This window comes from Chlorocebus sabaeus, chromosome 29 (genome assembly GCF_047675955.1).
Source record: "Chlorocebus sabaeus isolate Y175 chromosome 29, mChlSab1.0.hap1, whole genome shotgun sequence".
In the NCBI taxonomy this organism is placed as follows: domain Eukaryota; kingdom Metazoa; phylum Chordata; class Mammalia; order Primates; family Cercopithecidae; genus Chlorocebus; species Chlorocebus sabaeus.
Window position 1 is genome coordinate 16019235 of NC_132932.1, and position 109777 is coordinate 16129011.

At 46.2% G+C, this 109777-nt stretch overlaps 5 protein-coding genes and 2 pseudogenes across 21 annotated transcripts; all 7 read right to left on the reverse strand.

The window, feature by feature from the left end:
- Positions 1–230: 230 nt before the first annotated feature.
- PRC1 (protein regulator of cytokinesis 1) lies at positions 231–29427 on the reverse strand. 12 transcript variants are annotated; one of them, XM_073013013.1, is made up of 15 exons: positions 29216–29404; positions 19271–19403; positions 18605–18727; positions 16048–16281; positions 15799–15969; positions 15181–15330; positions 14539–14686; positions 13136–13272; positions 10690–10785; positions 8710–8856; positions 8377–8487; positions 4573–4683; positions 3643–3819; positions 3275–3313; positions 231–850 (listed from the first exon to the last, which is right to left on the reverse strand). In XM_073013013.1, the coding sequence occupies exons 1-15, from the start codon at positions 29224–29226 to the stop codon at positions 374–376; spliced, it is 2265 nt and encodes a 754-aa protein (XP_072869114.1). In that variant the 5' UTR covers positions 29227–29404; the 3' UTR covers positions 231–373. The 12 variants fall into 12 exon arrangements, with proteins under 12 accessions (XP_072869114.1, XP_072869116.1, XP_007988616.2 ...); XM_073013015.1 differs by having other exon boundaries at positions 3275–3316; positions 19271–19417; XM_007990425.3 differs by having other exon boundaries at positions 3275–3316; positions 29216–29403.
- Positions 29428–33457: 4030 nt separating this feature from the next.
- On the reverse strand, positions 33458–59502 carry VPS33B (VPS33B late endosome and lysosome associated). Of its 4 annotated transcripts, none has more exons than XM_073013026.1 (23): positions 59035–59488; positions 54712–54792; positions 53915–53976; positions 51044–51093; positions 50455–50522; positions 45095–45140; positions 43223–43317; positions 42818–42922; positions 42322–42418; positions 42024–42116; positions 41745–41818; positions 41055–41141; positions 40776–40866; positions 40464–40538; positions 40139–40203; positions 39961–40015; positions 38180–38226; positions 37155–37287; positions 36503–36576; positions 35278–35379; positions 34687–34762; positions 34464–34580; positions 33458–33838 (listed from the first exon to the last, which is right to left on the reverse strand). In XM_073013026.1, exons 1-23 carry the CDS (start codon positions 59128–59130, stop codon positions 33759–33761), a joined length of 1869 nt encoding a protein of 622 aa, XP_072869127.1. In that variant the 5' UTR covers positions 59131–59488; the 3' UTR covers positions 33458–33758. The 4 variants fall into 4 exon arrangements, with proteins under 4 accessions (XP_072869127.1, XP_007988602.1, XP_007988603.1 ...); XM_007990411.3 differs by having other exon boundaries at positions 42024–42101; positions 59035–59487; XM_007990412.3 differs by lacking the exon at positions 53915–53976 and having other exon boundaries at positions 42024–42101; positions 59035–59502.
- A 2539-nt stretch (positions 59503–62041) lies between these two features.
- On the reverse strand, positions 62042–64323 carry LOC103231174 (probable ribosome biogenesis protein RLP24 pseudogene; annotated as a pseudogene).
- A 1774-nt stretch (positions 64324–66097) lies between these two features.
- Positions 66098–75920, reverse strand: LOC103231173 (golgin subfamily A member 8A-like). Of its 2 annotated transcripts, none has more exons than XM_073013009.1 (5): positions 68775–75920; positions 67624–68348; positions 67440–67542; positions 67194–67350; positions 66098–67107 (listed from the first exon to the last, which is right to left on the reverse strand). In XM_073013009.1, exons 2-5 carry the CDS (start codon positions 67827–67829, stop codon positions 66911–66913), a joined length of 663 nt encoding a protein of 220 aa, XP_072869110.1. In that variant the 5' UTR covers positions 67830–68348; positions 68775–75920; the 3' UTR covers positions 66098–66910. The 2 variants fall into 2 exon arrangements, with proteins under 2 accessions (XP_072869110.1, XP_007988599.3); XM_007990408.3 differs by having other exon boundaries at positions 67624–68001; positions 68256–75920.
- A 96-nt stretch (positions 75921–76016) lies between these two features.
- Positions 76017–82067, reverse strand: LOC103231502 (p53 apoptosis effector related to PMP-22 pseudogene; annotated as a pseudogene).
- A 119-nt stretch (positions 82068–82186) lies between these two features.
- Positions 82187–89188, reverse strand: NGRN (neugrin, neurite outgrowth associated). Its single transcript, XM_007990401.3, has 3 exons — positions 88834–89188; positions 88312–88422; positions 82187–83206 (listed from the first exon to the last, which is right to left on the reverse strand). The coding sequence occupies exons 1-3, from the start codon at positions 88995–88997 to the stop codon at positions 82606–82608; spliced, it is 876 nt and encodes a 291-aa protein (XP_007988592.1). The 5' UTR covers positions 88998–89188; the 3' UTR covers positions 82187–82605.
- Positions 89189–89226: 38 nt separating this feature from the next.
- Positions 89227–106853, reverse strand: TTLL13 (tubulin tyrosine ligase like 13). Of its 2 annotated transcripts, XM_037987682.2 has the most exons (14): positions 104372–106853; positions 103988–104028; positions 102179–102297; positions 99689–99819; positions 99266–99422; positions 98437–98580; positions 97998–98083; positions 97450–97681; positions 96793–96977; positions 92884–93069; positions 92405–92582; positions 91918–92097; positions 91004–91115; positions 89748–89995 (listed from the first exon to the last, which is right to left on the reverse strand). In XM_037987682.2, exons 1-14 carry the CDS (start codon positions 104626–104628, stop codon positions 89748–89750), a joined length of 2256 nt encoding a protein of 751 aa, XP_037843610.2. In that variant the 5' UTR covers positions 104629–106853. The 2 variants fall into 2 exon arrangements, with proteins under 2 accessions (XP_072869108.1, XP_037843610.2); XM_073013007.1 differs by lacking the exons at positions 102179–102297; positions 103988–104028; positions 104372–106853 and adding an exon at positions 89227–89442 and having other exon boundaries at positions 89752–89995; positions 99689–101904.
- Between the last annotated feature and the right edge of the window lie 2924 nt (positions 106854–109777).

The following is a 109777-nucleotide window of genomic DNA, read 5'->3' on the forward strand; positions in this document are numbered from 1 at the left end:
CAGCTACTCGGGAGGTTGAGGCAGGAGAATGGCATGAACCCAGGAGGCGGAGCTTGCTGTGAGCTGAGATCGTGCCACAGCACTCCAGCCTGGGCAGAGCAAGACTCCGTCTCAAAAAAAAAAAAAAATTTCCAGGAGGTTCTTTTAGTTTTTTCTGTTTATGTTTTTCACACACAGACCAACCAACTCAAAAAGTGACTGGGGATAAAAAGGAAACACCACACTGTATCTTTTTGAAATGTAAGTATACAGATTTTAATTTATTTTTAAGAATAATTTTATATTTTAAAAACAGGACACGTACTGTATGAGTAAACAAGTGTGGCCGACACAGACCAAGTCCACACTGGTAAGCTTTTGAGAACCATTTACACTAAGTTGACAGTAGTACTGCTGCAGGCAGACAGAGGAAGAATAAATAATAGTGCTTCAAGAAGAGTAGTGATTGAGAGGGTAGGTAAAGAGGGCATCTCATCGTGGATGCTAGAGCAGGAACAACTCCCCAGTAGTGACATGTGCAAAGTTCCAGATCTCCACGACAAAGACAGCCCAACCCATTGGAACAAACAGACAGACTTCCAATGCAGCTGGCAACTGCAGGGGTAGAAGAACTCAGGCAAAGTAGGCACAGGAATGGGGAGATGGGAGCCAGGGAGAAACGCTGAGGAAAGCATTCCAACAAGCATGTGTGTTCATACATGCATACCCCCAACAAAGGGCATTGCACTGTGTAACAGAACTGAACACAATTTAACAAAGCAGTTCCCAGCCTTCCTGTCACCTCTTTGGCAGTAGGGCAGGCCATCTCAACTTCAGACACACAGACATTCTCATCAGGAGGAAGGCTGTCCTGTGTGGTGGGGACAAAGCTTCAGGTGAGAGCAAAGCTATGATAGCTACAGCTTTAATTGAACATGCCTAAACAAAAAAGATGTTAATTACTAGTTACAGGTATACATGCCAGAATTACCCCAGGGATGGGCATAGTCAGTCATTTTCCTACACAGTGGTGAAATAAAACAAGTTTTGATCATGCTTCAGCAAGTAGAATTATGTGGTAGAGGTCAGGCCCCATATGCTAAAATTTGCACTTCCTGCCATAAACTTTTAATGTATTTAAGTCAAAACCAAGTCTCCTAGGACCACCAAACCTATGATGGACTTTCATCTGTAACACTCATTCACATCTTTAAGTTAGGCCCATGGTCATGGAACCTGTCCAGGGTTTCAAGCACGCCTACGCTGAAGAAAAACTACGGTCACCCCCATATAACTAGGTCCAGTCTAGGCACAGGAAGCCCCAGCTGGTTGACTGATCAGGGCTTCTCAGGACTGGATGTTGGTTGAATTGAGGATTCCAGAAGTAGCATCAGATTTGGAAGCCTTTGAAAGTTCTCGCTGTTGAAAAATAAATAACATCAGTGGCAATACTGCCTCTATTACACATGCCCCACCCTTCTAAGTATGGTTAAGTGTCAGCAAAAGGTCCCTTGAAGGCAGTTTCTCTGAGATCCCCAGCCTGGCATAGGCTGCGTTAGGAGTAAAAGGCGAAGAACTCTGAGCACCATTCTATTAGTCATAGACAGAGTGCATGTACACGCATACCTGTGATCCCTTTCCTCAGCCAGTCCCTTCTGTTACACCTCAGAGAAGAGAAATCCTTCATACAGTCATGCACCACATAATGACGTTTCAGTTAACAACAGGCCACATACACTATGGTGGTCCCATAAGATTATACCATATTTTTACTGTACCTTTTCTATGTTTAGATACACAAATACTTACCATTGCGTTACAACTGCCTACAGTATCCCAGCCTGAATCAAAAAAACCCACAATTGCCTATAGTATTCTTTCTGTAACATGCTGCCCAGGTTTGTAGCCTAGGAGGAAAATGCCATACCATATAGCTTAGGTGTGTAGGCTGTACTGTCTAGGACTGTTAAGTACACACTGATATGTGCACAATGAAATTGCCCCACACATTCTCAGAACATATCCCTGTCATTAAGTGAGGCGTGACTCTACTTCACAAAGCTACTTTAGAGTCGTCAAGTAGGCAACAAGCTTTGGTCTCCTGAAGCCCTCTATAAAACAATGGGCCAGAACATATATCTACCAATCCCTGGGGCTGAGGCCTTGTAACCTGCTGGTGATTTGATCTCATGCTGGAGCACATGGTATAGCAGCAAAAGATAAAGCATGAATGGCCATTGAGAAAGACAGATATTAGCAGAGGTTAGTTTACTGGCTTTGGTGCTGCCTGGTGGAGTCTATCAGCCATAGCAACCCAAACCAGATGAACCTACCTAGGACTAGCCACAGAGATAGGCAGGTACATTTAAGCCTCAACTAGATAAAATGGGCCTTGGTTGAACAAGCAAAAAAGAGAAAGCTGGACCTCTGTCCAGCAGTCAGCCAGAGTGACACACACCCACTTTTATAGGTAGAAGCACCACCAGCCATGTAATTTGAAAAACTTGCTGGAGTAGGAAGCCAGTTTCAGTGATTAAAATTAGCTGCAGCCTTGGCCAACTGTTCCATTCTCCATCCCTGCAGCAATTAAGAGGGGAGGCAGGCTAGGGGTTTAACTCAACATCCCCTCAAGGGTGAGGGACATCCTCACCTCTTGCTAATAAAATATTGAGAGAAGAGAAGATAGATTAAGTAAAAGGCAGTGTAATTAGGTGTTAGCAGATATAGAGTAGGATACTAGGAAGTGAAGAGCATTCTGGAAAAACGTGCTTCCAATGCTGCTTCTATGCTTCAGTAGCTCAATGTATGGAAAGAGGCAAAGGTGAGGAAATCGGCATTAGCTAGCTGAGAATAGACAGAGCTGGCAGTTGAGCCCTGAGGTTAGGAAGGCATATACTCCAGGAAATAATCAGCACACAGGCCAAGAGCCTCATTGTAGGCAGCACACAGCTGGGGCTCCCTTCCCCATGTGATGGGGCCTCTATTCTTTCCAGCTACTGCAGGCCTTTGATGTCACAATTGGGGAGGGTCAAGGTTTTCTGTTAAAACACAATTTAAAACTGCCTGACTTTAGGGGCTGAGAATCCAATTCAAGTCTGAACAAATTTTCTTATTAATCTGTTGTGAATGTAAATCAGATGTGTTTTTTTTGAGTCCATGATAGGAATTCCTGCTTCCTTTGTAACACTGCCGAGATTATTGGTTAGTGTAGCCCTGTGCCCAGATGAATGAAGCTAGCAGATGACAGATCAGTTTGGAAAAGGGACATGGGACATGCAGGGGTTGCCATACAGACCTGAAGCCCAACAGTGGAACTGTCAGAGAGGGACGGATCCTTCTAAGAACAAAGAATTGAGACAATTACCAAGAACTCCACCAAGAGAGCACCAGGGCAGTGATAGAGGGGTTGCCTCCCGCAGCCAGGGAATGGTATATATTAAGCAGAAGGATCCAGGTTCAATGTCTAGTTGCTGCTGCCAACTTCCTTCCTATACAACCCCCTCTTAAATCACACCCACCCTGCCATGGTCAAAGCAGGAAAGGGATTCTCAGCCTCCAAGGTAGCTGCCCTAGCTAATAGCCTGGGTGCCCCTGGGAAGATACCCACTCTGCCCCAACTGTGTGCTCCCCAGAGACTGGTAGATATTAGAAAAGGTGAATTACCGCAAACTCAGAATAGGTGCTGGCAACAGAATTAATGCTGAAGTTGCGCTGGAGGGGGGCCGAGCCAGGGTACCCACCACTCAGGATGCTGCCGTTGAGCTCCAGGTTCTCCTTGTTGGCTCCATGCCTGCCAGTACGGGGTGTTTTCTTCCCTGAACAGGTGGAAGCAGCAACTGGCTGCAGAGAAAGGAAAGAGATCCATGTATCCTCCTTCTAATGAACGTGCACACACAATACCTGCACTGGTCAATGGCTGAGACTATCTTTATATTCATGTCTATAATCCTATACTTTTTGGTTAAAAAATAAAATATATATGGGGCTGGGTGTGGCTCACGCCTATAATCCCAACACTTTGGGAGGCCAAGGCAGGAGGATTGCTTGAGGCCACATGTTCAAGACCAGCCTGGGCAACATAACAGAACCCCATCTCTAGAAAAAAATTTTTTTAGATATGAATTCTTGATTTACAGAACACCTATCTTGTGCATAGTCTAATAAAATATCGGAAAGACTGTGCTTTACCACATACTTTTCAACATCTCTACTGAGTACTTGGCATGTCTAGTGATCTGGTTTCACTGGGCTGGAACCCACATGTAGGGGACCTAGCTCCATACCAGCTGAAGACTGGGCTTGGAATTGAGTCGGCTTGGAATTGAGTCCACAGTGACCCTGCCTGATCTTCAGTTTCCCAGACATCCCAGTGCTTCTCATGATACCAGTGGGGCTCAGAGTGACTGTTCTCTTTTTTTGCACATTAATTTTGGACCATTATTTAATGGTGAGCTAGCTTATATCTGTCAACTCTCAGCATGTAAGTAAGAACCAAATCCAGGGATCTTAGAATCCAGAACAAGTAGGTGGGGCCTCTGGGTGAACAGGCTAGGGATGCATGTGAGGATGTGCTTAGACACAGGGCTTACTAACCTTGCTGCCAGAAGGAGGAAGTCGAGACACAGGGGAGTGGTAGATTGTCCCTCCAAAGATAGGCCGAATGCTACTATTGGCTGTAGCATTGGACATGGTGGTAGTGTTCAGCTAGAGAGAAGAACACACGGGTTACTTATGTGCAGTAACATCCTCAGCATTTCCAGCAACCCGTCTCTACCCTACAGAGAAATGACTATTGGAGGCAGTCCAGGGAAGATGGGTTTACATGGTGAAGGGCCTGCTGTGTCTAATACTGCATAGGTTTGAAGAAACCTGTGGAAAATTTTCAAAGCCTATTGATATCCAGCAAATGGAAATGTAAAATGGTACAACCACTGTGGCACAAGACATCTAGCATACGACCCAGCCATTCTACTCTCAGGTGTCTCTACCCAAAAGAAACGAAAGCAGAGATCCATACAAAGACTTAGATGTAAATGTTCATAGCAGCTACCTGCAACAGCCAAAAGCTGGAAACAACCAAATACCCATCAGCAGGTAAGTGGACAAACTGTGGCAAATTCATACAGTGGAATGAATATTGATCTGCAATAAAAAGGAGTGACTTTTTGATACATTGAACAACAGAGATGAATCTATACTAAATGAAAGAAGCCAGACAAAAAAGAATATATACTGCGGGATTCTATGTAAAATGTTTCAAAATGCAAATATCTGTAGTTAAAGAGTAAATCCTTACTTGCCACAGCTAGAGGCTGAGGGCAAATCAGGAGCCAGGGAAGGAGGGAGGTAATACAAAGAGGCACTAGGAAACTTTGGGGACCATGGAAATGTTCATTATCTAACTTACGGTGACAGTTTCATTATGTAAACGTACATATGTCAAAACTTATATGCTAATAAGAGCTCTAAACGTTTTTCAGATGGGGGTCTCACTCTGTCACCCAAGCTGGAGTACAGTGGTACAATCTTGGTTCACTGCAGCCTCAACCTTCTGGGCTCAAGCAATCCTCCAACCCCAGCCTCCTCAGTAGCTGGGACCACAGGTGTGTGCTACCACAACCAGCTAATTTTTGTGTTTTTAGTAGAGATGGGGCTTCAACATGTTACCCAGGCTAGTTTCCGAACTCCTGAGTTCAAGCAATCCCCCTACCTTGGCTTCCTAAAGTATTAGGATTACAGGCTTGAGCCACTGCGCCCAGCCAAAACTTTTTTTTTTTTTTTTTTTTTTTTTTTTTAATTAAAAAAACTCTAGGGAGCTGGGCACAGTGGCTCATGCCTGCAATCCAGCACTTTGGGAGGCCGAGGTGGGTGGATCATCTGAGGTCGGGAGTATGAGACCAGCTTGACCAACATGGAGAAACCCCATTTCTACTAAAAATAAAAAATTAGCCGGGTGTGGTAGCGCATACCTGTAATCCCAGCTACTCGGGAGGCTGAGGCAGGAGAATCGCTTGAACCCAGGAGGTGGAGGTTCACGCCTGTAATCCCAGCACTTTGGGAGGCTGAGGCGGGAGGATCTTCTGTGGTCAAGAGATTGAGACCATCCTGGCCAACAAAGTGAAACCCCATCTCTACTAAAAATACAAAAATTAGGTGGGCATGGTGGCACAGGCCTGTAGTCCCAGCTACTCAGGAGGCTGAGGCACAAGAATCACCTGAACCCAGGAGGCGGAGGCTACAGTGAGCCGAGATCACGACACTGCACTCCAGCTTGGCAACAGAGCAAGACTTCATCTCAAAAACAAAAACAACACACACACATTTTAGGCCAGGCACAGTGGCTCATCCCCTGTAATCCCAGCACTTTGGGAGGCTGAGGCAGGAGGATTGCTTGAGCTCAGGAGTTTGAGACCAGCCTGGACAACTTAGTGAGACCTCGTTTCTACTAAAACTCAAAAAACCGCGCCCCCCCCCCACAAAAAAAAAATTAGCTGGGTATGGTGGCATGTGCCTGTAAGTCTCAGCTACGTAGGAGGCTGAGGTTAGCGAATCACTTGAGCCCAGGAGGTTGAGCTGCAGTGAGCCATTATGACACCACTGCATTCCAGTGTGGGCGACAGAGCAAGACGCTCTCTAAAAATAATTTATGAGTAGGGAGAAGAAATAATGCTTTTATTTATCAAAAAGAAAAAAGTAGGCCAGGCGCAGAGGCTCACGCTTGTAATCCCAGCACTTTGAAAGTAGAGGTGGGTGGATCACCTGAGGTCAGGAATTCAAGACCAGCCTAGCCAACATGGAGAAACCCTGTCTCTACTAAAAATACAAAATTAGCTGGGCGTGGTGGCACATGCCTGTAATCCCAGTTACTTGGGAGGCTGAGGCAGGAGAATCGCTTGAACCTAGGAGGCAGAGGCTGTAGTAAGCAGAGAACACGCCATTGCACTCCAGCCTAGGCAACAAGAGAGAAACTGTCTCAAAAAAATAAAAATAAAAAAATAAATAAATAAATAATAAAGTCCTCTCTGACTTTGTGCTGTAGAGATGAAGAATCATTACATGTTTCATTTAGTAAGTAAGCATGAACGTTGTTTTTCACATGGTACAACAAGGCCACCTCTTGGCCTTACAGGGAAAACAGCATTACAGGTTTTCGGGAAAACCAATGAAGCTTTCTTTTCATCATTACCAGAATGTTAGCAATCATTCCCCCCCTACCCCTCGAATTTAATGCAAGGACTCAAGCGCAGACACCAAAGCTGGCCACTCTGTGACTGTCACTATAAGCCGCTATTTAGCCTTCCATTCACTCTCAAGTGGACTTGACATGAAGGGACAGAAGAACCCTTTCCCCTCTCTGCAGGACAGAGGGCAAGAGATGTAGGGAAAAGAAAGATCAGACTGTTACTGTGTCTAAAAAGGAAGACATAAGAAACTCCATTTTGATCTGCACTAAGAAAAATTGTTTTGCCTTGAGATGCTGTTAATCTGCAACTTTAGCCCCAACCCTGTACTCACAGAAACGTGCTGTATGGAATCAAGGTTTAAGGGATTTAGGGCTGTGCAGGATGTGCCTTGTTAACAGTATGTTTACAGGCAGTATGCTTGGTAAAAGTCATCGCCATTCTCCATTCTCGATTAACCAGGGGCACAATGCACAGCGGAACGCTGCAGGGACCCCTGCCCAAGAAAGCCTGGGTATTGTCCAGGTATTTTCCCCCACTGAGACAGCCAGAGATAGGGCCTCGTGGGAATGGAAAGACCTGACCGTCCCCTAACCCGACACCGGTAAAGGGTCTGTGCTGAGGAGGATTAGTAAAAGAGGAAGGCCTCTGTCTCCTGCATGCCCCTGGGAACGGAATGTCTCGGTGTAAAACCCGATCATATATTTGTTCTATTCTGAGACAGGAGAAAACCGCCCTGTGGCTGGAGGCGAGATATGCTGGCGGCAATACTGTCTCGTTACCCTTTACTACGCTGAGATGTTTGGGTGGAGGGAAGCATAAATCTGGCCTACATGCACATCCAGGCACAGTACTTTCCCTTGAACTTATTTGTGACACAGATTCCTTTGCTCACATGTTTTCCTGCTGACCTTCTCCCCACTCTCACCCTGTCCTCCTGCTGCATTCCCCTTGCTGAGACAGTGAAAATAATAAAAAATACTGAGGGAACTCAGAGACCGGTGCAGGTATGGGTCCTCTGTATGCTGAGCGCTCATCTCCTGGGCCCACTGTTCTTTCTCTGTACTTTGTGTGTGTCTTATTTCTTTTCTGTCTCTCGTCCCACCTGACTAGAAATACCTACGGGTGTGGAGGGGCTGGCTCCGTTCAAAGAGGTGGCTGGGACTACCCTCACCCACTCCCTTGAAATCAGTGCTTCCGTAAGCCTTGTGTTTACCTTACGTGCTTTGCCTGGTGTGTTGGGAGCCAGTCCTCGCCGCTTGCTCGGTGTTCGAGGAGCACTGCCATAGAGCATCTCTGTCTCTGTCTGTTTTTTGTTCTTGAGTTGCTGCGTGAAAGTCAGAAGCAACAGTGATAAATCTTAGGAAGAGAGTAGGTCTGGGATGGCAACAGAAGCAGGACCATGTCTCTGCCCATGTCTCCGCAGCCAGAGCTAAAAAGAGCTGCCACAGGCTCCCTATTCAACAAACCCTGGTCCCTGGCAGAGACTCTGGGCTGCTCAGATTACCACCTTCCTCTTATCCCAATTTGTGTTCACGTTCACACTTACTCTTTCCTGCTTGGCTCTCTCTTTCTCCAATCGATGCATCTCCCATTGTTCTGCCACATACTCCATGAATTTCTGCCCATTCACCACAAATGCCTTTGAATGTTCCTGTTCCCACAGTTCAATTCGTGCCTTCAACTCTTCTTCCAGCTGAGACCACAAATAAGGACATGTTAATTACTTCAACTCTTTAGTGTAAAGCCCAAATGAAATGATTTCTCTAGAGAGTGACTCCTCCTCCCCAGAGCATCACTAGCCTCATCTCAGGTAGCTGGGCCCACATAGGTACAGGTCAGAGTGACCAGAAATCAAAGCCCGGGGACATTTCATTCACACAACATACAAGAGTGGAAAATGGCAAGAACCCAAAGTTTGACCACTAAGGTTTTGGTGCCTGAAGTTGGAGGCAGCACAGTAAAGATCAGCAATATGAAACAGGCAGTGAACATTAGGAGCAGGACTCTGAAATCAGACATAATGGGGTTCAATCTGGAATCACAGTCTTTACTGGCTGTGAAGCAGTGAGCAAATTTATATAACTTTTTTTTTTTTTTTTTTGGGACAGTCTGCTGCCCAGGCTGGAGTGCAGTGGCACGATCTTGGCTCACTGCGACCTCCACCTCTCGGGTTCAAGCGATTCTTGTGCCTCAGCCTCCTGAGTAGCTGGGATTAATAGGCATACACCACGCCTGGTTAATTTTTGTATTTTTAGTAGAGATGGGGTTTCGTCATGTTGGCCAGGCTGGTCTCAAACTGCTGGCCTCCCAAAGCCCTGAGATTACAGGAGTGAGCCACCATGCCTGGCCAGATTTACCTAACTTCTTAGTACCTCAGTTTCCTCATCTGTAAAAATGGAAATAATACCAACCTCATAGGGATGTTGTGAGGAATAGATGAATTACTAAATGAGAGTGTTTTGAAATGATATCCCTGACTTAACTCAAAAAAATGGTGGTATTATCAAAGTGGAAAATGGTAATGAAGCCCACAGGACACTCTCTCTCAAAGGCTTTCCTTATGTAACTGGCTGAATTGTGTTTCTCCCCAAATTCAAATGTTGAAGCCTTAACCCCCAGTACCTCAGATTGTGACTGTATTTGGAGACAGCGTCATTAAAAAGAGAATTAAGGCCAAGTGTGCTGGCTCATTCCTATAATCCTAGCATTCCTGAGGCCGAGACAGGAGGATTGCTTGAGGCCAGGAGTCCAAGACCAGCCTGGGCAACATAGCAAGACCCCATCTCTTGAAGAAAAAACAAAAAGAATTCAGTTAAAATGAGGTCATTAGGTGGGCCCTAATCTCATATGACTGGGAGTAATTGGGCCACACATATCGCGGGAAAACCATGTGAAGACACGGAGAAGACGATGACCATTTACAAAGCCAAGGAGAGAGGCCTCAGAAGAAACCAACTCTGCCAATGACATCTTGTCATCAGATTTGCAGTTTCTAGAGTTGTGAGAAAATAAGTTGCTGTTGTCAAAGCTGCCCAGTACGTAGTGTTTTCTGTTTTTTTTTTTTTTTTTTTTTGTGATGGAGTCTCTCACTCTGTTGCCCAGGCTGGAGTGCAGTGGCGCGGTCTTGGCTCACTGCAATCTCTGCCTCCCAGGTTCAAGCGATTCTCTGCTTCAGCCTCCTGAGTAGCTGGGATTACAGGTGCCCGCCACCATGCCTGGCTAATTTTTGTATTTTGAGTAGAGACCAGGCTGGTCTTGAACTCCTGACCTCGTGATCCGCCAGCCTCCCAAAGTGCTGGGATTACAGGCGTGAGCCACCACACCCGGCCTGTAGTGCTTTGTTATGCCAGTCCTAGCAAACGAATACGCCTTGATACACAGTTGCGTATACTGAATATATAACTTATTATCTCTGCCTAAGCTTTGAAGAAAATCATTTTGGGGCTAAACAATAGAAAGAAAAAGACATACAAATAGTGAGGTATCTTTGTAACCAAGCACCAAAAACCCTTAGCAATAATATTACCTTAGGCAGCATTTTCTGGAGCTTGGCTCGTTGTTTTTCTTCTTTTAGAAGATTTCCTCCTCGGTTTGTAAATCGATTTGGATCTGAAGCTTTCCTCTGTGAAAAGTACATTTTAATTAGTAGAAAGCCTGGCACCATGAGACCAATAACTTCTGTTAAGAGTCTTTGTTCTTGCTGGGCGCAGTGGCTCACGCCTATAATCCCAGCACTTTGGGAGGCCAAGGCGGGCGGATCACCTGAGGTCGACAGTTCGAGACCAGCCTGGCCAACATGGTGAAACCCCATCTCTACTAAGAGTAAAAAAATTAGTGGGCCTGGTAGCAGTCACCTGTAGCCCCAGCTACTTGGGAGACTGAGGCAGGAGAATCACTTGAACCCAGGTGGCGTGCAGTGAGCCGAGATCACGCCACTACACTCCAGCCTGAGCAACGAGTGAGACTCAAAAAATAAATAAATAAATAAAAATAAATAGTTAAAGCTTCTCATCCTTTTTAACTTTTTATTAACTTTTCTGTTTTTTACTGTCTTCTTTCTAGTCAAGTAATGCAGTGGGACAGGAACAAATCTGTAACTGGCTGTGATCACTGAGTTATAAATGCCACTACTCTTGGACCAGCATGTGTTTTCTTTTAGAACATATATAGTATATCAGAACAGTAATGCAAGTATATAGCTTGTAATTATAAATTAGGTATGTATACTCAAAAATAGGGGCACATAAGCAGAAAAATTTAGAAGACATTCTTGAAAATTAAATTGTTTCGCTTCCATACTGCTTGATTGGTGATAGCCAATCGTTACTAGACAGGATGGTAATTCATTTCTTGTTTTCTTCTTAAATACTAGCATGTCAACAAAGGTTGCTGCCTTAGCTCCTTATTTATGGTTGGTTTTTTTTTTTTTTTTTTGAGACGGAGTCCTGCTTTGTCACCTAGGCTGGAGTGCAGTGCCTTCATCTGGGCTCACTGTAAGCTCTGGCTCCTGGGTTCATGACATTCTTCTCCCACAGCCTCCCAAGTAGCTGGGACTACAAGCGCCCACCACCATGCCTGGCTAATTTTTTTGTATTTTTTTATTACAGACAGGGTTTCACCATGTTAGCCAGGATGGACTCGATATCCTGACCTGTGATCCGCCCGCCTCGGCCTCCCAAAGTGCTGGGATTACAGGCATGAGCCACCGTGCCCGGCCCTCCTTATTTATGTTTACTCTTCTTTTTGTTGTAACCTGAAGTAAAGAATAACTGAGGACAAAGACATCTGTTCTTAAACAGCTGTAAGATATCCCATAGTTCTCTCCACTTCTGAGTCCTAGTTTGCTGCCTGTAAACTTGAAGGAGTTGAATTCAGATTCTCTGAAGGCCCTTTGAGCTCTAACAGGGCCAGCATGAACCCAAGAACAAGGTGTCCCTCAATCTGTGCCCTACACGCCTCACTTGCCTCACCATAGTCCCTGAGCTCTAAAATGCTCTGAAGGAACCCATCCGTGCTGCCTATCAGAAGAAAAGGAATCAATACCCATGCAATTTTCTAAGTAAATAGCAAAAGCTGGAATGGTAGAATATGTTAGTTGCCTGCCCCAACATCCATTCTTCTCTCCTTCCTTAGTAACAGAACCAGAATTTGCCTGGGGCAGCAATTCACCCAGCCTCACCAGCAGCTGACAGCATGTGAGCCACGGTGCTGTGAAGAGAGCCAGGAAGAGCTCCTGAAGGAGTGAGGGGCAATGCCTTCTTTGTTCCTTCCTCCACCACACTGTCTGAAATGTGCCATCAGGGGCCAGGCACAGTGGCTCACGCCTATAATCCCAGCACTCTGAGAGGCCGAGATGGACGGGTCACCTGAAGTCAGGAATTCGAGACCAGCCTGGCCAACATGGTGAAACCCTGTCTCTACTAAAAATACAAAATTAGCCGGGCATGGTGGCACATGCCTGTAATCCCAGCTACTGGGGAGGCTGAGGTAGAAGAATTGCTTCAACCCATGAGGTGGAGGTTGTGGTGAGCCAAGATCGCGCCATTGCACTCCAGCCTGGGTGACGAGCAAATCTCCACCTCCAAAAAAAAAAAAAAAAAAGTGTCATCAGGGTGGGAGCTCTAGTAGTAGCCATCCTGGCCCTGAGAATAAGGTCCACCCTTAGTGGTGGGGGAGCGCCCTGGGCTGGAGAAGCCTGGGGCCCTGCTCACTGTGCAGATCTGCTATGCCTGCCTCATACTGCCCACCTCTGAACCTCATTCATGCAGGAAATGCCAACCTTATTTAAGCCATTAATTTTGGGCTTTTCTCTTATAAGACCCTGCAGATAAGCTTACCAAATAGAGGGGTCAGCAGAAATTCAGAGAGACTTAAAGATGGGGTATCAAAAGCCTGGCAAAGAACAAAGCTAACTGGACTGATTCCGTACATGGCATGGTTTCTTAACAAAAACACAAAAACTAGGGCAATACCTCAAACTCTAAGAAAAGCCTCCAGGTTTCTTCCCACTTCTGGACACCTTCGAAGAGTTCCTTGTGAACTTCATAGTAGTTTTTTAACTGCACAATCTCAGCATCGTGGAGCTGGAGCAGATTTTCTGTGTAGTCCTCTGCAAAATATAGGCCCAGTAGTTTAAAACAATTCCTCTAGTGTTTAGTATCCAATTTTACAAATCATCCATTCCCTAAAATGGAAATAGATTCTTTCCTTATAGTAAACTGATACAGGAAGAGGCGTGTGTGTGTGTAATAGATACATAGTGGTTAATAAAAACCAGCTTTGTCACAATCGGCCTGAGGGACTAGGGCCTAAGAGACTAGGATAGAGACTAAAATAATGTCGTCAAAAATCTGCATCATCGCCGGGCGCGGTGGCTCACGCCTGTAATCCCAGCACTTTGGGAGGCTGAGGCGGGCGGATCACAAGGTCAGGAGATCAAGACCATGGTGAAACCCCGTCTCTACTAAAAAATAGAAAAAAATTAGCCGGGTGCAGTGGCGGGCGCCTGTAGTCCCAGCTACTCGGGAGGCTGAGGTAGGAGAATGGCGTGAACCCGGGAGGCGGAGCTTGCAGTGAGCCGAGATTGCGCCACTGCACTCCAGCCTGGGCGACAGAGCGAGACTCCGTCTCAAAAAAAATAAATTAAAAAAAAAAAAAAAAAAAAAAAATCTGCATCATCTCTTGCCTTGTCTTCGGTTTCTTTCATATTCTTCTTTTCTGTCTTGCCCAGCCAGTAGAGGCGTGGATCACAGAAAATGTGCAAAAACATCTGTTGAATTTAGTTGGGATAGCTTCATCTTTATATTCAGTTCAGTTTAGACTAGAAATCCACTGGGCTCCAGGAGTCAAGCTCCTTTTGGCCCAAACATAGGCTCTGGCATTTACCACTGTATGTCTCTGGGTTAAGTTACTCAGTATTTATGTGCTTTAGTATCCTTAGCTCTTGACATGAGGATTCTGTGAAATAATATTAAGGGTTTGACACTGCACCTGCAAAAAGTAAGCACCTGATAAAAACTTAAGCTTCACAGCTAGAAGCTACAGTGACATATTGCTTCAGAAAGCAAGAGACGAGTATTTCCCAATAATATTTGCAAATGCTTTTTCATACAGGAATGGCAAATAGGCTAAATGTCTTGAAAAGGTGGCTTTATCTGTTCAGAAGAGGAAATACTTCCTGTTGAATGTCTGGATGTCTTAAAAACTAGTGAGCAGGCCACAGGAAGACCACACTTTTGACTGGGTGTGGTGGCCCAACACTTTGGGAGGCCGAGGTGGGAGGACTGTTTGAGCCTAGGAATTTGAGACCAGGTTGGGCAACAGAGTAAGACCTGTCTCCAAACAAACAAACCAAAGACCTCACTCCTGTACTAACCAGCATAGAAAGGGGCAAAAGCTTGTCTCTGCTCCTGGCTATAAAAGCACTGGTCCCAGTACTGAACCAGCTCCACTCGAATTGCCTCAATCACTTTCTTCATGTTTTGCATTTTCAGTTCTTCCAACCGATCCACTTCTAATTGCAGCTGAAAGAAAGAAACTTGTTAAAGGTGGCTGTCATACTTTTATATTCACTAAAGTTTGCAAAGGGTCCCTCCCTTTTAAGTAAAATTATAATGCAAAGCCACAAAGGTGTTATAAATCAATACTTTTTTTTTTTTTGAGACACAGCCTTACTCTCTCGCCCAGACTGGAGTGCAGTGGCATGACCTTGGCTCACTACACCCCTCCACCTCCCAGGCTCAAGCGATTCTCCTGTCTCAGCCTCCCAAGTAGCTGGGATTACAGGCATGTGCCACTACCGCCTGGCTAATTTTTGTATTTTTAGTAGATACAGGGTTTCGCCATGTTGTCCAGGCTGGTCTCGAACTCCTGATCTCAAATGATTCACCCACCTCAGCCTCCCAAAGTGCTGGGATTAGAGGCATGAACCACTGCGCCAGGCCAAATCAACAGTCTTTATGACTAACACAGAAGTGCTAAGAGAAGACTCTGACCCAGTACCCATTGGGTTTCTTACCGCTTTCCGGACCTTGGCCTTTGACCCAGACATAACGGTGGCCACAGCTTCTCTTTCTTCTTCAGGTATTTGCAACCTGTCCCAGAGCTCTCGGATTTGAGCACGCAGCCCCTCACACACTGCTTCATTTTGTGATTTCCGCATTTCCAGCTACAGCACAGAAAGCCAGTGTCACTCACAGCAAAGCAGCAGCACAGAGGCTAGCCCTCTGGCCTCCCGCAAAGAAACGTCTGGACCCATGGGTAGAGGAGGCACTTTCATGAGAACTCAAAGTAGCATGTTTTAATGCCTCCTAAACACAAGCTGTAAGGCTGTCAGGATCTCGGACTCCAAGAATTAGCATTCAAATTTAGAACTGAAAACAATTTTAATTAAACACTAATCTAATTCAAATGACTAATGTTATTTCATCTATAATTTCATTTTCTTGGAGCTACATATAAAGCTTTTTTAACTAGTAAACAAAAATCAAGGTTGTATATCATATATTACTATCCTTATCTTCCCTCATTCTCTCATCTTACATTGTCTCCTTATTTAAGACTGAAGAAACAGCTGTCAGTTTTTTTCAAACTATATACTACGGAGATCCTAGGGCATAATTTGAGAAGACAGTACCTGCCGTAGCAACTTTTGTAGTGTTGCAATATTCTCCAAAGACAAACAAAAGGCATCTTCGTCTTCACACACCACATCTCTTTCAAAGCTTGTGTCTGGGGTGTGGTCTAATTCTTCCATACACAGTATGATCTGTCTCTTTATACTGACAAACTCCTCACGCCTAGAAGCCTTTAAAACAAAGCAATTACAAGATACCTAGAGGAAAACCAAAGTGGTTTTTAGGAAGTACAAATGTAGGCAGTGTACCTTTGTTTCCCTCAAAGTTGTCACATGTTGCCTGAACTGGTTCAGCTCCTCTAAGCTGGGCACTGAGGCACTGTCAATATCGTAGTGGGGCATACAAAGAATTTCACACAGTTCTTGATCTTGCTCTTGAAGTAGCTTCAGTTCCTGTTTTCTCTCCTTTTTCTGTTTTCGCATCAATTCCACCTGGGTGCGCAAATCTTTTTCTAGTTGCAAGATGGTTGTCTCTCCTTCTTCCTGAATAAGACAATGTACCACTGTTACAAGATTCCAAGTGAATTCCTTCAAAGGAAGAGAAGGATAACATAAGAAGGCTTGGATGACAGACTTTCAGTTAAACTTACAAGTAAGTCAACTCATGGTCAACAGAATATGGCATAAAGAGGGTTTCCAAAGGAAGGTCCCAGTGAGGAAAGGTGAATAGGGTACTTTTTCCTCCAATTTTAAAACTTGTGGTAGAATACATATAACATAGGCTGGGCGCGGTGGCTCAAGCCTGTAATCCCAGCACTTTGGGAGGCCGAGACGGGCGGATCACGAGGTCAGGAGATCGAGACCATCCTGGCTAACACGGTGAAACCCCATCTCTAATTAAAAAAATACAAAAAACTAGCCAGGCGAGGTGGCAGGCACCTGTAGTCCCAGCTACTTGGGAGGCTGAGGCAGGAGAATGGCGTGAACCAAGGAGGCAGAGCTTGCAGTGAGCCCAGATCGCGCCACTGCACTCCAGCCTGGGCGACAAAGCGAGACTCTGTCTTGAAAAAAAAAAGAATACATATAACATAAAATTTATCCTCTTAACCATTAAGTGTACAGTTCAGTGGTATTAAGTGCAGTCATATTGCTGTGCAATCATGACCATCACCTCCAAAACTCATTTCCTCTTGCAAAAGTGAAACTTCATACTCAAACAATAAGTCCCCATTTTTTTCCTTTCTCCAAGCCTGGCAACCACCATTCTACCTTTTCTCTCTATGATTAGACTACTCCAGGCACTAGGCACTTTTATAAAAAGTGTTAAGTTGGCAGCCAGGCACGGTGGCTGACACCTATAATCCCAGCACTTTGGGATTACGAGGTCAGCAGTTGGAGACCAGCCTGGCCAACATGGTGAAACCCCCTCTTTACTAAAAATAGAAAAATTAGCCAGGCATGGTGACAGGCACCTGTAATCCCAGCTACTTAGGAGGCTAAGGCAGGAGAATCGCTTGAACCCGGGAGGCGGAGGCTGCAGTGAGCCGAGACTGCACCATTGCACTCCAGCCTGGGCAACACAGCGAGACTCTGTCTCTAAATAAATAAATAAATAAATGCGTAAATTGGCTGGAAAGCTTCCTTTGGGTTAGCTGTAGGGTGGCATGCCTAGCTCATATCTAAATACTCACCCTACTATTCCTATGAACATCGTCTCACCTTAGCAACAAAAACCCTTCTGGTAGTCCCTGCTCTACTCCTAATTGGTTAACAAGAAAAAAAAAGTGGCATTTTTTTATAGGACATAAAAATTTTTCCTATATGTCCTATAAATTTACACAATTTCATTTAACATTGTGAACTAGGAATATCAGGCAACTTAAGGGAGATATATCATCGTACACCTCACTTCTCGCCCAATTTCACATTGAATGTGAAAAAAGAAAGAGAAACTATGTCCAAAATCAATTATATTTATGAAATTTATGTTGACTCCAGGAAGCTCCACTTCATGTTCTCTTCTGCCTGATTGCTCTTGGCTACCAGGTATGAATTACCCTTTGCCCTTTAAAGGGGGTCTCCCTCCTAAGCTAACTCCAAATAGATACCCAGGCAGGTCTTCCTGTAACAGGAAGAGGGACCTGAGAACCTTATGGATGTACTCATTATCTTTCCAAGCTCCACATCTGTCCGAATTTTTGTGATCCTGGCACTGTTTTTACTGGTTCTAAGCAGAGATTTTTCAGGACCCCATCTGTTATTCATTTCATCCTTTCTGGTGTCCTCACTCAAGTCCCTGACTTGCAATGGACCACAATATAGCCACTTCTCAGCTCCATACCCAGATGGATGTCATGGCATGCTCTGAACTGGACTATGCACTCCCAATATTCCAGCTTTTGAGACATTTCTTCTGAAGTAGCTATTTTGGCTGGTTCAGTGGTATGCAGCTTCTGGGTATGATAAAACCCACAAAGGTTTGTTTTTTTCGTAGTATTCCTTTTATCATTACTTTTGTTCCTGTTTTCATTTTCTTTCAGAGAAAGAACAGTGCAGCACCATCTATGCCTACCTTTTTCTCAGAGTTTATTAAAAAAAATTAATATTCCCTACAAAGCAAAACTATGGTAAACAGCAGCTTCTTTTTGATCATCTATTAGTTGTTTTACCTCTTACCAGGGCAACTCTCTACAGAGGTGAGAATCACTCTCTGCTGGGCCTAATTACGCCCAGCATGTTTTCCCCACTTCTCATGTCTAGCTCCATCCCTATGAGGAAGCCTTCCATCTGCAGGCCCAAGTCAACGCTACTTCCTAAATCTCAGGCCTCAGACAGATCCCCAGAGACCCTGTGGGCTGCCACGGACCTGAAATGGCTCAACACGTAACTCGCTGCACAGCGTGCTCAGCTCTTTTTGACAGACGGATATGCTTTTGATGAGTCTTTCCTTCAGGCTTTCCTCTTCAGCAATCATCATATCCAGGAGTTCCTACAAGAGGGAAAACAGTCCATAAGTTTGGGGCAATGGAGAAAAAAACCTCCCAACACCAATACCAAACTCCTCAAATTTCTTTTTTCTTTTTTTTGAGATGGAGTCTCACTCTGTTGCCCAGGCTGAAGTGCAATGGCACGTTCTCGGCTCACTGCAACCTCCACCTCCTAGGTTCAATAGATTCTCCCGTCTTAGCCTGCCAAGTAGCTGGGATTACAGGTGCTCACCACCATGCCTAGCTAATTTTTGTATTTTTAGTAGACATGGAGTTTCACCATGTTGATCAGGCTGGTCTTGAACTCCTGACCTCAAGCAATCCACATGCCTCGGCCTCCCAAAGTGCTGGGATTACAGGCGTGAGCCACCGCGCCCAGCCTCCTCAAATTTCAAGAAGGGACTTCAAAACCAAACCAAACCAAACAGGAAGAGCCTGTGCTATCCCAGTGCCGATGATCACATGTCCCTTCTGCATGCTATCTCGGGTGAGACACCAATATCCTTACCCAGGTCCAATGCAGAGACCAGCACTATTCAACCCACCTTGATATGCTTCTTTACCACCTCAGTTCTTTGTAACCGCTGGTCCTCTGGAATCCCAATTAGCTCCCATATTTCCCGAAGGTGATTTAGGGCTTTCTGCAGACATACTATGGACTCCTCCGCCAGCACCTCACTGAAAACCAAAACCTAAGACCTGTTAGTTACATCAGTCACAGCCTCCGGACTAAAAGCACTATTTTCAAGAACTAAAAAGACTGGCTTCTCAGTGGCCTCGAGAAAAAAACAAATTGAAAACAGGCATTCAGCTTAATTCACCTTTAACCACTCCCCATCCCTTTTCCTACCAAATACCACTAGCAATGCAAGATGTCATATCATATTACATCATGGAAGCTCAACCTTCTGGACTTTCAACAATGATCTACCTATGGAATTATAATACAGAATTATAAATACTTTTACTAAAGAAAAACCAGACAAAAATGTTGGTAAAATAAACTAACACAAGAACTTGTTGGTAAGAAACTCCTACAAAAATATCTGGCAATTTATTACTATTTTTTGGGTTTTTTGTTTGTTTGTTTGTTTGTTTTTTGACACAGTGTCTTGCTCTGTCGCCTAGGCTGGAGTGCAGTGGTGCGATTTTGGCTCACTGCAGCCTCCACCTTTTGCGTTCAAATGATTCTCCTGACTCAGCCCCTGAATAGGTGGGACTACAGGCACGTGCTACCACGCCCAACTAATTTTTGTATTTTTAGTAGAGATGGGGTTTTGCCATGTTGGCCAGGCGGGTCTCGAATTCCCAGCCTCAAGTGATCCTCCCTCCTCAGCCTCCCAAAGTGCTAGGATTACATATGTGAGCCACCGTGCCTGGCCTTTTAATTTTATTTATTTTTTCGTTCTTCTTCTTCTTCTTCTTTTTTTTTTTTTGAGACAGAATGTCGCTCTGTTGCCCTGGCTGGAGTGCAGTGGCATGATCTCAGCTCACTCCAACCTCTACCTGGCAGGTTCAAGTGATTCTCCTGCTTCAGCCTACCAAGTAGCTCAGATCACAGGCATGCGCTACCACGCCCAGCTAATTTTTGTATTTTTACAAAAACACAAAAACCCACTTGCCTTGGCCTCCCAAAGTGCCGGGATTACAGGCAAGAGCCACTGCGCCCAGCCTAGTATTCTTAAATTACAACTAGCAGCTCAAAGAATGGCTAAAGTTAAAAAGCCGTTGAGATGGGGTTTTACCATGTTGGCCATGCTGGTCTCGAACTCCTGACCCCAAGTGATCCACCTGCCTTGGCCTCCCAAAGTACTTTACAGGCATGAGCCACCTCGCCCAGCCTATTCTTCTTAAATTACAACTAGCAGCTCAAAGAATGGCTAAAGTTAAAAAGACAACATTAAGTGTTGGTGAGTATATAGAAAAGTGAGAACTTTCATATGCTGATGGCATAGTGTAAATTGGTACAACTATTTTAAAAACTGTTGGCAGTCTATCTACTAAAGCTGAACCCAGCAGTTCTACCTCTACATACATACCTAGCAGAAATGAACACATACCTTCACCAAAGACACATATGAGAATGGTTAGAGAAGCACTACTCATAATATTATGGAAACAGAAACAGCCTAGATGTCTATCAACAGAACGAATAGTACATTCCTACCGTACAATAATACAGCAATGAAAATGAACAAACCGGCTGGGTGCAGTGGCTCACACCTATAATTCCAGCACTCTGGGAGGCCAAGGGGAACGGATCACTTGAGGTTAGGAGTTTGAGACCAGCCTGGCCAACATGGGGAAACCCTGTCTCTACTAAAAACACAAAAAATTAGCTGGGTGTGGTGGTGCGCCTGTAATCCCAGCTACTGGGGAGGCTGAAGCAGGAGAATCACTTGAACCCGGGAAGTGGGGTTTGCAGTGAGCCGAGGTTGCTGTGAGCAAAGACCGTACCGCTGAACTCCAGCTTGGGCAACAGAGCGAAACTGTCTCAAAAAAGGAAATGAACACACTACACATGACATGGAAAGCTAAAATTATTATTTTTCTATTTTATTTATTTATTTTTAAATTTTACCTTTTTGGGGTGATGAAATAGTTCTAGATCTTGATGGTGATTATATAACAGTATACAATTGAAACTACCTGTAAAGTGAGTCCATTTTACTATGTATGAATTATACCTCAAATCTTTTCTTTTTTTTTTTTTCTTTTTTTTTTTTTTTTTTGAGACGGAGTCTTGCTCTGTGGCCCAGGCTGGAGTGTAGTGGCCGGATCTCAGCTCACTGCAAGCTCCGCCTCCCAGGTTTACGCCATTCTCCTGCCTCAGCCTCCCGAGTAGCTGGGACTACAGGCACCCGCCACCTTGCCCGGCTAGTTTTTTGTATTTTTTTTAGTAGAGACGGGGTTTCACCGGGTTAGCCAGGATGGTCTCGATCTCCTGACCTCGTGATCCGCCCGTCTCGGCCTCCCAAAGTGCTGGGATTACAGGCTTGAGCCACCGTGCCCGGCCGTCTTTTCATTTTTTTAATGAAGTCAAATAACTTAAAAAAAAGTTGTAAGGGGAAGAGGAAGAAAAAAAAAAACACTTTAGGTTGAGCAAAAGCCACCAGATACGCAAGTGTGTATCACTATGTGATTCCATTGACATAAAGTTCAAAAACAGGCAAAACTGGTCAGGCGTGGTAGTTCACGCCTGTATTCCTAGCACCTTGCAAGGCCGAGGCAGGAGGATTGGTTGAGCCCAGGAGTTTGAGATCATCCTGGGCAACAGTGAGACTCTGTGTCTATCAAAAAAAAAATTAGCTGGGCGCAGTGGCGTATGCCTATAGTCCCAGCTACTCAGGAGGCTGAGGTGGGAGGATTGCTTGAGCATGGGAGGATGAGGCTGCAGTGAGCTGTGATCACTGTACTCCAGCCCGAGCAACAAAGCAACACCCTATCTCAAAAATGAAAACAAAAAATCAGGCCAAACTAATCTATGCTTTCAGAAGTCAGGATAGTGGCTCTTTTGGCTCAGAGGAGGCAGTGACTGGTAGAGGGCTTCTGGGTTGCTGCTTACACAGGTGCATCAACTGTGAAAATTTCACTGAGTTTACACTTGATTTCTGTATGTTTCTGAATGTATGTTATTCTTCAGTTACCAAAAGCTTATTTTAACAAAAAATTATTTATCTAAAATACAAATTTAACTGGCTTCTGTATCTTTTAAGAAAAGTTTACTTTAAAAATTAGAACCATTAGTCTGATTTACAGAACATTTAAAGAATAGAAATTTTTCTCCCTTTTCTTAGATATAACAGGACAACTAAGACTGCCCTGGCACCAGAGAAACTGCAATCTAGATGTTCTCTGCTTCCAGTCAGCTGAGAAGCCTGCAGCAAATCACTTAAACACTTAGCTGTTTGTGTGCCGTCCACACCCAACTGGAGCTAGAGACTTTCATTAGCCCCTTTCTGTCTCAGAGCTTTCGGTGGTTCTACAAGTCACCAGCCTAATCTCTAACAATGTGTCTCTCCAAAGCTGTTAATACATTCACATCCAAAATATCTCCAGCCATGAAATCCCAGTTTAGAGGTTGCCTGTTCTTGTTGAAGAAACATTTCTACACAAGTACCTGTTGCCTATACCAGATGGCCATACCAACACCCAAATACTGACAAACGTTTAAAAGAATTTACTGGCCGGGCGCGGTGGCTCAAGCCTGTAATCCCAACACTTTGGGAGGCCGAGATGGGTGGATCACAAGGTCAGGAGATCGAGACCATCCTGGCTAACACAGTGAAACCCCGTCTCTACTTAAAAAATACGAAAAACTAGCCGGGCGAGGTAGCAGGCGCCTGTAGTCCCAGCCACTCGGGAGGCTGAGGCAGGAGAATGGCGTAAACCCGGGAGGCGGAGCTTGCAGTGAGCTGAGATCCAGCCACTGCCCGGCGACAGAGCGAGACTCCGTCTCAAAAAAAAAAAAAAAGAATTTACTGTACTCCCTTCACTTTAGAAATGTTAACGGTTCAAGTCTAACAGAAAAAGAAAAAAAGAAATGTTAACAGTAAGGCATTTATTTAACATAATCTCAACTAAAGTCCAACTAAAGAGCTTCCCCAGGCAAACACTCCTTTTGCACCTCATTTTGAAGACACAAGAATGCACAAGTTAAAATCCTAATATTAGCATTTTGTTAAAAATAACTTTTAAGATCCGATCTGTGGCCAATATTCGATCTGGATGCAAAACCCTGGCTTCCAGACAGGCCAGCCGGGGGCACTGCTCTGAAGGTCATTACTTAAGTATACCAGTCTCCTCAATCTGACAGACCTACTACCCCTGCCCAGCCAATCTCCACAGAACAGCTAGTTGTTCATAACAACAAATCCCATCAGCTCCCTGCTTAACTACTCCCCTTCAAAGGTCCCATTGCCCTCAGGAAATAGTTCAACCACCTTCCGTGGAAAGGCCTTCTAAAACTCTCAGAGTTTGCTAATCTCTGCCACTTGTCACTCCCCAAGTCTCCAGCCAACTGAACTTCCTGGGCATTCCCTGAACAGTGCCCGTCAATAAACCACATGCAGCCCTCATTTTCTGATGTCACCGTGCTTTGTACGTTCAGTTCCTTCTATCTGCCACCACCTCCTCTGGAGACCTGTGGACTTGTCACTCACTTGCCATTTTCCCCCAGGCCCCTAGTAGACCATAAACTCAAGGGCAAGGACCACCACATCTTATTCATCTTCATTTTACCACACCCTAACGCATAGTAGTTGTTCAACAGATGTAAAATGAATGGCCCTGAATTCCTGCCAAAGGGTCCTATGCTCCTAACCTACCTAACCTAATAGAGGTATTATGTATTCTAGGATCCTGATGAAGGTTTACAAGCAGGGCTGCCTATCTCTGTAACATATCTACAAGGTAAAGTGATCATTTTCCTGAATAAAAAAAATCTAGCACAATAGGCAGAGAATCTGAATAGACATTTCTCCATCCAAAGAAGATATGCAAATGGCCAATAAGCACATGAAAAGATGCTCAATGTTAGTCATTAGGGAAATGCAAATCAAAACCACTTCACAGCCAACAGGATGGCTATAATAAAAAAATATATATATAGCAACAAGTATTGGTGAGAATCTAAAGAAACTAGAACCCTCAAACACTGCTCGTGGGAATGCAAAACAGTGCAGCCTCTTTGGAAAACAGTCTGGTAGTTCCTCAGTTGTTTTTTTGTTTTTTGAGACAGGGCCTCACTGTCACCTGGGCTGGAGTGCAGTGCTGTGATCATAGCTCACTGCAGCTTCAAGGTCCCTGGCTCAAGCAATTCTCCCGCCTTAGTCTCCCAAGTAGCTGGGACCACAGACGTGCTATCATGGTTGGCTAATTTTCGTTTTTGTTTTTTTGGTTTTTTTTTAAAGATTTGCCATGTTGCTCAGGCTGGTCTTGAACTTCTGGGCCCAAGCAATCCTCCCACGTTAGCCTCCCAAAGTGTTGGGATTACAGACGTGAGCCATGACACCCAGCCCCTCAGTTTAATGGAGTTCATACAACCCGGCAATTTTATTACTGGGTATTTATCAAAAATAAATGAAAACACATTTATACGAAAACTACACAAATGTTTATAGCAGCATTACTTACAATAGCCAAAAAGTGAAAACAAAACAAAACAAAACAAAACAAATAGCCATCAATTTATGAATGGGTAAATAAAATGTAGCATATAGCCATACAATGGAATATTATTTGGCAATAAACCTTGAAAATATTATGCTAAGTCAAAGAAGCAAGTCACAAAAGACCACAACAGCTATGGTTCCGTTTATATGATATATCCAGAATAGGTAAAAAGTAGATTTGGGGTTTGTATGTTTTTTTTGAGACATCTTTCACCTAGGCTGGAGTGCAGTAACATGATCATGGCTCACTGCAGCCTCAACCTTCTAGGCTCAGGTGATTCTCCCACCTCAGCTTCCAGAGTAGCTGAGACTGCAGATATGAGCCACCACACCCAGCTAACTTAAACAAAAAAAAATTTTTTTTAGGCCAGGCACGGTGGCTTACGCCTGTAATCCCAGCACTTTGGGAGGCCAAGACCGGTGGATCATGAAGTCAGGAGTTTGACACCAGCCTGGCCAATATGGTGAAACCCCATCTCTACTAAAAATACAAAAATTAGCTGGGTGTGGTGGTGGGCACCTGTAATCCCAGCTACTCGGGAGGCTGAGGCAGGAGAATCGCTTGAATCCAGGGGGCAGAGGTTGCAGTGAGCCGAGATCGCGTCACTGTACTCCAGCCTGGGTGACAGAGTGAGACTCCATCTCAAAAAAAAAAAAAAAAAAAAATGAATTTTTTTTTGTAGAGGCAGAGTCTCCCAAGCTGTTCTTGAACTCCTGGGCTCAAGTAGTCCTCCCACCTTGGGCTCCCAAAGTGCTGCAATTATAGGTGTGCACCACCTTGCCTAGCCAAAAAGTAGATTTGTAGTTGGGGGTGGGGAGAATTTGGACCATGGAGTGAAAGGGGACTGACCGCTAATGGGATTTTAAAGGGGTGATAAAAATGTTCTAAAATTGATTGCAGTGATGATTGCACAACTCTGAATATTCTGAAAATCACTGAATTATACACTTTAAGTACATTGTATGGTATGTGGATTATATCTCAAAGCTGTTATTAAAAACATCTCGGCACATAATCTGAAATTTTTTTGATTTGTGACTTAATTGAAAAACTTACAGATTTTTACTATGGCTGGGCGTGGTGGCTCACGTTGTGTAATCCCAGCACTTTGGGAGGCCAAGGCAGGCTGATCACCTGAGATCAGGAGCTAGAGATCAGCCTGGCCAACATGTGAAACCCCATCTCTACTAAAAACATAAAAATTAGCCGGGTGTTGTGGTGGGTGCCTGTAATCTCAGATACTCAGGAGGCTGAGGCAGGAGAATCACTTGAACCCGGTGAACCCAGAAGGCAGAGGTTGCAGTAAGCTGAGATCGTGCCATTGCACTCCAGCCTGGGCGACAGAGCAAGACTGTCTTAAAAAAAGAAAGAAAGAAAGAAAGAAAACTTTACTAATACATAACGCATTTTATTTGGCCTGTTGGAAATGGGTTTTTGGAATTACCACAACACCCATTATTATTATTCTAGTTAGAGACAGTTCCTGTAAGAGGATCATTTTCAAAGAATTAAAAACTAACATTTCTCACTCTTCCTAACATTCAAATTGTACTGAACTTATTTTTTTTTTAAACTTACATCTTGTATCATCCTTGACACTTCTTTCTTATATTCCCGCCATTAGCATTATCTACACAAGACAGGCAGAATCTCATTCCTCCTGACCTCTGCTGCTACCACTACCACCCCCACCCTCGTCCAGGGCACCACCACTAACTTTTTGCTGTATGGCAATGGCTTCTTAACTGGTCTCGCTGCTTCAATGCTGGCCTCCTTAAGTCTGTTGTCAACACAGGAGCCCCAAGTCCTAATCTTCTACTCAGAATCCTCCAATGACTTGCCATCTCACTCCAAGGAAAAGCCTCTGCCTTTGCAAAGCCCTATGAAGGCCCATTCCATCTGAAAGCCATTTCTTTTGACCTCAGTGCTCATTCTATTCCTGTCACAGAGACCTCCTTGCTCTTTCTGGAACATACCAGGCACTATCCCCGCTTAGGGCACTTGGATATGCTGATTACCTAGATCTCTTTTCCCCCATGCTGCATGGCTTCACCCTTTTCCTCCTTAGGTCTTTGCTCAGAGATCACCTTCTCAGGGAGGCCCTTCCTGACCCATCTCTTTAAAACCACAACCCCACTTCCTACACCTTCAGTACTTCTTATCCCCTTTCTCTGCTTGATTTCTCTACATAGCACTTATCACCATTTAAGATTAACTTATTTATTACACTCCTCTTTTGCTATTAGAATACAAACTCTGTGAGGACAGGGATGTCACTTTTGCTCACTGCTATATCCCCACCACTTGGAATGGTTCCTTGTATATAACATTCAAGAAGTATTTTTCTTTTCTTTTTTAGTATAGATTATTATTATTTTTTAGAGACAGGGTCTTGCTATGTTGCCCCAGGCTGGCCTTGAACTCCTGGGCCCAAGTCATCCTCCCACCTTGGCCTCCCAAAGTGCTGGGATTACAGGTGTGAGCCACTGTGCCAGGCCCAAGAAGTCTTTTTGAATGAATAATGTGACATTTCAAAAAAGTTGTATGTTCTTAAGATGCTTCAGAGCAATCATTATGAACAATTATCATGATACACTGAAATACTACCTGGCTAAATTGTTTCAGGTAATCCCCTAAAAGGAGCAAGTCTGAGATTTTTTTTAGACTTACTGAAAAACACAGAGTGCATACAAAGACTACCACTCAAGGACACAAAGGTTGTAGAATGAGTCAGTTTTTCCAGTCTTGAACATAAATCACTGGACTGGAAGAAATCTCAAAGTGGTCCTCTAAATTATTTCCTACCTTCAGGCAGCCTTCACTGATCCACTGCCCTATTTTTTCTTAGCACTCCAGAGAAGGAGCTTTGTTGATCTCCTGTGCAACCTGTTTCGGGGACCGATAACCATAATTAATTCTGGCCAGAGTTTTGTTTGAGCCTCAGAGGTCAAAGCTGCAGTGAGCAATCTCGCCACTGCACTCCAGCCTGGGTGACAGAGTGAGACCCTGTCTCAAAAAAAAAAAAAAAAAGTCTAATGATATCCATTAGCCTGGAACCAACACTAAAGGGTAATTTTTTCTCCTGCTTCATTCAATCCCTTGATAGAGGAGATGCCTAAATAATTCATAAACTGTTAATGGACTTTTTTTTTGAGACAGAGTCTCACTCTGCCACCCAGGCTGGAGTGCAGTGTCGAGATGTCGGCTCATGCAACCTCTGCCTCCCAGGCTCAAGCGATTCTCCTGCCTCAGCCTCCTGAGAAGCTGGGGCTACAGGCGCATCACCACGCCCGGCTAATTTTTGTATTTTCAGTTAAGACGGGGTTTCACCATGTTGGCACTCAATTCTCACTATTCTGAGGGCAAGCATTTGAAAAAGATCAGAATTAGTGATCATGAAATGAAGAATCTTACAAAGCCTTAGAACAATCAGTTCCACCCAAAACTACAAATTAACGCTGTATCATCACAATAATTCATCTACAACTTTCAAAAATTAAAGTTAATATTTGGAAGTCACAAGGCCGGTAAGTGTCAGTGTCACTGGTCCGGATTTCAGGTCGGTCAGTCCCTCCCCAACACTGCCTAGGAAGTTATTAAAACGACCGGAAAAGAATTCCATAATCCGTTTCTTAACTTGCAAAGAAACAAAGCTATCTTTCCAATTCAAACAAAACGTTAACACTGCTGGCCAGATATAAAGAAAAACAACGGGCTGGGCGCGGTGGCTCACGCCTGTAATCCCAACACTTTGGGAGGCCGAGGTGGCAGGATCACCTGAAGCCAGGAGTTCGAGACCAGCCTGGCCAACATAGGGAGACCGCGTTTCCACAAAAACAAAGAATAAAACAAAACAACGATAAATAAACTTAACAGCTTTAAAGAGAAGCCAGGACCACAGAAGGTTTACAACGAGTCATCTGCGCCAAAGAAGGGGCACCTGAGACGCCGAGGGTGGGGAGGGTGGGGTCCGAGTGCCAGCGCTGACCGCCTGGGTGGAGGCCGACCCGGGCCCCCGGCCTCGCCCGCCCTGCCGCGTCCGGGCACCGGCGCTCGACTCCCACCCGGGCGTCTGAGCCTACGGACACCCGCGGCCGCCGGGGGACAGCGCGTCAGGTCTCACCTCCGCCGCGGCCCTCGCACTGGCTCGCCGCCTCCAGACCCTGCCCCTTCGCGCCCCCGGCCTCACTCAGCGCCGACTGCTGTGATGCCCTAGTCCCGGGACCCCGCACGGGCCCCGCACCCCTGAACGGGCCCAGAACTCGAGACGGGCGTCGCTCTCTCCCGCGTCCCCTCGATTTCCCCGCAACCCGCACCTTCTCCTCATGGCAGACGCTCCAAGCAGCCGTCAGTCCAGGTCTAGACCTACTCAACACGGCCACGAGAGCAACAACCACCCGCAAACACCAGCGATCTCACTCCGGGTAGCCGCTCCGTGAGCCGTTGAGCCCCGCAAAATTTCAAACCGCGCCACGGGGCGAAGCCTCGCTGCGATTGGCGTCGCGTCCCGTCGCTCCACGAAAATCCCCGCCCTTCGGGTTGCAGCTCGCGGGTGCGCAGTCGGGGCGGGGACTCGTGAGCCGGGCCTGGGAAGCGCTGGAGCGGGGGGGGGGATGACGTCACGTCTGTGAGTGGGCGGGCGTGGCCTGCACCTCCCACTTCCCTCGATTGGCGGTAGCCTCAAGGGACTCCCCTCCCGAGTCGGCTACGTCATCGGAGCACCGCCCCGCCCCGCCCCGCCCGGCGCAGTTTGTATTCGAAGTGCGCGGGCGGGGAAGGAGTTGAGAGCACCGCGGCTTCCCGTCTTCCCTGAGTCCCGGCTGCTGGGACCGGGAGCGGGGAGGAATAGGAAAGTTAGCGCCTAGTTTCCCTTGCTCATCCAAGAAGCGAACCTTGGAACCGATCTTTGGTGGGACTTCTCCCCAGATGTAGGAAGCCGTACACTAAGAGGAAGGGAAGGAACATTGAGCCCTGCTCATGGGCCTGGAACCTTTCAACGCTAGTTACCCATTTAACCTCCACAATCCTGTATGGTGAGTATTGTCACCATTGCAGAGGAAACTCAAAAAGATTTGAATGATTTGCCCAACTCACCTGATTGGTGAATAAATGCAGATAACCTAGGTGTGGTTTTCTTTCAAATTAGATGAGTTTCTAAATTGTTACATGAAAAATTTAAAACTCAAACATCAAAGTACTTTTGTAGCCTCCTTTCCTCGATGAACATGTTACATCCCTAAATGCTTATATATCACATTTTTTTTCCCAGTGATTCATGGTGGCATAATATCCTGGTATGTAGCTATCTCGCCCATTCTGCTATTGATATTTAGATAATAATTTAAAATATAAGGCTGGACTGAATATCTTCATACATAAATCTTTGCATCCTGCATTTTCGTACGGCTGATTCCTAGAGGTGTAATTACTGAATGCTCCCTTTATTAATTTGCCTTCTGCACAAAGCCTCACCGGAAAAGTACCCTCCTTTTGTTACCCTCAGCAGGGCTGAATTCTATCATACTTTTAAACATCTTTGCTCATTTTGTAGGTAAAATAATAATACTGGCATTTTCTTGTTTGGCACTTGATTATAATTGAAATTGCACATTTTTCGTGTTTACTGGCCAACTGTAACTTACGTTCATATGCCTTTTCCGTAAAGGTAAAGGATGCTTGTTTGCTTCACCTTCAGAACCATATTTTTCTTATTTTCAGAAAAACTTCATTGCTGCTTTCAATGTTCTTCTTTTTATTTTTTTTAATTGCGATGGAGTCTTGCTCTGTCACCCAGGCTGAAGTGCAGTGGCCCAATCTCGGCTCACTGCACGTCCACCACCCGGTTCTTGTGCCTCAGCTTCCCAAGTAGCTGGGACTACAGGCACGCACCACCATGCCTGGATAATTTTTTTGTATTTTCAGTAGAGATGGGGTTTTGCCATGTTGGCCAGGATGGTCTTGAACTCCTGACCTCAGGTGATCCGCCGGCCTCAGCCTCCCAGTGTTGGGATTACAGGTGTGAGCCACCGCGCCTGGCTTCAATGTTCTTTTTAACCTATCAGCAGCATGCCAGATATTCACAGCACAAACTCATTGGACGACAGGCACCACTTTTTCAATTCCCTTGCACTCTGTTGATTAACACTGACACCACTAATACAGTGGATGGCAGCACCACTTTTAAAATTTACTTGCATTCTTTGTTGGTTAAATTAACAGGAGAGCTTTTCAGAAAGCTTCACAAATTTGTGATCTTCATACATGTTCTTAGGGCCAGCATTATTAAGTATCCAGAGATAAGACAATTTTTCTCTCGTCCTTTACACTGAGGTGCTGAGGCTAACAAAGTCACAGAACTGATGCAAAGATATCCATTCAGAGCATAAACGCTGCATGTAAAACACTGTGTAATACGTGTTTATAATATATGACCTTAGCCTGGGCAGTGTGGCAAAACCCTGTCTCTATAAAAAATACAAAAATTAGCCAGGTGTGGTAGTATGAGCCTCTAGTCCCAGCTACTTGGGAGGCTGAGGTGGGAGGATCACTTGAGCCCAGGAGGTCAAGGCTGCAGTGAGGCATGATCATGCCACTGCACTCCAGCCTGGATGACAAAGCAAGACCCTTTCTCAAAAAACAAACAAACAAACAAAAACCCTATTACAGGGTCATATATTTCTACTTGATGGAAGGGCAGTGTTTTGCCACTGTTTAATCTTTTTTTGATGCCACCTATTCTTTCTGCGAACAACAGCCCTGTTGGCAGTGTCTTTGGTCTTGCACACTAGCTTGAAATAACACTCAAAATTCTAGCTAGATGCTTGAGGAATGCCTTTTCCTCCTTGGAATGTATTCTTATACAGAATTATCATTTATTTTTATTTACTTATTTATTTATTGAGACAGAGTCTTGCTCTTTTGCCCAGGCTGGAGTCCAGTGGCACGATCTCGGCTCACTGCAACCTCTGCCTCCTGGGTTCAAGTGATTCTCCCGCCTCAGCCTCCCGAGTAGCTGGGACTACAGGTGCGCACCTCCACAGCCGGCTAATTTTTATATTTTAGTAGAGACAGAGTTTCACCATCTTGGCCAGGCTGGTCTTGAACTCCTGACCTCAAGTGATCTGCCTGCCTTGGCCTCCCAAAGTGCTAGGATTACAGGTGTAAGCCACTGCGCCGGGCCCAGAATGATCCTTATTCTATAGGAAGAATACTTTTGATGATCCAGTAACTCAGGTTTTGATTTTCTTTCTTCCTCTTAGTAAGTGGCAGCACTGTGGAATGGGGAACAGATGGGAGGATGAGCAGCTGGGAGGGACACTCTTACAAAAACCCAGGCAAGAGACAATAAAGACCTCTATCATAGGGATGGTGAGGAGAAGATGAACTAGAGGCATTTAGAAATAAGAACCAATAGGACAAGGGAACCAGCTGAAGGTGGGGCATAGAAATAAAAAATCTGAGGCCAAGAATACAACTTTTTGCTCATTTGAATAAAGTTTGGGAATACAGGAAGAAGAGCAGATTAAAGGATTCAAGTAGGGACAAGAGCTTCCATTCATGAGTTTATTTTGTACATGCTGAGTTTGAAGTGCCTGTGGAATGACCAGGTAGGACATACTTGTGTGGAGTGAGATGAAAGCTTGAGATCTGGAAGTGGATGACAACAAAGGACAGAGAGGGGGAGATGTCAGCAAATGGGATCAAAGAATAACCTAAGATTGTGGGAGGACAAAGAAAGGGTATTATGGAAGCTGAATACGACAGTTTCAAGGAAAGTGTAGTCATCAGTGGGATCAAGTTGGAAGAGGCCTGAAAAGTGGCCACTAACACAGGTGGTTGTAATTCCTTCTTTTTTCTTTTCTTTTTTGAGAGAGGGTCACAGTTTACTGCAGCCTCAACCTCCTGGGCTCAAGGGATCCTCCCACCTCAGCCTCCCCAGTAGCTAGGAATACAGGCGAGTACCACCACCCTCAGCTAATTTTTTTATTTTTTGTAGAGATGGGGTCTTGCCATGTTATCCAGGCTGGTCTCAAACTCCGGGGTTCAAGCTTTCCTCTTGCCTTGGCCTCCAAAAGTACAGTGATTACAGGCATGAGCCACAGCACCTGGCCTATATTTCATCATTTTTGAAAGGTAAAGAGAGAAGGAGAAAGGCTACTAGCATCAGCAATGAGGAGGGTGCTGGTACATTTATAGGAGCACTGTTTGCTGATGCCTGAAATGGCTCTAATGGCACACAATCTTTCATTTTGCAGTAAGAAACAAAACGCTTAAAATTGAAGTGCCTCCTTAAGTTAAAACAACAAAGTCATTTTCTCAAAAATGTAATGAATCACAACATTTTAGAATTGGAAACGTGCTTGCTGGTCACCTCATCCATCCGCCTCATTTTATGGTTGAGGAAACTCAGGTACAGAATGGTTGAGTGACTTTTACAGGGAAGAACCAGATCAGGCCACTATAAAGTCCAGGCCAAGAAGCATAGGAAGCCCCTGTAGAAAGCTCCAATGGGCTTTCACTAATAAAGATGGAAGTGCGTGTACAGAACAACAAACATATTACATCTGAGAGCAGAGGCTTTATTTACAATGATATTCAAACAGGATTTAGCAAAGGATACCTCTTCCTGCTTGTATCTTAGCAGCATGGGTTGTACTTCATAAACAGAAAAGAGAAATATCCTGGGAGCAGGAAGTGAACTCTCTTCTCAGATATGTTCTCTAAATCCCAACACGTTCCATGCTCCCGGCTCGTAGCAGGTAGTTGGTAGACACTTGGTTATAACAGCTGGGTGCCAGATGCCTGCCTCCCACTGAGGAATGTGTTCAGGGAAGATGTCAACACTGGCCGGGAAAAACATCAGGCTTTCACCTCACTCATAGCCTCCATAAGACGAGCACTGTTTGTGACTGCTGTTGTCAGGAAAATGAACCTGTAGCCTAAGGAGTCAAATGCAGCAGCAGAAGAGACAGCGCAGATCTTAGGCCCCAACGATAAAAATAGAGCCCCTCCATTTCCACAGTCCCCATGGGATCAGAGCACCAGTTTATAGACAGAGACATTGAGTGCCATACCCTTGGGCACCACTGCTTTCTACGCTTGGTATAACTGGGCTCCCTGCTATAGCAGCCCACAGTAAGGCTATGGCAAGTTGTACTCCGAGGCCAGGAGAAAACTATTCCTATGCAGGACACTTTGCGTGGTTTTTTTTTTTTTTTTTCTTGAGACGGAGTTTTGCTTTTGTTGTCCAGGCTGGAGTGCAATGGCGCCATCTCGGCTCATTGTAACCTCCACCTCCCAGGTTCAAGCAATTCTCCTACCTCAGCCTCCTGAGTAGCTAGGATTACAGGCACCCACCACCATGCCTCGCTAATTTTTGTATTTTTAATAGAGATGGGGTTTCACCATGTTAGTCAGGCTAGTCTCGAACTCCTAACCTCAGGTGATCTGCCTGCCTCGGCCTCCCAGAGTGTTGAGATTACAGGCATGAGCCACTGCGCCCAGCCAACACTTTGTTGCCCATATAGAATGCAGGCCAATTCTCACCTTTCTGCTCTCTCTTACCTTTCTCTCTGCCCAGGAACCGGAGGGCTGAGATCTCAGAGAATGTGCAACCACCCAAGAACACCACTAAGATGAGGCGCAGGGACTCACTGGAAGCCTTGTCTTCCTTAGTCATGTCTGTGAGGATCAGGCCAGATTCAGCTCTTCCCTGACATGCTAGTCCTGAGTGGTGCATCCAGCCCACCTCTCACTGCCAGCCTACCCCACTGTTGATGCCACATACCTGTAAATGCAAAGTCACTGCAGTTGAGCAGCCGTACCACCTCATCAAGGCCCTGCCAGCTTCGCCGCTCTAGCACCTGGGAAGGTATAAGCACTGTTTTTAAGGCTACAGACAATATCAGGCTTAGGAAAGGAAGGGCACAGCAGCCAGACTGTCACATTTCTTGCTCATTACTCAAGTAGCAAAAAGTTGAGACAGGGCCAGGTGTGGTGGCTCACGCCTGTAATCCCAACACTTTAGGAGTTGGAGGCGGGGCAATCACCTGAGGTCAGGAGTCCGAGACCAGCCTGGCCAACATATAGTTGGCCTCGTCTATATGAAACCCCATTTCTACTAAAAATGCAAAAATTAGCTGGGTGCAGTGGCACATGCCTGTAGTCCCAGCTACTTGGGAAGCTGAGGCAGGAGAATCACTTACATCCAGGAGGCGGAGGCTGCAGTGAGCTGAGATCGCGCCACTGCACTCCAGCCTGGGTGACAGAGCGAGACTCCATCTCTCAAAGAAAAAAAAAAAAAGTCAAGACAAGTTAGGGACCAAGAGAAAGCAGAGAGAATGAAATATGAATGGGAGCAAGAGTAATATGCTCTCACCTGCTCAATGATTCGGCAGCTCAAGGGCACATAAGCACCACTGAAGACGTAAGCCATGTCTCGCGGCACTTTCAGATCATACTCACCGTCCACACGTGGGATCTATAAGACAAAGGGACTTGGCCAGGAGCGGTGGCTCACGCCTGTAATCCCAGCACTTTGGGAGGCCGAGGCGGGTAGATCACAAGGTCAGGAGATCGAGACCATCCTGGCTAACACGGTGAAACCCTGTCTCTACTAAAAATGCAAAAAATTAGCCGGGCGTGGCTGCGGGCGCCTGTAGTCCCAGCTACTTGTGAGGCTGAGGCAGGAGAATGGCGTGAACCCGGGAGGCGGAGCTTCCAGTGAGCTGAGATGGCGCCACCGCACTCCAGCCTGGGCAACTGAGGGAGACTCCGTCTCAAAAAAAAAAAAAAAAAAAAAAAAGACAAAGGGACTTTATTAGGCAAGTGACAGCTCAGCTCCCTAACCCTTTAAAGGGTCAGATAAAGTGGCACAGCCCAAAGAACAATTCTTATTTCAACAAAAGGGAGAACCAGCAATAGCCCTGAAAAGAGAATCCGTAACAGAAGATAGCAGTTTCTGTTCAGGAACTGCCAGTTCTCTGGAATGAGTTCCCATGCACCATTATTGGATAATGTGAAGGGGCTGGAGAGACAGGTTCTCCTTTCCCTGTCCTTAAGAGACATGGGATATGGTTGTCACTGAAGCAGCACTTAGAATATTATCTGGCATTGGCAGGTGCTTGTTACATGTTGATTAAATGAATGAATCTACCATGCTATAAGACTACCAAACAAAAGAATCTTTATACACATGAAATGACAAAAAGGTTTTTGTGGATTCAAAGTACTCCACAATGGGCCAGGCGCAGTGGCTCAAGCCTGTAATCCTAGCACTTTGGGAGGCCGAGGTGGGTGGATCACCTAAGGTCAGAAGTTCGAGACCAGAACTTCTGAGGTCAGAAGCTGGCCAACATGGTGAAACCCTGTCTCTACTAAAAATACAAAAATTAGCCGGGTGTGGTGGCACATGCCTGTAATCCCTCGGGAGGCTGAGGCAGGAGAATCACTTGAACCTGGGAGGCAGAGGTTGCAGTGAGCTGAGATTGTGCCACTGCACTCCAGCCTGGGCAACAGAGCAAGACTCCATCTCAAAAAAGAAAAAAAGTACCCCACAATGGAATGAACCCACTGTCTCCCCTAACCATCCCTGTTCCACATACCAAATTCAGCTTTTTGCTGATGGCACGAAAATTGCTCCTCTTGGCCAGAGAACTGAAAGCATCAGTAATCTTTCCTGGGGAAGAAATCTGTGTCAGGTTTCACCTAAGGTCTATGGATTCATGACACTGCCACGGACAACACCATTCAGGACACGACAGCACCAATCACATCCAAAAACTCTCGGAAGCTGTTCAACTACAATTCCCTGGAACTCCCACCCTTCTCCCCACCCACAGTCTTCTCCCTCCTACAGGGTACCAGGTCTCTACTAAATGCAATCCACAGGGTAACCCAAGTTTATTGGTATATGCTTTGGAGTTAAACTGACCTAACTTACTAACTAAGGGACCTGGGACAAATCACTTAATTCTCTAAGCCTCAGTTTCATCATCCATAAAATGAGGATGAGAAAATTTACCTCACAGAGTCTTTGTGAGGATTCAATGAGAAACTAAAGGGCTCAGCACATGGTAAGTGTTCACTATGTGGAAACCACTCTTACTGGCAGACGTAGTAGTAATAATAGTAATGACATTAATAGGAAGGAATCAGTCCACCTTCTCCAATTCATTCTGTCCCTCCCAGCGTGCTGCCTGTTGAGAGAAGTCAGGACAACAGCTGGAGTAGGGGTCACCTGTGCTCCCTGCTTACCTGCAGCCTTGTCGGTCACCAGCTTGCTCACTTTACTCTCCACGGCTGTGAGGGTGTCCCCGGGGGCCTGCTCTGTTAGGAGCCCAGCTCGTCTCAGATTGGAGAAGGTTAGCAGGTGTTCAGGGCCATAGCTCTGAAGAAGATGCAATTAGACTATTTACTGAGTGTCCGAAGAGCATCTAGCACTGTCAGGCACTACAGAGGTGAGACAGAGAAGGACTATGTAGCCTCTGCTGCAGTGTGAAGGAGCTCACACTTTGTTGAGATACATTTTCACATCAGAAATAACCAAACAGGGCTGGGAGCGGTGGCTCATGCCTGTAATCCCAGCACTTTGGGAGGCCAGGGCAGGCAGATCACTTGAGGTCAGGAGTTTGAGACCAGCCTGGCCAACATGGTGAAACCCTGTCTCTACTAAAAACACAAAAATTAGCCGGGCATGGTGGCTCGTGCCTGTAGTCTCAGCTCCTCAGGAGGCTGAGGCAGAGAACTGCTTGAATCTGGCAGGCAAAGGTTGCAGTGAGCCGAGATTGCGCCACTGCACTCCAGCTTGGGCGACAGAGCGAGACATCGTCTCAAAAAAATAAAAGAAATAATTAAACACCAAACGAAGAAGAATAAAAAGCAGCATGAGACTTTAGAGACCTATGGATGTATGGGAAAGGCTTCCTGGATGAAGTAAGACTTGAGAAGTACCAGGAAGGAAAGCTGAATCAATGCTTCACATGGTGCTAAAATGAGAGAGACTCCCAGGAGTAAGAACTCACCTCTGGGGCCAGCGCTGAAATGTTTAAATTAAATTCTCAGCACTAGCCATGCGCCGTCAGTGTATGGGGTGAAACAAGGGTAGAGGGCAGAGAGGCGTGGTGAAAGGTGACTCTCCCTAGTAGCTCTAAGAGGGAGGCCTGAATGGAAACAGGAGGGTAATGGAGGCAGGAAAGGAGCCACTTCTTTTGCCTCTTTCAAAAATGCCCAGTAACTGCCCTCCACCAAGTTCCCTCAAGAATACATTCTCCAGGCCTTACCTGCAGATACTGTGTTTTCAGAGATCGGTAATCCTTGGGGATCAAACCTAAGAGTGAAGAAAATAAGACAGGTGCATGAGAAAGAGGCCGGCAGAGGCACCCTAAAATATACAGATCAACCAGCAACGAATGCCTTCTTCAGGAGGAAGGATTCAGTAAATGTTAACCCTGCAGAGTATACAGTTGGTTCAAATTTTAAGCTTGCTTACTGAAAGATAAAGCCTAGGTCTGGGAGCTCCCAAGAAGGCCTGTGAAACATAAGGGTGCTGAGGAGGGGACACTGGAACTAATGGTGATCATAGTGGGATGTGGGGAGGATGCAGCAGGAGGGAGGAGAAGTGATGACTCATTTATTTATTTATTTATTTGAGACGGAGTCTTGCTTTGTCACCCAGGCTGGAGCGCGATCTTGGCTCACTGCAACCTCCACCTCCTGGGTTCAAGCCATTCTCCTGCCTCAGCCTCCTGAGTAGCTGGGATTACAGGCATGCACCACCACGCCTGGCTAATTTTTGTATTTTTAGTAGAGACAGGGTTTCACCATGTTGGTCAGGCTGGTCTCCAACTCCTGATCTTGAGATCCACCTGCCTTGGCCTCCCAAAGTGCTGGGATTACAGGCATAAGCCACTGCACCTGGCAGACTCATGCATTTCTTCCTGGCTAAGGGGCAGTTCTACTAGGAACTGTTTCACAACTATTGAGAAATAGGAAAAGTGTTCAAATGAGTTCCAAAAGCATGGTCTTATATGTTTTTCTCCATCGAGGTAAGAATAACTGGGATTCTAACTATAGTAAATGAGATTTAGAATAAGCAAAATACTTCTCTGGGTAAAAAGCAACCTTCGGCCGGGCACAGTAGCTCACTCCTGTAATCCCAGAACTTAGGGAAGCTGAGGCAGGTGGATCACCTGAGGTCAGGAGTTCCAGACCAGCCTGGCCAACATAACAAAACCCCGTCTCTATTAAAAATATAAAAATTAGCCTGGTGTGATGGCGTGCACCTGTAGTCCCAGCTACTCGAGAGGCTGAGGTGAGAAATCGCTTGAACCCGGGAGGTGGAGGTTGCAGTGAGCCGAGATCGTGCCACTGCACTCTAGCCTGGGCAACAGAGCAAGACTCTGTCTTAAAAAAAAAAAAAAAGGAAGAAAAAGAAAAAGAAGGCAACCTTCAAGAATATTCACCAACTGGAAGACTTCAACAGTGAAAAAAAGTTGCCACGAAGGTTACAGAATCTGGGATTTTAGAAATGTTCATGAAAACTAGCTGGGCATGGTGGTGCACACCTGTAGTCCCAGCTACTCAGGAGGCTGAGGCAGGAGAATCACTTGAACCCACGAGGTGGGGGTTGTGGTGAGCCAAGATCGCACCACTGCACCCCAGCCTGGGTGACAGAGCGAGACTCTGTCTCAAAAAAATAAATAAATAAAATAAATGTTCATGAAATTAACTTGCTGTCCCTTTTTCCTGGAATGTATCTTTATCTTATTGAAAATAAGGACAGATGGAGTGATGAGAGAAACGCCACTCAGCTCTACACCCCTGCAGTCCTAAGATATGACAGGGCTCTAGGGTGGCCTGGATGTGGTCCCACTTAGGGCTAAAACAATAAATTACCCTGTGTCCTGGTGATAATTCACCCCAAACAAAAAAGAACCCATGAAATTACAGGGAAACATTCTGTTTGCTAAGACATTTGCCTTAGCCTTTCAAAATCACTTCTTCTGTCCCTAAGACATAGTTTCTCAATCTGACATTCTCATCTTTAGTCTTTTGGGCTCACCATTCTCAGTGATGGACAAAAGGCACATGAGGCGCAGGCTTTCTATAGGCGACACCTGCATAGGAAGAAAGACTCAAGGAGGACTGAAGCTTCACAACATGTGTTCTTTTCCTTCTGCTTAAGGCTGATCCCACCTCTAAACGCCATTCTTGGCCCCCACAGCCCTCCACCTGCGCACCTGCCGGTCTATGTGTTCCTCGATGTAGCTGGTGCTCTCTCGGATGTTGAACCCCTCTAGCAGTGCTGTGAGAAATCAGAGGAGAGCCTGTTACTAGGGGACCAGCTCAGCTGTTGCCATCTATGCTAACAGGTGTCTGTCTCCCCATCTCTTTCTCCATCCTTGGGGTGGGTTAAGGGACCCCCAGGACTTCTAGCAGGAACCAGCATTCCACATAGCCAATGTCAGCTGGAAAGAGCCAGAGAACATCTTTTAAGGGTGGGAGGGGCTGGGAGCTGGGGAAGTAGAAGTGTGGGCAGTAGCACAGCAAGGCTGTGGCAGTTACCATGCTCAGTCTTGATTAGCTCCTGGAAATCCTGCTTGGTTTTCTTCTTCATGATGGATTCACAGGCCCCAATATCTGCAGGTTGGATAAAGGGAGCTGACATATTCCTGTTTCTAGAAAGATGTCCCTTTATTGTCCAGAAGAATAAAAACCTCTTAAGGCAAAATCCAAAAGCACTTCTTCCCACTTTACACCAAATAAGACCATATGCGTCAGATGAACAGGGATCTCCTCCTCGGGGTAATGGTACTCTGGAGCCTTCCCTGGAGGGATACAGTCACTTCCCCTCACGCCCCTCAAGCTGAAACCTACGGAGACTCAGCAGGCGGTGCTCCTGTTTCAGGCCCTTGAGCTCCTGGGACACGAAATTCTTCATCTGCTTAATGTCCATGCCTCTCCGGCGCTGTGGGAAAATTCCCAAAGGTTACCCCCCCAACCTCAGACATGAGAAACCACCACCCTCCCTCAGTTGTCATCTATCCATGAGAAAGGACAGGGAACCTGTCATAATATTAGAAGGAGAGTCCAAGGGCAGCAGCCTTGAGAAGCCACTGAGGGAACAAAACAGAGGACCTGGGCTTGGAGCCTCACATCATACTGGGCCTGCAAGTTCCGGGCCTTCTGGCTCAAGAAGCCAAAGACATTGGAGAAGTGCTCATTCCGAATCTCATTAAACACCTGTGAGGGGAGTAAGACAGGAACAACTTACTCTATCAGAACCATCACTTAGCAGTAGAATGACAGTACGGGAAGGGTGCTCAGGTGTTCTGGCAGAAATACAAACAAAGCTGAGCTGGGATCCATAAGTCCATATCAAATGCCTACTCCGTGCTCTGAGGTATGCTCTTTTTTTTTTTTTTTTTTTTTTGAGACGGAGTCTGGCTCTGTCACCCAGGCTGGAGTGCAGTGGCCGGATCTCTGCTCACCGCAAGCTCCTCCTCCCGGGTTTACGCCATTCTCCTGCCTCAGCCTCCGGAGTAGCTGGGACTACAGGCGCCCGCCACCTCGCCCGGCTAGTTTTTTGTACTTTTTAGTAGAGACGGGGTTTCACCGTGTTAGCCAGGATGGTCTCGATCTCCTGACCTCATGATCCGCCCGTCTCGGCCTCCCAAAGTGCTGGGATTACAGGCTTGAGCCACCGCGCCCGGCCCGAGGTATGCTCTTAACTGGTGGGGAAACCCTCTCTCCCACAGACTCAGCCTCCCCTCGCAGAGCTGGGGCCCACAGCCTGGTATAAGCAGTGGCCCTAGGGGGGCCCATTGCTAGCACCCACACCCTCACCTTGTCCTCGGCATTGAGTAGCACCTTCAGGCTCTTGTCAGAGGATGTGACTTCTGGGCCAAAGTCGACACTCCCTTTGAGAGCAGAGGGACAGTTATTAGGATCTCCAATGAGGACTTCTCCTACCCTTCCCTGAACTGCCATAAAGGTCCTCAAACTGTTTGGAAGCCAGCAGTTCATTCAGGGTCTGGGTCTCTCCCACAAGCCCTGCCATGTGGGAGGTGCCAAGGCTGATGACCACATCCATCTTGCCAAGATGCAGAGGACCATGGCACTTACCACACTTGATGCGGAAGGTGTCATCTACTAGGCCCTCGTAAACCACTTGGGAGCAAAGTGCTGTCACAAAGTCCACATCTGAAACAGAGATCCCTGACCGTGAAGGTTCTCCCTGACCCAGCCTTCTACACAGCATGCTCAAGGGCAGCTTTGACACTTTCCATAGGGCCAAGGACCCACACTCCTCAAAGCTGGGATTCACAGCCCTAACCTTAGGATTTTAACTTTGCCACCACGCTTTCCATATTCCCATGTCTTCTAGGGCCGAAAGATGACAGGAGCACTGGGCATAATTTACCTCTGTCCAAGAGAAAGATATGTCCAATCTCTGGCCTTCGGCCCTTGGTTTCGCCATCCTCCTCCTCCTCCAGGTTCCTCCACAATTCATATGCCATCTGCCAGGGCCCAAAATATTCTCAGTCTTGTGTCCAGGTCCCTACTGCAGCCAACCCCTTCCATGTGATACTTCCTCTTGTCCCCGAGACAGGAGCTAATTATTCACAATATGGCCCTATCTACTCCCATCTGTGCTTATCCTTCCCTGACACTCTTCATACTGGTGAGAAGATGTGTTACTCTGTCCCCAAAATGAAAAGAGATTTAGGAATGCCACCCAGGAGACCCTGGCTTTTGCCTCTCTGTTAGCCACACAAGTTCTCCTCTCTGAGGATCTATTCCAGAACAACGAAAGCAAAGAATACACCTTATATCACAGATACCCTTGGATAACCTCACGTGGGTACACAACAGGGGAAACAGGGTCGCCTGGACAACAGTACTGCTAGTGCTCTTACCTTGGCGCATCTGCCAATTCCATAGCAGTTTGGAAAGGGTCCATAGAGAGTGCTGAGAAGGTGTAAGGCCTGAGCCACAGTGTTGATCCAACGCTGATCTCCTTCCTGCAGGGACCACACAAGTCACAAAGATATGAATCAACCCAATAGGACCACTTGGAAAGTGGTTAGCCCTAGAAGCCCTGAAGCAGGGTGGCAGGGTCTGAGGGATGCTTGAAAGGTTCATTTTCATTGGCTCTACAGGAAGTCCCACAAAGACCAATCTGTAGCACTCAATCACTATATCACTATCGCTCGTGATAAATTATTTGAGTTGGACAAAGGTTACATTGGTATTTCTAGCCCTCTGCATCCCACATGTGTCTCCATCCCCTGATGCCAAGACCCAAGGGCCTCTGCATTTACCAGAAAGTAATCCCTGAAAAATTCTGGTAGTTCCATGCTCAGCAGATCCACATCAAGAGGCAGCAAAGAGAAGGCCCATTCATCACAGCTCACATCTGTGGGGACACAGAGCATCAGCCTCCCTGTAGAAGGTACTTAGCTCCACATTAAGAGGGAAGGTCCGCCACAATCATGCAACAAATATTTGAGTGCCTGCCACACGCCATTACTGCATTAAGCAATGGAGGCTCAAAGAAGAATAAGACACAGTCCCTGCCCTTAAGGAGCTCACAGTCTGATAAGGAAAGGAGACGCGACCACAGCAGCCTGTAACACAATGTGGTAAGTGATGGGTTTTTACTAGAGGGCTGACCAAAAGTGCCAAGAAAACGTTCATTCACTCATTCATTCATTCATTATTTATTTATTTATTTATTTATTTAGAGACTGAGTTTAGCTCTTATCATCCAGGCTGGAGTGCAATGGTGAGATCTTGGCTCACTGCAACCTCCACCTCCTGGGTTCAAGCAATTCTCCTGCCTCAGCCTCCCAAGTAGCTGGGATTACAGGCATGTGCCACCACGCTCAGCTAATTTTTGTATTTTTGGCAGAGACAGGGTTTTGCCATGTCGGCCAGGCTGCTCTTGAACTTCTGACCTCTGGTGATCCGCCCGCCTCAGCCTCCCAAAGTGCTGGGATTACAGGCGTGAGCCACCATGCCCAGCTTGCTCATTCATTATTCAGCAAATATTTACTGAAAGCTGCCTACATGCAGGACTATATGAACACCAGAGATACAGCAGTGAGCAAAATAGACATGCTCCCAACCTTCTGGAGCTTACAGTCTAGTGGGGGAGACACACCAGACAAATTATGACACAAACTGTTAAATCACGGTTGTGCTCCAAAGAGGTCAAACAGCAAGCTGTGAGCACCATATATTAAAGGGCTGTAACCACAACTGGGGGTGTAGGAAAGACTTCCCTCAAGAAGAGAAAATTAAGCTTAAAATTTGCCTAAGACTTGGGAAGGCAAAAAGCTGTAGGATGGAGAATATCCTGGGCACCTGGAAAAGCATGGGTAAAATCCCTCTGGCTGGAGGGTGGTGAGTCAGGAGAAGGAAGTAGCACACAATGAGGCTAATGGGACAGGAGGGGCCAGACTGTGCAAGGGATAGGAGGCATGTTGGGGATTCTGGGCTTTATTTTGACCTGCTGCCAGATTTCCAGCAAGGAGTGCTGTGATCAGGTTTGGGCTGTGTGGAGAATAGCCTGAGAAATGCACAGAGGGGAGGCCCAGTTTTTCCTGTGGGAGCCTTGGAAGGTGAGAAAAGAGTAGTTGGTCATTTCCAACTCTAAGCCCTGGTATTACTTTCATACTACCCCAATAGTGTTCTGTCTGTCTATCTATCTATCTATCTATCTATCTATCTATCTATCTATCTATCTATGAGACTGAGTCTCACTCTTGTTGTCCAGGTTGGAGTGCAATGGTGTGATCTCGGCTCACTGCAACCTCTGCCTCCTGGGTTCAAGCAATTCTCCTGCCTCAGCCTCCCAAGTAAGCTGGAATTACAGGTGTGCACCACCACGCCCAGCTAATTATTGTATTTTTAGTAGAGATGGGGTTTCACCATGTTCCCTGGGCTGATCTCGAACTCCTGACCTCAGGCCTCCCAAAGTGCTGGGATTACAGGCGTGAGCCACCGCGCCCAGCCCCGAGTAGTGTTCTAATTTGTGGTCCTGTTCCCATTCCCATTCTCAGGAACCTCTCCTCCTGCTACACTAACAGGAATAAGACCAGGAAAAGAAAGAGCTGGGGGGTGGAGAACAACAACAGTTTTTTCTTCTGTATGTTCTCTCTCCCTTTTCACTCACATTCATCTCCTCTCACCTCCATAGATTCCCTCTTCCTCAAGCACCATCTCACATGCATAAAACTGAAAGAGAAAAGGAAATTGATTAGTAACCACCTTCTTCTCTGTTCTCTCCATTTCTCTGCAGTTCCTCTGTGGTCACTGATGAGGACAATAATTACTGAACCCAGTGAAACAAAAGAGAACCCAGACTCTTAGATCTAGAAAGGACCATTAGAATCATCCAGCCCAGCACTTCATTTCTTTCTCATACATTTAATTTATGTTTGAGTAAATCGTTTCTTATCTCCCTGAGAGAATGGAAGAACTTTACAAAGGAGAAGGAATTCAGCTGTCTTCGAAAGGTAAGTTGTACAGGCAGAGATGAGAGCAACGGCATGGAGTGCTCTGGAAATTGTGGAGGAGCAGATGGGAGCAAACGATCTGTACAAGGGAGAGTAAGTTCTGTTTAGGACATGCCCACGGGACCTCTGGAGACACAGACAAAGACTTGGGATTAAGTAGCATATACCCTGTATTTAAAGTGGATGATGTGGCTGGGTGCAGTGGCTCACTCCTATAATCCCATAACTTCGGAAGGCCAAGGCAGGTGAATCGCTTGAGTCCAGAAGTTCTAGATCAGCTTGGGCAACAAGGTAGAGACCCCGTCTCTACCAAACAATGAAAAATTAGCTGGGCATGGTGGTGTGTGCCTATAGTCCCAGCTACTCAGGAGGCTGAGGTGGGAGGATCATTTGAGCCCAAGAGGTCAAGGCTGCAGTGAGCCAAGATTGTGCCACTGCACTCCAGCCTGGGCAGCAGAGTGAGACCCTATCTCAAATAAATAAATAAAAGTAGATGGTCTGTCCAAGAGAAAAGAACACACAGAGGAGAGCTAAGGACAGGACCCTAGGGAACACCAAGATGAAAGGGGGCCAGAGTACAGGACCTGGCAGAGAAGACTGAGAAAGAATACTCGAGAGGTAGGGGCAGGAGAAAACAGCAATAGTCAAGGCAGAAAAGGTCAGAGTTGCAAGGAAGGGTGGGCAACAGTGTCAAATGCCAGGGAAGTTAGTAGGATTAACATTAAATAGACACCAGTGGATCTGACAACAGAGACCTGAGGGAGACTCGATGAAACGATGAAGGTGGAGATGAGGAAGCAGAAGCAGTGACAGTAGAAGAGTCTTCACAGAAGCCTGGCCATGAAAGAAGGGGGAGTCCTGAGAAGAGATGAAATGGGGGACATTGTTTAGAAGGGATAGACATAGGTGAAGGCAAAAGAGAAAGTCTACCTGGTAAAGCAAGATAATGGAGAAGGAAAGCAGAAACGGGGTCAAGAACTGGCATGGAACAGCTCATCTTTGAAGGGAAAAGGCCACGATCTCTTCCTCCTTTGAGGTAAGTGGGGAAAGGGTGAATATTTGAAAGTAATAAGAAAGAATGCTGAGGGCACTCACATCTGATAATGAGATGACATTATTAACAGCTAGTCCTTAAAATGGATTAGGCATTATTCTTCGTGTTTTACAAGAATCACTTGTCTTCATCTTCATACTAGCTCTGTGAGATGTAGATCAATGCTACGTGCTCCTTGTTTTACTGTTACGCAGAAGAATCCTATTCCTCCCTCACTCATTTCTGCCAGGAAAACTGAAATCTACACGTCTGCTTTTAACTTTTAGTGCTAAGTAATGGAATTCCAGAGCCAGGTCTGAAAACTGCCAATCTTCATAATTAACAAAGGAGTCTCAAAGAGGAGAGAGAGATGCCTCCTAATATAAAATTAGGTCAAATAATTTGATTAGATAAGGTGTTAAGTGGAGAACACTCATAAAAATACCAGTTTTGTTTTTCTGTGTAATATAGAGACTTGTAGGATTATTTTAACTTGTAGGATTATTCCCTGTTAATACAAATGTGGCCTTGATCAGGCGCAGTGGCTCATGCCTGTAACCCTAGCACTTTGGGAGGCAGAGGTGGGTGGATTGCCTGAGCTCAGGAGTTCGAGACCAGCCTGGGCAATATGGCAAAACCGCACCTCCATTAAAAATACAAAAAATTAGCCAGGCATGGTGGTGCACACTTGTAGTCCCAGCTACTCGGGAGGCTGAGGCAGGAGAATTGCTTGAACCTGGGAGGCGGAGGTTGCAGTAAGCCAAGACTGCAGCACTGCACTCCAGCCTGGGTGACAAAGCAAGACACTGTCTCCAAAAACAAAACAAAACAAAACACCAAATCTGTCCTTGGAAGCATAATTTGAAAAAAAAAAGAAATGGTTTTATAAGGGTCCAAGAACTAGAAATTATTGCTATGACTCTTTTTTTTTTTTTTTAATTTATTTATTATTATTATACTTTAAGTTGTAGGGTACATGTGCATAACGTGCAGGTTTGTTACATATGTATACTTGTGCCATGTTGGTGTGCTGCACCCATCAACTCGTCATTTACATCAGGTATAACTCCCAATGCAATCCCTCCCCCCTCCCCCCTCCCCATGATAGGCCCCGGTGTGTGATGTTCCCCTTCCCGAGTCCAAGTGATCTCATTGTTCAGTTCCCACCTATGAGTGAGAACATGCGGTGTTTGGTTTTCTGTTCTTGTGATAGTTTGCTAAGAATGATGGTTTCCAGCTGCATCCATGTCCCTACAAAGGACACAAACTCATCCTTTTTTATGGCTGCATAGTATTCCATGGTGTATATGTGCCACATTTTCTTAATCCAATCTGTCACTGATGGACATTTGGGTTGATTCCAAGTCTTTGCTATTGTGAATAGTGCCGCAATAAACATACGTGTGCATGTGTCTTTATAGCAGCATAATTTATAATCCTTTGGGTATATACCCAGTAATGGGATGGCTGGGTCATATGGTACATCTAGTTCTAGATCCTTGAGGAATCGCCATACTGTTTTCCATAATGGTTGAACTAGTTTACAATCCCACCAACAGTGTAAAAGTGTTCCTATTTCTCCACATCCTCTCCAGCACCTGTTGTTTCCTGACTTTTTAATGATCGCCATTCTAACTGGTGTGAGATGGTATCTCATTGTGGTTTTGATTTGCATTTCTCTGATGGCCAGTGATGATGAGCATTTTTTCATGTGTCTGTTGGCTGTATGAATGTCTTCTTTTGAGAACTGTCTGTTCATATCCTTTGACCACTTTTTGATGGGGTTGTTTGTTTTTTTCTTGTAAATTTGTGTGAGTTATTTGTAGGTTCTGGATATTAGCCCTTTGTCAGATGAGTAGATTGCAAAAATTTTCTTGACTTCAAACTATACTACAAGGCTACAGTAACCAAAACAGCATGGTACTGGTACCAAAACAGAGATATAGACCAATGGAACAGAACAGAGTCCTCAGAAATAATACCACACATCTACAGCCATCTGATCTTTGACAAACCTGAGAGAAACAAGAAATGGGGAAAGGATTCCCTATTTAATAAATGGTGCTGGGAAAATTGGCTAGCCATAAGTAGAAAGCTGAAACTGGATCCTTTCCTTACTCCTTATACGAAAATTAATTCAAGATGGATTAGAGACTTAAATGTTAGACCTAATACCATAAAAATCCTAGAGGAAAACCTAGGTAGTACCATTCAGGACATAGGCATGGGCAAAGACTTCATGTCTAAAACACCAAAAGCAACAGCAGCAAAAGCCAAAATTGACAAATGGGATCTCATTAAACTAAAGAGCTTCTGCACAGCAAAAGAAACTACCATCAGAGTGAACAGGCAACCTGCTATGACTCTTTTAATAGCATTCAAAAGTACCTATAATTCTGAGTGGTTGTCCTGCTCAATAATTTCTTGCCCTGGTAATAATACTTCACATGTTTGTATTCCTAAGCATATTATCTTAAGATAAATATTTGTAAGATTGTGCTATCAATCTTCAGGTGACATTCAAAGGAAGGTCACTGGTTCTTTCCTCTTATTCCTTTTATAGAAGGAGAAAACAATATAAGCCTAGGGTCCCACTTGATTTCTTATTTCAACAGAGACTCAAAGTCATCTCACTTAAATTAAGAGATAGGTACTATTATCAACTCTATCTTCCAGATGAGAAAACTGAGACACGGAACAGCTTAGTACCTAACCCAAGACCACACAGGTAATAAGGCCTCAAGGGTGGATTTTATCCAGACAGCCTGGTTTCAGAGGCTTCTAGTTACTGCTTCTATTTTCTCTAGAATTTTCTTAGAAAGATTGAAAAGGAATAAATTCCTGTTCTTCCTAGTCTAGTCTCTACCTTCTCTAAGTATGCATGCACTACTTGCTGTAGCTTTATAGGCCTATGGTTGGCAAGGTAAAGGCCTGGAACGTCATTCCTCCCAATCACTGGGATTGAGGATGAATGTAGCTGATGCAGAGGTGAGAGGGGAGCTCAATGGAATCAAGAAATGGACAGACTATGATGGACCTCCAAATATGTACTGTAGTTATTGAGTTAAAGATGGAAGAGCTCTAGCCTGGCTATGCTAACTCACTGTGTGAGCATGGGCTTCAGTTCCCTCAGCTGCTCAAAGTTGGGATGGAGTAAAACAGTCTCTAAGGCTCCTTTCCTGTGCAAGAAAAGGCTTTTCCAACACATGGTGGCATGGTTCTAGTAACCTAGGGGCAGCCCAGTCACATCCCTATAAGCATAGGGGATGGGAGGAGGGGGGTGATGATTTATCTAATTTATTATTAAAGAGGGATACAGGGAGAAAGTCATTAGAAAGCCGTAACATTGTGCACCATTACTATACTAGAGTTTGTGTTAGGGATACAGAGCAGGTTCTACCTCGCAAGTGTGAAGCTTTTCATTTAAAAAAATCTACGTAGAGGCCTCCTCACACAATTCCACAACACTTTATTTGGGACAGTATGCTGGCAGACCCTCTGCTAAACAATTGAAGATATGTAAATGAAAAGACAGTGACAGGTATTTTGTTCAATCATACATAATTTGCTTTGAAGGAGTGCAACGGAAACTGAATCCCCAGGACAACAGTGTTGGGAGGTGCAGCCTAATAACAGGTGATTGGGTCGTAAGGGAAGAGTCCTCATGAATGGATTAATGTCCTTATGGCAGGAGGGGGTTGCTATAAGGCAAGTCCAGCTCCTGGGTGCCTCTTGGTCTCATGTGCTGGCTTCTACCTTCCACCCTTCTGCCATGGGATGACCCTCGCCAGATGCCAGCCTCATACTCTTGGATTTCACTACCTCCTCAGACCATGAGCTAAATAAATTTCTGTTCATTATAAACTACCTAGTCTCAGGCATTCTGTTACAGCAACAGAAAACGAACTGAGACAGGGAGGTAGTGCTGTTGGCCCCTTACCCCTGCCTGGTCCTCAGTCCTGTTCTACCTTATCCCACTTCCTCCAGGATCCAAACTCACCTTTTGAGGGCTGAAGATCACTTTGTATTTGCGAGTTCTGCCAGCCAATTTGTCAGCATTGACAAGACCTACAGAGAGAAAGAATGCAGCCCAGCAAGCCATGAGCCATCTGTTACACTAGAAGCAGGGAAGCTGCCGGGCACGGTGGCTCATGCCTGTAATCCCAGCACTTTGAGAGGCCGAGGCGGGTGGATCACCTGAGGTCAGGAGTTTGCGACCAGCCTGGCCAACATGGTGAAACCCCGTCTCCACTAAAAATATAAAAAATTAGCCCAGTCTGGTGGTGGGCACCTGTAGTCACAGCTACTTAGGAGGCTGAGGCAGGAGAATCGCTTGAACCCAGGAGGTGGAAGTTGCAGTGAGCCCAGATCACGCCATTGCGCTCCAGACTGGGCAACAAGAGTGAAACTCTGTCTCAAAAAAAAAAAAAAATGACAACAACAAAAAAGAAGCAGGGAAGCAGATATCCTTCACAAGTGCTACAGCCAACTCAAACAATTATTTTCTTATTAGAGGGTCCTTATGGCCAAGGCCTTTAGATCTTGCCCGCCCTTTCCCACAGTTACACATAGTACCATGGCACACTCACTGGCAATGTATCGCATATTCTTGATGCGGGGTCTGACTAAGAAGCACAATCTATGAGAGAGAAAGAAAAAAAAACAGTGAAGAAAAATTATCAAGTTGGATAGTAACTTAGAAGAAACTGAAATAATACCAACATTTTTGCCATTTGCCCTACAGGTCTCATCCTAGCCAAAGTTATGCCATTCTCTTCGTCCACCATACACCAACCACAGTAGATACTCTCAACACAATGGGTAGAATGTGATGAGCTGGGTACATTACTGGCCCTATAGTGGACCCAAAAATTGCTGTTCTCAAATAACTTACAATCCAGTGGGCAAAAAAAGGTACATATATGGAGTATATTAACAGTCAGTGCCGAAAAACAATACAAGAATACCCCATAGAAATATACAATTATTATTTGTCAGTTAAAAATAAAGGCTGGGCATTGTGGCTCACACCTGTAATCCTAATACTCTGGGAGGCCAAGGTGGGCAGATTGCTTGAGCTCAGGAGTTCGAAACTAGCCTCGGCAGCACAGTGAGACCTCATCTCTATTAAAAATAATAATAGTAGGCTGGGAGTGGTGGCTCACACATATAATCCCAGCACTCTGGGAGGCAGAGGCGGGTGGATTACCTGAGGTCAGGAGTTTGAGACCAGCCTGGCCAACATAGAGAAACCCCATCTCTACTAAAAAATACAAAAATTGGCTGGATGTGGTGGTGCATGCCTGTAATCCCAGCTACTCAGGAGGCTGAGGCAGGAGAATAGCTTGAACCCGGGAGGCAGAGGTTGCAGTGAGCCCAGATTGTGCCATTGTTCTCCAGCCTGGATGACAAGAGCTAAACTCTGTCTCAAAAAAAATAAAATAAAATAAAATAAAATAAAAATTAATAATAATAATCGTAAAATAAAATACAAGAACTATAAGGCCTGGCGAGGTGGTGCATGCCTATAATCCCAGCATTTTGGGAGGCCGAGGTGGGCGGATCACCTGAGGTCAAGAGTTCAAGACCAGCCTGGCCAACATAGAGAAACCCCATCTCTACTAAAAATACAAAAATTAGCTGGGCATGGTGGCAGGCGCCTGTAATCACAGCTACTTGGGAGGCTGAGGCAGGAAAATTGCTTGAACCTGGGAGGCAGAGGTTGCAGCGAGCTGAGATTCCGCCACTGCACTCCCACCTGGGTGACAGAGTTAGACTCCTACTCAAAAAAATAAAATAAAACTACAGGCGGATGCAGTGGTGCACACTTGTAATCCCAGTTACTCAGGAGGCTGAGGCAGGAGGATGCCTTGAGCCCAGGAGCTCAAGGCTGCAGTGAGCTATGATTGCACCACTGCACTCCAGCCTGTGCAACAGAGTGAGACTCTGAAAATAAATTTCAGAGTGAGTCTCTGAAAATAAATAAATTTAATTTAAAAAATTTTAAAATGTAAGAAAGTAATAGAAAATAATGTTTTTCAAACTGGGGTCCATGGATATATTCTCCACATATCCAGGAGAATTTTTTCTTCTAAGAAAGCATGTACATTAAGTTTCAAAAATACTTTAAAATCAAGGCAACAGCTGTACATGACTACATGCCGAGTGAACAGGATAAATACAAAATGCCACGGAAATCCAGAGGAGAAAATCACCCTGGACTGGAAGGGCAACAGAGAGCTTCATGGAGGAGGTGGCTGGGCTCTCAATGATGGACATTCTTTTTTTTTTTTTATTTTTTTATTTTTGAGACTTAGTCTGGCTCTGTTGCCCAGGCTGGAGTGCAGTGGTGCGATCTCGGCTCACTGCAAGCTCCACCTCCCGGGTTCATGCCATTCTCCTGCCTCAGCCTCCGGAGTAGCTGGGACTACATGCACCCGCCACAATACTCGGCTAATTTTTTGTATTTTTAGTAGAGATGGGGTTTCACCGTGTTAGCCAGGATAGTCTTGATCTCCTGACCTCGTGATCTGCCCGTCTTGGCCTCCCAAAGTGCTGGGATTACAGGCGTGAGCCACCACGCCCAGCGGACATTCTTTATAGGAGCAGTGAGGACAGGAGAGAATTTCAGGCAGAGCGAATGGAGTGATGAAAAAGGTGAAGGCACAGGCACAGAGCTGAGAGGCAAGTGGAAGCACAACTCAACAGAGGCTTGAAGGGGACACACGAGAGACAAGGCTGGAAAGGTAATGTGGGAGGCCACGCTGCAGACAGCCTTGGAGTCTATAACAAATAATGTAGACAATCTTCAGCGAGTAATGAGGGGCCTTGCAGATTCTATTTTTTTTTTCTTTTTTTTTTTTTTTTGAGATAGAGTCTTGCTTTGTCACCCAGTCTGGAGTGCAGTGGCGTGATCTTGGCTCACTGCAACTCATCCACCTCCCGGGTTCAAGTGATTCGCCTGGCTCAGCCTCCTGAGTAGCTGGGATTACAGGCACACGCCACCACATCAGGCTAATTTTTGTATTTTTAGTAGAGATGGGGTTACACCATGTTGGCCAGGCTGGTCTCTATCTCCTGACCTCAGAAGATCCGCCCACCTCGGTCTCCCAAAGTGCTGGGATTACAGGCATGAGGTGCTGCACCCGGCTGCCTTGCAGGTTCTTGAAAAGAGCACAATGAAAATAATTTTGAAAGATTAGCCAATCTGGTTATAGACTGTAATATAAATTAGAGAGGGAAGAGGACAAGAAACCACAGAAAGGAAACTATAGACAACAAAACAAAACAAAACAAAACAAAACAAAACAAAACAAAACTACAGAAGAGTAACCTAGCCATGAAATTGTAAAGTTCAGGGAAGTGAACCATATATCTCAGCCAAGGACAGATGAAAGGCAAATGTGCCCCTAGGGACTTCCTCCAACTTGGAGTAGGGACAGACTCTCCCAGACACTCACTGTTCACTGGAGCTGAGGGCTGGCTTGTTCTCCACCTTGTATAGCTTGTCTACTTCGTGTTGCTACAGAGAGAATCCAATAAGACAATGGACATAAGAGTGCCTGAAAAGCACAAAGGGTGATACGAAGATAGGGAACTTCTTGAGGGCTTCCTAATTATGCTAATTCTAGGAATCAAACTGCTCGCCTGACAACCATCCCACTGAACTTTCCTCAAGCTGTCAATAGGAAAACCAAAAATAAAATAAAAACAGTATAGGCCAGGTGCGGTGGCTCATGCTTGTAATCCCAGCATGTTGGGAGGCCAAGGCAGGAGGATCACTTGAACCCAGGAGTTTGAGATCAGCCTGGGTAACATAACAAGACGCCATCTCTACAAAATTAAAAAAAAAAAAAAATCATATATTCCGTAGCAAATAGACTCAGAAAAATAAATAACAAATTTAAATTTAAAAATTAACCAGGTGTAGTGGCACATGCCTGTGGTCCCAGCTACTTGGTAAGCTGAGGCAGGAGGATCGCCTGAGTCCAGGAGGTCAAGACTGCAGTGAGCTGTGATTGTGCCATTGCACTACATTCCAGCCTGGGTGACGGAGAGAGACTTCATCTCCCTCCTCAAAAAAATACAAAACAAAAAAATATGAACAACAGCATCGATCTCCCTTTTCCACCCAATTAAGCTACCCTATGTTTGCCCTACAACGGTAGTCACTCTTCAGTAATTTGTATTGTTCATCAAAAGAAAAACAGCTCAAAGAAGAAAGTGGGGCATGACCACCAGGGGAAAGGGATAGTACCTTCAGAATGGAGACATTGGCAATTCGATCCAAAGGGCTCATGAGATCTGCCTCAATGAATAAATCCTTTTTTCCAGGAAGCTGAAGGAGACACAGTATGTTGGGTCACTCACAGGTCACACGAGCTTCCTCACCTGAGAACTAGCCTAGCCACCCATCTAACAGAAGCATAGTCTCTGAGGTGGGAGGGCACTAAGCATCGTCTAGCCCGGCACCTTTTTTATTATCTGTATCCACAGTTGACGCTCCTCTGTATATTTACCGGTTTTGCCTTCTTGTTTTCTGTACCAGCGGGAAGAAGACATCCCACCTGCTTTCTCAGGTTAACTCCTTGTCACTCAACCCTTCTGCTCACCTATGACCTTGGTCTGCACCTCACTCCCCTTCTCTGCTGTCTCCTCCACTCTGGCTCCCAACCACCCCTGGTCTCCTGCTGAACAAAGCCAAACACAACAGAACCCCACTTTGCATTTTTCTCCTAAGTACAAAATAAAATAGCGCATGCTCACTGCAGAAAACTTAGCAAACCCGGGACAATCCTCACCCCATCACCCTTCCACTCCCCCACCCCACAATCCCTGTCATATGATTTCTACACCACCACTCCTGACACAGATCTCAATGTCTGTTCAGAGGAACGAGAGGTCACAGTTAGTGACAGGGAGTGGAAAGTCATTGGGAGATTCCTCTCAACCAGGCCTTCATGAATGGGTAGGGTGTTGACACGGATGTTTGAAGAGGGCAGTCCAGCAAAAATCAGAAAGAGAACACAGGCTGTGTGGTAAGGGGACGATTTTACCCTCTGAGGGACATTTGGCAATATCCAGACACATTTTTGGTTATCTGACTCAGGGTAGGGGTTTTACTGGCATCTCGTGGGTAGAGGCCAGGGATGCTGCTAGACATCCAACAATGCACAGGCCAGCCCCCACCACAAAGAATGATCCAGTCCAAAAGGTCAACAGTATAGAGGGCAGGAAATTATTTATTTATTTATTTTTAAATCTTATTTGTTGTTTTGTTTGTTTTTTGAGATGAAGTCTCCCTCTGACACCCAGGCTGGAGTGCAGTGGCGTGATCTCGGCTCACTGCAACCTCCGGCTCCCGGATTCCAGCAATTCTCTGCCTCAGCCTCCCGAGTAGCTGAGATTACAGGTGCCCGCCACCACACCTGGCTAATTTTTGTATTTTTAGTAGAGACAGCATTTCACCATCTTGGCCAGGCTGGTCTTGGACTCCTGACCTCATGATACACCTGCCTCAGCCTCCCAAAGTGCTGGGATTACAGGCGTGAGCTACCGCTACCTGTCTGTTTTTTGTTTTTTGGTTTTTTTTTAAAGACAGTCTTGCTCTGTTGTCCAGGCTGGAGTGCAGTGGCAGGACCTCAGCTCACTGCAACCTCTGCCTCCCAGGGTCAAGCAATTCTCCTGCCTCAGCCTCCCAAGTAGTGGGGATTACAGGTGCATGCCACCACACCTGGCTAATTTTTGTATTTTTAGTAGACATGGAATTTCACCATGTTGGCCAGAGTGTTCTCGAACCCCTGACCTCCTCAGGTGATCCACCACATTTGGGCTTTTTAAATGTTTATTTATCAACAGAGGGTAGGAAATCTTGAGGTAGGTGAATGGTGAAAAATAAACCGAAATAGTTGGCTAGGATTGAGCAGGAAGGGCTCCAAATGCCAGCTTTGGGGAGTGTGGCCTTGATCCTCTAATTAACAGGGAAAAATAAAGCTTTTGTACATTGAAGCATTCCAATCAGCTGGAACTGTTAATGAATCTGAAGACTGGAGAAACTAGAGGCAGGGAGTCTACTTAGGGAGTTAATGAAACCATCCAGGAAGCCCAAGCATGTGGCAATGAAAGAGGGCCTGATTTAGGCTGGTGGTGGTATGAGCAAAAATAGATTAAGAGATACATGGAATGTGTAATATAATGTTGGTTTTTTGTTTGTTTGTTTGTTTTTTGTTTTTTTTTTTTTGAGATGGAGCTTCACTCTTGTTGCCCAGGCTGGAGTGCAATGGCGTGATCTTGGCTCACCCCAACCTCCACCTCCTGGGTTCAAGCAATTCTCCTGCCTCAGCCTCCCAAGTAGCTGGGATTACAGGCATGCGCCACCATGCCCAGCTAATTTTGTATTTTTAGTAGAGATGGGGTTTCTCCATGTTGGTCAGGCTGGTCTCGAACTCCCGACCTCAGGTGATCTGCCCGCCTCGGCCTCCCAAAGTACTGGGTGAGCCACCGCACCCAGCCTAATATAATTTTTTAAAATACTTCAAAGAAATTAACAGTGTTAACAGTGCTTATAACTTATGGTAGGGCCATAAGTAATTTTTTTTCTTTTTACTTTCCTTGATCTTCTTACATTTTCTATAATGTGCAAGTCTTATTTTATAATCACCATAAAAAAGTTATGTGTAAAGAAGTATACATGGAACTCAGCAACTGGTTCAGTTAAGTATCAGGGTGAAGGATAGGCAAAGATGATTCTGATATTTCAAGCCTGAATAGCAATGCTATTCTTAAAAAATGACTTAAAAAATTAAGTCAGAAGTTAGTTAGGAGAGGACGTTATTGCCTGGAAATCCACTTTGGCCATGCTGAATAACCCAGTGGGTTCAAGTTTCTCTCCTTGGTCTCCTCTACTTGATCTCACCTGAACTAGTGGCTTTAACTAGCACCTCTTTTCAATTCTTCAGACATTTGTTACAAGTCTTATATGTGCATGTCATTGTGCAAGCACTAAGTATAAAAGAGAAATAGGCTGGGTGCGGTGGCTCATGCCTATAATCCCAGCACTTTGGGAGGCCGAGATGGGCAGATCACCTGAAGTCAGGAGTTCGAGAACAGCCTGGCCAACATAGTGAAACTCTGTCTCTACTAAAAATACAAAAATTAGCCAGGTGGGCTAGTGCGCGCCTGTAATCCCAACTACTCGGGAGGCTGAAGCAGAAGAATCGCCTGAACCCGGGAGGTGGAGGTTGCAGTGAGCCAAGATTGTGCCACTGCACTCCAGCCTGGGCAACGGAGTGAGATCTGTCTCAAAAAAAAAATAAATAAGTAAAATTAAATAGAAATAAAATCTGGTCCAAGATGCCCTGCAGTTCTCGTTTTGATCCATCTTCCTTCCAGTCCTCACAATGAAGCTGCAGTTCCACATTTTTATCTGCTGGATGTTACAAGCTGTATTTCTCACTGGCATCTTAACTTCCCCCATCCAAACCCAAACAAATCAACTTCCCCCACCAAACCTGTTCCTTTTTCTAATTATTTTTCTCATTTCTATTCAATGTTCATACAACAAATATTTATTAACCATATGGTGTGTGCTTGACTCTAAGCTAGGTACTCACTGGGTAGTGTTGACCAAAACAAACGTGATCCCTGCCCACCTTCCAATCTAATGAGGAACACAGACATAAAATGAATAACTAAATGATTACACAAGTAATCCATTAAAATAACAGTAGCAGTATTATTTTCCTAATAACCAGGTTAAAAATCTCACTCATTTTTGCTTCTCCTCAACCTTTATAACCAATCAGTAAGTCTTTGAGTTTTCTTTCACCATAACTTAAAAATCCATCATTTCCCTTCATTCCCATTGCTACCCGTTTTCTGTGGGCCTTTATTACTTGTCTAATCTACGGTCTCCTAACTGGCCTTCTTGTTGCCCATTTACCCCACCACACACATCACTATTAGAATCATCATCAAGTATTGTCTCATGCCACAAATGGAAAAAAAAAATCGTCAGTGGCTACTGTGTAACTGCTGATGGCTGTCTTCCCTGTACATGCCTTGTCTTTCCCTGGTTTGTCAACTTTGCTCCTACCAATCTATCTGCCTGGAGCGTGCTTAATCTCCAAAGAAAATAAGCTTATTATTCACACTCACCCCCTTGAAGCTCCTAGATCATCACCCCAGCTAGAAATGATCACTTATTCTGAACTCTTCGGGTACACTACTCTATCACTCATTTACCACCTGTGTGTGATAATTTGTGCTTCACACAGCTCCTGCTGGAGTGGCAGGATTCCTAATGGCAAATATGTCTTAACCATCTTTCCGTCCCTAGGGATGCCTGGCACTAATGGTGTCTCCCTTGCCTGTATGGGGGTTGGGGGCTGATTTCCATTAACTCTCTGGCCAGGTTCCAAACAGCTCTTACTACTCCCTGGATTCATTCTGGACCTGCTGGGGAAGCCCCAAGGAAATACCAGGGGCCACGAACAAGATAAAAGGGGCACGGCAAGGAAGAAATGTGCATCCAATGAGTGCTAAACTGTAGATGCGATAAAGTCGCCAGGCGAGCACTGACCTGCTCCAGCAGATAGATGAGCTGGTCTCGAGCCAGCCTCTTGAGCATGGAGAAATCAGGCAGCTCAGGGGCGTCTGGCCGATGGGGAAAAGCCATGGCAGCGGTGACCTGCGCCGCGGGGTGGAAGGACGCCCTTCGCTCTGAGAAGGCCGGCCGCAGCCCAGGGGAAGCGCAAGGGGGCTATCCTTCAGGCCTGGGCACCGACTTCCAAAGACCCCAGAGGTGCCCTCGCTCCTCAGCAGCGCTCCAGGAATGAATGGCCACCTCCAGGCAAAGAGAGCTACTACCGCGGAGCAGCCTTGTCTCAGACCTGCAGCCACCGTGTCCTGACCCTCCCTCCCTGATCCACTCAACCCGTCAGCAGGATTCCGGTCTACACCCCGCAGAGACTCCGCAGCGTACTGGGAGAACCCAGCCTCCTGCCAGAAAGAGAAGCGACTTCCTAGATCTCCCGGAAGTCCCTTTCGTTCCCAGCGCTTCGCGTACCAGGAAGGGGACGGTGTCTTGAAAGGGACATTTAAAAATCGGAGGCAATGAGTCTATTAATTAGGTGGCAGCGCCTGGGGTCCCAGCACTCAAGAGGCTGAGGTGGGAGAATCGCTCGAGTCAGGGAGGCGGAGATTGCAGTGAACTGCGATCGCGCTACTGCACCCCAACCTGGGCAACAAAGCCAGACCTTGCCTCAAAAAAAAAAAAAAAAGAAAAAAAAAAAGAAAAGAAAAAAGACATAATGGATGCAACAGACTAACAATACCTGAACTCTGATCAGTCATACCATCATGTCATTTCCTGGTGAGATGCATAGGAAATACAGAGCATCACCTACCTAATCAAGCCTCAAGATCTGACTACGAATTTATAGGCTATAAGAGATTAGCAGGAATATGTTAAGACATCGTAGGTATGAAATCAACCATACCCAAAATGTAGGAAATTATATGGGACAAATGATCTGTCTTATTCAAAAAAATGGCAAAGGGAGAAATGTGGGAGGGGGAAACACTTCAGAATAAAAGAGATTTAAGGGATATATCAACTAAATGTTTCAATGTGTGGATCTTCTTCGGATAATAATTGAAAGATAACTGATTTAAGGAATTACTAAAACTTTTCAGGTATTATATTTCTTTTCTTTTCATTTTTTTCCAGACAGAGTTTCGCCCTTTTGCCTAGTGGAGGATCTTGGCTCACTGCAAGCTCTGCGCCACACCCCCACCCCCACCCCTGGCCCTAAGTTCAAGGGTTTCTCCTGCCTCAGTCTCCCGAGTAGGCTGGAATTACGGGCGCGTGCCACCATGCCTGGCTAATTTTTGTAATTTTGGTAGAGACTGGGTTTCGCTATGTTGGCCAGGCTGATCTCGAACTCCTGACCTCAAGTGATCCACCTGCCTCGGCCTCCCAAAGTGCTGGGATTACAGGCGTGAGCCACAGCGTCCGGTCAGGTATTGCATTTCTATGTTATCATTTTTTTTTTCTTGTATTTCTATGTTATACAGGCTTGTATTTCTGTTAAAAACAAGTCCTTATCTCTTAGAGATACATACTGAAGTTTTTACAGATGAAATAATTTGGCCAGGAGTTCATGTCTGTAATTCCCACCACTTTGGGAAGTCCAGGTGGCAGGGCAGGGCGGGGGGCGGGAGTTGCTTGAGCTGGGAGTTTGAGATGAGATTGGTCAACTACAACATGTAAAAAATAGCCAGGCGTGGTGGTAGGCACCTTTAATCTCCATACTTGGGAGGCTGAGGCAGGAGGATCAATTAAGCCCAGGAGTTTGAGGCTGCAGTGAGCTATGATCATGCTACAGCACCCCAGCCTGGGCAACAAAGTGAGACACCGTTTCTTTTTTCTTTTTCTTTGAGATGGAGTTTCGCTCTTGTTGCCCAGGCTGGAGTGCAATGGCACAATCTCAGCTCACTGCAACCTCCACCTCCAGGTTCAAGTGATTCTCCTGCTGCAGCCTCCTGAGTAGCTGGGATTACAGGCATGCACCATGCGCCTGGCTAATTTTGTATTTTTAGTAGAGACAGGGTTTCTCCATGTTGGTCAGGCTGGTCTCGAACTCCTGACCTCAGGTGATCTGCCCGCCTTGGCCTACCAAAGTGCTGGGATTATAGGCGCGAGCCACCATGCCTGGCCCGATCTGTCTCTTAAAAAATAAAAAAATGGGCGACAGAGCAAGACTCCGCCTCAAAAAAAAATAATAAAAATAAAAATAAAAATAAAAATAAATAAATAAATAAATAAATGCTAAAATATGTTTGGGATTTGCTTTAAAATAACCCAGGGGGAGATGTAGGAACACTCAGGAAAAAGACTGGGCCAGGCACGGTGGCTCACGCCTGTAATCCCAGCACTTTGGGAGACCGAGGCAGGTGGATTGCTTGAGCCCAGGAGTTCAAGACCAGCCTAGGCAACATAGCAAGACCCCCATGTCTATAAAAAAATTTAAAAATGATTGGCCATTTGTTAATTGTTAAAGCTGATGGGTACATGGAGGTTTATTGCATTTTAGTATTCTACTTCTTTATTTAGAGATGGAGTGTTGATCTGTTGCTCAGGTTGGATTGCAGTGGCATAGTCATAGCTTACAGCAGCCTGGAGCTCCTGGGCTCAAGTGATCCTCCCGCCTCAGCCCCCCAGATAGCTGGAATACAGTCATATGCCACCTTGCTGAGCTTCTCCCTACTTCTCTACGTTTGAAAAGCTATATAATACAAGGTTAAGCAAAAAACAAAAACTATGCTGTGCTCACACTGGACTTTGAGAGCTCAGTATTTTATGCTGAGCCTTTCTTCTCACGAACCCCCTTAGATTGAATCTTGGCTGCAGTAGGAGATGGAGGTTGCCCTAAAGTGGTGGGATTTTTTTTTTTATTTGTTTGTGTTTGTTTTTGTTTTTTTACTTTTTAAATGGTTTTATTTTACGTACAAATAATGAACATACGTTGTACCCATAAATTCTACCTTCCAAAATCAGCAGCTTTTTAAAGAAAACCACATAATAACTTTTAAAAGGTGCTGGGATTCCTCTGCTTCTAGATCATTGCTGGGCTAGAAAAATAAAGTTTGTTCTACCAGGAATCACAAGTGAGAACTGAATATTCTCCAAAGTGGAAATTCTAGAGTGTATTGTCACTCCAGGCAAAGATTATTCAGTTCTCATCCCCAACATCCACAACTACCTATCAGAAGGGTTAAACCAGGTCAAAACAGTCCAGCATAATTTAGGTTTCATCGAACAATGTCATTATGCTCTTCTAAGATGCAAATAAACCAAAACAGGAAATACTAAAACAAAAATAATATCTGATACTGCCATACAAATTGTTAGTTCCTTTTTGTATCCCCCTTTTCTGTAACATTAACAAAGGGAATATTTTACTGCAAAGAATATTTTATTTTATATATCACTAGCCATGAATTTTTGCCATTAGCTACTATACAAATGCTGCCTAGTGCCATTATCCAAATGGCATAACCATTTTACATCCACAATTCACTTCTATAGTTATAAGCAGAATTTTCATGATTTACTTAAGTACATCTATCAGTGAAGATTTAACACTGAGATGCAATCTAACATCCGTAATATCTGATGTTATGTAGAAGGCAATGTAGGAAAGATGTATTTTAATCACTTTTCATTTAAGTGACCTTATGTAAAAAATAAGATAATTTAGCAGTTCCAAGTATCCAAAGGGTATTTTCAAATGTACACAAAAGAAATGGTTACAGAGATTTTTAAGGAGCATCTTCCATGTCCACATCCTCTTGTAACTGCTATACCATTTTCTCTTCCAACTGCTTCCCTTTGCCTGCAAGAGGGGCTCGGATAAGATGGATGTTTTGCTTGACTTCTTTGATATCCTGAACTTTCTGTAGCTCTTTATTTTTCTTCAATCTGTTCATTATAAATTTAGCTTGGCGTTTCTGTTTGATCTCTTCAACTCTCTTCATTGCATTAGTAGTTTTATTCCATAGCTCTCGCTGGTATTTGATAGGTTCATTTCTACGTTTTTCAAATTCAAATGAATTATCCACTGTAAGCTCTTTACCAGCTGCTTTCCGGAATGCCTTGGTCCACCTAACTTTGCGAGGATTGCGCTTCTCTTTAAAGTTTTTATGACATTTAGATTTGCAAAATCTGAACACCTTGCAATCATTGCGGACAAATATCATGCCGTGTCCAGGGTAGATGGGCCCAGAACAGAAATAACACTTCTCGATATGCATGTTGAACCCGCGTGGGACCCCACCAAACAAACGCCAAGCTTGAGAGGAAGTCAAAGTGGTGGGATTTACTCCCACTGCCGTTTAAAGAAGATGAGTGAAGCATTACCTTACACTCCTTTTTTTCCCCTTGGAGTCTCACTCTGTTGCCCAGGCTGAAGGGCAGTGGTGCAATCTTGGCTAACTACAACCTCTGCCTCCCAGGTTCATGCAATTCTCTTGCCTCAGCCTCTGGAGCAGCTGGGGTTACAGGCATGCGCCACCACTCCTGGCTAATTTTTGTATTTTTGGTAGAGATGAGGTTTCTCCATGTTGGCCAAGCTGGTCTCAAATCCTGACCTCAGGTGATCCGCCTGCCTCAGCCTCCCAAAGTGCTGGGCTTACAGGTGTGAGCCACTGCACCCAGCTTTTTTAAAATTTTTATCCCATGACCCTTTTAAATCCTATAACTTTTTTTTCATAAGTTTTTTCCATATATATATTTTTTTTCTTTTGAGATGGAGTCTTGCTCTGTCACCCAGGCTGGAGTGCAATGGTATGATCTCGGCTCACTAAAACCTCCACCTCCCAGGTTCAAGTAATTCTCCCGTCTCAGCCTCCTGAGTAGCTGGGACTATAGGCATGCGCCACCACACCAGCTAATTTTTTGTATTTTTAGTAGAAACAGGGTTTTGCCATTTGGCCAGAGTGGTCTCGAACTCTTGACCTCAGGTGATCTGCTCACCTTGGCCTCCCAAAATACTGGGCTTACAGGAGTGAGCCACCACACTGGGCCTAGTTCCCTGCTTTTGGATGACAGTGATCTTCATCTGATCTGCACCTGTCTCCCCCATTAGACACTTCTCCAGTCTTTGCTGACAGTGGCCTGCTTTTATTTATTTAATTTTTATCACAAGATTTTTTTTTAAATCTCATAGCTTTTCATAAAACTTTTTTTGGAATAACTTTTTTTCCATAACTTTTTCCACAACTTTTTTCCCACAATTTTTTTCCACACCTTTTTTCACAACATTTTTTAATCCCATAGCGTAACTTTTTTTTTAATCCCAAAACTTTTTAATCTCATAACTTTTTTTTTTTTTGAGACGGAGTGTCACTCTGTTGCCCAGACTGGAGTGCCATGGCACGATCTCGGCTCGCTGCAACTTCCGCCTTCCAGGTTCAGGTGATTCTCCTGCCTCAGCCTCCCAAGTAGCTGGCACTACAGGGGTGTGCCACCGTGCCTGGCTAATTTTTTGTATTTTTAGCAGAGACGGGGTTTCACCGTGTTAGCCAGGATGGTGTTGATCTCCTGACCTTGTGATCTGCCCACCTCGGCCTCCCAAAGTGCTGGGATTACAGGCATGAGCCACCATGCTGAACATCTCATAACTTGTTTAATCCCATTATTTTTTTAATCCCATAACTTTTTCAGTTTGTGTTCTTTTAATAAACAGTTGCATAGTTATATTACAATTTTGTAAAAATAAAAACATTATCTCATGCCAATTGTGCCCAGCATTTGCACAATCTCAATACCTTTAATACTATGGTTTTCAAGACACACAAAATAAAATTTTAAGTCAAAAACAGCACTTTGCAATGATAATTTATTACATTACAGTAGCATCACAGCAGTATTCAATAATGCCACTTTAGGCAAAAGTCTTTCAGTATTTCCATATAGATTCTGTTTATAAGAATTTGTAAATTGGTAAAAGTTATTCTAAGAAAACTTGGCAAATAAAGCTTTGGACTGGAATTGGCATTTCTTTCTCTACTTTTCCTTCTCCAGTTTCTTTCTTTTAAGCTACAGTATTCATATTTTAAAATGTTTTAATTTGGCCAGGTGCAGTGGCTCACGCCTGTAATCCCAGCACTTTGGGAGGCCAAGACGGGTGGATCACGAGGTCAGGAGATCTAGACCATCCTGGCTAACACGGTGAAACCCTGTCTCTACTAAAAATACAAAAATTAGCCGGGCGCAATGGCGGGCGCCTGTAGTCCCAGCTACACGGGAAGCTGAAGCAGGAGAATGGCATGAACCCGGGAGGCGGAGCTTGCAGTGAGTGTAGATTTCGCCACTGCGCTCCAGTCTGGGCGACAGAGCGAGACTCCGTCTCAGAAAAAAAAAAAAAACTGTTTTAATTTATTTCAAAACATTAAAATAACAGTACATTTTAAAATAGTTATACTATTGTAAAATGACTCCTTAAGATAAAGTTTTTGCCGGGCGCGGTGGCTCAAGCCTGTAATCCCAGCACTTTGGGAGGCCGAGACGGGCGGATCACAAGGTCAGGAGATCGAGACCATCCTGGCTAACACGGTGAAACCCCGTCTCTACTAAAAATACAAAAAACTAGCCGGGCGAGGTGGCGGGCGCCTGTAGTCCCAGCTACTCGGGAGGCTGAGGCAGGAGAATGGCATAAACCCGGGAGACGGAGCTTGCAGTGAGCTGAGATCCGGCCACTGCAGTCCAGCCCGGGCTACAGAGCAAGACTCCGTCTCAAAAAAAAAAAAAAAAAAAAAAAAAAAAGATAAAGTTTTAGAGAAACTATATTCTGCATTGAGCTGATTTACATTTTGAAATTTTCTGAAAATCAGCTTTGGTTTTTTTTTTTTTTTTAATTATACTTTAAGTTCTAGGGTACATGTGGATAACGTGCAGGTTTGTTACATATGTATACTTGTGCCATGTTGGCGTGCTGCACCCATCAACTCGTCAGCACCCGTCAACTCGTCATTTACATCAGGTATAACTCCCAATGCAATTCCTCCCCCCTCCCCCCTCCCCCCTCCCCCCTCCCCCCTCCCCATGATAGGCCCCGGTGTATGATGTTCCCCTTCCCGAGTCCAAGTGATCTCATTGTTCAGTTCCCACCTATGAGTGAGGACATGCAGCTTTGGTTTTAAAATTGATTTTTTTTTCATTTCTGGAAAACCTATCAGGTTTAATCAAATACTTTAAAAATGATTATCACATACTGCAATCTTTAAATAAACAGGTATTTTGATTCTTTACCTCCTACAAAAATTCAAATTTATTCAATTGAACTCGCATTTTAAAATTCTATATTTCTGCTGAACTCTGACCTTCTAATGTTGCCTTCTAAGCAAATTGAAAGCTGCCTTATACTGAATCAGGAAGAGAACAAATACTTGGCTGAATGAGGTATTGCAAACGACTGCATGCACTTTGAAGAAAGACTTAAGTTATTGTCATAGGATTTCCATTCTTTTTAGCTTTTTCTTAAACATATGACAAAATTCCTACACAAAGAGTGGTATTTCAGGTAATATAGCACATTTATTTTTCAGACTGACATTCAGCTTAAATATGCCAGTATGTGATTTAATCCAGAGGTCCCTGATGAACACATTATTGTCAGATAGGTTACAGATGCTAAACACTATCAGAAGGTCATTCCTAGTCATTTATATGTGTCAAGTAAAAGTGAAGTGATTTGAACTGTCAAAATAGAGAGTGAACATGAGGGAAAGACCCACTCTCCTTTAACTTTCCACAAATAAATTTAAGTTAGAAACACAAACATGAGTGGCTCTAACATTCAAATGAAGTAAATGAATTGTGTAGGAGATTAATCCCTTAACTTTTTTTTTTTTTTTCTTAAATTTCTTGACCAGCTCTTAGATGATGGTGATGTTTATCTCCCTGATCTCGGCACGGTGAAAAGAATGGCATGCAGGGGTTGCTGCCCAAGCCTCGGTGCTCCTGGGGAGTCCTGCGTTAGAGGAAGCAGCTGCACGATCTGCTGTGCAGTGGGGTTGTCGTGGGGAGAACCCTCTCTGGCCTCTCCTGGTGCAGGCTCCACGCTGTCAGTGAGGCTCACCTCACGAAGATCTTCAGACAGAGGGAGGAGGGGATCTGAGGTCAGTGCGAGCCTCCCCTGCTCCTGCCTGCCCACCCCGCCTGAGGGCTCTACTCACCACCCTGCTTGTCAGCACACCCAAGCTCCTGGGGGATTGGGGCTCCTAGAGCGGGCTGATCACCAGGACCCTGGGCAGTGGTCAGGAATTTGTCGTGCCCCTTGTTGTGGTCGCCCACAAGCCGCAACACCTGTCCCTGCAGCTCCAGCAGGTTCACCTGGAGGGAGGGGTGCTTAGCTGTCATGCTGGTGCTGGCGCCCAAGTTCACCCCCACCCCCACCCCTGCAGACATGTTGCACACCCTACCTTCATCTCCTCCTGGTCCTGGGCCAGCCTGATGATGTCCTCCTCTCCCAGTGCCGCATCTTTGGCACTGCCCCCTGGCTCCCATCTGGGGTGATGTACTTTCCTGTGGGAGGACAGGCTCAGATGCTGGGGCCCCTCTGACAGCCCAGCAGCTCCCCATGCCGTGCCCTGGTCTCCCACTCACTCATGGTATCTGTCTTTCCTTAGAGGTGTATGAATCCAAGCTCTAGTTTCTCCACCCACTCCTTCAGGTCCACATTCTCCTTCAGGAGGTCCATAAAGCCGCTCTGGAGCCAAAATAATGGGGTCACATCTCAGAAGCCACCTGCCTTGCCCCGCCCCCACCCGTCTTGGCCAATACCAGGATCTACTCACCTGCAGCTTCTCCATGGTCCCGTGCAGGGCCGGTGGGTCTCCCCACACATAGACTCACCCCCAGTCCCTATGGCTGGGCCACTGCCTCTGGCTCCTTCTGGGACGAGGCCACTGGGTGAGCCAGGCGCTGCCAGCACACCCTTTGCTCCTACTGGGCACTGGCTCCAGCGAAGTTGAAAAATGCCACCTGAAGGCAAGAGGTGAGTATTCTTATAGGGACATACACAGAACAACCAGGGCAGGGAGGTGGAGCGCATCACCTTCCCTTGGGGCTCAGAGTGTGCACCTGTTGGTCACAGGTGAAATGGTGTTTGACCACTGGCTCCCGGAAGGAATGAAAGCCCACAGAAATCAGAAGGCAGGGAAACCAAGAACATAAGGGGATCTGGGAGGGACCACTGAGGAAGGTGGCAAAGTAGGAGCAGGGAAAGTCAGGCTCACCTGGCCTCCAGGCTCTCCAGGTCCTCTGGGATGTTCTGCATGGGCCGAGGTGCCTCCTCCTCCTCACTGTCCAGATGTCCTCCTCCATCTCCTCTAAGGGGTGGCCAGAGGGGTCCTCAGAAAACCCAACAAGGGAAGTACTGGGGGCCCACCTTTGCCCCCACCCTCACTGTGTAACCCTGAATCAGCCCATTCCCAGAGAGGAATGAGCTGTTCTTTATTTTTACTTTTAAGAACCAAGATCTTGCTATACTGCCCAGGCACAGTCCCACTACCGATTGGTGCGGGAGTCCTGACCTGGTTCCTTTCTGACCTGGGCCAGTTCTCCCATCCTTAGGCAACCTGATGGCCTCCTGCTCCCAGGAGGTCACCATATTGATACCGAACTTAGCGCGGACACCCGGTTGGCATAATGACCAGCTGTCTTAAAGGTCTCTTCCAACTCCTCAATCCTATGCTGCTAACAGTCCCCCTTTCCTCCCGGGGCTCTCGCCTTTTCCTCTGCGTGGTCTCCCATACCTTCCCCAGGGAGAACCATGAGGCTCAACTGGGCTTTATCTGCTGTTTCTGCTGGCTGGTAGCTTCCAGGTGCTCCTAAGAGGCCAGGAAAGAGGGTGAGAAGGCATGGATGTTGCCACGTTGTCCCTCTCGGGGCCCTGTCCTCAGCAACTCCCTCCCCAGGGTCTCCTGCAACTTTTGGTGGGCCATCTTAGCTACCACTTTGCCTTGAGCTTCCTGCTGCTGCAGCTGGTCCAGGAGCTGCGTCTGCAGCAGTAACTGCCTGTGCAGCACCTCATTTCAGAGGTCAGCTGCTGATAAGTGGCCACCTGCTGCTGATAAGCAGGTACTGCTGCAGGTGACCCGGGTACTGGTCTCGCTGCTCTGAGCCTGTTGGCTCTTCAGCTCCACCTGCAGGAAGACCTTGGGCATGAGGGCATGTGGTGGCTAGCTTCCAGATTCCTGGCCCATTAATAGGGTAGTGAGGGCACTGTGGTGCTCTGTGGCCTGCCCAGACCCCTGGTCCCTTGCTCCAGGCCTAATGCCTCCCTTGCCTAGAACCCCATGCCTCCCTCCCCAGCCTCAAATTTCAGGTCCTTCTTCCAACTATTTAAACTGTAAGCCACAGACTGGTCTGCCTAGCAGCGAGGGTGGGAGTTCCCTAGTTGTCCCTGGATTTGTAGTGCTGCCCTTTCCAGAGACTTGAGAAGGAGCCAGATATCCAAAAAGAGGGCATGGGTGGGGAATCAGTAATACAGTCTACTTCAACAAGAAAGTATAAAGTAGAGGCAGTGGCTTATGTGCTGTAATCCCAGCACTTTAGGAGGCCGAGGCAGGCGGATTACTTAAACTCAGGAATTTGAGACCAGACTGGGCAACATGGCAAAACCCCATCTCTACTAAGAATACAAAAAATTAGCTGGGTGTGGTGGCACATGCCTGTAGTCCCAGCTACTTAGGGGGTTGAGGTGAGAGGCTTGCTTGAGCCCAGGAAGTTGAGGCTGCAGTGAGCTGAGATCACCGTGCCACTGCACTCCAGCCTGGGCGACAGAGCAAGACCCTGTCTCAAAAAGAAAAAAAAAAAAAAGTTTAAAGTAGAAGCATCTCTATGCATGACTGAAGTCATGCTTTCCATATATTTTTTTCCAACTTGCCTTTTTCCTCTCTAAAATACTGTATCTTAAGCTTTTCCCTGCTGTCAAGTACTCATAAGCATTATTTGAATGGTTGTATCAGAATCCATTATCTGGACTCATTGTCCAGATAATACTGGAGATACTGCCCTTTCTGCCACACTCAGTCACCCTTCTGACCTTGCTCTGTGTCCAGTTATCTACTAATATGCATACTGATCATTTAGGACTTAAAGTTAAGAATAAATAGTTATCCCAGCTACTCAGGAGGCCGAGGCAGGAGAATGGCGTGAACCCGGGAGGCGGAGTTTGCAGTGAGCCAAGATCGCGCCACTGCACTCCAGCCTGGGCAACAGAGCAAGACTCTGTCTCCAAAATAAATAAATAAATAAATAAATAAATAAATAAATAAATAGTTATCATAGTTCCTAACACTTCAAAAAGAATGTATCTTCCTAAAAATAGAATGGCTTGGTGGTTATGATAATTTTACAGCAAAATAGTCAAATCGATATTGAAATAAACATTTTGCTTTCTTCTTGTATCTATTTTTCACTTCTCTGTCATTTTGATGGGTAAAGTTTCATTTGGAAGGATTTTTATTTCACAATAGAAATAGTATATGACATGAGAATGAGAACTCTGAAAGGTTCAACTTTCTAGTAATTAGTTTCCTAAGATTGTCACAACAGTTACTGATAGTCAATCATGGTTGGCCTGTATGGAAAGTGAGTTAACATTATGTACAACTTAAGCACTTTACTTTCTATCAGATATAGAAAAATAAGTGGTGTGTTTGGAGAAGTATTGCGCTAGGAGTCAGGAAGCTTGACTGTTAGTCCCAACCCTGCTTCTTTAGCTGAGCACCCCTAGGCAATAACTCAGCAGCTATTTCTTAAATACCTAATGAGTTTCAGGCTTTGCTGTTGGTCTGGGAATATAGACATAGATATTGCATTCATGATTCTCCAAGGCTCCCCTCCTTGCCCTGGCTCACAGTGAGCTTTCTTATGCATTGTGTAAATCTCTCTCCTAAAAGGCCCAACTCTCTCTCCAACCTGCTTCCCAGGGTGGTTGTGAGGATCAAATGAGAGAGAATATTTGTAAAAGCAAATTGTTGCATTTAATTTAATTGTTGTAAAAGCAAATTATTACATTTAAAATGCAATAAAAATATGACCCATGGAAAATTATTTAAAGAGCCTTAGAATTTTAAACAGCACATTAACCTGAGTTCTCTATGATTTTTATTTTAAATAGATATGAAAGTTTTACAATGGACCACTGAGATGGTAGAAAATCTTGGCTTGATTATTCTCCGAGAAAATGATACAGTGGTTTGTGTGATTAATTTTCTAAAATTGCCAGCCAAAAAATACCCAAAACCTTTTTTGAGTGGAGTGACTGGATCAGTTAAAGGAACATTGACTGTGTAGTGGAGAAATGTTTTCTGTCTTCACTAACAGCTTGCCTTTGATTCAAGCTGCAGCATATCATGAGTGATGAGATCTGTGTGAAGGTAACTGACATTTACCTGGCAGAAAATAGTAATGGGGCCACCAGAGGCCAGCCGAACACACAGAACTCAAGGAGCCTCCTGGAGTCAACGTATCAGTGGAAAGCCGGGCAGCTAATGTCAGATGAGAAATACTTTAAGGTGAGAGTTGCTCATATAGTCAAAGACCTTGCTGGTGACAATGTAAGTTGTTAAAATTCTCTGAACCAGAACTTAAAGCCAGGGTAATTTGACCCAATGATTCTACTCCTGAAACTTTTTTTTTTTTTTTTTTTTTTTTTGAGGTGGATTCTCACTCTGTCGCCCAGGCTGGAATGCAGTGGCACGATCTTGGCTCACTGCAAGCTCCATCTCCCAGGTTCAAGCAATTCTCCTGCCTCAGCCTCCCGAGTAGCTGAGATTACAGGCACCTGCCACCATGCCTGGCTAATTTTTTGTATCTTTAGTAGAGACGGGGTTTCACCGTGTTAGCCAGGATGGTCTCAATCTCCTGACCTCGTGATCTGCCCCCTCAGCCTCCCAAAGTGCTGGGATTATAGGTGTGAGCCACCGTGCCTGGCCCTCCTGGAACTTTTTAGAGTTCCTAACGAGTTCACCAGAGAAATACAAAGTGGAAGTAACTATCTCCCTGGACAATCTACTTTGTTTCTTTTTTGGCTCTAAAAACAAACAAACAAACAAACAAAAAGAAAACTATATATGATTTTTACAGTTGTGTATTCTTTTCTCTGAACATTTTTCATAGTATGCTTTGTAAATATTATTGTTAGAAAATGTTGGTACATGAAACCCAGGGTCATGGTTATTATAGAAAAGAAAATGTAGGCCTGGCACACATGGCTCACACTTGTAATCCCAGCACTCTGGGAGGACAAGGTGGGCGGATCACTTGAGACCAGCTTGGGCAACATGGCAAAACCCCATCTTTGCAAAAAATACAAGAATGCAAAAATTAGCCAGGTATGGTGGCTTGTGCCTGTAGTCCCAGCTACTTAAGAGACTGAAGTGGGAGGATGGCTTAAGCCTGGGAGGTCGAGGCTGCAGTGAGGCCTGATTGCATCACTGCACTCCAGCCTGGGTGACAGAGCAAGAGCCTATCTCAAAAAAAAAAGAAAAGAAAAGAAAAAAAATGCAGAAAAAGCATCACCTTAACATTCTTTCCTGAAATTACCATTGATGATATTTCTAGACTTTTCTATGCTTGAGTATATATTTTGAAAGAGTTTATACTGGACAAATGGTCTTTAACTTTGTTTTGTTTTGACACAGGGTCAGGTTCTCTTGCCCAGGGTGGAGTGCAGTGACGTGGTCTTAGCTCACTGCAACCTCTGACTCCTGGGTTCAGGCAATCATCGTGCCTCAGCCACCCTGGTAGCTGGAATTACAGGCATGTACCACCATACCGGCTAATTTTTGTATTTTCAGTAGAGATGTGTGTCAGATCCCAGAGTCCAGGTCCTGCTCATGCTGAAGTCTGAGGGGAGTGGGTGGGTAAACAGAAAGAACACTCCAGGGGGCTGTAGGCAGGTGAAAGATAGTTTTATTCAGCAGCAGCTCTCATTAACAGCTTTCTTACACTAGCTCTCTTCTTAGGAGCTTACTCTTAACACTGTTTGCCCTGCTTGAGCCAGCTGCCCCCACACAGAGCTGCACAGCTGACTCTCCCTTGCCTTCAGTGTAAGCAGCTTAACTCATTCTCTCTCTGGGCACGAGCAAGCCCAGCTGTGTCCTGGCTCCCTCCCATTGGTCTGCAAGATGGACAGCTTTGGCTCTCTCTTTCTCTGGATGCCAGCACGCCCACCATGTCAAGCCATGTGTGGCTAGCCATGTGTACTAAAATGACTTTCCTAAAAAAAGAACTGGCCGGGCATGGTGGCTCATGCCTGTAATCCCAGCACTTTGGGAGGCCAAGGCGGGTGGATAACAAGGCCAGGAGTTCAAGACCAGCCTGGCCAACATGGTGAAACCCCAGCTCTACTAAAAATACAAAAATTAGCGAGGTGTGGTGGCACGTGCCTATAGTCCTAGCTACTTGGGAGGCTGAGGCAGGATAATTGCTTGAACTTGGGAGACAGAGGTTGCAGTGAGCCAAGACCGCGCCATTGCACTCCATCCTGGGCAATAGAGTTAGATTCTGTCTCAAAAAAAAAAAAAAAAGAAAGAAAGAAAAAAAAATTTCTGCAGTTTCAACTATACTCATTTAACGCTTTTAAAAAATGTATTATAATTAGATATGTACCAAGGTTTAGTGTACCCTTGAAAAATACTGGCTTGAGATTTTGGCCCAAATCTGTCCCTATCTGCCAGAATGCCTTCTAAATACAGGTCTGATAATGTTGTTTCTCTCTTTTATTGATGACCAAAGCCAGCAGTTATTGAGAAATAAGTGACAGTAACTGTACTAAGCATTTTACACGCATTCTCTCATTGAAACCCCACAACAATCCTGTGATTATTACTCCTATTTTACAGATGAGGAAATTGAGGCTGGGTGAGCCCAGCCCCATGGCTAATAAGTGGCAGGGCCTGAATCCAAACTCGGAGAGTCTGTCTCCAAAGCCTGAGCTTAACCTTGAAGCAATCTGCTTCCTTCATGGGCACCAGGTATGGAATAAATTCCTAACTCCTTGGGAAGGCATTCAAGGCCTTTCCCAGTCTGGTCCCAGCTATTTTTGGAAACTCTCTCTGCCCTTCCTCCCACCACTGTGCAGTCCACACCACTCAGTTCCCAACACAGTGTCCCTCTACTCTTCAATACCTTTGTTCATGCTCTTCCCTCTTGTTCCTGTCTCTTGTTCCATATGCCCTATCAAACTTTTTTTTTCTTTTGAGGCAGGGTCTTGCTCTGTCACTCAGGCTGGAGTGCAGTGGCACAGTCATGGCTCATTGTAGCCTCAACTCCATGGCCTCAAGTGATCCTCCTACCTCAGCCTCCTGAGCAGCTGGGACCACAGGCAAGGGCCACCACGCTGGGCTATTTTTTCTTTTTTTCTTTTTTTTGAGATGGAGTCTTGCTCTGTCACCCAGGCTGGAGTGCAGTGGCACGATCTCTGTTCACTGCCAACTCCACCTCCCGGGTTCATGCCATTCTCCTGCCTCAGTCTCCTGAGTAGCTGGGACCACAGGCACCCGCCACCACGCCCAGCTAATTTTTTGTATTTTTAGTAGAGATGGGGTTTCACTGTGTTAGCTAGGATGGTCTCAATCTCCTGACTTCATGATCTGCCCGCCTTGGCGTCCCAAAGTGCTGGGATTATAGGCGTGAGCCACCACACCTGGCCTAATTTTTTCCCTTTTTTTCTTTTTTTTTTTTGAGACAGAGTCTCGCTGTGACAGGCTGGAGTGCAGTGGTTGGATCTCAGCTCACTGCAAGCTCCGCCTCCCGGGTTTACTAATTCTTTTTTTTTTTTTTTAAGGGACAGGGTCTCACTGTGCTGCCCAGGCTGGCCTCAAACTTCTGGCCTCAAGCGATCCTCTCACCTTGGCCTCCCAAAGTGCTGGGATGACAGGCATGAGACACTACGCCTGGCCACCTGTCAGACTTTCTACACAGCATCTTCAAGGCTCTGTTCAAATGTCACCTCCTGGCAGGGTGCAGTGACTCATGCCTGACATCCCAGCACTTTGTGAGGCCAAGGCGGGTGGATCACTTGAGATGAGGAGTCCGAGACCAGCCTGGCCAATATGGTGAAGCCCCATCTCTACTAAAAATACAAAAAGTTAGCTGGGCGTGGTGGCAGGCGCCTGTAATCTTAGCTACTTGGGAAGCTGAGGCAGGAGAATTGCTTGAACCCAGGAGGCAAAGGTTGCAGTGAACTGCAATCATGTCATTGCACTCCAGCTTGGGTGACAGAGCAAGTCTCTGTCTCAAAAAAAAAAAAGGTATCTATTCTTTGACCCACCAATTCTAATTCTGGAAATTCTAAGGAAATGATAAAATTATATGTCAATTAACAAGACCAAAAAGATTCGTTAAAAGAGGTTTATCACAACACTGGTGAAAATTTAGAAATGATCTAAATGTCCCACAACAAAGGAATAATTATATAGCTCACTGCAGTCTTGAATGCCTGTGCTCAAGGGATCCTCCTGCCTCAGCCTCCCAAGTAACTGGGACTATAGGCAACTGCTATTTTTATAGGTAAAAAACGGTCAGATAGGCCGGGCACGGTGGCTCACGACTGTAATCTCAGCACTTTGGGAGGTCGAGGCGGGCGGATCACGAGGTGAGGAGATCGAGACCATCCTGGCTAACATGGTAAAACCCCCTTTCTACTAAAAATACAAAAAATTAGCTGGGTGTGGTGGCGGGCGCCTGTAGTCCCACCTACTCGGGAGGCTGAGGCAGGCAAGTGGTGTGAACCCGGGAGGCAGAGGTTGCAGTGAGCCAAGATCGCGCCACTGCACTTCAGCCTGGGCAAGACAGCGAAACTCCGTCTCAAAAAAAAAAAAAAGATCATATATATGGTTCAATCTAATATTTGACTTCATACAACAAACTAATATTGTATTCCATAAAACAAAATATGAGGTGATTATTTTAAGTAAAGATATTTATTGTCAAAATATATTCACAATACATGTAAGAAATAATGTACACCTGAGCATACAGTATAATCCCAATATTATTTTCATTTTTTTTTTTTTTGAGAGAGAGTCTCTGTCACCCAGGCTGGAGTGCAGTGGTGCGGTCTCGGCTCATTGTAACCTCTGCCTCTCAGGTTCAAGTGATTCTCCTGCCTCAGCCTCCTGGGTGGCTGGGATTACAGGCCTGTGCAGCCACATCTGGCTAATTCTATTTTTCTTTTCAAGTTTAGAATTCCTGGTTTATTGGGAAAACTTCATAATGAAAACTTCAATTGCCCTTTTCCACAACTTACAAAATAATACTTTGATATTTAAAATGAATTGTTTTTCATTATGTAAGTAGAAATGGTAAAAAATAGTAATAACTCATCTGATGCATCATATATATGCTATTCAGGGAAACTCAAGTCCCTGAATTCTCCTGTGGTATGTTTTACATCACACATTTTAAATCTGATTACCAAGAAAGACCAGGATTTTAACTATATGTAGGTTTCTACTGACAGTTGCAATCTGTCAGAAGCCTGTCTACATGATTAGAGCCCAGATAAATCTGAAGTTTAGAAAAGCAAGCCATTTTTCTCCTTAGACTGTTTTAGAGGCACTTTTGTGACAGGAATGGCTCTCCTAATCCTTTACTACACAACTTAACCAGATCTATCAGTCATGATAAATTAGACTGATAGATTAGATCTATCAGTCCATCTTTCAATCCAGTTACTCTGGTTTTGAACATATAAACACAAAACGCTACAGATTTATTAATATAGCATTTTCCAACACCCTAACCCTATACAGAACTTTAAAAGAGAAAATTTCATCTAAATATTTCATACCTAAGAAAGCCTTACTAACCATGGCAACAGGTTTGGACCACAAAACAATACTTTCTTAGATGATATATAGAGTCAACATGAAGCTTAGCAAAAATGAATTATTCAGGGCCGGGCTCAGTGGCTCACACCTGTAATCCCAGCATTTTGGGATGCCGAGGTGGCCGAATCATGAGGTCAGGAGATCGAGACCATCCTGGCTAACACGGTGAAACCCTGTCTCTACTAAAAATATAAAAAATCAGCCAGGCATGGTGGCGGGTGCCTGTAGTCCCAGCTACTCGGGAGGGTGAGGCGGGAGAATGGCATGAACCCGGGAGGCAGAGCTCGCAGTGAACCAAGATCACGCCACTGCACTCCAGCCTGGGCGACAGAGCAAGACTCTGTCTCAAAAAAAAAAAAAGGAATTATTCAGGATATTAGTGAGAAATTCTCACAAACAATATGCATTTAGGAAACTATTTTGCTTCTTTAAATCGTTTGAAGTCTTGATAAAAAAAAGCTTTTTTTGGCATTTCTTTCAGAATGTTTGGTCATTGACAATTTTTGTTTGTTTTGAGACAGAGTTTGCTCTGTTGCCCAGGCTGGAGTGCAATGCAACGATCTCAGTTCACTGCAACCTCTACCTCTCTGGTTCAGGCGATTCTCCTGCTTCAGCCTCCCCAGTAGCTGGGATTACAGGCATGTGCCACCACGCCCAGCTAATTTTTGTATTTTCACTAGAGACAGGGTTTCACCATGTTTGCCAGGCTGGTCTTGAACTCGTGACCTCAGGTGATCGGCCTGTCTCAGCCTCCCAAAGTGCTGAGATTACAAGCTTGAGTCACCACACCCAGCCAGTCATTGACAATTTTTACCATTACCTTCCTCTTCCCCTTAGCCCTTAACAGACCCAGTTCATTCTATTTGGAAATAACAAGAACTTGATCGGATTATTAAATCTTGGAAACCATCTCATTTTTACCTTATAAACTGTTAAGTTTCATGTTCATATTATCTTACAAATGTAGCATCAATGTTATGGGTAGATATAAGGAAATATTGGCATAATATAGGTAATTAGTGAAAATACACAACTTCACCAAACATAATAAAAGGTGAACATAAAACTATAACACTACTTTAAAAATATTTTCTCCCAAATTATTTTAGCATTTTTGACTATGAACACTGCCAAAAAATAGGTTCAAAGTAGCCTAGACAAACAGTTTCTTTTTCTGGAATCCATCTTGGCAGTGGCGATTTTCTCCCACGCTCATTCCCAAGTTAGGCGGATGTGTAGAAGTCCCTAGGCTTGGTATTGCCCAGGAGGTCATCTTCATTGTTGGGGAGGCAGTAGCAGAAGAAAGCACAGCTGATGAGGATAATCGTGGCTGCCCACCCAAAGCCGTAGGGCCAGTTATAGATGTAAGTGACAGCAAGGGCTGGCCTGAAGGTTGAAGGTTTGGGTGTACTTCACGGGGTAAATTACCAGGGAGATGATCTGGAACACAGCAGCCAAGACAAAGAGACCTCCAATCACTCTTAGGAAGACAAGCATCTGGGGTACACACAGGATGAAGACGGAGAGGATGAAACAGATCACCAGGATGCTGAAGCCCCAGAAGAGCATGGCAGCTGCTGCTCTACCCAACGCGTACTCCATGAGGCTCTAGCAGCCGTCCTCTTAGGACCCGCTGCCGTTGCCGCCCTCATGGAAACATCTCCACCATAGCAAGGACGTCTGGACGTGGTCGCTTGACTGCCGCCTGCCGCGGCCGGCCAGGGCTATGATGTCAAAGGCGATGGCGCTGAGTAGGAGCAGGGTCAGGATCCAGCGGCAGCGCTCGCAGGCCAGGCTGCAGCGGATCACGTCGACCCGCGGTGTGGGGCCGGGCGGAGGAGCACGCGGGCCCGGGCGGCGGCGGGGAGTCGCTCCTTGTTGTATTTTTAATATAGACAGGGTTTCACCATGTTGGCCAGGCTGGTCTCGAAATCTTGGCCTCAAGTGATCCACCCGTCTCGGCCTCCCAAAGTGTTGGGACTATAGGCGTGAGCCACCGTGCCCAGCGCAATATTATTCTTTTGTGCTTGTTTTAAAGTTGTACATATGCTTAGAAAAATGTTGGTAAGATAGTAACTCTTCAGCAGTGGGATTAGGGATGACTTTTGTTTTCATTTTGCTTGTCTTTTTCTTTAATGAGTATATATTACTTGTGTGACAGATGAAGTAAAGCAGGAAGGGTAGCCATGGTATTTGAGAAAGAGCATTGGAGGTGTTTGTTTGAGATGGAGTCTCACTGTCACCCAGGGTGAAGTGCAGTGGCACAATCTCGGCTCACTGCAACCTCTGCCTCCCGGGTTCAAGCAATTCTCCTGCCTCAGCCTTCCCAGTAGCTAGGATTACAGGCATCTGCCACCACACCCAGATAATTTTTGTATTTTTAGTAGAGATAGGGTTTTGCCATGTTGGCCAGGCTTGTCTCAAACTCCTGACCTCAGGTGATCTGCCTGTCTCACGTGGTGGCTCACGCTGTAATCTCAGCATTTTGGGAGGCCGAAGCAGGCAGATCACCTGAGCACAGGAGTTTGAGACCAGCCTGGCCAACATAGTGAAACCCTGACTCTACTAAAAATAAAAAATTAGGCTGGGCGCGGTGGCTCAAGCCTGTAATCCCAGCACTTTGGGAGGCCAAGACGGGCGGATCACGAGGTCAGGAGATAGAGACCATCCTGGCTAACACGGTGAAACCCTGTCTCTACTAAAACTACAAAAAAAAACCATAAATAAATTAGCCGGGCATGGTGGCGGGCACCTGTAGTCCCAGCTACATGGGAGGCTGAGGCAGGAGAATGGCGTGAACCCCGGGGGCAGAGCTTGCAGTGAGCTGAGATTGCGCCACTGCACTCCAGCCTGGGCAACAGAGCGAGACACTGTCTCAAAAAAAAAAAAAAAAAAAAAAAATTAGCTGGGTGTGGTGGTGCATACCTGTAGTCCCAGCTACTCAGGAGGCTAAGGAATGATAATAGTTTGAACCCAGGAGACAGAGGTTGCAGTCAGCTGAAATTGAGTCACTGCACTCCAGTGTGGATGACAGAGCGAGACCCTGTCTCCAAAGAAATAAAAATAAAGGTCAGGCGTGGTGGCTTATGCCTGTAATCCCAGTACTTTGGGAGGCCAAGGCAGGCAGATCACTTGAGGTCAGGAGTTTGAGACCAGCTTGGCCAACATGGTGAAACCCTGTCTACTAAAAATATTTTTAAAAATTAGCTGGGTTGCCGGGCGCGGTGGCTCACGCCTGTAATCCCAGCACTTTGGGAGGCCGAGGCGGGCGGATCAGAAGGTTAGGAGATCGAGACCATGGTGAAACCCCGTCTCTACTAAAAATAGAAAAAATTAGCCGGGCACAGTGGCGGGCGCCTGTAGTCCCAGCTCCTCGGGAGGCTGAGGCAGGAGAATGGCATGAACCCGGGAGGCGGAGCTTGCAGTGAGCCGAGATTGCGCCACTGCACTCCAGCCTGGGCGACAGAGCGAGACTCCGTCTCAAAAAAAAAAAAAAAAAAAATTAGCTGGGCATGGTGGCACATGCCTGTAGTCCCAGCTACTTGGGAGGCTGAGGCAGGAGAATTGCTTGAATCCGGGAGGCGGAGGTTGCAGTGAGCCGAGATTGAGCCACTGTACTCCAGTGTGGACAAGAGCGAGACCCTGTCTCAAAAGAAATAAAGGCCAGGTGTAGTGGCTCACACCTGTAATCCTAGCACTTTAGGAGGCCGAGACAGGCAGATCACTTGAGGTCAGGAGTTTGAGAGCAGCCTGGCCAACGTGGTGAAACCCCATCTCTACTAAAAACACAAAAATTAGCTGGGCATGGTGGCAGATGCCTGTAATCCCAGCTACTTGGGAGGCTGAGGCAGGAGAATCAGTTGAACCTGGGAGGTGGAGGTTGCAGTGAGCTGAGATTTTGCCACTGCACTCCAGTCTGGGTGACAGAGCTAGAGTCCGTCTCAAAAATAAATTAAAAAACAAAGTTTTAAGAACAGGCTTCAGGTTTCTATAGCCCATTGGGAAAAGGGTATGGCATGATCAGATGATTTGCAGGAGTTACAAATGCAAATTTAAACAATCAAACAGCATCTAACACATCTTTAACAATTAAAAAATAAACACTATAACAAAACCATAAAAATATTGATAAGCTTCTACTATGAACTACATGATAGTGACAGGGGAATGAGAGCAAGGGTCCTATCTGCCCACTATTGTATTACCAGTATCTGGATCGTAGAACTTTGCTTAGCATGTGATAGGGCTTTGCCATTTATACTGAGAACAGATGATCAAGTTATCAATAACTGATAAAAGCAACAGTAATCAGTATTTTAATTGCTGTAAATGGACATTTGAAATAGCAATAAGATTCTAGAATGGCAATGACTGAGTTGGAATGTAGGTGTTTTCATTAATGTCCTACACATATTTAAATTCTGAGTAGCCATTTTTGCTGGTAAATTGTGAAAGCAGGACACGGTTCTCCAAGGTTCACAGGTAAACCATCCCACCAGAGCATCAACGAGCAGACTGCTACATTTTACTTTATTTTGCTTGTAAGGAAAACCAATTGACTAAGCTGTCCCCAAATTTCTGGTTATAACAGATGTATTTCTAAAACAATCAGTAAATTAACAAAATTATGGCAGACAGTGCCATATCCCTGGAATTCCAAAAGCCCTGGATTAATGATGAGACCTGAGTTAAGTCCCAGCACTGCCACTTATTGGCAGCCATCTTAGAGTCTATTTCCTTATTTGTAAAAGGGACCTTTTAATCTGAGATTGCCTAATCATGGCGCCATTGTAGAAATCTGGTTAAGGAAACTGTATAATGAGACATAACTGAAGATTGACTTTTATTTAGAGATGGGGGTCTCACTCTGTTACCCCAGGCTGGAGTGCAGTGGTGCAATCATAGCTCACTGCAGCCTCAACCTCCAAGGCTCAAGCGATCCTCCCACCTCAGCCACCCAAGTCACTGGAACTGTAGGCACATTTCGCCATGCCCCACTCTTAATATAATTAACTTTAAAATGTGGTTGGAGATTATAAGGGCCCTAAAGCCTTTGCCTGCTTTGTATTTTCTGCCAACCCCTCATTTCCCAGTCTTTGCCAGAACCCCAGCAACTAAGAGAAGGGCGTCCAGTTTTTGGTTGTCAGAATCTATCACTAAGCAGGATGCTCTGCACAGAGCCCTTTCCTGGGAAATTCCTCTGGTTCCATCTCTCCCCCAACGTTTACTGACCAGGGATCCTTCCTTTCTGCCTTTGTCCTTCCCTCACTCACCAAGGTTCACAGGTAAACCATCCCACCCCAGAGAGCACCAAAAGAGCAGACTGCTACATTTTACTTTATTTTGCTTGTAAGGAAAACAATTGACTAAGTTGTCCCAAAAATGTTAGTGTTCACTGATCAAGGAGGAAATGAGGTCAGAAGGCAAACTTTTCACTTCCTCTCAAATATAAATTGCAAGTATCACAGAAAATTGTAACAACACATGCAACATGGCTGGTTTTCAACATACAGAGAGTCCAAGCAAGAAGACTGAGTACTGAAGATCTACAGAGGTCAGACTGGGGGCACTACTACAGAAAGTCTGAATCTATCCACGCAGTTTTTTCCTCCCACACTCCAGGCTCAACACTTCTTCCTGTTCCAAGGTGGCTTCTCCATATGCAGAAATCCAGGCTGTTCCATATATATTACTTGCCCAGCTGTGTTTCACGAGGCATCTCCACAAGCCAAGCCCCGACTCAAATTCTGTACAGGAAGTTCCCGTTGCTGTCAAAGAACTCTCGGCCCCTCTGCACTACTTTGCTGCTGAAGTTACCCGGCTCCTCTGCCTTCAACTTCTCCAGCTTCTGATCACTTGGCAATGCACCACTGCCAGTTCTTCTGGTGCTCTCAGAATCACTGGAGTACTTCTGTAGCTCTCTTGGATGACCTAGGGGTACAGCAACAGGCACAAAGCTCTCCTCCAGGTGCTGGATTTCTTTATTTCTTCCCTTCCATCTCCTTGGTGTATTTGTCCTGTGAGTGTCTGACTCTATCACTTTCAAAGCTGTGCTGTGATTCGCGTCTTTGGATGAGGCTTCATGCCCTGGCATAAGTAAAGAGCCTGATACAGAGTGGCCTGCAGGGAGCAGCTTTGAGGTATTTCCAGCGCCCCGGAGCTGCTGGAGAGAGTGGGCAAGCCCAGCTTTCTTAAGGACTTTTTGATCCTGCTTCAGCTTCTGCTCCAATGTGGGTACAAACTTGCTTTTTAAAACTCTTCGGATCACATCAGTGCTGACATTAAAGCCTTCAGCCAACCTGGGAACTGACCAGGACTCTGGAAATTCCTCACGTAAATACCTATGGGAAGAAGGAGCAGGTTTGCAAGTTGTAAAGAAGGCTCCTATCAGAATATCTAACTTGCAATATGTATTATAAAGAAGAGGGGTTGAGGCCTGGCATGGTGGCTCACACCTGTAATCCCAGAACTTTGAGAGGCCGAGATAGGCGATTCGCTTGAGCCCAGGAGTTCGAGACCAGCCTGGCCAATGTGGTGAAACCCAATCTCTACTAAAAATACAAAAATTAGCTAAGTGTGGTGGCTCACGCCTGTAATCTCAGCTACTTGGGAGACTGAGGCACAAGAATCGCTTGAACCTGGGAAGTGAAGATTGTAGTGAGCAGAGATTGCGCCACTGCACTCCAGCCTGGGCAACAGAGTGAGAATCTCTCAAAAAAACAAAAAAACAGGGCTTGAAAAACCGCAAATGTAGTCCCTATCTTGTGCTAGCTAAATGGCTGTGTTCCATTCCTGTGTGTCAAGAGCAACACCTGACCACTGTCAGTCAGGTCACTTCATTTCATATCAACTCAGCTCCTGTCACTGACATCTAATACCACATTAGGTCCTGGGGATGCAGAACTGACCTTCCCTTTACATAGTTTGGGAGTGGGGACAGACACAATGAATGACATTATGGTAAAGGTTATAGCACAGGATGCAAAGACAGCACCCCAGGAGGGAGACTCAGATATAGGGAATAAGAACACTTACAGCCAGGCCCAGGAATTGCTTCATGAAGTCCAAGCTAGAGTTGGTCTGAAAGGATGAAAGGAGTAATAAGCTGGCAGAAGGGAGGAGAGAAGGAGAGATGAAAGGTAATGATGATAAAGTGAACACTTGTGAAATGCAAAGTGGCACATCACCTTTGTTGGGAACAGCTCAACTGACAGTGAGGGTAAGAGGTAGATCACACTTAGGGGTCTGGAGTTTATCCCAAGGCAGGAGCAAGTCAAGGAAAAATTTTAAGCAGTGGAATGCCATGGATAAATTTTCATTTTGAAGTTCGACCTACAGCCTGGCACAGTGGCTCACTCCCAGCACTTTGAGAGGCTGACGCAGGGGGATTGCTTGAGCCCAGGAGTTCGAGACCAGCCTGGAAACACACTGAGATCCCATCTCTATTAAAAAAAGAAAAAAAGGAGTTCAACCTAGTGGTACTTTTTCAGTGACAAAAGTATAGGCAGAAAGATTGGTCAAGAGGCTTTTACAGTAATCCAGACAGTCTCAAGTGAGATAGTCAATGGAGCATAGGAGGAAAGTGAGTTGAGAAATATTTTAGAAAAGTCAAATAGTACAGGTTGGTACTAAGGGACTAAATATTGGGGGAAGAAGCATCAAGGTCAAGATTCAGGATTTTAGCTTGGGTAATTAATTAGTAGGTTATAGGAAAAACAGGAACAGAATGAAGTTGTCAGGGAACAACAATTAATTGTATTTTGTACATGTTGAGTTTGAGGAAACTGTGATATCCAAAACAGAGATATCTGGTACACAGTTGAATATATGCCTTTAGAGTTCAGGAAAAAAAAAACCATGAACTGGAGATGACAGATTTGGAAGTCATAAGCCAATAGCAGGGGTGACTGAGTGGCTAGCATCAGGCAGGGAAATATTCAGAGTGAGCTAAAATGACAAGGACACAACTCTAAGAAATAACAAGATTTAAGATATAGGAAGTAGAAGAGAAGCCCAGGAAGGAAACTCAGAAAAGCAGCCCTAGAAACAAAGAAACAAACAAACAAAAAATCAGAAGGGAATGGTACCCTGGAGTCAAGGGAGAAGAGAATTTTAAGAAAGCAGTTCACCATGGCACATGTACACCTATGTAACAAACCTGTACATTCTGCACATGTACCCCAGAACTTAAAGTAAAATTAAAAAAATAAAAATAAAGGCTGGGTATGGTGGCTCACACCCGCCTGTAATCCCAGCACTTTGGGAGGCTGAGGCAGGCAGATCACTTGAGGTCAGGAGTTCAAGACCAGCCTGGCCAACATGGTGAAATCCCATCTCTACTAAAAATACAAAAAGAAAAAAAAAAAAAAGAAAAAAAAATTAGCTGGGCATAGTGGTGTGCACCTGTAATTTCATCTACTCAGAAGGCTAAGGCACGAGAATCGCTTGAACCCAGGAGGCGGAGGTTGCAGTGAGCCAAGATCATGCCACTGCACTCCAGCCTGGCGACAGAGTAAGACTCCGGCTCAAACAAACAAACAAAAAAAAAAACGAAAAGAGAATCAGTGGCAATAAATAAATAAACATAGAGAGAGAGAGAGAAAAGAAAGCAGTTTCAGTTGGGTGCAGTAGCTTACACCTGTAATCCTAACACTTTGGGAGGCCAGGGCAGGCAGATCGCTTGAGCTCAGGAGTTGGAGACCAGGTTGGGCAACATAGCAAAATCCTGTCTTTATTTAATTATTTTTTTTTTAAATTTAAAAGGCAGTTTTTACAAGGGCAAATGCTGCTGAATTATTAACGAGGCTAAAGACTACAAAGTGTCACTTGAGCCTAGCACTGAGGAAGTCACTGATGGATTTAAGGAGAGCAGTTTTATTGCAGTGATACAAACAAAAACCAAGGGTAGGTACCCTGGGAACAAAAGAATGAGAGAGCGCTTTAGGTTGAGGACAGAGGTCCCTGAGTAAGCAGGGAGAAATATGACCTAAAGCATACAGAGAATTGGTCCCAGACAAGTGAAGGGCTCCCATTTCCTCTGAGATGGGAGTAGAGCATAAGTTTGAGAGTAGTGGGCAAAGAGGAAGACCAGGAAGCTCAAAGTTCATACTTATTGGACTGTTTTTTTCTCTTAAAAGGACATTTATTGACCACAAAAAAGGGAGATAAGTACAAAGGTGGAAGGTTTGAAAAAGCTATCGTTGAAGACAGGAGATAGAGGCCGGCATGGTGGCTCATGCCTGTAATCCCAGCACTTTGGGAGGCCGAGGTGGGTGGATCACCTGAGGTCAGGAGTTTGAGACCAGCCTGGCCAACATGGTGAAACTCTGTCTCTACTAAAAATACAAAAATTAGCCAGGTGTGGTGGTGCACACCTGTAATCCCAGCTACTCCGGAGGCTGAGGGCCAAGATCTCTTGAACCCAGAGGCAGAGGCTGCAGTGAGCTGAGATTTCGCCACTGCACTCTGGCCTGGGAAACAGAGTGAGACTGTCTCAAACAAAAAACAAACCCCAAAAAAGAGGAAATTAGACCTGACTGAGGACCCAGAAGGTGCTACAGGCTCACAAAATCTTGACCAGCTCTACAGAATCCCCTTTATTTTAAATTTCAATTCCAGAGTCATTCTGATGGAAATGAAAAATAGTACATAAGTACTATTTATGTACTAAGTATGTATTATGTATTAGTATTATGTACTAATGTGCCAAGTAGGGCTACTTAGCAATATTTATCAAAATGCAAACGCATTTGTCTTTTGACCTGGCAACCTTACTTCTGGGAATGTATATAACAAATACTCCTGGCAGGTATGTAGAATGATACATATACATAGTTATTCACTGGAGCACTATTAGTGAGCAACAGAAATGGAAACAACCCAACTAAATGCCCATAAGAAAAGACAGGTTAAATAATGCATTCTGGCCAGGCGTGGTGGCTCACGCCTCTAATCCCAGCACTTTGGGAGGCCGAGATGGGAAGATCAGTTGAGGCCAAAAGTTTGAGACCAGCCTGGTCATCATGGTGAGACCCCCATCTCTGTCAAATAAATAAATAGATAGGCCGGGCGCGGTGGCTCAAGCCTGTAATCCCAGCACTTTGGGAGGCCGAGACGGGTGGATCGCGAGGTCAGGAGATTGAGACCATCCTGGCTAACCTGGTGAAACCCCGTCTCTGCTAAAAAATGGCGAGCGCCTGTAGTCCCAGCTACTCGGGAGGCTGAGGCAGGAGAATGGCGTAAACCCGGGAGGCGGAGCTTGCAGTGAGCTGAGATCCGGCCACTGCACTCCAGCCTGGGCGACAGAGCAAGACTCCCCCTCAAAAATAAATAAATAAATAAATAGATAGGAGAAAAAATTGTTTAAATAAAAATTAAAAACCACTGTCATATACTGCCTCAAAAAAATATATTAACACCATCTATAAAAAAGAATTGAGGGCCAGGCACAGTGGCTCGCTCAGGGCATGGAGCCTGGATTTTGGTAGAGAAAAACTATTAAAAATAGTACAGCTGCAAACAGTGGCTCATGCCTGTAATCCCAACACTTTAGAAGGCTGAGGTGGGACGATCGCTTGAGCCCTGGAATTGTAGACCAGCATGGGCAACATGATGAGACTGTCTCTACAAAAAATAAAATTAACTAGGCATGGTGGCATGCACCTGTAGTCCTAGCTACTTGGGAGGCTGAAGTGGGAGGATTGCTTGGGCCCAGAAAGTAGAGGCTGCAGTGACCTGTGATCACACCATTGTACTCCAGCCTTGGCGACAGAGTGAGACCCCCATTTACCAAAAAAAAAAAAAAAAAACAGTACCCACAGGAGAGTGGGTGGGACAAATAATTCTCAATGCGTATACCATGTTATACTGTTAGGATGTTGAGCCATATGTAACACGTTACCTACTCAAAACAAAAAAACTTAAAATCTCTTTTAAGCTTTCCTAAATTATAGATCCTCTCTTCAGAAAAATCCACCTAACTATGGAAGCACCAGCATCCCTGTACCTTAGGTTGGGAACGTCATGATCTACATGCAGGGGTTAAATGTTGTGATGTCTGCAATTTACTATTTAGAAACTTCAGCAAAAATGAAACAACCACGTCATAACGTTAAAAACTACTAAAACCAGGCAGGGCGCAGTGGCTCATGCCTGTAATCCCAGCACTCTGGGAGGCAGAGGCAGGCGAATCACTTCACGTCAGGAGTTCGAGGTGATGGCGGAAACCACGTGTCTTTAAAAAACAAAACAATACACTATTAAATCTAGATGATGACAGGTTTAGGGAAGTTCGTTATATTACTCTACTTTTCTGATAATAAATTTCAATATTAAAAAATAAATGAAAATATAAAAGCAGTATCAAATAAGCCAAACCCGTGCTCTGGGCTCCAGTATCCTTCATTTCTTGTCACAGCAGACACAAACAAGGTACCCTGAGTCTTACCGGATCTGCTCCATGGCTTCCCGAGTCAGGGTTCTGGGCGGGGCACCAGGCGCCTCCATTTGCCTCCGAATTTTCTGGAATCGGATTGCTTTTTTCTGTCTTTTCAGGGTGCTGGGGGAAGAGAACCAATGGCAGAAGCCATGCGTGGAAGCAGAATGGATGTTTGAAGAGCCTCAGGCTAAATCATGGAGCGCCCAGCCCTCTTCTCTTTGATCGCAAGGGCAACCGGGCCGTGTTGCCGGCTTAGAGCTGCTCTGTACACCCATAAAGCTAACACCTAGAACAATAACTGCCTGTAAGCATGCCGAACTCTCTAAACTAATGATGAAATACGTCACTAATGAGGGGACCAGTGGTCCCTGGGGAGCTGAACACCTCACGCTGCGCGACTAACAACGGGTAAGAGGAAACAAGGGCCGCTGCGCAAGCAGCGGCAGGACACCCGGCGCCAAGCGGGCGAGGCCTGGGGCGCCGGGGCGCGAGGCCCAGCTTCAAGGTGAGGGCCCGAGGAGAAGCCGGTACCTCTCCACCTCCTGCAGCTCCCGTTCCTCCGGCTCCCAGTCGGAATCGGGGTCCGGCTCCCGGCCGATAGGGCCTGGGCCCGCCACCCCACGGGTCGCGAACCCACAGCGAGCGACGGCAGCGCAAACGCGCCCCCCCAGCAAGACACTCAGGGAAACCGCCATGTCGACGCAAACCAGCCTTCAGCAGTCGGCTACGAAACAGCAGCGGAAGTAGTCGGGTAAGGCCGGAAGTGGAAGGGGCGGGCCGGAAGCTGGGTAGTAGCAAGCATTTCCCTCTTGGTGGGCGTAAGATCTGGGCTCATGCTGCTCAGTGGCCCACCCTTCCTGGCTGTAGCTGTGGAGAGGGCTTGGCTGAAACGTGAGGGCCGAAATGAGGTACAGGACGCTCCTGGAAAACTGCATAAATTTTAATTAAAGTACGGATTCAGTTTCCAAGAGCCGTCCCTCCGCCCCAGCGACTCCCCAGGCCTGCCTGTCTCCGCCACCTTGGTGGGCAGGGCTTCCGCTCGGCAGTCTTCTGACGGCGACAGCCCAGTGCCTTGGGCACTCGGCTCCTCTGGGAAAGGGGATCTTTGTCTCCTGGATGACCTCCAGCCCCGGGCCGCACCTAGGGTTCAGACCCATCACCTAGCGATAAACCCAGGCTAAGCCTTGATGAGCAGAAATGAGTACATGGCTGGCCTTGGCGCCTCTTCATCTTCTAGTCTTTACTGATCCCCAGTTAATCTCAGGGTATTGAGGAATTCTTGGTGTCTTTATATTTTGCCTTTTACAAATGGGGTTCCTGGGCAGGGCTTTTCAAAGAGGAACTTGGTGGCAGTCTTTCATTTAGCAAAGATTGAATGCCCTTTGGAAACCCTTTGGAAACCTGGGGAGGTTCTCCAGGAGAGGTAGAGTGCTTCCCTCCTGCTTTTACCTGAACTGATTGATGTTGAGGAGTGCTCTGGAACGCTGCAGCACGGGTGCAGACGCAGGGCAGAGGGAAACCTTGGCTGTTCTGTGTTCAGAGTTTACCATGGAGGGCAAGGTGCATTCAGTCCATGAGTCAGATGCCACTCTTTCCGGTTGCAGAAGATAGCCCTGCTTTGGGGTTAAAGTGGGTGGCACTGATCCTGCCAGGACTCGGTTTATGGCTTCTAGCCTTCTGCTGGCTTGTCCTTCTGCAGTGGAAACATGGATGTCCCTGAGTTGGTACTCACAGAAGAGATTGGCTCACCTCTTTCCCAGCTGTGGCCCGATTACCAACACAGAGGAAGGGCATCCCATGCTTCCCTCCACTGTCTTTCCCACACTGTATTGTAATTGGTATAGTATGTCTTCTTGTCCATGTTCCTGTTACCTCTGTTGAGTGCTAGGACTGTATTTCTGCCATTTCTATCACCAGGGTCTAGTGTACAGAAAGGATTAAATAGGCCTGGTGCGGTGGCTCACACTTGTAATCCTAGCACTTTGGGAGGCTGAGTCGGGTGGATCACCTGAGCTCAGGAGTTCAAGACCAGCCTGGGCTAAATGGCGAAAACAAAAAATACAAAAGTTAGTCAGGCATGGTGGTGTGTGCCTGTAGTCCCAGCTACTCGGGAGGCTGAGGCAGGAGAATTACTTGAGCCTGTCAGCGGAGGTTGCAGTGAGGTGAGATCAAGCCATTGTACTTCAGCCTGGGCGACAGAGCGTGACCTTGTCTCAGGAAAAAAAAACAAAAGAAAAGAAAACAGAAAGGAGTAGATAAATGGGTACCCTAACTTCCTCATTCTTTTTTTTTTTTTTTTTTTTTGAGACGGAGTCTTGCTCTGTAGCCCGGGCTGGAGTGCAGTGGCCGGATCTCAGCTCACTGCAAGCTCCGCCTCCCGGGTTCACGCCATTCTCCTGCCTCAGCCTCCGGAGTAGCTGGGACTACAGGCGCCCGCCACCTCGCCCGGCTAGTTTTTTGTATTTTTAGTAGAGACGGGGTTTCACCATGTTAGCCAGGATGGTCTCGATCTCCTGACCTCGTGATCCGCCCGTCTCGGCCTCCCTAAGTGCTGGGATTACAGGCTTGAGCCACCGCGCCCGGCAACTTCCCCATTCTTACACCGGTGGAAGTGCCTTATATTTTGGGGGCATCCAAGCTCTATGCTTGCTAGTGGGATTTACACAGGTCAAAATGACCAAAGATGGTATTGCATACTTACGGCTAGTCAGCCTGATTCTGGCACTGGAAAAATAGCGCCTCCCAGCCTTCTTCACTGACAATGAACAGGAGTTGATGGCTGCCGGCTCTCCTGTCCAGGTGAAGTTCTTGGGCTGCAGATGGCACCGGGGAACATGTGGGATTACAGCATTCATGCTTGGCAGTGCCCCTAAGATCCTGGGGATCGATTTATGGGGCAGAACTGGATGCAGCAAATGAGGAGGGCCCTGCTCTGTGGCAGCCCCTCTTAGGAGCACAAATAGAACCAGACTCACAGGTTTCAGTTCCTGACTGCCCAGCCTGTCCTAACGAAATCTAGGCTAGAGGAGAAGAGCAGCCCCTTACCACATTTTTATGTGAGTTTGGATGGAGCGTTGGACGAAGGAGGTAACTGAAAAAAAATCTCTTCTAGGCCATGGCCACTATTTAACCAGATACTCCTTTGAGGTTCAACAAAAACAGTAAACCCAACAGGTTTGCTACTAGCCCAGGGAATAGTGAAAGCGGCAGCTCTTTTGTTGGCCCAAATCTGTTTACTTATCTCCCATTAGAGCCAGGGCACTGACAGTGCTAGGGAGAAAATTATACAGAAGCCACTGAGGGTGGTGGCCTTGTTATTTGTCAGTCATGAGTGTGGGGTTATTTGGGGACAGGAATATAGAGAGCAGGTTTCCTGTAAATGAGAAAGTTTGGAGCTGCACTTTGCTGGATGTTATATCTAAAACAAAGGAGCTTGGGAACAGACATAAAAGGAATCAACAGACCCTCTCCCAAGGTCCAGCTAGTGCACTCTGCTTTCCCAGGCTCCACTGACAGATACCATCACACAAACCTCCTTTGTTGAGACCACCACCATGTGTTGGGACGACAGCCCTTGTTCCCTTTTCCTCTGGGAGGCTTCACAGGGACCCTCACCCGACTCTCATGAAGTTTTTTCTGGCCCTGGGGGCCAGGGTGCTGCAGACGGGTGAGCTGCTCTACAATACCCAGGCTTCGGATGAGAGTCTCCCTTTGTAGCAGGGCCTTCATCCGCTCCAGCTCCTCCTCTTCCACAATTTGTTGAGGCCTCATGGTGTCCAGCTGTCCCGGCAGCAGCTACAAGGTGCATGAGAGATAAATGCAGGATCTCCAAGGATGAGTCCCAAATCATCGCCCAAACCATCGCCCAGGATGGCTGCAGGCCTCCTGCGCACTCTACCCTCATCCCTTCCCTGACCCAGGACAGTTCCTTTTGCTCTCCATTCTCTCACTTCATCTTCCAAAGGATCAGATTCAATTTACTGATTAGGAACTCCTATCTCTCTTGTGCATGGGGGGAGAGGACAGCAGAGATTCATTCCCCTCTCTAGTTGTCCCAACCCATTTTCCCGCAGAAAGATAAGAGCCACAAAACTCCCGGCACCTGTTTCTCCCAGCTGTGGTTCCTGTAAGCCAAGCGGGTGGAATGGCTCCGGAGCCCTGCCCTGGGTTGGCTTTTCTCCCCAGCTGATTCACCCTGGTTCTGGTCCTTGGCCTTTTGCCTCTTACTCCCCAAGGTCTCCTGCTGTTCCTGCTTAAGGCGGATCTCCTCCAGTTGCTGCCTGACAAGACACAGCAGCTTCAGACACTAGAGAAATGGTGTTGGGGAGAAGAGGGGTGAGGAAAAATGAGGATGGGGAAAGAGTAGGAAATTATAATCTGTTCTTAGGACTGATGGGAGAGCAATGATGGGGGAAGACAGGAAACCTACTAAACTGAAAAGAGTCACTAAGAGTCTGATAGGATTTATAGCTCCATTCCTCTGCTCAAGTGTCTGACTTCCTCTTCCACTGCTGGGAAGCAATGCAGCTTCAGGACTTGTCCCCACCTAGGTGTGCAGAGGAGAATGTCGGTCAAAAGTACCTGGCACACTCCTCTCTGGCCTTGGAAGCAGCAGTCTCCTGGAAGAGGGAGCCATTGTGCTTGAAGAAGCGGGCATACTTCTCTGTGTCAGGCCCAGGGTAGATCCGCCGGTATTTTCCCAGGTGAGAATCCTCATATTGTTCCTGGTCCAGCATTGCCACATGGGATGACTCAGTTTTTTCTTTCCTGTGGAAAGCAAGCTCAAGTGAGTCAGAGGAGAGCTGTGGGAATGTTCAGTAGGGAAAGGAAGACTGACTAAGGTTTGGAGCCCCTCCTGCTGGGTTCTTGACCTCCTGGGCCTATGCCCAAGTAGGGAAAGCTGCCAAGCCCATCTTTGGCAAGCCCCAAATGTGGGTAGCCATGAAAATAGGCTTGGGCCGGGTGCGGTGGCTCACGCCTGTAATCCCAGCACTTTGGGAGGCTGAGACGGGCAGATCGCGAGGTCAGGAGATCGAGACTATCCTGGCTAACATGGTGAAACCCCGTCTCTACTAAAAATACAAAAAATTAGCCGGGCATGGTGGTGGGTGCCTGTGGTCCCAGCTACTCGGGAGGCTGAGACAGGGGAATGGCGTGAACCCAGGAGGCGGAGCTTGCAGTGAGCCGAGATTGCGCCACCGCACTCCAGCCTGGGTGACAGAGCGAGACTCCGTCTCACAGAAAAAAAAGAGAAAAAAAAAAAAAAGAAAATAGTCTTGACTTCCAGAAATCTGATTTGCTTTTCTTTTCTTTTTTGAGACAGGTTCTTGCACTGTTGGCCCAGGCTGGAGTACACTGGCACAATCTCCTCTCACTACAACCTCTGCCTCCTAGGTTTAAGCAGTTCTCCTGCCTCAGCCTCCCAAGTAGCTGGGATTACAGGCATGCACCACCATGCCTGGCCAATTTTTGTATTTTTAGCAGAGACAGGGTTTCACAATGTTGGCAAGGCTGGACATCAAGTGATGCACCCACCTCGGCCTCCCAAAGTGCTGGGATTATAGGCATCAGCCACTGTACTCGGCCTGATTTTCATCTTAAGTGGAGAGGAGTCTACTTGTAAGCTAGCACTCCATTATCATAGTCTTTTAGGTTTCTGATTGTAAAAGTAACATATGTTTTGATATAAGTTTTCCATTTGGAAAAAAAAAAAAAGTGGCCAGGCATGGTGGCTCACACCTGTAATTCCAGCACTTTGGGAGGCCAAGGCAGGTGGATCACTTGAAGTTGGGAATTCGAGACCAGCCTGGTCAACATAGTGAAACCCTGTTTCTACTAAAAATACAAAAATTATCTGGGCATGGTGGTGTGTGCCTGTAGTCCCAGTTACTTGGGAGGCTGAGGCAGGAAAATTTTTTGAACCCAGGAGGTGGAAGTTGCAGTGAGCCAAGATCGCGGCACTGCACTCCAGCCTAGATGACAGAGTGAGACTAGTCTCAAATAAAAAAGAAAAGAAAAATAAAAAAGTAATATATGTTCATTACAGAAAATTTAGAAGAGTAGAAAGAAGATAAAGTCTCCCATAATCTTACTATGCAATTAGCCTGTTGATTATGAGCATGGATCTACGGCAGGACCTCCTGACTTTGAATCCTGGCTCTGCCACTCACTAGCTTGTGCGTCCATCTGTCCGTCCGTCCTTCCATTTTTTTTTTTTTTTTTTTTTTTGAGACAGAGTCTTGCTCTGTTGTCCAGGCTGGAGTGCAGTGGCACAATCTCAGCTCACTGCAACCTCCGCTTCCTGGGTTCAAGCAATTCTTCTGCCTCAGCCTCCTGAGTAGCTGGTACTACAGGCATACACCACCACGCCCAGCTAATTTTTGTATTTTTAGTAGAGATGGGGTTTCACCATTTTGACCAGGATGGTCTCGATCTCTTGACCTCCTGATTTGCCCGCCTTGGCCTCCCAAAGGGCTGAGATTACAGGCATGAGTCACTGTGCCTGACCGCTTGCTTGCTTTCTTTAAATGAAAATGAAATAATACAACAATATTTTTATTTTATTTTATTTTTTTTATTTTTATTTTTATTTATTTTTTTTTGAGACGGAGTCTTGCTCTGTCGCCCGGGCTGGAGTGCAGTGGCCGGATCTCAGCTCACTGCAAGCTCCGCCTCCCGGGTTTACGCCATTCTCCTGCCTCAGCCTCCCGAGTAGCGGGGACTACAGGCACCCGCCACCTCGCCCGGCTAGTTTTTTGTGTTTTTAGTAGAGACGGGGTTTCACTGTGTTAGCCAGGATGGTCTCGATCTCCTGACCTCGTGATCCGCCCGTCTCGGCCTCCCAAAGTGCTGGGATTACAGGCTTGAGCCACCGCGCCCGGCCTATTTTATTTTTTAATTTAATTTTTTGAAACAAGGTCTCACTCTATCGCCAGGCTGGAGTGCAGTGATGCAGTCTCAGTTCACTATAACCTCGGCCTACCAGGCTCAAGCCATCCTCTCACCTCAGCCTCCTGAGCAGCTGGGACCACAGGCGTGCACCACCATGTCTGGCTAATTTTTGTATGTTTTGTAGAGACAGGGTTTTGCATGTTGCCCAGACTGGTCTCAAACTCGTGAGCTCAAGTGATCCACCCACCTCGGCTTCCCAAAGTGCTGGGATTACAGGCATGAGCCACCACACCTGGCCACAACAATATTTTTAAATGGCTGCCTAGTACTGTAGTGTACGATTGTATTTTGTTTATTTAGTCCAGTACTGTTCAACCATTTTTCCTTATTGAAAGACACATTTCATGACCCTCAGGTACACAGTCCAGTCTTGTGGGAATAGCCAGTATATTTACAGTTCTACTTCACTCCCATTCATCACGCAGACATCTGAGTGCTTACGGTGTCCCAGGCCCTGTGGCTGTCATGGGGAATCAAACACACACTGCCCCCTGCATATTGGAATGCAAGTGGGAACAGCAATGTGATCATAGTGGTAACATACAGCTACTCAAATTCCTTTGTATGTATCATTAACAAATTACAATTTTAGTATTGGTAACCAGTTACCATGTTTGTAACTCATTTTACAAAGAAAACAACAATGGGTAACCAACACAGATGTAAATGATTCTCTATTATTGAATGACTAAACTGTTTTCTGTGTTTCTTTGTTACAAAGTTTCTCAGGAACTGGTTTCTAAAGGAGCTTTGTTAGAAAAACAAACCAGCTAATCAAACCACAGAAAGCTCATTATGTGCTAACATGGGAATGGTTCTAAAATACATTGCTAACCAGGATGCAGACAGTGTGAAAGTTATGCCTCTGTCTGGGTAGGCAGGGAGAAAAATATTTTGTATAAATACATATACATTAAATGCTTACTATATACACATGATAGTAGGAATGTTGATTGACTCCAGAGAGTAAAACTGAGTACCTGGAGGAGAAGGGGAGGAGAAAGACTATCCCCTGTATTTTTTAAATTTTGAACATATCTATGATACATGATTTTTTTTTTTTTTTTTTTTTTTTTGAGACCAGGTCTCATTGTGTCACCCAGGCTGGAGTGCAGTGGTGCAAACACGGCTCACTGCAGTCTTGACCTCCTGGGCTCAAGTAATTCTCCCACCTCAGACTCCTGAGTAGCTGGGAATACAGGCACGCCACCATGCCCAGCTAATTTTTTAATTTTTAAATTATTATTCTTTTGTTTCTTTTTTGTGTTTTAGGTACAGAGTCTCACATGTTGCCCAGTCTGGTCTTGAACTCCAGGGCTCAAGCAATCCTCTTGCCTCGGCCTCCCAAAATGCTGAGATTACAGATATGAGCCACCAAGCCTGGCCCTGAGATTTTTTAAATGCAAATATGAACATATTATCTATGCAAAAAGTTGTTTTTGATAGCAAATCAGCCCCAGGCCACATTCTCCATCTAAAGGAGGACTTTTAGTCTCAGGAATAATGAAGAACTAAACACATGCCAGACACCTAGCACACCTCGATTCTCGTGGCTGTTGGTAGCACTGGAAAAGCCGTTCCTTGATTCGCCGCTTATCCTCCTCCATCACCTTCCGTTTGTCACAGCCCCGGAGGTTGACAAGGGTCATAGCATCACAGAGAAGTGCATCCTTTACCTCTTGATCAAGGCGTGAGTCAGTGGTAAAGCTTGGAGAATGGTTTACCTGCCAGGAAGAGTCATTATACACCCTTTTCCCCTACCACCTGAGCAGGTGGTGGCCTCTTGCAGGCATAACTAGAGGGTCTGAGATATTCCTCTCCCATGGCCTCAGCCAGGGAGGCTGGATGCTCTGACTTCCAAGGCCACAAAACTCTGCCATAGAGATCTCCAATTCATAGACCAGTGAGAGCAAATCAGCTGGCCTGCCTCTCAAGATAGTGTGTCCCTAAAAACTTACATTAGGGCACTGGGGATCCCAAACCTGCATTCCTATGGTAGAGGCCAAAAACCCCCAAGATTTGACTCAGCAGGTCAAAAGGGTAGAGATCTTATGCCTTCTGCTGATTCCCACCCACCCCAGGGCTTTCACATCTCCCATTCTGTGTTCCACCACCTGAGTATACCCCTGTCCCAGGTGTCCTATTCAAGGAGGCCTCTGGACCTTGGTTTTGCAAAGCCTAGGAGATAATCCTCACCTCTAGTAGCCAGGGCTTCAACTTGTGGTCCAGCAAGATGTCAAAACCAAGGATCTCAAAACAGGCACATGTACCTCCATTCAGATACTGGGGAAAACAGGTTCGGTAGTTGTGGCGTAGAACAGAATGGGCTGAGATGATGGTTTTGATGATGATGTCCTCGATGTCCCCCCACAGCTCTCCAGGGTTGTAGCTGTGCTCTTGCAGCCAGATGTTGAGTGTCGACAGCTTCCTGCAAGGCCCAGTGCTCAGAGGAAGGCCAGTTTCTAGGCCACTGGGGCCAGGCTGTAGGCAGGAGGCTCCCTCACACTAACCCTAATTGCATGCCTGGGCTTTGAAGGGCTGCTAGCAGTTTGGAGCAGGGACTACTTACCAGGGTGGGGTTTGGGGCTGCACTTAGAGCTCCAAAGTGCAGGCACAGGACAGGGTCTATAAAGGCTGAGTTTCCCTGGGCAATTAGCCTCCCAAGAGCCAGCTCGGTTTCATGGGCTACTGGGACTATGGGGCTAAGCGGCAGAGGAAGCAGGAGAAAACAGAGTAGCAAGTACCTCTTACTGCCCACAGCACCATCCCGGACAAAATTCTCATTGTGTTTGTTGATAGCATAGTTGGTCAGGTGCATGCAGACATTGTCCTGCAGAGAGAGAGTGGCCCTGTGGTCTCAGACTGCATGTGGCCGTCCTCTCCAGCCCTTCATTGCCTTCTTACTCCCCACCCCTCCCAAGGATCTCTTGTCTCCTGTCTCTCTCCATCAGAGGACTGCTATTCTGGACGATCCTGGGGCAGAGGGTGTGCTGGGCTCCTCCAGGTGCTGACCTTTTCTCATTTACCACCTACCAAACACTTGCCTCCCAGCTAGATACTGCAGCTCTTGCTGACCTCATTCCTTGTTCTTTGGTGACAGTGACAAACCTCTCTACCATGTTTCTCTAGAGAACCTCAGCACTCATAGTGGTGGAAAAGAAGAGTGCTTCCCAGTCCCCTTACCAGGTTGTTATGGCTGGGCTCCACATAGGGCGTGGTGGCAAAACGGGCCAGGCCCTCCTCATACATGAAGATCCGGAGAGGATCACAGGATGTGATTAGGACGTAGATTCGCATATCAAACTTGAAGCCATCAATGAGGAAGGGCTGGTAGCACGCAAACCCATGAGGGAATAATAACGTGTTTGAAGTGCCTACTATGAGCTGTTGTAAGTGCTTCACATACACAGCTCATTAAATTTCCACAATAACCATGTAAAGTAGTTACTGTTATTACTCCCACTTAATAAATGAGGAGAGGCCAGGTGCGGTGGCTCATGCCTATAATCCCAGCACTTTGAGAGGCTGAGGAGGGTGGATCACGGGGTGAGGAGTTCAAGACCAGCCTGGCCAAGATGGTGAAACCCCGTGTCTACTAAAAATACAAAAATTAGCTGGGCGTGGTGGTGGGTGCCTGTAATCCCAGCTACTTGGGAGGCTGAGGCAAAGAATTGCTTGAACCTGGGAGGTGGAGGCTGCAGTGAGCCAAGATCGTGCCACAGCACTCCAGCCTGGGCAACACAGCGAGACTCTGTCTCAATCAATCAATAAAGAGACAGAGGCACAGAGAGGGTAAGAAACTTGCCCAAGGTCACTTATCTGGGAAGTGGAAAGCTGAGATTCAGCCCCAGGCAGGCTGGTTCTGAACCATGGCTGAATACTGCTTCCAGGAAAAAGGGGCTAGTGGGAAGGGTAGAAGCCTAAGACCAGCTTCCTTCCTGGCTTTTGGGAGAGACGAGGCAGCCCAGTGCTTAGTGTTGGGGAAGGCTGATGGTCCTGAGGCATCCTTCACCTTGGAGATGTATTGCTGGCAGATCATATGCTCTCCTGGCTTGATCTCCCGGGGATTTCGGGTAATGAAGATGCCACGTCCCTGACAGCCACTGTCTGGCTTGCAGATATACGTGCGGGCTTTTCGCTGACGACCGTAGGACTGGAAGTCCCCGTAGCTATGTGTAGAGAAGGCCTGGTCAAAAGGTTTCTGTGTATCATGGGTTTCCCACGGCCCCATGGAGCTCTTCCTGCTATCTAGTCCATGCTCTTCCTGGAACACTCAGTCTCAGACCCTCTTTTCTTGGACCAGCTGAAACTTTTTCGTTCCACTTCCATCCCTCTGAGACATTCCTAGGTCACAAGACCAGAGCCTGGAGGAAACTCTGAGAATGACCCTTTTCCTCCCCCTGGTATCTCAGCATGGGAAGCCAGACCCACTCACTCTGCGGGGAGGCACCAGGTGCGGGGGAAGATGTTGTATTCAGAGGGATAGAGTTTGTGCATGCGGTTGAGGTTCCGAGCCAGCAGATCTTTGCGGCAGATTTCTGTCATGCCAGGGAAGTGGTTGATTTTCTGAAACACAGCCAGTTAGTACGAGCCCCCAGAGTAAGTGGCAGTTCCGAGCACCTGGGCATCCCAGGAAGCAGTGGAGGAGGATTGGGAAGGTTAAGGGAGAAGTCACAGTGGAGGTAGGCACTGCACCGAGGACCCCAAGGGCAAAAATAGGAAGATTCCTTAAGGCAGATGAGAAAACCTTCTGTGACTCCTACCCAACACACACATCCACACTGAGCTCAGCAAATGAGGGGCAGTGAGAAAGGATGTACCTAGCCAAGACTGTGGCTTCCAAAGTCCACCTTCTAACATCCCTCAGACCCCCAGGCCTAGTCCTCTAACAATAACTAATGCATGATAGCACAAAGAAGACAATGAGACGAAAGCATTTCCCAAAAGACACAAAAGAGAAAAGGAAACTAAGAACCAGCCCCAAGGAATGTGGTGCCATGGCACCCACAGAGGGTGTGGCATCGCCCTGGTGCCTACCAGAAACCCCTGGCTGCTCTGTCCTGCCAGGTGGGTGGCAGCATCTGGCATGCCACCAAGCAAAGAACAAATAATGAAATAGGATGTGCCCCCCAGACACTTCCTTCAGGTAATTCCAGAGACCCAGGAGGAGAATCTTTCCATTGGAAAAGAATACCCTGGGGGTGGTCTTTCCTGTCTGCACAGGGGGACAATCACAAAGTGCTCTCTCACTGGCTTTCCCAATCACTGGCTGCACTCACTGTATGAACTTAGTATTTCTCACTCTCCATGTCCCAACCAAGGGATATCTGCTGCTCAGGGCTGTTCTTGAGGATTTAATGGGCTAATAATATAAAAGCATTTAACACAGGGTCTGTTGTACAGTAAGTCCTCAATGAATGCTGCTAATAATTGTTATCCTCATCCCATTTTGTTTTTTTTTTCCCCTTCCCTGAGACAGGGTCTCCCTCTGTCGCCCAAGCTGGAATGCAGTGGTGTGATCTCAGCTCACTGCAGCCTCTGCCTCCCAGGCTCAAGAGATCCTCATGCCTCAGACTCCCAAATAGCTGGGACTAAAGTCATGCACCACCATGCCTGGCTAATTTTTTTATTCTTTTTGTATTTTTGGTAGAGACTGTTGCTGGTCTCAAAGTCCTGAGTTCAAGCAACCTGCCCACTTTGGCTTCCCAAAGGGATTTTAGGCATGAGCCATTGTACCCAGCCTGCTATCCTCATTTTACAAATGCCTCTCCTTTGGAACTTTTTTTTTTTTTTTTTTTTTGAGATGGAGTCTCGCTCTGTTGCCCAGGCTGGAGTGCAATGATGCAATCTTGGCTCACTGCAATCTCCTCCTCCCAGGTTCAAGCGATCCTCCTGCCTCAGCCTCCTAAGTAGCTGGGATTACAAGTGTGTGCCACCACACCTGGCTAATTTTTGTATTTTTAGTAGAGATGGGGTTTTACCATGTTGGTCAGGCTGGTCTTGAACTCCTGACCTCGTGATCAGCCTGCCTCGGCCTCCCAAAGTGTTAGGATTACAGGCGTGAGCCACCATGCCCGGCCTTGTTTTTTTATTTTTAAAACAGGGTCTCACTCTGTCACTAGCCCAGGCTGGAGTGTAGTGGCATGATCTCTACTCATTGCAACCTCCACCTTCTGGGTTCAAGTGAACTCCTGACCTGAAGTGATCCACCCGCCTCGGCCTCCCAAAGTGGTGAGATTACAGGTGTAAGCCACCACGCCCAACCTCCTTTGGAGCTTCTTGAGAACTTCTAGCACTTGCTTTCTCTCTTGGGCACCTCTCCCAAGACTAGTCGTGGGACAGGTTTTAATTTCCTCAACTTCCTGCCTGGCTTCCCCAAAGAATAAGCCTGCAGACCCTTTTAAATTATTTTATTGCTGATCACCACAAACACCCAATTAGAGGATAATAAAAATATCACAAGGCAGTTCTATTCTTGTGGACCCCAGTGGATCATTCCTGAATTTCTTGCCACCAGGCAGGATCCTGCAGTCTCCTAATGGATGTGGAATGTTAAGCTAAGTTGCTTAGAAGTCTGGATCATTCAGCTGGCCCTGCTGTTAGCTCTGAAGCTGCCTCCCATTATTCTCCCTAAGATGAGCTCACCCACCCTGGAGAGGGCCAGCTACACACAGATGCCACCAAGCAAAGCACAAATAATGAGATAGGATGTGCCCACCAGACACTTCCTTCCGGTAATTCTGGAAACCCAAGATCTCCAAGAGGAGATCTTTCTATTGGAAAAGAAGACCCTGGGGGTGCTCTTTCCTGTCTGCACAAGGGGACAGCCACAAAGAGTAGCAGTCTTGGGTGCCTGGGCAAGGAGGTGGGAAAAGTCATTCTGGGGCCCTAGCCCCTGTAGGCTCTCAGGCCAGGAGATGGGTACCTGAAACCTCTTCATGTCCATGACTCGTTCCAGCGAGACAGAGCAGTCTGTCCAGTACAGAGTCCATTCTTCATCCTCCCCCACCTCCTTCAGGCCACACATTTGGGCTGCCCGACGCACTGCAGAGACAGGGAGATCAGTGGTGCCAGCATGGACACCAGCAACTAGCCCTGGAACTGTGTAGCTGGGTCAGGTAAGGTATACACCTGACCTGAGGGCAGGTTGAAGAGGGAGGTAGTTCTCGCCTCAGCCCCATACTTTAGTTACCACATGGCAATTTCAAGTTCTTAGGGGCTGTTTGGGCCCTTCCAAAATACCTAGCAGAGAAAACTAGAACCTGGTTTTCTGTTTGTTTTTTTGAGACAGAGTTTCTCCCTTGTTGCCCAGGCTGGAGTGCAATGGCGCCGTCTCTGCTCACTGCAACCTCCGCCTCCCAGGTTCAAGCGATTCTCATGCTTCAGCCTCCCCAATAGCTGGGACTACAGGAGCCCACTAACACACCTGGGAAATTTTTGTATTTTTAGTAGAGACGCGGTTTTACCATGTTGGCCAGGCTGGTCTTGAACTCCTGACCTCAGGAGATTCGCCCGCCTTGGTATCCCAAAGTGTTGGGATTACAGGCGTGGGCCACCGTGCCTGGCTGCTCCTGTCAGTCTTATCCCTCAATCAGGGATGTTTGTGGCTTGGAGAGCCGCCTATAGGTAGGGGCCACACTGGCACTTCATATTCCACACTTGGGTGGCTCCTTATAAAGATGCCAGAGGGAATATTAGGGGAAGGACCTAGCTGGAGATTTTCTTTTTTTCTTAATTGTTGAAGTCTCTTCAAATCTTCCTTGAAAAAACTTTTAAGCTTGTCTCATCACTGGTAAAATCTGGGAAGGGTCTGGCATGGTGGCTCCTGCCTGTTATGCCAGGTCTTTGAGAAGCTGAAGTTGGAGGATCACTTGAGCCCAGGAGTTCAAGACCAGCCTGGGCAACATAGCAAGACTCTGTCTCTACAAAACATTTAAGAATTAGCTGGGCAGGCTGGGCACGGTGGCTCACGCCTGTAAACCCGGCACTTTGGGAGGCCGAGGTGGGTGGATCACCTGAGGTCAGGAGTTTGAGACCATCCTGGCCAACATGGAGAAACCCCGTCTCTCCTAGAAGTACAAAATTAGGTGTGGTGGCACATGCCTGTAATCCCAGCTACTTGGGAGGCTGAGGCAGGAAAATCACTTGAATCTGGGAGGTGGAAGTTGCAGTGAGCTGAGATCACACCATAGCATTCCAGCCTGGGCAACAAGAGTGAAACTTGGTCTCAAAAATAAATAAATAAATAAATAAATAAATAAATAAATAAATAAATAAAAAGAGTTAGCTGAGCATAGTGGTGCAGGCCTGTAGGCCCAGCTACTGGGAAGCTCAGGTAGGAAGATGGCTTTGAGCTCAGGTGTTCAAAGCTGCATTAAGCTATGATTGCAATACTGCACTCCAGCCTGGATGACAAAGCAAGACTGTGTCTCAAAAATAAACAAATAGAATCTGGGAAGGGTGGGCAGTGGTGAGTGGTGGCTCTTGGACTTTTTTTTTTTTTTCTTGTTTACTGTGAAGATACCCTCCCTAACACTGAGACTGCCTGGAACAGCAATGTCTCAGCTGCCAGTGTCTGAGGCAGAGGACACCTAGGAAGCTCAGTACAGGTTATAGGCAAGCCTGCCAGCCCCCAGGGGCTGGAAGCCTGATCGGGGGTCCATTCCAGAAGAAGAGCAGCAGCTGTAGGCACCCTGTTATGTGCCATAGTGTGAGCGACGGGCTGGGTTCTCACCACTCTCATACTTGCAGTTGGTCAGGTTGATGGCCAGGGATCTAGAATGGAGGAATAGCATAAATCAGGCAGAGTGGGAGGGAAGGACAGGCACCCAGACGAAGAGACATCCAACAAATTCACAACACAATTCTTTTTCTCTAGAAGCCGCTTAAAAGAAAGACCAGGACGATATAAACAGGCTGGGATTCCAAAATGAACCAGCCTAAATAGTTCTGAATTTTGTTTCTGTTGTATCAAAGGGTTAATGATGCTCCAGCATTTCCTGTCCTCTTTTATAGGCTAAAGGGAAGATCTTAGATCCCAGCTCCCCCAAATGTTGAAGGGAGGCCAATGGGTGACTCCCTGGAGCTGGGCAGTTGAGGGGATCTAGGGAATAGTTACCTGCGTTTCCGCCTTCTCTTCCTCCTCCCAGCTTCTAAGTCGCCTGTGTCAACTGGGACTATGACTTTCTTCGGAATTTTTGTGGCTATAATGGGTGAGGGAACCCCATTTTTAAATGCCTTATAGTCAGCTTTTAAGAGAGCCTGCTGTGAAGAGTTAGAGGGGATGGTAGCTTCCTCTTTAACACATTTCTCAGATTCCTTTTCCTCAACATAGTCTTCCTCTGATTTGCTGGTCCTACAGGTACTCGGCTCCATTCTCTCAGATTCTGAGGGGTTGGGAGGTGGGAATGAAGTGTATATCAGACCTCCCTCAGGCCCTAGAAGGCCTGAAGGAATCCACCAGAATGACCTTCATGCTGTTTTAAAGGAATGTTGCTGCCCCTTCAGGACAAAACAGTTTCACTGAGGAATGGGATGTGTCCAGGTAGGTGGAGGTGCATGGGAGTGGAAGATACCAGTGAGATGTGGACTCCCTGATGACAAGCCCCAATCATCCAGGATCACACTGGATCATACAATGCACAGAGGTGCCTTCAGTAGTTGGACACAGATGGTACAGGCCATGACCATGGCTCTTTTGTACCTGATTGGGAAAGAGGATGGCTGGGAGTGCTGGGGGGACCTTCGCTTGAAAATACAGCTGAATCGGCCAGGCGCGGTGGCTCATGCCTGTAATCCCAGCACTTTGGTAGGCTGAGGTGGGTGGATCACGAGGTCAGGAGATGGAGACCATCCTGGCTAGCACGGTGAAACCCCGTCTCTACTAAAAATGCAAAACATTAGCTGGGCATGGTGGCACGTGCCTGTAGTCCCAGCTACTGGGAAGGGTGAGGCAGGAGAATAGCTTGAACCCGGGAAGCAGAGGTTGCAGTGAGCCGAGATCGCGCCACTGCACTCCAGCCTGGGCAACAGAGCGAGACCCCATCTCAAAAAATACAATACAATACAATACAATACAATACAATACAATACAATACAATACAATACAATACAGCTGAAGGCCGGGCGCAGTAGGTCACGCCTGTAATCCCAGCACGTTGGGAGGCTGAGGCGGGTAGATCACTTGAGGTCAGGAGTTGGAGACCAACCTGATCAACATGGCGAAACCTAGTCTCTCCTAAAAATACAAAAATTAGCTGGGCGTGGTGGTGCGTTGCCTGTAGTCCCAGCTACTCGGGAGGCTGAGGCAACAGAATCACTTGAATTTGGCAGGTGGAGGTTGCAGTGAGCCGAAATCACACCACTGCACTCCAGCCTGGGCGACAGAGCAAGAGTCTTTAAATAAATAAATAAATAAATAAAATAAAATACAGCTGAAGACCAAAAGCCCCCTACGCTGGCCCTTTCCCTGTCCCAGGACTCATTTTCTGCACGTGTACACATTAGGGACAGGCACCCGATGGCTAAGACCCTTTGGGCTGTGACAGTGGAGACTGCCCACCCATGGTTCCGAGGAGAGCTGAGGGACTGCTGGGTCCGCCCCTAGCGGCCTGGGGCTGCACTCAGCTGGCCGCTCATGTCCCCTCTTCCCCCGGCTCCAGTTCTCCCTGGGCGTTTCTGGGCGTCCGGAACCGCCTCCTCGTTTCACAGGACTGGCTGTCCCCACGATCGCGAGGGGGAACCTCCTCCCCCGCAGGGGTTCACTCCTAGCTCCCGGCGGCCGTGGCGGCCGCAGCAGGAGCAGCGCTTCCTTAAGCAAGCCAGTGGCCGCCGCCGTTGCCATGGACACGAGGGCAGCCCCCATTGGAGAAGCGTTCTGGGGGCGGGGCCTCCCCGCAGCCACACCTACTTGGGCGCCGGCCGAGGCCACCTTGGGCGGGGCGGTAACAGCATTTGCCCTTTGGAGCTGGCCAGCTTCGAGGCCAGATTCCTCCGCTGCATCATGGGACTTGCAGCCCTCCCGCTTCGTAGCCAGTTCTCACTGCACTCCCATCTTTCCCTAAACCCCGGGTCAAGGAATTTGGCCAAGCGTATGATCAGGACAAAGAGCTGTTTGCCTTCCCTCAATTCTTTTTTTTTTTTTTTTTTTTTTTTTTTTTGAGATGGGGTCTTGCTGTGTCACCCAGGCTGGAGTGCAGTGGAATGCACTATCATAGCTCACTGCAGCCGGGACCTCCTAAGCTCAAGCAATCCTCCTGCCTCAGCCTCCCCAGTAGCTGTGACTACAGGAGCGCGTCACCACACCGGGCTCAATTCTTTAATAACTCTTAAGTTTAGCTAGAACAGCCTATGCATTCAAGAGTGACAGCTGGCCGGGCGCAGTGGCTCAAGCCTGTAATCCCAGCACTTTGGGAGGCCGAGACGAGCGGATCACGAGGTCAGGAAATCAAGACCATCCTGGCTAACACGGTGAAACCCCGTCTCTACTAAAAAATACAAAAAACTAGCCGGGCGAGGTGGTGGGTGCCTGTAGTCCCAGCTGCTCGGGAGGCTGAGGCAGGAGAATGGCGTAAACCCGGGAGGCGGAGCTTGCAGTGCACTCCAGCCTGGGCGACAGAGCCAGATTTCGTCTCAAAAAAAAAAAAAAAAAAAAAGAGTGACAGCCATCGTAAGGCCATGTGCCTTTCAAGGCTTTCCCTCTGGTGGACTGAGATAGCTCCATTGAGGAATAACAAAACCTCCTTATCACAGTGCTCCTTCACTGCCACCTTCTCTTCCTGACATCCACCCACTTTGATTTCTGCTCACCACCTCCACCCAACTCAGCTCAACTTGTCACCCTAAAATTATACTGTGTGGCTAAATCTAGAGAACACTTAAAAATACATGAACTTTTAAAAAAGTATTATTATTTTATTTTTTTGAGACAGAGTCTTGCTTTGTAGCCCAGGCTGGAGTGCAGTGGTGTGATCGCAGCTCACTGCAACTTTACTTAGCCTCCCAGGCTCAATCCTCCCACTTCAGCCTCCCAAGTTGCTGGAGCTACAGGTGCCCACTACCATGCCCGGCTAATTTTTGTATTTTTTGTAGAGATGGGGTTTTGCCATGTTGGCCAGGCTGATCTTGAACTCCTGGCCTCAAGTGACCTGCCCACCTTGGCTTCCCAAAGTGGTGGGATTACAGGCATGAACCACTGCGTCCAGCCTAAAAAGGCATGGACATTCTCTAATCCATAGACTTTGTTTTTGTTGTTATTGTCTATCAAGATAAACTATTTCTTTGCCCACATATTCATGTTTCATAGTTCAGGAACATAGGTTAATGATAAACTTCTATGTAATTCAACCCAAAGCAATTGTTTATATTCCAAAATCACTTTGAACTTTGAAAGATACCACCCTTCCTCATCTCCTCAAAATATTTCATAGAATCAGCCAGGCTAGGTGGCTGGCCCTGTAGTCCCAGCTGCTAGGAAGGCTGAGGTGGGAGGATCTCTTGAGCATGGGAGTTAAGAGGATGCAGTGAGCTATGATTATGCCACTGCACTCCAGCTTGGGTGACAGAGTGAGAACTCATATTTAAAAAAACAAATATCTGGCCAGGTGCGGTGGCTCATGCCTGTAATCCCAGCACTTTGGGAGGCTGAGGCAGGTGGATCACGAGGTCAGGAGTTCGAGACCAGCCTGGCCAATATGGTGAAACCCTGTCTCTACTAAAAATATAAAAATTAGCTGGGTGTGGTGGTGCGCGCCTGTAGTCCCAGCTATTCAGGAAGCCGAGGCAGGAGAATTGCTTGAACCCGGGATGCAGAGGTTGCAGTGAGCTGATGTTGTGCCACTGCACTCCAGCCTGGATGACAGAGCAAGACTCTGTCTCAAAAGAATAAAAAAAAAAAAAGGAAAGAAAGAAATGATCCTCCTGGAAATGTTCTGCAGTCCCTTGACTTCCAGGACACTCATTGCATCAACAAACAATTTAGTGTTCTAGGGACTGTTCTAGGATCTGGACCATCATTTCTTGCCTGAATTGCCACCATTCAGCAATTTTTTTTTTTTTTTTTTTTTTTTTTTTTTTGAGACAGTCTCACTCTTGTCGCCCAGGCTGGAGTGCAACGGTTCGTGCTTGGCTCACTGCAACCTCCGCCTCCAGGTTCAAGCGATTCTCCTGCCCCAGCCTCCCAAGTAGCTGGGATTACAGACGTCTGCCACCGCGCCTGGCTAATTTTCGTATTTTTAGTAGAGACGGGGTTTCACCATGTTGGCCAGGCTGGTCTCGAACTCCTGACTTCAAGTGATTCGCCTGCCTTGGCTTCCCAAAATGCTAGGATTACAGGTGTGAGTGACTCTGCCCGGCCAACCCAAGACTTCTTTTACTTGCTGTGTAACAGTTAAGGGAGCTAAAAGGAAAATGAGATTTCACACCCACATACTCTCTTAGAATAGTGTCTACTGACTGGTTCTTCTGGAACCAGTGTGGAAATCTCTGGAGTAACAGGGCAGAATAAAGCAATGAGATAAAGAAAAAATTTCCCACATTGACTCAGATGCAGACAGAGGAACAACGACTTAGCTCTAGATTTTGTGTCTACATCAAGAGGAGCTCCTAAAGTGCTTGGGAAAGACCCCAAGAGGGATGGCTGGGGCTCAGGGAGGGCAAACTGTTAAGGACAGCACTACCTACCATGGGAACCACTGGCTGGAGAGGCGGTCACAAGCACACATTGTCCCAGCTCATCTTCTGGTACCTGTCTGTGCTGCAGTCCTGACTCCAGCTGTCTGACTTTGAACAAATTATAAACTGTCAGTCTCTGTCCCCTTTTTTGAATGGAGGTATTAAGAAGACTCAGGCCGAATCGCTTGAACCCAGGAGGGAGAGGTTGCAGCAGTGAGCTGAGATCGCGCCACTGCACTCCAGCCTGGGCGACAGAGCGAAACTCCGTCTCAAAAAAAAAAAAAAAAAAAAAAAAAAAAAAAGACTCAGGCCAGGTGCAGTGGCTCATGCCTATAATCTCAGCACTTTGGGAGGCTGAGGTGGGAGGATCTTGAGGCCAGGAGTTCAAGACCAGCCTGGGCAACTTGGCAAGACCCTGTCTCCACAAAAAATATCGTGGTGTGCTGGCGCATGCCTGTGGTCCCAGCTACTAGGGAGGCTGAGATGGGAGTATTGTTTGAGCCCAGGAGGTTGAGGCTACAGTTAGCTGTGTTCATAGCACTGCGCTCCAGCCTGGGTAACAGTGACCCTGTGTCAAAACAAAACAAAACAAAACACAGCAACAACAACAAAAAACCCTGAAGCAAGGTGTGGTGGCATCTTAGCACTTTGGGAGGCCGAGGTGGAAAGATTTCTTTTTTTTTTTTTTTTTTTTTGAGACGGAGTCTCGCTCTGTCGCCCAGGCTGGAGTGCAGTGGCCGGATCTCAGCTCACTGCAAGCTCCGCCTCCCAGGTTCACGCCATTCTCCTGCCTCAGCCTCCCGAGTAGCTGGGACCACAGGCGCCTGCCACCTCGCCCGGCTAGTTTTTTGTA

Excerpts from the sequence above, each read along its gene's own strand:
- PRC1 (XM_007990425.3), bottom strand. Across the intron at positions 13,273-14,538 it reads TTTTGCCCCTTTCTATGCTG|AGGACTACACAGAAAATCTG; the intron begins GTTAGTACAGGA and ends TATATTTTGCAG. Across the intron at positions 4,684-8,376 it reads CACCAGGCAAAGCACGTAAG|CTGAACACTACCACCATGTC; the intron begins GTAAACACAAGG and ends TCTTCTCTCTAG.
- VPS33B (XM_073013026.1), bottom strand. The coding sequence starts at position 59,130 with ATGGCTTTTCCCCATCGGCCAGACGCCCCTGAGCTGCCTGATTTCTCC. Across the intron at positions 41,819-42,023 it reads CACCTTCCGCATCAAGTGTG|GGAGTGTCGACTTTGGCCCA; the intron begins GTAAGTGCCATG and ends CTGCTCTCAAAG. Across the intron at positions 40,204-40,463 it reads GCTAATCAAGACTGAGCATG|CACTGCTAGAGGGGTTCAAC; the intron begins GTAACTGCCACA and ends GATTTCTCACAG.
- LOC103231173 (XM_073013009.1), bottom strand. The coding sequence starts at position 67,829 with ATGGAGAAGCTGCAGGTGAGTAGATCCTGGTATTGGCCAAGACGGGTG. Across the intron at positions 67,351-67,439 it reads AGGACCAGGAGGAGATGAAG|GTGAACCTGCTGGAGCTGCA; the intron begins GTAGGGTGTGCA and ends CCCTCCCTCCAG. Across the intron at positions 67,108-67,193 it reads GTGTGCTGACAAGCAGGGTG|ATCTTCGTGAGGTGAGCCTC; the intron begins GTGAGTAGAGCC and ends CTCTGTCTGAAG.
- NGRN (XM_007990401.3), bottom strand. The coding sequence starts at position 88,997 with ATGGCGGTTTCCCTGAGTGTCTTGCTGGGGGGGCGCGTTTGCGCTGCC. Across the intron at positions 88,423-88,833 it reads GAGCTGCAGGAGGTGGAGAG|CACCCTGAAAAGACAGAAAA; the intron begins GTACCGGCTTCT and ends CTCTTCCCCCAG. Across the intron at positions 83,207-88,311 it reads GAAGCCATGGAGCAGATCCG|GTATTTACGTGAGGAATTTC; the intron begins GTAAGACTCAGG and ends TTCTTCCCATAG.
- TTLL13 (XM_037987682.2), bottom strand. The coding sequence starts at position 104,628 with ATGGAGCCGAGTACCTGTAGGACCAGCAAATCAGAGGAAGACTATGTT. Across the intron at positions 92,583-92,883 it reads GCCAGAGAGGAGTGTGCCAG|GCAGCAACTGGAGGAGATCC; the intron begins GTACTTTTGACC and ends GTGTCTTGTCAG. Across the intron at positions 89,996-91,003 it reads CAGAATCAGGCTGACTAGCC|AAGGACAAGCCAGCAGAAGG; the intron begins GTAAGTATGCAA and ends TTTCCACTGCAG.